At 36.6% G+C, this 131,237-nt stretch overlaps 1 protein-coding gene and 1 non-coding gene across 5 annotated transcripts; both read right to left on the bottom strand.

Moving 5' to 3' along the window:
- Window positions 1-14,058: 14,058 nt before the first annotated feature.
- Window positions 14,059-93,907, bottom strand: LOC6049568 (transcription factor Ken 2). Of its 4 annotated transcripts, none has more exons than XM_038254948.1 (8): window positions 92,964-93,907; window positions 92,343-92,417; window positions 53,850-54,065; window positions 27,443-27,608; window positions 27,154-27,368; window positions 22,468-23,297; window positions 22,115-22,391; window positions 14,059-15,718 (listed from the first exon to the last, which is right to left on the bottom strand). In XM_038254948.1, exons 3-8 carry the CDS (start codon window positions 53,857-53,859, stop codon window positions 14,988-14,990), a joined length of 2,229 nt encoding a protein of 742 aa, XP_038110876.1. In that variant the 5' UTR covers window positions 53,860-54,065; window positions 92,343-92,417; window positions 92,964-93,907; the 3' UTR covers window positions 14,059-14,987. The 4 variants fall into 4 exon arrangements, with proteins under 4 accessions (XP_038110876.1, XP_038110877.1, XP_038110878.1 ...); XM_038254949.1 differs by having other exon boundaries at window positions 93,248-93,907; XM_038254950.1 differs by having other exon boundaries at window positions 93,255-93,907.
- Window positions 93,908-108,183: 14,276 nt separating this feature from the next.
- Window positions 108,184-108,257, bottom strand: Trnat-agu. The gene has a single exon. It is a non-coding gene; the product is annotated as a tRNA-Thr (tRNA).
- Window positions 108,258-131,237: the final 22,980 nt, after the last annotated feature.

Here is a 131,237-nt window from a genome sequence, read left to right as displayed (position 1 = left end):
TCTTTTTAACGGACTGAGAATTTCTTCCTTCAAAAATGGTTTGAACAATTTCGCTTTCATTTATATATTTTCTTTAATTTATTAAATATTAAATCACTATATGTACACGGAGAAAAATAGATACATTTTTTTTATTTATATAATATGAACAAAATTACTCGCCTAAGAAAATATATATATTTAAACTATGAACAAAAGAGCATTCGTTTAACACTAGTTAAGGTGACAAAAATTTACACAAATTACTTGCCTAAATACATAAATCTAACTACTAATACATAATGGAAGAAAATGGGTGGAAAAAGGGGAGGGACTCAAAGAAAAGCTGTACAACATTGCATTTGTGTGTGTGTGAGCGTTTCAGCTCACAACAATTTTTCGAAAAAAAAGAACATTTCCTAAAAGTTAAGTAATATTTTCTACTGGTTCTGGGGCCGGCCGATCGAAGCAACCATTGGCTTCTATTGTTCTCGTTTCGCACGGTGTGTGTTTTCGTGGTTTATTGTCAGTTTAATACTTTTTTTTTCTCTCGAACTTGTTTGTGTTTTTGCTTTGTGTGCGATTGCTTGCTTTTAATGGGAGAATGAAACAAAAAAATACGACATACTTAAAACATCTATCTATTGCGAACGGAATGATTGTGAGATTTTTAAGGTTCTCTTCTTTCTTTTGTCGATTTAATGTTTTCTCTCTTTTGTGTGCTTCTCTACAAATGTAATTTGTACCATTGGTTTACTATATATTTTAAAGTATATCTCGCTCACGCATTTTTCGCGTAACATTTTTTTCTTCTTCAATTATTTGTTTCATTTAGCTGCATATGCGCGTGTTGCTTCTTACGATTAATGAGGATTAGTCGATTTAATCTTGGATCGAGGGAAGGGTGGTGGTGGTGGGGAGGGAATCGAAACACACGCTTACGAAAGTTCGGGTCAAAATGTTTTAAATGTTAAATGTTGCGCTTGTCTTGATTAGAGTTGTCTTTTTATCTTATAAACTAGCAAATTTTAGTTTTGAGTTTTGTGTGTATTGTTTTTTTTCGAGTATGCTTGTCAGTGTTAGTTTGCCGTACTGATGCCAATTGAAGAAGTAAAATCAAGCAAATTTATCATTAATCTAGACAAAAACATAAAAAATTATCAAAAAGTTACTTTACTCATATTGAAATTAAATTTATCAAATTTCATGAATAAAAGATTATATTTCAGAAATTAGTTTTGCACATCAAGGTTTAAATATTTTTGGATTCAATTTCTGAAGATGTTTCAGTGATTGTTAGAGTTCCGGAAATATTTTTCAATATTATTTTTTAATTTAAAATTATAATGTTCAAAATAGGTGATATTAACAACAAATATTTACTGAAAAAAACTCCAAATATGCTAAAAAAAATTCTTTCTGAGAAATTTACTATTTAAACCATTTTAATTTCAAATCAAAAATAAATAAATTTGGAAAAAAGTAATAAATCAGTCTTGCAACTTTTTGTTTTTTCAGCATCCATAATTTAAAAATAGTCATAAACATAAACAAACAATAAACAGATATTTTTAAAGTCTGTTTTCATAATTTGAATTTATAATTATTTCATCACGAACATATTTCAATAGTTTAAAAAACCCCGATTTTGCATTCCACGTGTGGATGACAAAAAAAAATGAGTAAATAATATATATGTAATCTATTTTAAAATTTCATTCAATTTTAAAAGCCACAAATATTTTTCAAAATTGATTTTGAATAAATATTTTTCACATTAAGCAAATCTATCAAAATTCGAGTACAGTGCAGATTCGTTGATTGGAACGACTGACAGCTGTCAAAAGCTTGAAACTACGCAAGGTATGTAGCTAGGGTAAGGTAAAGCGGATTTTCCAGCTGTCAAAAATAGTTTGCAAGAAACCTGGATTTAAAATGGATATTTTCCGCGAAAATTTCACCATTTTTTTTTAAATAATAAAATATAAAAATTTAAATTACAAGCTCAGGCTTCAACATTTGGATGAAATAAGTGTTTTAAAATGCATTTCACAGGCGTACAGTTACTTTCCAATCATTAGTTTAAAAAAAATCGAGGTACCTATTGACGGAATTTTTTTTTTCGAAATAAAAAAAAATTGTTATATTTCATGAAAATTTAAAATGTTTTCAAAGGAGTTCAAACATGCTGAATATGATAATAAACGCGGGAAAATGCGTTTTAATTGGTTTTCAATTGATTAAACTTTAATTTTCATAAAAAAAATTGAAGTTTTGCGCTAAAATATTTTTTTGCCTTCTGATTAGTGATTATTCAGGCCAACTTTGAAGGGAGGGGCGACATTAACTTTGAAAAATATTTGCAACGGCCTTAATGCAAAAAAATGACAAGACAACATTTTTTTCGGTGGATCAACTATGGTCCCCTTGAAACGAGCTGTCAAGTAAGAGGTTTTGTGTCAAGAAGGGCAGCGATGTTATTTTTTAAAAATTGATTTAGAAATCAACTTTTAATCCTTTGCGGTTGTACAAAGTATCATTTTACTCAGAAAAATAAGCCTAATCGTTGTGAAAAATAACATCACAAATTTAAACTTAATTTGAGGACCAATCAAAGATTGGAACAAGTTAACCAAAAAAAAAACCAAGCTTATTGTGATTTTTAAGTCCTTAATTAATGTATCAACATTTATTTTTTGAATTATAAAATCTAAAAAAATAAGTTTGAGAAATTTGTTTTACAAGCAGCAAAAAACTTTTTGTAAAAAACAACCTTTTTTCATTCAAAATTTAAATTTTTTTTGAAAATTATAATAAAATTCTCGTCAAAATGTAAAAAAGTGGAAAAATTAAGGAAAATAAAAAATACAGCAAAAAACAGCATTTTAAACCACATAGAATTTGAGGGAATCAAAAAAAATTTGCTTGAATTTAAAATAAAGTAAAACCATTCAACCTTCAATATTTGGTACAGTAGGCATTGTTTAAACGTTAGAGACCCGCTCTTGAATTCCATTCGATGCATCCTTCAAACAGCTGCGTCATTTTGTTTAGCACAAACTGACAGCATTCACTATTGTTTTCTCCATCGCAACTGTTCTTATTTTGTGCGCAAGCTTTCTATTGTTAACATTCCTGCGTGTAATTCAAAATTAAAGCCAAGAAAGAAGATTTGAAATTTTGTGCGATATTTCCATCAAGAAAAAATAATCGAAAGACCGAAACGAACGAACCAAAAAAGTACAAATACTTAACCATTTTAAGTGTTTTGTGCGCCTAACAAAATTGTGCTCGTGTGTTGTTTTAGTGTCAACATTGGTTGACAATACTTTAATAATAGAAAACAATGACGTCTTTAACAAATAATAAAAATAAAGCGCCTGCAGCGCAAGTAGGCGGAGCCAAAACAAACAATAATCTCTCTCTCTCTCTCTCTAATTCTCACTCTTGCTGTCCGGTCTGCTTGTGTTCTGTTTGCTGTCTATTGGTTACTATTCTTTCCTGTTGTGTCTATGTTGTGTGTGTGTGTTTGTAATAGTTGGTAAATTGGGTTTGTGGCGTATACTGAGTATCCAAAGGTAGAGACCACCACGTGGTCTGTCTTTTAACAGGTTACAAAGGTTGTTTGTGGGGATTGTTTGTGTGTGGGTTGTGGGGATGAGTCGAGGCCCTTTCAGCTAAGGTTGGCGGAAAACCTCGTATCACAGCAGTGGGGCCACGACGAACTCCGTATCTTACAGACGCGTTGCGGTGTACATCTCCAGCCTCCAGCAGCAGAAGCGACGGAACCGTTCGGCTTCCTCTTCGTCCTCCGGCGACACAGCCAGCTGGTATCATTCGTGGAGGTTCTTGCTCAGCAGCAGGTTGTTGTGGTGGCCGGACAGATGCCGGACCAGTTCCTGCAGCGTTTCAAACACCAGCGAGCAGAAACAGCACGTGTACCTCCCGCCCGCTTCCGGCGCATTGATTATGTTCCGATGCACCGAGCACAGATGCTTCAACAGGTGAGCCTTCTGCTTGAACATGGCCACACATAACCGGCAAGCGAACGGCTTCTCCCCGGTGTGAACCCGCAGATGCGTCTTCAGGTTCCAGCTCATGCCGAACGTCTTGCCGCAGTACTCACAGCGATATTCCCGCACGGCCGTGTTGCCACCCATACTCCCACCACCCCCACCACTCGCGACTCCCCCCACTCCCGGAACCATTCCCCCCACTTCCCCCGCCACCTCCTCCGGCCGCCGAAGCCCGCGCGCTCAGCTCCGCCTGGCTGTTCTCAAAGTTCTTCATCTGCTGCAGCAAATCCGCCGGACTCGTCTCGGCGTTCGGGCCGCCACCGTGGACGTACGGCAGTCCCAGCAGGTCGCTCGGACCGCCCGGAAGACCGGCTAGGGCGGCCGTTGGCCACGGGTACACAAAGGGGGCCACCGCGAGCTTGTTGTCCGCGCTGGGCGGACGTATCCGGTTGTTGTTGTTATTGTTGTTGCCACAACTAGTATGGTTCTGTAAATGTCCCTCAGGCCCCGAGGGAACCTTCTTTGAGGGCACCGGCCACTCCAGGTTTTTTCCACCACCAATTCGACATTTTTCATGAGAACCGCCGCATCAAAGTGGCTTCAACGCGGTCCGCTTCACTCCTTCTGCTGCTGGTGGTTCTTCCTTCTGGTTGCTGGTCCTCTTCTTCTATTGGCCGCTGCTGCTGCTGCTGCTCCGCGCCGGCCCGACGTGCACAGTTCGAGTGCTCGTTCCAAAGTGCTTGCTTTTGCGAAATTTTCTGCTTAAATAGCGGCACAGCCGGAGAAAGGCACAAAAGGGGCGCGGCCTCGAATGCATACGCTCGCTCTGATTGGTCATCTGTCCGATTTGTACTGAAAAATTACTCATTTTGATTGCATGTTTTAAGTGCTTTAACTATGTTTAGTCAGACTATCTATGTAGTTAAACAATAGCTGAAATCTTCCTCTTTCGATTGGTGGTCCAACCATCTGGATTGATTCACAGGGAAAAAAGATATAAGCGTTCAAAATGTCCCCTTTTTTAACGCTTAAAAGTGACGCTTTGGATCGAATTTCTGAACTGGCCCCCCAATATAGTAAGTAGAGACATAGTCCTATGTCAAAACTTGATTTTGATTCAAACCGAGAAATAAATTAATAAAAAAAAGAAACCCCATCTCATTTTTAACACAAATGAAAACCATGGGAAATGTATTCGATTTACACAACAAACTCATTTAACATTAATAAGAAAAGCATTGCAAATTCACGTGCGTCGTCACGTGAAGTTAACGTGTTTTGCTTTTGAATTTACCGTGTCGCGCGATGAGATTTTTCGAAGTGATTTGCACATGACATTCACATGTAAAGCCGTATGGGGCAGATTCACGTGTGAAACATGTGATATTGCTGTGAGCCTTTCTTTCAGTGTATTCATAATTCGTCGGTAACATTTCAAAAGGCATCATGTACATTTTGACACTTTCTGGGTTATTGCATATTCTGAAAGTACTCCTAATAAGCTACCTCTCCACCAAAAATGAGCAAAAGTTACTTCAGTAAAGTCTGTTTAATCATGATTTTAAATAAAGTAACATAAACAAAATCTCTGCCGTCAGCAGTCCCTATTTATATAACCCTGTCAATCTGTCAAACAAAAGACTACATGAACCTCGTGACGAAAAAAAGCAACATGAACAAAGCGCCATGTACATTCGGCGAAGAAAAACGAATCATAACAAACCGCTCCCCCTCAATGACAGCAGGGTGACATAGACATTGGTGATTTCAAAAGAAGTTATGTTTGTTTTTCTCAAATAAAATTACGGAACTAATGTTTTATTGAATTTGGATGATCAAGTATCAATAAAAGCAACGTTTTCCATCGTTTGTTATCATTAGAACATCTTATTTTGCTTTTATATAAAAATGGTAATTGAAAATGGATGCTCAACATTCAAATGCGTTTTTCTCAAAACGCATGGTTTGTACATGATGCTTTTTGAAATGTTGGCATCGATTTTCTATTTCTCATTGATGGGTGGTATTTTTTAGAAGGTAGTTTGAAAATAACTTGATTTTGGTAGCTGAACTTTTCCATGATTCTCTCGTTTTTCTCCCATAGCTCCATCAAGCTTATTTGATACAAATTTGGCAGCTGTCCATACAAAAATGATGTATGAAAATTCAAAAATCTGTATCTTTTGAAGGAATTTTTTGATCGATTTGGTGTCTTTGGCAAAGTTGTAGGTATGGATATGGACGACACTGAAAAAAAATGATACACGGTTAAAAAAAAATTGGTGATTTTTAATTTAACTTTTTGTCACTAAAACTTGATTTGCAAAAAAACACTATTTTAATTTTTTTTTATTTTTGGTTATGTTTTAGAGGACATCAAATGCCAACTTTTCAGAAATTTCCAGAATGGGCAAAAAATTTTTGACCGAGTTATGATTTTTTGAATCAATACAGATTTTTTCAAAAAATCGAAATATTGGTCGCAAAAATTTTTCAACTTCATTTTTCAATGTAAAATCTAATTTGCAATCAAAAAGTACTTTAGTAAATTTTTGATAAAGTGCACCGTTTCCAAGTTATAACCATTTTTAGGTAACTTTTTTAAAGATAGTCGCAGCTTTTCATTTTTTAAAATAGTGCCCATGTTTGCCCACCATTGAAAAAAATATTTTTGAATAGCTGAGAAAATTCTCTATATAATGCTTTTTCGGACTTTGTTGATACGACCCTTAGTTGCTGAGATATTGCCATGCAAAGGTTAAAAAACAGGAAAATTGATGTTTTCTAAGTCTCACCAGTGCGGCTGGCAGTGCGTGGCCGAATGGTTACGCTGTTCGCTTTGTAAGCGGATGATTCTGGGTTCGATTCCCATCTGCTGCAACCTTCCATCGGATGAGGAAGTAAAATGTCGGTCCCGGCCTTGGTTGTTAGGCCGTTAAGTCATTCCAGGTGTAGGAGTTGTCTCCATGCCAAAAGTACAAGCAACACACCAAACCAAGCCTACTCCGGTGGAATCGCTGGCGGCGGTTGGACTCGCAATCCAAAGGTCGTCAGTTCAAACACTGGGGTGGAAGGTTCCTTGGAGTAAAAAGAGGTTTGGGTGCTCTCCCCATTCAAGCCTTCGGACTCCTAGGTTCGAGCAGAAACTTGTAATAGAGACCACAAAGACCCGGGGGTCGTTAATGTGGATGGTTTGATTTTTTGAAGTCTCACCCAAACAACCCACCATTTTCTAATGTCGATATCTCAGCAACTATAGGTCCGATTTACTATGTTAAAATATGAAACATTCGTGAAATTTTCCGGTCTTTTCGAAAAAAAATATTTTCAAAAAATTTAAATAAATCAAGACTAACATTTCAAATGGGCGTAATATTGAATGTTTGGCCCGATTGAAATGTTAGTAAAAAAAAGTCTTGGACTCATTATAATTTGAAATAAAAATTAAATACTTGAAAAGCTCACGGCGGGGTTCGATCCCCTGTCCTTAGGATGGGCAAGCAAAATGCTTTCCACTCAACCGTGGAGCATTGGTAGCTTGAGGAGGAATTAAACTGGTATAGTTGAATCCAAGAATCGGACTTAGAATTACATTGAATGCAAATTGAACATCAGAACTCAAACATTGCATGCAAGATTTGCAAGCGCAGTTGAAATTGAATCTAAAATTACCTCGCTAAAAATAGCCTGGGCGACTGAGATAGAATTCATCCAATTAGGTTTTACAGCGTGACGTCACGAGCGCACACACATTTTTACAGAGACACACGTGCAAAAAATGAAAACAGTGCAGCCAAGCTGTCAAATTTCTAACCTCAAAACCGAGTCGGCGTAAAACCTAATAAGAGATGAGAAGAAATGAAAGCTTTCCCATTAGAAATAAAAACACACGAAGAATTCGAACAACAATGCAAACACGGTCGTTACCACTCGCCTAGGGTGGCTCCTCAGACCATCCACCTTCCCAAAAACCGTCCAACTCCAAGCGAAACTTACTTGGGGACACCGTGGTGACTTGCCCTTGCCCCTTAAAGGCTAGTACGCAGACCGGAAGGAAAGGGGTTAAGAAACAGCTTTACGAACGGCAGAACAAAAGAGAGGGAATGTTTTCTTGGGGCTTTTCTTCACCCTCTCTGACTTGCTTTCGCTACCGCTGCTGCCCATTTGAAATTTTTCTTGACCGATTACTTCCGAAGTGCGTACCTTACATAAACAAGTGGAGCATCAACACTTCCCGTCTTTCAAATCCCTTTCCTTGTCCCTGGTGCGCGGTGGAGATGGGAGCGGCCGGCAATGGACGGCTACCATGGTGGTGAGAATCTGGTTCAGGTGGAATTGGTTCTATTCCCAATTATCGATTCCTAGGCAACTTGGGCTTAGACAATCATCACATCACATGGCGAAAATCCAGTCTGCAATCCGCTAAAATCACCGTCTCCTAGCGAAGCGTTTCTTCCCAGAAGATGGTAGTGGAGTTTCTGAAAAATAATATTTTTATTCTTTATATTTAGATTGTTTTTAAATGTTTATAACATATGAAAGACAAATACACTCAACCACCGGTGGTTGGTCACATTTTCGTTTGACACTTTTTTAGTTTGTACCCCGTTGATTGGGTCAAAGTCAAACTAGACCGGCCCGTGGCTTAATGGCTACGACTCCCGCCTCATAAGCGGAAAGTTCCGGGTTCGTTTCCCGACCGGTCTCCTTGAAATTATTCGACTATAATTGAACTTTGAATATGAACAAAAAACGCATGGAATCAGGTGGGATTCGAACTCACACCTTTGGGTTGGTGGTCAGATGCTTTAGCCACTCGGCCACCGAGGGGTTGACAACCCTTGAGTGAATTAATCCGTAGTGGTGAAATAATGTCACAAGGTCATTTACTATATAATACAACAATCCCTTTCCCAACAATTCCCCTACACACACTACACACCATATTCTATAAATAACTCGAAGTGGTTGGTACGGTATGTCCTCACTTCTTCTTCTTCCCCTGAAATGTGGGTTCCGTGCATAGAATCTGTCTCTTGCGGTTAATGCAACGCAGTAGGCCGGGCCGCTTTAGTAAGTGTAATACATTTCGGGGGGTTCTCGAAAGTACTGCAATCATTAATAATGACAAGAAAGAACTTGAGGCGTAATCTAACCATAAGTTCTTCCCGGATGCTTTCTTCGGACTGGCTGCGCTTGTGTTCGATTAGATTAGATTAGATTAGATTAGTTGATTGGGTCAAAGTCAAACTAAAAGGTGACGAACTGTCACTTTTTACACGGCGCTCACGCACACTATCAAAACAAACGTTTGACAAACGTTTGATAGTGTGTGTGAACTCCGCGTAAAAGGGGTGTCAAACTAAAAAGTGACCCCGTTCGTTTGACAACAGTTGGTGTCAAACCATCGGGGCTTGAGAGTAAGGACTTTAAAAAAAAATTCAAGGTATGTTTTAGAGAACCAAAAAAGGCTACTTTTGCCACAGACAAATACAGAACTTTTTTTAGGTTTAAAAATGGACTTATTATATTTTTTTAAGTTTAATAAGGCTTTTATCTTACGGCAAATGCTCACGGAAATCGAAGTTGGATCGTAACTTATTCCGATTTCGTGTGAGTTGGCGGAGAATGAACCATATGACAGGCCTACGAAATTGAGATATAGATAATTAATAATAAAAGAAAAAAGGGGCTTTGTTACAAAGGGAATGTTTGGACACGTTTAAATAGGAAGAATCAGTTTGCGAAATCAAAATGAAAATGTAAGACACCACGCGTCTCCTCGAAACAAATCATTATAGGAAGAAATTCATGGAGGTGCATGGTACTTTAATTTAGCGGAACAAAATTAAATTATCAGGGAATAATTATTTCTCAATCCATTTCTTTCCTCCCAAATAAAACACCAACTATTTTCAATTTTTCAATTTTATTGGCTATGTCACTAATTTTCCATCATCCGCACTCACACTCTCGCTCGCGTTCTTTACAATTGTTTTTGTTGGAAACACACTCTCTTTCTCTATCATTTCATCGCACTCGCCAACTGCTTACAATTTAAAGATTGTTTTTACTTTTGTTTTATACTCTTGCTGTTTTGCATATTGTTGTCTTCCTCGCTTGCTTTTGGCTTCTATACACAAATTTCTAATAAAATAGCTTTAATAGTAGTAATTTTCGCAATTTCCTTTCTCTCTGTCTTGTCTTGCTGCAACTTTACATTTTCCTTGTTGTTAAAATTACACAGTAAAAAGCGGGAATTTTTTCGACATTTTTTTGAAAGTGTGTTTTTGTTTGCGCTGTGTGTGTGTGGACGAACTAAGTAACATAGTTTTACAAACAAAAAATTATTACACGTTAAATAAAAAAACAAAGACTATCTGTTCTGTTTTCTCTCTGCTTTTCGGTGGAAGTTGCCCGTCCAACAACAACGGACGGCTTGGTTTTTGCTCACTATTGTTTGTGTGGGTGACATGTGTGTGTGTTTTATTTACAAATGGTTGGTTGGCTTGAATTAATTTAAGGAATTGCGGGTTTACAAAAAACAACAACTCTTTACTCGTTACACAACAAAATGAGACCCTTTTTGCATTGCTTGCTTGGATTGGTTGGTTTGTTTTGTGTCTTTGTGTGTGTGTGTCTGTGTGGTTGGGATGAAGAAACGTTCTTTTTTGTTTTGTTTTTATCTCGCGGGACGACAATCATATTTACACGCTAACAAATGTCTCACTAAATTCTAGGATTTACTTTGTTTAAGAAAGATTTTTTTTGTTGCTCTTAAATGGATCGGATATCTTCCTACTAGGTATTATAGTAACGAATGTTTCATTTTTTTGGTGGTCAAGTTGTCTTTTTTTTATTTAACTCTTGTTGCTGGCGCGTAAGATTTCTTTTCTTTTATTTTCTTGTTTATTTTGTTAACCTCTTTATACAACTACCAGCTAAGCTTGCAGGCTTAGCGTTTTTAAGTAAATATACAGCTGCTCTCTCTCGCAATTTCTCTCGAGTGGAAGAAATACACTTACATAATACACTACACGTTAAATGGGGGATTTTCGTACCTAATTAAGTATGCCTTTTTGTAATGTTACACTCTAAAGTTAAGATTTCGCTCGGAAGAAGTGGAACAATGCGTGTGTATGTGTGTATATTTTTGCTTAGTTAAGTTTGCTTAATTTCTTTTTAACGGACTGAGAATTTCTTCCTTCAAAAATGGTTTGAACAATTTCGCTTTCATTTATATATTTTCTTTAATTTATTAAATATTAAATCACTATATGTACACGGAGAAAAATAGATACATTTTTTTTATTTATATAATATGAACAAAATTACTCGCCTAAGAAAATATATATATTTAAACTATGAACAAAAGAGCATTCGTTTAACACTAGTTAAGGTGACAAAAATTTACACAAATTACTTGCCTAAATACATAAATCTAACTACTAATACATAATGGAAGAAAATGGGTGGAAAAAGGGGGGAGGGACTCAAAGAAAAAGCTGTACAACATTGCATTTGTGTGTGTGTGAGCGTTTCAGCTCACAACAATTTTTCGAAAAAAAAGAACATTTCCTAAAAGTTAAGTAATATTTTCTACTGGTTCTGGGGCCGGCCGATCGAAGCAACCATTGGCTTCTATTGTTCTCGTTTCGCACGGTGTGTGTTTTCGTGGTTTATTGTCAGTTTAATACTTTTTTTTTCTCTCGAACTTGTTTGTGTTTTTGCTTTGTGTGCGATTGCTTGCTTTTAATGGGAGAATGAAACAAAAAAAAAAATACGACATACTTAAAACATCTATCTATTGCGAACGGAATGATTGTGAGATTTTTAAGGTTCTCTTCTTTCTTTTGTCGATTTAATGTTTTCTCTCTTTTGTGTGCTTCTCTACAAATGTAATTTGTACCATTGGTTTACTATATATTTTAAAGTATATCTCGCTCACGCATTTTTCGCGTAACATTTTTTTCTTCTTCAATTATTTGTTTCATTTAGCTGCATATGCGCGTGTTGCTTCTTACGATTAATGAGGATTAGTCGATTTAATCTTGGATCGAGGGAAGGGTGGTGGTGGTGGGGAGGGAATCGAAACACACGCTTACGAAAGTTCGGGTCAAAATGTTTTAAATGTTAAATGTTGCGCTTGTCTTGATTAGAGTTGTCTTTTTATCTTATAAACTAGCAAATTTTAGTTTTGAGTTTTGTGTGTATTGTTTTTTCGAGTATGCTTGTCAGTGTTAGTTTGCCGTACTGATGCCAATTGAAGAAGTAAAATCAAGCAAATTTATCATTAATCTAGACAAAAACATAAAAAATTATCAAAAAGTTACTTTACTCATATTGAAATTAAATTTATCAAATTTCATGAATAAAAGATTATATTTCAGAAATTAGTTTTGCACATCAAGGTTTAAATATTTTTGGATTCAATTTCTGAAGATGTTTCAGTGATTGTTAGAGTTCCGGAAATATTTTTCAATATTATTTTTAATTTAAAATTATAATGTTCAAAATAGGTGATATTAACAACAAATATTTACTGAAAAAACTCCAAATATGCTAAAAAAATTCTTTCTGAGAAATTTACTATTTAAACCATTTTAATTTCAAATCAAAAATAAATAAATTTGGAAAAAAGTAATAAATCAGTCTTGCAACTTTTTGTTTTTTCAGCATCCATAATTTAAAAATAGTCATAAACATAAACAAACAATAAACAGATATTTTTAAAGTCTGTTTTCATAATTTGAATTTATAATTATTTCATCACGAACATATTTCAATAGTTTAAAAAACCCCGATTTTGCATTCCACGTGTGGATGACAAAAAAAAATGAGTAAATAATATATATGTAATCTATTTTAAAATTTCATTCAATTTTAAAAAGCCACAAATATTTTTTCAAAATTGATTTTGAATAAATATTTTTCACATTAAGCAAATCTATCAAAATTCGAGTACAGTGCAGATTCGTTGATTGGAACGACTGACAGCTGTCAAAAGCTTGAAACTACGCAAGGTATGTAGCTAGGGTAAGGTAAAGCGGATTTTCCAGCTGTCAAAAATAGTTTGCAAGAAACCTGGATTTAAAATGGATATTTTCCGCGAAAATTTCACCATTTTTTAAATAATAAAATATAAAAATTTAAATTACAAGCTCAGGCTTCAACATTTGGATGAAATAAGTGTTTTAAAATGCATTTCACAGGCGTACAGTTACTTTCCAATCATTAGTTTAAAAAAAATCGAGGTACCTATTGACGGAATTTTTTTTTTCGAAATAAAAAAAAATTGTTATATTTCATGAAAATTTAAAATGTTTTCAAAGGAGTTCAAACATGCTGAATATGATAATAAACGCGGGAAAATGCGTTTTAATTGGTTTTCAATTGATTAAACTTTAATTTTCATAAAAAAAATTGAAGTTTTGCGCTAAAATATTTTTTTGCCTTCTGATTAGTGATTATTCAGGCCAACTTTGAAGGGAGGGGCGACATTAACTTTGAAAAATATTTGCAACGGCCTTAATGCAAAAAAATGACAAGACAACATTTTTTCGGTGGATCAACTATGGTCCCCTTGAAACGAGCTGTCAAGTAAGAGGTTTTGTGTCAAGAAGGGCAGCGATGTTATTTTTTAAAAATTGATTTAGAAATCAACTTTTAATCCTTTGCGGTTGTACAAAGTATCATTTTACTCAGAAAAATAAGCCTAATCGTTGTGAAAAATAACATCACAAATTTAAACTTAATTTGAGGACCAATCAAAGATTGGAACAAGTTAACCAAAAAAAAAACCAAGCTTATTGTGATTTTTAAGTCCTTAATTAATGTATCAACATTTATTTTTTGAATTATAAAATCTAAAAAAATAAGTTTGAGAAATTTGTTTTACAAGCAGCAAAAACTTTTGTAAAAAACAACCTTTTTTCATTCAAAATTTAAATTTTTTTTGAAAATTATAATAAAATTCTCGTCAAAATGTAAAAAAGTGGAAAAATTAAGGAAAATAAAAAATACAGCAAAAAACAGCATTTTAAACCACATAGAATTTGAGGGAATCAAAAAAAATTTGCTTGAATTTAAAATAAAGTAAAACCATTCAACCTTCAATATTTGGTACAGTAGGCATTGTTTAAACGTTAGAGACCCGCTCTTGAATTCCATTCGATGCATCCTTCAAACAGCTGCGTCATTTTGTTTAGCACAAACTGACAGCATTCACTATTGTTTTCTCCATCGCAACTGTTCTTATTTTGTGCGCAAGCTTTCTATTGTTAACATTCCTGCGTGTAATTCAAAATTAAAGCCAAGAAAGAAGATTTGAAATTTTGTGCGATATTTCCATCAAGAAAAAATAATCGAAAGACCGAAACGAACGAACCAAAAAAGTACAAATACTTAACCATTTTAAGTGTTTTGTGCGCCTAACAAAATTGTGCTCGTGTGTTGTTTTAGTGTCAACATTGGTTGACAATACTTTAATAATAGAAAACAATGACGTCTTTAACAAATAATAAAAATAAAGCGCCTGCAGCGCAAGTAGGCGGAGCCAAAAACAAACAATAATCTCTCTCTCTCTCTCTCTCTAATTCTCACTCTTGCTGTCCGGTCTGCTTGTGTTCTGTTTGCTGTCTATTGGTTACTATTCTTTCCTGTTGTGTCTATGTTGTGTGTGTGTGTTTGTAATAGTTGGTAAATTGGGTTTGTGGCGTATACTCGAGTATCCAAAAGGTAGAGACCACCACGTGGTCTGTCTTTTAACAGGTTACAAAGGTTGTTTGTGGGGATTGTTTGTGTGTGGGTTGTGGGGATGAGTCGAGGCCCTTTCAGCTAAGGTTGGCGGAAAACCTCGTATCACAGCAGTGGGGCCACGACGAACTCCGTATCTTACAGACGCGTTGCGGTGTACATCTCCAGCCTCCAGCAGCAGAAGCGACGGAACCGTTCGGCTTCCTCTTCGTCCTCCGGCGACACAGCCAGCTGGTATCATTCGTGGAGGTTCTTGCTCAGCAGCAGGTTGTTGTGGTGGCCGGACAGATGCCGGACCAGTTCCTGCAGCGTTTCAAACACCAGCGAGCAGAAACAGCACGTGTACCTCCCGCCCGCTTCCGGCGCATTGATTATGTTCCGATGCACCGAGCACAGATGCTTCAACAGGTGAGCCTTCTGCTTGAACATGGCCACACATAACCGGCAAGCGAACGGCTTCTCCCCGGTGTGAACCCGCAGATGCGTCTTCAGGTTCCAGCTCATGCCGAACGTCTTGCCGCAGTACTCACAGCGATATTCCCGCACGGCCGTGTTGCCACCCATACTCCCACCACCCCCACCACTCGCGACTCCCCCACTCCCGGAACCATTCCCCCCACTTCCCCCGCCACCTCCTCCGGCCGCCGAAGCCCGCGCGCTCAGCTCCGCCTGGCTGTTCTCAAAGTTCTTCATCTGCTGCAGCAAATCCGCCGGACTCGTCTCGGCGTTCGGGCCGCCACCGTGGACGTACGGCAGTCCCAGCAGGTCGCTCGGACCGCCCGGAAGACCGGCTAGGGCGGCCGTTGGCCACGGGTACACAAAGGGGGCCACCGCGAGCTTGTTGTCCGCGCTGGGCGGACGTATCCGGTTGTTGTTGTTATTGTTGTTGCTGCTGCTGTTGTTGTTGTTCGAAAGGCCGGCGGCGATCTCGGCGTGTCGGACCGACGTTGGGGAGCCGGGTCGGAGTTCTGGAAAGAGGAAAAAAAATAATTGGGTTAAAAAAAAATATGTTTATGAATGGTTCCTCTCAAAAAAACGAATTTGAATAAACACACTACACTTAATATGGCTTTTTGAAAAGATAGGCTTCAATTTGAAATTTCAAAAAACTTTGCATGCAAATTGTTGTAAATGATTGATACAAAAAAACTATCACTTGATGATTCCTGCACAAACATATCAGAGGGTATAGCGACCGTCACTTTAGCTTGTGAGTCCTCATATTATATCTCGTGATAGCCAGCAAGAGCATTCGCCGAAGATTATTTTGTTCGCTCGGAAAACCGCAATGAAATTCAATTCTTGTTGCTGAGAATTTCACGACGGAAAAAGGGCAGTGAAGTTCGAGAGATGAGATTTCTGGCATGGTGACTGTAGTCGCTGTGAACTGAAAGTTTCATATTTTTACAACCCTGATTGTATGTAAAACTTTACAAGTGTTTTATTTCTTGACTTCTTAAGTTGCTGATATATCGCCATATGAGTATTTGGCTTTATTTGGGTTACACTCAGAAAACTTCATTTTATTCATTTTTTTTATTCAGGGACTTGGTCCAATCATTAATATTTCAATATATTAATATTTTGCAAAACTGCAAAAAATTACCTTTAAACTGACTAGAACTTGAAAACAGTGCACTTCAAAAAAATGTAACGTGCTTTCGATTGCAAATTTAATTATAAATCAAAAAACTTGTTTCGACCATTGTTATGAGATTTTTGGAAAAAGTACATTTTTTCTGAAAAATCATAGCTATTCAGTCCGTACCATAGCATACCATATTTCTTTACAAAAAAATGATCCCAAATGCATAAATTTTGATAAACACATAGGTTTACATAGGAGCAGTTCTCTCAGATTTCGGTCATTCGATTTTTTTTTTGTATTTTTTAATCCGACTGAAACTTTTTTGGTGCCTTCGGTATGCCCAAAGAAGCCATTTTGCATCATTAGTTTGTCCATATAATTTTCCTTACAAATTTGGCAGCTGGCCACACAAAAATGATGTATGAAAATTCAAAAATCTGTATCTTTTGAAGGAATTTTTTGATCGATTTGGTGTCTTCGGCAAAGTTGTAGGTATGGATAGGGACTACACTGAAAAAAAAATAATACAAGGTAAAATTTTTTTTGGCGATTTTTTATTTAACTTTTTGTCACTAAAACTTGATTTGCAAAAAAACATCATTTTTAATTTTTTTTAAATGTTTTAGAGGACATCAAATGCCAACTATTCAGAAATTTCCAGGTTTTGCAAAAAATCTTTGAGCGAGTTATGAATTTTTGAATCAATACTAATTTTTTCAAAAAATCGAAATATTGGTCGCAAAAATTTTTCAACTACATTTTTGATGTAAAATCAAATTTTCAGTCAAAAAAATACTTAAGTGAAATTTTGATAAAGCGCACCGTTTTCAAGTTAAATCCATTTTTAGATAACTTTTTTGAAAATAGTCCCAGTTTTTCATTTTTCAAAATTAATGCACATGTTTGCCAACTTTAAAAAACATTTTTGAAAAGCTGAGAGCATTCTCTATATTTTGCATTTTTGAACTTTGTTGATACGACCCTTAGTTGCTGAGATATTGCCATGCAAAGGTTTAAAAACAGGAAAATTGATGTTTTCTAAGTCTCACCCAAACAACACACCATTTTCCATTGTCGATATCTCAGCAACTAATGGTCCGATTTTCAATGTTAAAATATAAAACAGTCGTGAAATTTTCCAATCTTTTCGAAAAAAATATTATAAAAAATTTTAAACCAAGACTAACATTTTAAAGGGGCCTAATATTGAATGTTTGGCCCTTTTGAAATGTTAGTCTTGGTTTAAAACTTTTAAAAATATTTTTTTTCGAAAAGATCGGAAAATTTCACGAAAGTTTCATATTTTAACATTGAAAATCGGACCATTAGTTGTTGAGATATCGACATTAGAAAATGGTGTGTTGTTTGGGTGGGACTTAGAAAACATCAATTTTCCTGTTTTTAAACCTTTGCATGGCAATATCTCAGCAACTAAGGGTCGTATCAACAAAGTTCAAAAATGCAAAATATAGAGAATTTTCTCAGCTTTTCAAAAATGTTTTTTTCAAAACTGGGCAAACATGTGCACTAATTTAAAAAAATGAAAAACTGCGACTATTTTCAAAAAAGTCACCTAAAAATGGATTTAACTTGAATACGGTGCACTTAATCAAAATTTCACTAAAGTACTTTTTGATTGCAAATTTAATTTTACATCGAAAAATAAAACTGAAAATTTTTTGCGACCAAAATTTCGATTTTTTGAAAAAATCAGTATTGATTCAAAAATTTATAACTCGCTCAAAGATTTTTTGCACAACCTGGAAATTTCTGAAAAGTTGGCATTTGATGTCCTCTAAAACATATAAAAAAAGGTGCAGGTGGTTATGTTACACATGACCAGTATGACAAAGAACTTTGCAAGATGATTGTTGAAATTTTCGATTAGAATGTCCGGTCCAAATTCACCCCTTATAATAACCGTCCTATCGAACTAAGGGGACGGAAATTGCATGTGGAGCTGAAATAGAAATCGAAGTGAAATCAATTTACTTTCCTTCACCACTCGAAAGTTACCAAGATGCGGGAATGTTTTTGCAAGGCTGTTGCAAGCAATCGGCGGCAGTAAAGGAAATTTGAACAGCAGACATTAAAAACTACCCTTTACAGGGCTCTTAATGATTACGAGATAGTTATTCTAAATTTCCAGAAACAGATTTTCACAGTGGCACAAAAAAATGTGCATTGCAGTAGGCTATTTATTACTTCCTGTCTAATAAGCAATATATTTTAACTGCTTAGCATTAGCATATTTTAACTGCTTAATTTCAGATAATGGCCAAATGCAACTTTTTATGTCCAGTATCAAAAATCATAACGTTTGATACCCATATTGCCCCAACTCTTACGGTCCGGCAAATGTCCCCTCATCGGAACATCCCCGGGGCCTCCGGCCACTTCGGATTGTGGCCACTACTGCCAAAATGTCAAATTTCATGTCCGGTATCAAAAACCATTAGGTTTGATACCCATATTGCCCCAACTCTTACGGTCCGGCAAATGTCCCCCCATCGGAACATCCGCGGGGCCTCCGGCCACTCCGGATTGTGGCCACTACTGCCGAAATGTCAAATTTCATATCCAGTATCAAAAACCATAAAGTTTGATACCCATATTGCCCCAACTCTTACGGTCCGGCAAATGTCCCCTCATCGGAACATCCCCGGGGCCTCCGGCCACTTCAGATTGTGGCCACTACTGCCAAAATGTCAAATTTCATGTCCGGTATCAAAAACCATTAGGTTTGATACCCATATTGCCCCAACTCTTACGGTCCGGCAAATGTCCCCCCATCGGAACATCCGCGGGGCCTCCGGCCACTCCGGATTGTGGCCACTACTGCCGAAATGTCAAATTTCATATCCAGTATCAAAAACCATAAAGTTTGATACCCATATTGCCCCAACTCTTATGGTCCGGCAAATGTCCCCCCATCGGAACATCCGCGGGGCCTCCGGCCACTCCGGATTGTGGCCACTACTGCCAAAATATCAAATTTCATGTCCGGTATCAAAAACCATAAAGTTTGATACCCATATTGCCACAACTCTTACGGTCCGGAAAATGTCCCCCCATCGGAACATCCGCGGGGCCTCCGGCCACTCCAGGTGGTGGCCAGTTCCAATGATCGACTCACGCGACCGGCATGTCTTAGCTGGTCCTTGCCTCCAAGCCATCTGCTCCCGGACCTCCAGGCCGTCTGCTACCGGGCCACCAGGCCATCTGCTTCTGATGTGTCCTCGTCGTCGTCCAGCAATAGAATGAATTTTCGGGACCGACCGAGCCGAGTTTTGTTGGCTCGTCGACGATCCGAAAATTATGAGGTGGAGTGGGGGAGATTTTAGATACATCAATCTCACGTCTCTCGATCGACTGATTGGGAAACGTTCGTTCATCCAACCAGCGTGCAGCAAAAAGAGGGGAAATTTGCCGAGAGGGGAATTCGTCACGTAACGTTTTCGCTTCGCGAAAATTTTGGATTGACACCACGTATAGAAACCTTAGGACAAAGTTCTTTGTCAAAATAAAAAAATTAAAATGGTGTTTTTTTGCAAATCAAGTTTTAGTGACAAAAAGTTAAATAAAAAATCACTAAATTTTTTTTACCGTGTATTATTTTTTTTCACTGTAGTCCATATTCATACCTACAACTTTGCCGAAGACACCAAATCGATCAAAAAATTCCTTCAAAAGATACAGATTTTTGAATTTTCATACATCATTTTTGTATGAACAGCTGACAAATTTGTATAGAAAATTATATAGACAAACTAACGATGCAAAATGGCTCCTTTGGGCATACCGAAGGCACCAAAAAAGTTTCAGTCGGATTAAAACATACAAAAAATAAAATTTAAGAAAAAAGACCGATTTTGTAGAGAATTGCTCATAGGTGTTTTCAACGGTTTTCAGACAACTTCATGTCTATTTTTATTAAAATTTTGAGATTTCATTTTTGAAACGAGACAGAGTGAAAAAAATAATAATGTAGAAGTTATATTTTTTACGAACTTTTAAGACCATCAAGGATAGATTATAAAAAGGATAGAAAACCTGCTAAAATATTTAAGAAGTAATATTTTTTTCTGTTTTTTCTCTACTTATCTTTGAATGAATGGAAAAAAATCACAACAATGAAAAAAATGTTGGAAATGCATTATACCCCCCCGTACAGTTGAAATTTTACGAAAACAAATATTATAGCAAATAAAAAAAACTTTTTGCTGTACATTACTGTACATAAAAAAAATCCCAAAATTCGAATAGATAAACCCAAACATGCTAAAAATGATTCTAAACGCAGATGCATTTCAAATTGATTTCAGCTGATTGACTGACTTAAATTTTCTTCTTGAAGTAGGCATGAGTTACGGAAATTGCTTTCCGTATAATTGATCGACGCCACCAACATCATCAGCACAGCCGACAACAGTTATCCAAACTGCGAACAAAGCATACATTCGTTTACCTCGCCGCGATTAAAGCAAGTTGCTCGATTAATGCTCAATAAGCAAAATCTCAGTACCTCATGTATGAGGCTCTGGGGGACTTTTCGATTACAATAAAATCAGAACGTTTTGGACAGTCAAACTCAACGCTTTGGCGTAATCAATTAAGAGAAAACTACCCTTTCATAATGGAACCTTCATAACTCTTTCACAAAAAAATTATGTTACACAAAACTGAACACATTTCGAAAAATTTCACCTTAAAATACTAATTATATATTAGAAATCGTATTACTATATCAAAACATGTGAAGAGTCATTTCGATTTGAATTTAGATTTTGTACCTTAAAATTATTTTTGAAATAATGTTAAAAAATTATTATTTTTCAAAAATTCAATTTTTTTATCGAAAAATTATATCTCTGGTACCAGATTTTGCATCATCTTCAACTCTAGCGTAGTCCCCTGATAAAACATCTTTTTAAACTTTTTATGATGAAAAGTCAATAAAAAAAAATCGGTAATCTAATTTCCGTGTTCCTTTTTTTCTGATGAACCTGATCATCATCACACACAACTTTGTCGAAGATCTTTTCTCAAAATATAGATTTTCGAATATTCACAAGTCAATTGTGTATGAATATTCGAAAATAACGAAACTTTTTCGAATCTCTTGAGAATTACTCAGAAGTTTTTTTTTTACCAACAAACCAATAACAAAAAGAGCAGCGAATGACCAACACGGTTACAGTTGCCTAAAATATAGAATTAACAACAACAACAACAAAATCTAATTATGAATATGAAAGGAATAACTTAAAACCTCGCTTAAAATAATTTATATCTCCGAAATAGCTGAAGCCTCCGCAAAATTTTAAACGAATTTTGTTTTACACGGGCTAAAAAATGTTCGGACGATGTTTTTGTTAGCAAACATTACAGATTTGATCAAATCGAGTTCAGCAAAGTTATGGGTGTCCGTGTAAGTTAGACGTGCGTTGAGTGTTAACGAAATTCTGAGATATAATTTTTGAAAATAATTCAACGGATTTCGAAGTTCGATCAATGAACTTAAAGCACACTGCGTCTCCATCAAAATATACTGGGATTTTGTTTTCTATGGAGACGCATTGGAAAAGTCGATTCAATAACATTTTCTGTTATTCAGTAGAGTAAATTTTCATGAAACCTTCTTCCAAACTGTATTAAGTTTATACCGAATTCGGTAGTTTTCAGTTTACCGGCCAGTTGAATGATCGGTAAACTTGATAGAATCGAGTAAATTCAATTTAAACCTTAAATTCTTATTTTTAACCACGCTACTCACCAGGCAGGTACGTTGGCGGTGCCGACAGGAAGCACTTGCTGCGCGCCCTCAGATCGTCCAGGTAGCTCGGCACGAAGGGCGGATTCTGGGCGGGTGAGTTGTGGAAGCCGGGCCGGCGCTTCCGGTGCGGCGTCACCACATAATTGTCGGGCGAGTTGTGCAGCAGCCCCTCGTGATCCATCGGTTTCAGCGCTTCGGCGTCCGCCGGGTGGATGTAGTACGCGGCCGCTTTCCGCTTGGTTCGGAACGGGTCCAGGTAGCGCGGCGGAAGGAGGGTCTGTCGTGAGGAGAAGGAGATATTTTTAGGTTAGAAAAGGGTTTTGCCATTTTGATGTTGTGTTACGAATACTCACCTTGGTCGTCGCAGTTCCTATCGTCTCCACGTCGATGTTCGCATCGTCCGAGTCCACGTCCTGCTGTTGCTTCACGATCGACAGGTTCACCGGGTCGGACGAACTCCGTCTCCGGTTCGCCGAAGGATCCGACCGTCGCGATCGTGTCTCTCCCTCGCCAGCCGCTTCGTCCCCATCACCACCCCGATCTTCCACGTCCAGCTCGTAGTCCTCGTCGTCTTCCGCAGGTTCCGTCGGTTCTCCGCTCCCACTTCGGCGTCCACTTCCTGCCCCACCCCCTCCGCTGCTCAAATTCGTCGGCGTTGGTCGATCTCCGGCACTCTCCCCCGCAACCGATCCAGCCCGGCCACTTTCCCCACTTCCACCCTCACTCGCACCGTCATTCCCGCTCCCCCCGCCGGCATCGTCATCGCCGTCGTGCCGACTGATCTGATGCAGCTGCCGATGGTGATGATGGTGATGGTGGTGATGATGATGACCGCCACTTCCGGCCACCAGATGGTGCTGATGCGGGTGCAGGGGATGGTTGTTATTGCTCTTGATGATCGCCTCCTCAACCTCGTCCAGATATTCCAGGTTTTCCTCGCGGTCCCGGTCCCCATCGCCGTCCACCGAACTTCCCGCAGAGTGGCGTTCGCTTTTGACGCTGACCTTTTTGGGCGTGCCGGCTTGGCTGCCGGTGCCACCACCGCCAGAGGCGCTGTCCCCGGACAGGGAGTCCTGGCTTTTGGAGCGACGTCGTCGGGACGGGTGCTGATGGACTACGCTGGAGCCGGTGATGCCCTCGGTGTTGCGGTTGATGTCCACCAGGGGCTCGGATTTGCGGGGTTCTGGAAACGGAAAATGGAGAGGAAATTGTTAGAAATGTTGGGTTTTTTGTTTTCTTTTGTATATTTTCGATCGTTTTTATATGATATATTTGAAGTTTGAATTTCAACGAATCAGTTCCGCAGATGCCAACGACCATTTTAGAATGGCAGAAAACCTGGCAACCAAATTTCGAGGTATTTTTGTACTATTACAACCATTAAGCCAAGGAGCCGGATAAAAAACAAAAGCTTTCCAATATCCCTTGATTTGGGAAAAAACTAGAGAGCTGAACTTGTTTTTACATATCCCTTTGTTTTATTGATTCTAAAGAATTTAGATCTCCAATAAAAACATTCATTAAAAAACAATCACAGTTTATTAACTTTTATTCAATTTTGTTGTTTAAACTCAATTCTATTTGATTTTGGTATTCACATCCAAAGCGAAGGTTTAAAATCGAACTGATTTGTAAATTTTTGTTTCAGCAAGGAAACTTTAATTTCAAGTTTTTGGTTCGTCTATTTCCAAATTTTCTCAAATTTCAGGGGGCCCAAAATTTGGAGAAAAATTTTGGATTAAAAAGAATGTCAATTCTTTAAATAATTTTTCTTTCTATTCAGACACGAAATTTATTTTTAAACTTTTTTTCCTTTTAACTGATTAGGCTGGTACAAATATTTTTAAAAGTTTTTGTCACCCTCCCCCCTCCCCCCTTCAAAATTGGCCTGAAAAATCAGGGGTCAAAAAAAAATATTTTTACAAAAAACTTCAAAATTTCAATGAAAATTCAAGTGCAACCAGCTGAAATCAAATTAAAATACATTCTTCTGCGTTTAAAATCATTTTTAGCATGTTTGGGTTTATTAAAAAATCTTAATATTTTTTGAAAATTTTCGATGCAAAATCTTTTTTTTTTTCGATACAATTTTTGTTTTTGTCGATCTTAATTTTTTTAAAAACTAATCATTGCAAAACAACTGAACTTGTGTAAAATGCATTTTAAAACACTTTTTTCATTTAAATGTGAAGACTATGGCTTGTTATTTAAATTTTCATATTTTTTTTATTTTTTTGCCCCCCCCCCCTTGACCTCGGCCAGAGCCGAGGGACAAAAACTTTTTTAAATATTTGCATCGGCCTCATTAGTTTTTAAAAAATGTAAAATTTGACGAAAACCAAAATTTTTGCGAAAAAAAACTTTTTGCGATAATAAACATCGAAAATTTTCAAAAATTTCAAATGATTTTTAAATCAACCGAAACATGCTAAAAATGATTCTAAGCGCAGGGGAATGCATTCAAAATTAATTTCAACTGATTGCACTTAAATTTTCATTGAAATATTAGAGTTTTTTAAAAAAATATTTTTTTTGCCCCCTGATTTTTTGAGCCAACGGGGGGGGGGGGGGGGGTGGGGACAAAAACTTAAAATAAAATTTGTACCAGCCTAACGAAAAAAAAAAAAACATTTTTTATACAAGTTTGAATTTGCATGTTTAAAAATTGTTTAAAATTCTGCATGACATTTGCTTGCTCGATATTATTCAAAATCATCAAAAGCAAAATATAGAGAATTTTCTCAGCTTTTCAAAAATATTTTTTTCAAAAGTGAGCAAACATGTGCACTAATTTAAAAAAAAAAAATGAAAAACTGCGACTATTTTCAAAAAAGTCACCTAAATATGGATTTAACTTGAAAACGGTGCACTTTATCAAAATTTTACTAAAGTACTTTTTGATTGCAAATTTGATTTTACATCGAAATAAGAAGTTGAAAAAATTTTGCGACCAATATTTCAATTTTTTGAAAAAAAACAGCATTGATTAAAAAATTCATAACTCGGTCAATGATTTTTTGCACAACCTGGAAATTTCTGAAAAGTTGGCATTTTATGTCCTCTAAAACTTATCAAAAAATAAAAAAAATTAAAAATAGTGTTTTTTTGCAAATCAAGTTTTAGTGATAAAAAGTTAAATAAAAAAAATCACCAAATTTTTTTTACCGTGTATCATTTTTTTCCAGTGTAGTCCGTATCCATACCTACAACTTTGCCGAAGACACCAAATCGATCAAAAAATTCCTTCAAAAGATAAAGATTTTTTAATTTTCATACATCATTTTTGTATGGACAGCTGCGAAATTTGTATGGAAAATTATATGGACAAATGCAAAATGGCTTCTTTGGGCATACCGAAGGTACTTAAAAAGTTTTAAGTCGGATTAAAAAATACAAAAACTAAAATTGAAGAAAAAAGACCGATTTCGTAGAGAATTGCTCATTTAATAGAAAATTGTCCAAGGAGTTTGATAAAAATAAAATGTTAACCCTTGACATCCCTTATATTATATTTTAACGTTTTATGTATTAAAGTTCAGTTTTGACCAATTCCTTATATTTTTATTCTTTCAATTTTATCGCCATCGTGTTCCCCGGACAATTTTACATAAAAATCAATGTGAACCTCAAACTAAAATGAACTATTGGCGAGATACAGCGATTTTACTGAAAAAAGTTTGATTTTGCGCAGCACTCTGTCCTATGAATTCAAATCCGAAATAAATTTCTAACACGTAAAAACCGAATTATGCGGGATTCATCCCTTTTTGTTGAAAAGTCAAACTTTTTTCAGTAAAATCGCTGTATCTCGCCAATAGTTCATTTTAGTTTGAGGTTCACATTGATGTTTATGTAAAATTGTCTGAGGAACACGATGATGAAAAAATAAAAAAAAATAAAAATATAAGGAATTTGTCAAAACTGAATTTTAATACTTTAAACGTTAAAATATAATATAAGGGGGCTTTAAAGGGTTGAAATTTTATTTTTATCAAACTCCTTGGACAATTTTCTATAAATGCAACCTCTAGAAAGTCTTTTGCTCAAATAGTTGCAAAGTTATGTTTTAAAAAAAGGTTTTTTTTATAAAATCGTCAAAAAAAAAGGGGCGGTGCCAAAAATAGAGGAATGGTCCAATCAGTACCAAACTTGGAATTTCTGTTAACAATCGATAGATGAACGATCTCTCCAAGTTTGGTCCAAATCGGTAAAGGTCGAGCCCAAAAGTGTACCCAGTTGACCTGGAATGACACATATATTTTGTATTTTCAAAAAGTAAAAATCAATAATGCATAATGATTTATTCACATTTTGTTTACCAATTTTAGTGTTAAAATTTACGGCTACTTGGATTTTTTTATGTGTCTTAAATAGTCCTTTCATTCTTAAATAGATTAAAACAATCAAAGGAACTTTTAAACATAAAGATAAATGCTGATAAATTGAGAGCAATTGATTAGAACGTATTTCAATATAAATATTAGAAAATTTCATTTTCCAGTCTTAAATGGAAAATTAAATTCCCGACATTTTGATAAAATCACAGTTTTCAGACTTTTTCCCGATTTATGCAGATTTTGGCGAATTCCCGACATTTCCGATTACCCGATTTGAGTGTCCACTCTGTTATTAGAAATTTCATTGAATTTGAATATGTCCAATTACTTGATTTCATGCTAACCTTTGGAACGCAACATTGTGAATTGTGTAAAACTTTAACTTTCTGAGTCATATCATTTCCTTGTTTGCTGACACATCAAAAAAAATCTATGCTGAGTTATGATTCTTCACCACGATGATCAGCACCTTTTTCCCGTTATGACCTCACTAACTGACGTACGAGGCTTAGACTTTGAACTGTCAACAGAGTTTTTTTTTTATGAAAAGTTAGAGTTTTATCAATTTAAGATTAAAATGTAATATTGAAATTTATCAAAATTTCATCATATTGAAGGGTTTATTTTTCGAAAGTCACAGGAAACTTGCAAATATAATTCATCATAATCCATCCAAAATCATAAAAAAACATTCCAACTCACCCCCTGCATCACTCCCATCGCTGTTTTTCCATATGCTGGCCTTGATCTGCAGCAGCGCGAGCAGATCCTGCAGGTGGTGGTACTCCTCGACGGACCGCACGTACACCTGGCCCGAGTACAGAAAGTCCAGCAGCAGCCGGAAGTAGCTGACCTGCACCTCCGGGAAGTACACCGTCGTGACCCCGTCCAGCACGGGCGTCTCCTCCAGGATCATTCTGTGAAACGACAAGAAAGGAAAATTATTTTAGAAAATAAAACAAATCTGCTCTAGAGAGATTGTGGATCCTACCGGATGAGGGGACTGGCGGCCGCCAGGACCAGCTTGTGGGCCCGCACCGTTTCCTTGCCATCGCAGATCAGCAGAAGGTCTGTTGCATGCTCGCCCCGGAATGCTGCACCGATTTCCTGGAGTATGCACTCGCCATGTTTGCTATAATGCAGCATCAGCATCCTAACTGTGAATGAGAGAGGGGAGAAAAAGTGGCGTTAGTTTTAAGCTGGAGAAACACGTGACGTCACGCTTAGAACACATTGCACTTAGTCACACACTCGAAGTCGTGAGCTGTTGCGTTGTAAAAGGCCAGAGGGAAAGGGGGAAGTTTAGAATTTCTATGGGGGCAATCCACGAACTGTGGAAAGGTAAGGTTGGTTTTTCTTATCTTGAAATTACTGCGGAGGCGCTGAAAAGTGAAAGCAATTACGCAAGGCAATTCCAGAACTGTTGTGTTTATCGTGATGATAAATTTATTTTTGTTGTTGGCAAAACTAAACGATGCATAGTAATAGAAAGTTTAATTTAAGCGCGTTTTTTTTATTATCAAGAAAACTTTTTTTTTTAAATAATCATCGAAAGCTACATTATCTATAGGGGGCCCATCCATAAACCATTTTTTTTAGTCTTCGCGTAGTTTTGGATGGATTCCTATTGACGAATACGTAATTAAACGATTTTTATTATTTTTTGGCACATTCTGATAATTATGAAGACAAAGCACCGTGCGTCACCATGAAAATGATGACATTTTTTAACTTTCATGTAGACGCGATGTGCTTTGATTTTGTTTTATGTACTTTTTAACATCCCGACTCTCGACAGTCGCATGACTTTCCGAAAAATAATCCGGTAGATGCAAATTATTTTTTCAAATTAATCATTTTTTGTTTCAAGCTGCTTCGTCTGTTTCTATGAAACAATTCTTTCAGAAATTCGAAAAAATTGATGATTTTTTTTTGAAAAATTAATGCAAAAATACTTTTTTTTTAATTTTTTTTCCCCATTTTTGGGAAATCATTTTGAGCTACTTTGGCAAAGTCCATGGAACAAGTGAAATCGTCAAACCAAAAATTTTAAGAAAATTTTAAAGTTCTGGAGTTTTTTTTTAAATTTTCAGTTTTTGCTTTTTGGGTGTTTTTTTTCATACCCCTGACTCAAGGCGGTTTCAAAAACACCCAAAATGCGAAAACTGGAATATGGTTTATAGGACCTTTTTTAAAAAAACTTCAGAGTTATACTTTAAAATGTTTTTTTATAATTCTAAATTTATTGACATTTTTTTTTGATTTTTAAATCGAGGTCTGTCTAGCTGGGTTGTACAGGTTGAAATGATTTTGATGAAACTGACAAAAAATAATTAAATTTCTGAAGTTATTTAACTTGTATTTTTTATTAGATATTTGTTTGTCATAGGAGCAATACTCTACCAAAACCGGAAATGGATTTTATTTGTATTTTATGATTTGGCTCAAACTTTGTGGGGGCCTTCCCTATGACCAAATAAGCTATTTTGTGTCATTGGTTCACCCTTACAAGTCTCCATACAATTTTGGCTGCTGTCCATACAAAAATGGTATGTAAATATTCAAACAGCTGTAACTTTTGAGTGAATTTTCTGATCAATTTGGTGTCTTCGGCAAAGTTGTAGGTATTGTTGAGGACTTTTGAGAAAAAAATAGGTACACGGAAAAAAAAATTGCAGATTTTTTAATCAACTTTTTTTTTACTAAAATTTTTTAATGTCGGTATCTCAGCAACTAATGGTCCGATTTTCAATGTTTCATGTTATAACATTGAAAATCGGACCATTAGTTGCTGAGATACCGACATTAAAAAATGGTGGGTTGTTTTGATGAGACTTAGAAAACTTCAATTTTCGTGTTTCTTTTTCTTAAAGTGGCTCTATCTCAGCAACCCGAGGTCCAATCTTCAATGCCTCTTAGACAAATTTATAACAAATTTTCTGAACTTTTCAAAAAAATATTTATAGAAATGGTCACTCATGGTCACTATTTTTAAAAATCGAAAAACTGCAAATATTTCGCTAAAATATAACTTTCGGTGGCTATATCTTGAAAACGGAGCCCTTTATCAAAAAATCTGTAAAGTACTTTTCGATTGCAAATTCAATTTTGCATTAAAAAATAATGTCAAATTTGTTTTTGCATGAAACTTCGATTTTTTCCAAAAATCACTATTTTTTCAAAAATTCATAACTTGGCGGCAGATTTTTTGACCATGTTTCTCTATGGCTCAAAAGTTGCGGATTTTGTCCCCTAAAACATATCAAAAAATCTTGTAAATCAAAAAATACGTATTTTGGGACATTGAGTTTTAGTGCTAAAAAAGTTGAGAAAAAAATATGCAAATTTTTTTTCCGTGTACCTATTTTTTTCTCAAAAGTCCTCAACAATACCTACAACTTTGCCGAAGACACCAAATTGATCAGAAAATTAACTCAAAAGTTACAGCTGTTTGAATATTTACATACCATTTTTGTATGGACAGCAGCCAAAATTGTATGGAGACTTGTGAGGGTGAACCAATGACGCAAAATAGCTTATTTGGTCATAGAGAAGGCCCTCACAAAGTTTGAGTCAAATAAAAAAATACAAAAAATAAAAATGGTCGAAATTGGCCGATTTCGTAGAGAGTTGCTCATAGAATTAATCAAGAAATTTGCTAGTAAAAATCAAAATTTCATAAAAATAAAAAATAATAAAATTCCAATATTTTTAAATTTTGGGAGTTTACACAAACTTGTTTGCAATTTAGAAATATCCTGAAAATTCTTTTGCCGCGACAAAGTGTACATTTCAAATATTTTTTTTTATCATTGATTCAGAAAATACTTTGAAAGCGTAACTTTTAAATGCATTTGTAATAACTTAATTAACGTGATTTAGAATTTAAGTCAAAATGTGATATTTTTTCTTCAGTAGAATCAAATTTAAAATATTGTGTTTTGGGAACGTTATTTAAGTTTGTTTTTTTTAATTGTATTGCAACAATCTAAAAATGACTGAGGAAACTATTTAGAGCTCTAAAAAAAAATTTAGACTTCGATTTGTTCAAATTTTATATTTATGGCAAATAAATGTGAAAAAAATTAATTTTAAAAACATATTAAGAGTTCAGTTATTTTAAAGGGAAAAATATTGCAATTTTGCAGCGACCCTTTATTAATAAAAGTGTCATATTTTTTTAATTCTTCAAATATTTTTTTAAAAATAAGTTGACTAAATCAAAAACGAACTTAGTATGCAATTTAAATCCTGTTTTGTTTACAAAAAATCTACAAAAAACATAAGTTCAATTTTTGAAGGTTAAAAATTTGGTTGGTTGAATACTATTATACTTTTTTTCAGTAATTTTACCTCAAAAATGTGAACCTGATAAAAATTCACCAGTTCCTGATACAAAATCACAAAATCACTGATGAATATTACATTTGTTTTCTGTGCAACCTTTCTTAAAAAACTATTGAATTAAGTTTTAACAAAATAAATAGAAAAAAAATATTTGAGCTTCTTGCTTGTGCGAAATGTCAAGCAATATTTTTGGAACATGAATAAAATTACAATTATTACAATCAAATTAGTAAGAAATGTTTGTAAACTCTTTATGCATTTTAAGGATTTAAAAAGAGTAAGAGGGAAAATGAGGAATCTAATTGCGCAAATTATCCATATTTGAAAAAGCGTACAAAATAGTTGCAACAGTTATGCATATTTGAAAAAGACAAAATTTATGAAAAATAAATCGAGATTCTTCATGTATAAGATTCCAAATTTCTTAATTTTAACTCAAACAAAAATTATATCATTGGGTTTAAAATCTTTTTAAATTCAATCTTGAGGCCGATGCAAATATTTTTCAAAGTTTTTGTCCCTCGGTTGTGGCCGGTGTCGAGGGGGGAGGAGGGAGGGGGGTGGGGGTTTATAACAAGCCATAGTTTCGGCATTTGCATGGAAAAAGTGTTTTAAAATTCATTTTACACCAGTTTAGTTGTTTTGCAATAATTAATTTAAAAAAAAAATGAAAGATTTGACGAAAACATTTTTTTTTTTGCAAAAAAAAACTCAAGCATCAGAAATTTTCCAAAATTTAAAAGATTTAAAATCAACTCAAACATGCTAAAACTGATTCTAAATGCAGGGAAACGCTTTTTAAATTGATTTCAGCTGATTGAACTTAAATTTCCATTGAAATTTTGAAGTTTTTTGAAAAAATATTTTTTCTGTCCCCTTTATTTTTTGGGCCAACTTTGAGGGGGGGGGGGGGAGCAACACTTATCGAGTAAAATAAATAAAAGAGCAAAACTTTACAAAAAAAAAGTAGTTTATGTAGCATATTGAGAAACATTCAACAAATAGCTTGTTTAAAATCACTTTTTTACAAATAAATCTAGAAACTGGACTTTTTTGTTCCTTCGATAGTGATCAATTAGGAACGAATGTAAGACAGATTTATCTATTTTTTTTATTCAGAAAACACGATATAACTTAATTTTTGAAGAAAATACAATTTTAATTTTAAGTTGAAAAATGGTAAGAAAAAAAATTAATCGAATGAGTTTTATACAAGCGATTTTGCTTAATTTTCAAAGCTTCATTAATAGAACCAGCCTCATATTTACATTAACATGTTTAGTTAATACGAAATATTTGAGAACCTTAATTATTTTTTTGTAAAATATTTTTAAAATAATGAAAAAGAGGGAGAAGGACCCTGTTATCTACTTAAATTTAAAAAAAAAATTAAAAAAGCAAACATAAATTCAAAAAATATTAAAATTTGAAAAATTGTGGATTTTTTCAAAGAAAGTGTTCACAAAATGCTATTACAATTTTGATACTGTAAAAAAATATTAACGTCTTTTTAGGATCTGTGATCCTAAAATTCAAAGTTTGTAATAGAATTAAAATCCCAATTTGTGGCTTTTAAAAAAACGTTACTTAATCCACCGGAAGGTGGTTACTGCCTTCCTCCTAAAAGCCTTGCAACCACACACTACGAAAGCTTTGGCTAACGCTTACTTAGTAAAGACACTATACATCTGAGTGCTGCCAACTAGGTATGATAAATTTAATGAACCATTTGAAAGCACTGCAGTGTTTGTGTGCGTGCACTGAGCGTAAAGTTCCGACAGCTATCCGCCGGAGCTTTCAAATTATGTAAATAATGACCCTTTTTAGTATCAACCAAAACAGTTTTTCGCACATATCTTTTAAAGTACTGCACCAAGCCGGATGAAATTTAAAAAAGACTTAAAGAACCTGAAGGCAAATCCAAAAACATAGATCCGGACAAAATCGGTCGAGCCAGTTCCGAGAAAAGTGAGTGAGAAAAAAATTCTACGTCCATCCACACGCACAGACATTTGCTCAGAATTTGATTCTGAGTCGATATGTATACGTAAAGGTATATCTGGGAGGCTTATTTAAAAAGTTCAATTTTTGAGTGATTTTATAGCCTTGCCTCAGTGAGGTGAGGAAGGCAAAAATAAACGTTAAAACTTATCAAAATGAGCTAATTTCAAACCTCTACAAAAAATTAGATGAATTGAAAATGATAAACCAAATTAAAATAAGCCTCTATCGGTCAAAATCGCATTTACGTCACCGTTTACCTTGGCGTGGAGCTGCACGGTCACACAAATGACGTTTTCCTCTCACCCCCTCCTCTCAACCACACATCAACCCCGTCACTCCTAAAATAGGAAATACGTTCCAACCTTTGAAACCAACCCCAGGCCAGGTGTGCCCGACCTGACACGTCGCGCGTCTTCCGAAAGGTCTTTCGAGCGAACTCGCACGCACTGCTGCGGCTGGCCAGGGACAAATCGACTTTCGAATTTTAAACGAAACGTTTTGCGGCCGGGCGGTCGTGTGCTCGTCGTGTGACTTAAGCTTGGCGGTTGGTTGATGGTTGCGAACCAAGGTTAGTGGAGCCGTTTCAAATTAGCGTGTAGGTACAGTGGAGAAATCGATTTAATCGAGAATATAATTGATTTTTTTTTAATTTTTTTTTTGTTTAATTTTTAGAAAATTCTCCAAACAAACTTTTCAGCACTCAAAATTAATTTAACCCAAATCGAGGTTAGTTCGATTTCCCACCAAACCGTTTCGAAAGGGTTCAACAAAATCCGTTTCGTTCCGACTCGGGTTTGCGATTTAGGGGTTGGATCATCCCCCTCTCCGTTTTTCGAGCATCTAAGCTTGCTCGCTCTCTTTTTGCCGAGTTCTGAGCATGTGCAGTGTGTGTGTGCCGCTGGCAGGTGTGTGTTTGCGAAAGGAGGCGAGAGAGAGACAATCCGAGCGAGAGCTTTCACATGTCGTGAAAATCTTTTACTCACTCGTCGTCGGTTTTGATGGACAAACGACTTGAACGGATTCACAAACGATGAACCGGTGGAAATTTTAAGTAATTTTTATAAGACTTTTAACTTTTTTATTCAGACAATATTGAATCTTAGAGATTTACAATTGAATTAAATTTATTTTTCGATTCTAAATTTCAAATTCAATTAGAGTTGTATACAACAAATTACAAAAAATCGGAAATAGCCAATTCCACTCACGTAAAACTACTTACATAGCAAACCCCAGGGGATTTCTTGGCGATATAATTTTGAGGCAATGCACTACACTCCTCGCTAGGTAATTTGTGAAATGACACTGACTGCTGTCGTGGTGGGTTTGTGCGGTGACAAGCACACGTCATTGAGAATTGCATTTTTTCCTCAGAGCAGAAACAAAAGTTGAACAGCACTTGAATGGTGGCAGGATGAGTGAATCAGTTGGAGAGGAAATTTGTGGTGGGAAATTGAGCTAGAATTGAAGAAGAAATTTCACAATTTCGTGAAATTTTAAGCATTTATATGGTAGTAATTATATTTGTAATTATTTAGTATTTTTAAAGGATCATGTTTATAACTTTGTTAGATTCTACTTTGAAATTTTGTTAATAATATTGAAAGTTTTTTTTTTTAAATCTGAAATTTCCGTTCATTATTGCTGTTTTTTATACCATTAACAATCCTACGAAGTTTCCATATATTCAGTTTTTTTTTTAATTTTTATATTGGTACCCTTTATGACGCGTTTCCAGACTCGATTGATCGATGCTTCGATTATACGAGGTTTTGTAAAAGACTTTGAATAATCAAATCATAGGCAATTATTTTGATTTTTTTTTTCAACATCTAATTCAAACTCTGCGACCCCAATCTCAATCTCTATATTTCTTCACCGCCATTTTGGCCGCCATACTGGATTAAAAAAATCTAAATCAATTTAAAGTTGTGTAAAGGTCAAAAACTTCGGATAATCGAATCATGAAAAAAAAGTTGTCCGTGCTACTACAACTTTTTTTTTCTCATGATTCGATTATCCAAAGTGATTTTTTTCCAATGCCTTCGGATAAGGGAGCCTGGAATGTACTCTAAAAATTTGCTTTTTATCATCGTAGATCGAAATGAACATCTTACGAATTTTGTATTCTTTTTGTAGTAGTTATGTAACATCTACTAACAACATTTTGGTTAAAGTCTGCCTATGATTTGATAATTGAGCCCATATACAAAAATTATGAATTATATTTGTTCTGACCCTATCTAATATCAAATTTTGAAACGAATATTTTATAATTCATCATTCTTACAATCATTTTTTTAAGATTAGATTTATGAACAGTTTTGTTTTTTTTTAAGACTCGTGCTTTCGCTATTTCTTAAGTTTATTTTTAAAATATCAATGACTTTTTGGTCAAATTGATGTTACTTTTAGTTTAGTCCTATTAAATTTTCAATAATTTCATGGAATTCAATTTGGGTTAATCTCAATAGTTTTCGTATGGTCCTCAAAATAATTACCCATTACTAAAAAAAGGGTTTTTTTTTTCTTCAAAAGTCAGACCAGATAGTTAAAATTGTAAAAATCGTTTAAGTTTTGTGATTGTGAAAAAGGAAACAATATTCTGATAAAAAAAAAAACGCTTAAATATTTGAAAACAAATAATACGTTTTTATCTGTTTAAAATGTTAATGGAATATAATGGACAATTTTCGGGAATTATATTTAAGTTTCATTTCATTCAACACTTTTCTTCAAGTAGATTTTAGTTCGATAGCCATACAAATTTGATATGCTTAATTAATATATTTATTTTAGTGTGTGTTTTTTTTTTCTTCAAAAAATGTGGAAATTGTCTTTGCTCATATTTTTTTCTTCTTTGCTTCAGCAAAAATTGCAGAATCAAAAATTACTTTTTTTTACAATTCCGCTGTGAAACTTTCAACTTTTTCCTGTTCTTCTGGAGAAACGAAACGGCCTACTTTTCGCTACAAAAAATAACAGAATTGAAAATAAATACCAGTGCTGAAAAGTTTAACTTTTAAACACTAGTATCGAAAAGTAACATTTTTCAATATTTTTTGTTTTGAACGGTGAATTTACTAAACACATGAATGTTAAACATAAAATTTCATTCTATAAACTTTTTTTGGAATTGCTGTTGTAAGGAACTCGTTGCAAAACTTGATTTTTTCAGTTCGGTAAACCTCATTGGATAAATGTACGACTCGTGCTGAAAAAAATCTTCTTTTTGCAACTTGTTTTATAAACTACAACTAGAGGTTTCACTTAAAATCCCTTTTAAAGGAAGTTTTTCATAACTACAAAAAATTGCATGAAACTGGGTGCAAAACTCGTTTTTTCAGCACTCGGCTTATTTATTTAACACGGAAGAGCCTTGTTGGATTAGTGTACGACTTGAGCTGAAAAAATCCTCATTTTTCAACTATTGAATGTTTTGGTTTTATCATCGATTGTGTCTTGTAGTTTGTTACAATTGTAATTATGTGATAATCTTATGAAAACTATTAGATTTTTTTTTGAGAATTTTTAGACAAAAATGAGTAGGCAAAAATAAATATTCATATAAAAGAGAATTATTTTGTAAATTTAGCAATGGGGCACTTTTAGGATTTTATTTTCAAACTTTAATTTTGGATGTTATGATGATCGTAATAAGAAGATAAATTTCAGTAAAAAAAAAAACATTAAAATGAATTCATCGATATATTGAATCATGTTGTGATAGTTTTTTTGTATTTTTTTTATAAAGCTTGTTATTTAAAACAAAGCATTGATTGGGGTTAAGGGTCAAAATTTTAAATTAAATTTGTAATATTTTTACTATTTTTCAAATCCTTAATCTATTGCACAACTCCTTTCCTTCTGCGTAAACCCTCTAATTTGATTCCCTCAACCATCGAGCCCAAGTCGCGCTGGTGACGACATGCACAAGTGTGTGGGGAGCAGGCGAGTTGGGGAGGGGAGATCCCGCAGAGTGATTGTATCACTCACAACTTATGACATATTCAACCCTCGCTCGCGTGTGTGTGTGTTTCCCTCTCCCAGCACTCTGTTTATATCGGCACGAAGGAAGGAATTGAGCAAAACCAGCGAGCAAAAAAAAAAAAAAAGAGTGGGAAATGCGAAAGAAGCCGAGTCAAGTCCAAGGTCAGTCGGTGATCGTCAAGTGTGTGTGTGTGTGTGTGTGTGACTTGAGCAGGGGGGGAGGTTTGCTGGGGAGCTCCAACTTGTGTTTGTGTTGGTGCAAGAGAGAGGGGGATGAATTACTTCACGACGATCAGGGTTGTTTTTATTATCTTTTTTTTTGCTGCCTTCTTCTCCTCCTCCTTCTTCTTTTTTATTAGTTGTTTTGTGAAGGTGAGTAGGAGGAATATTATTGAGCATTTTGCCGGGAAAAAGATGGGAATTGCGCGGAATAAATTCATTACTGTGTCGATATGGGATTTGCACGATTCGCTGCGAAGGATTCGCGATTTGAGCGGAAAAAGCTGGGCTGACTCAAGCTATTGAATCATCCAGTAATTAGAAATCTTGAATTCTGGTTCTATAATTTAATCATGCAGCAGGTATGGTAATTAGAGGGGAGGGGAGAATGAATAATGACAGTTAAGGGAAGGTTAGTAATCCAAGTCGAATATAGCATTTCATGAAAATTGTTTAAACTTTCCAATAGTTCACAATTTCCCAACTTGCATCAAAGAACAAACTACTTATTAGAATCAAGATTGACGGAAACGCAAAAGCCCCTTCCTCAACCGAAACTTGATGAAAGATGACTGATGATACATTCACGTAATCAATCACAATTTGAGACGTTAGGTTGCAAAAGGAAGATTTAAAATAGGAAGAATAGGAATTAATGCATAAAACATCAATTTTAAAAAAATATACAAAATTTTGATTAGTTGATTTGAAGAGGGAAATGTTTTTTTTTTCAAAATAAAAATTTACAGAATTTATAATTACATTGAAATGCGGTTGATATGTGGGTGAACTGCGTAGTTTAGACAGTATATACAAGTGCTGACAAAAATTCACCCAGCCAAAACCTCCAACTCCAGTAGCTTATTCATCAATTGAGCGAGTGTGCAAAAAACTCTGTTTGAACTTGAACTTTCCCTCATCATCATCGTAACCGTCACAAAAAACAAGCCAGCAGCAGCGTTTCGGTGGTTAACGTCCTCTTTGAAGTCCTTACGCAACGCAAATGTGTACGCAAGTAACCCCTTCTTTGGGGTTGCCTGCCCTTAAATGCCTTCTTCTTGCGAATTTGTCAGCTGATGATTCAGAATAAAGGGCAGTTTTACATGTTCTTGGTGTTATGCATGATTAGAAGTTAAAACAAGGAAAGGGTTTTTTGTTAATGAGTGAATTAATATTTTTTCGTAAATATTAATTCGATTATGAAAGCTTTATTTTTTCAACTTTTACAAATTACCCCATTTTATTTTTTTATTAGTTGTAAAAGAAATCACTCTCACATCTGCACCTTTTAAATGGCATGCCATAATATTTCAAGCACAATGAGAGAACAACAACCCCAAAAAAAAAATACAACAGGGAAGTAAATACAGAAAAGCAGTTTCTCGATGACCTTGAGCCGTTGTCGTATTTCGCGTCGTGTTCAAACCGACAAGTCCTTTCACTCCTGTTCGGGCTCGATTCGAAGCTGCGATATAGGCCTCTGTATGATGATGATTATTCAAGGATTTGCGTACCCCTCTCATTTTTATTTATGATTTCTCGAAACCTTTAATGAGAGCAGCACAATAAAAAAGGGAAAAGTGTTCGGTTCACCGAATTTGTGCAAAATTTAGAAACGCGTGGCAGGGATTTACTGACACACTCTCGCAAAAAAAAAACGATAAAAAAAACCTCTCGCACACACATGACCAAAAGAAAGGGGTGTTCGAACACGATATAGTGTGTGAATTTCGGGGCGATTATTCACAGAATTCAAGTTCAAGTGCGCCGCGAACCCGCAGATCCGGTTTGGCGGCTGTTGGCTGTCATTTCGCGAGAATTGGACAACCTTCGGCGAGGTTACTCACCAAACGAACCGTCAAGCAATCAACGGGGCAGCAGCAGCACCATGATCGCCATTCATCACCTTCTTTTCCGGCTAAGCGGTCCCTCTAACTAAAACCGCAGAAAGTAACATCGAAAGTATTTTATTGGAAATTTCTGATGCAAACAAATGTTGAATTGTGTCACTTTCTGATTGAAAATAACATCTTTCTAAGTTAATTTTTATTTAACACAAATAAAAAAAATGTTAAAAATTAAGATTGACTACTCAAGGGTTAACATCCAACTCTTTGAATGAGCGGAAATGTTACTCTATTACTGTCTCCACTTGATGAGAAGTGTAAAGAAGTGAGAATTCCAACGAGCGAGAATCCGGAAGGTTACTCATCATCAACACCAGCGAGCATCAACAAACAAACAAGTGAACGCAAAACAACAAGAAAAACATCAACATCAACAACACATCTTAGACAGAGGCGCCCACGGAAGAAAAGCAAAATCGTCAGCACGTGTAAACTTCGTCATCGTTCTTCTTCAACTTCTGCTTGGTTTTGTTGTGATTCTGTATGAAACATGAACAGAAGAGGATATTTCGTGATATTTTTTAAATAAATTACAAATTTTATTTAAAGTTGCCTACAAAGTTGGTCCGAAAAATCAGAGTGCAAAAAAACATTTTTTTTCAAAAACTTCAAAATTTCAAAGAAGGTTTAGGTGCAATCAGCTGAAATCAAATTTAAATGCCTGCGTTTAGAATCATGAATTTTTGTTTTTTTTTTATCGCGAAAAGTTTTTTTTTGGTAAAATTTTTGTTTTCGTCAGATCTTACATTTTTTAAAACTAATGATTGCAAAACAACTGAACTAGTGTAAAATGCATTTTAAACCTCTTTTTTCATTGCAAATTTTGAAACTGTGGCTTGTTATATCAATGTTTATATTTTTTTAATTAAAAATATTTACTGTTTTTTTTTACTTTTTTATGCACCAAACATTTGTAATTTGTAATGCCACTAAGTCTGAATTGAGGATATATTGCATCATCACAAAATCTGGAGTTTTTTTTTGAAAAGGACCAATAAACCAAATTTTCTGTTTTTGCTTTTTGGGTGTTTTTCAATACCCCTGACTCAAGGCGGTTCTAAAAACACACAAAAAGCAAAAAACTGGAAATTTGGTTTATTAAACCTTTTCAAAAAAAAACTCCAGAAATGTATTTTAAACCTTTCAATTTTACACCTTTCCTCAATATTTTTTTATGATTCAGGTAGGAACACATCTTTATTTAAAAAAAATTGTACCATACGAAAAACTAAATTAGATTTAATTAAAAAAAAAAAACTGCTGACTCACTGCATCTTCTTACAAGTTTTGAATATTGGCACCAAAGATCGGAACAAAACGTATATGTTCAGCAAAAAATTTTTGCTTTTTTCGTGTAGTTAGGCCATGCTGTACATTGGAATTTCATAAAAATTCAAAACATTTGTAAACAAGCCCAAACATGCTAAATATGATTAGGCTGGTACAAATATTTTTAAAAGTTTTTGTCACCCCCCCTTCAAAATTGGTCCGAAAAATCAGGGGGCAAAAAAATATTTTTACAATAAACTTCAAAATTTCAATGAAAATTCAAGTGCAACCAGCTGAAATCAAATTAAAATACATTCTCCTGCGTTTAAAATCATTTTTAGCATGTTTGGGTTTGTTAAAAAATCTTAAGATTTTTTGAAAATTTTCGATGCAAAATCTTTTTTTTCGATACAATTTTTGTTTTTGTCAGATCTTAGATTTTTTTAAAACTAATGATTGCAAAACAACTGAACTAGTGTAAAATGCATTTTAAAACACTTTTTTCATTGAAATGTGAAGACTATGGCTTGTTATTTAATTTTTTATATTTTTTTATTTTTTTGCCCCCCCTTGACCTTGGCCAGGGCCGAGGGACAAAAACTTTTTTAAATATTTGCATCGGCCTTATCACTGCAGAAAAATGCATTTTTGCAATTCCGTCGTGAAACTACTTACTTTTCCTGTCATTCTTGAACGACGAAATAGTCTACTTTTCTGTACCAGAAATAACAGTATCGAATAGCAACACTTTTCAGCACTTGTTTCGAAAAGTAACACTTTTCAATTTTTTTTTGATTTAAACGATTTGTTGACAAAATACATGAAAATTTGACATAAAATTTCACTCAGTGTGTGTTTTTTTGGAATTGCAAAAAATGTGGTATGGAACTTGTTGCAAAACTGGATTTTTTCAGCACTCGTCGTATTTATCCAACTCGGTGAACCTCGTTGGATAAATGTACGACTCGTGCTGAAAAAATCCTCTTTTTACAACTTGTTGCATAAACTACTATTTAGATTGTGTTCAGTTGATTAGACTTCTATTTTCATGAATTTTTTTAAGTTTTTTTGGAAAAATATTTTTATTGCCCCTTAATTTTTCAGACCAATTTTGAATGGAGGGGCGACATAAACTTTGAAAAATATTTGTAACGGCCTTAGTTTGGTTTTTTCTAATGATGTACTTTGTGAAATAATTAAATTCGTTTGTATTTATTTTCACAATATTTTGTTTTTATTGCATTTTTTTTTATTTTCTCTGCAATAAAACAGAAAATCAGAAAAAACTGATATATTTAAAATTAGGCAAATTAAGACATAACACTAAGAAAAAGGTATGAAGAACAAAGGTTATGCAAAGCTATGAAAATTTAAATAGATGAATACACTTTTATTACAATGATTTTTCAAAAGTTTTTAGAAAAATATATCCTTTTGGCCCCCGATTTTACCGCCAGATACTGGGGCCGAAAAAAATGCGGGTAAGCAATCACTTAGCCTAATGATTCCAGTTAGCAGCAAATGGAAATGGAAACAAATCCAGAGATTTTTTTTTAAGTCCGATAAACAAAATTATGAAACCGCCTTGAGATAGGAAACAGCCTAAAAGTCCGTAATCAAAATTAAAACAAAAAAAAACCATGGAAAAAGATGATAATTTAAATCACTTTTTTATCATACTCATTTTTTGGCTTCTTTTAGGCCATTGAAAATATTTTGTCGCAAACCCCCTCCCCTTCAAAATCGGTCCAAAACCATTTGAAATGAATTTTCCTTTGTTTAAAATCATATTTAGCATGTCTGGGATCGATCCAAAATATTTTAAATTTTTGTGGAATCACAAAGTACAGCACCGCAAAACAATTTTTTGGGAAAAAAAAAAATCTTTTTTTTTCAATATTTGGATATTTTGAAAACTAATGATTGCAAAAAACAGTTTTCGTTCAAATGTTTATACCATGGCTTGTAATTTCAATTAATATATATATATTTTTTGCCCCCTCCCCTAGACCAAAGTTTGGAGCAATCCCTATTGAATTATTTATGGTTTTACCTTTTAGAAAATTATGAATTACCCTGCTCAGATAAGAAACAAAAAATCACAATCGGCGAAAAGCTACGCGATTTCTTCTCCCCCACCGGCCGGCACTTTATCACTCACTCCAACTAACCCTCACCGCACACACTACTCTGAATAAATATTGCAAAAAAAAAGAACTAGGTATTCCTCCAGCAGCCACAGCAGCCTACTGAGGAGAGCACTCACACCACCATCGCACCACCCTTCTCGCGTGTGAGAGTGAAAAGAAAGAATCTAAACGCGCGCGCGGCGGCGAAATAAAAAACCGGTTTTTGCAATTCGCAAAAATCTTTCTTCTTCCTTTTCGTCATTCTTTGCGCACCCGCTCTCGCGAGCAAAAAAAAACCCGAAAACCGCCGCCGTCGTTCGTCATCGCGCCCCGTGTGTGTGTGTGGCGAATTGACCGTGTGACAGAGGAGGGGGGAAGAAAGAAAGAAAGGAGAGCGAAAAAAAGAGGAGAATGTCGCGCGGGGTTCGGCAGACAGCGGCTCCTCGTCGCGCGCCGCCTCCTTTGACCTCCTCCTTCTTTGGCGATCACTTTTTTTACACATTGCTTTATTTTCGCAATGTGCCAATCCGACGATGAATGTTCGTGCCCAAGGATAAAGAGAAGGTAGCAAAAAGGGGAGAGAAAAGGGTGAAGAAGAGAAGAAAATTAAGTCGCGGTCCCAGACAGAAAGTGGTGTGTGGAGGAGAAAAGAAATGAAGCACCCGGAGAAAGAAAATTTCGAAAAATGAAAGAAAAACTGTTGAAACTTAAAAAGAAGAATCAAATAAGAAATCAAACATTAAACAAGTTTAATAAGACTTGTACAGACTTTTAAAAATTAAAAAACAGAGTAATTTTTTGAAACTTACTAACAAAGTCATCTAAAGGGTTAAACATTCTTCCCAATCATTGTTGTTAGTAGAAATGGGTAAAAATAAAACAACTCAAATCGTTCAAGAACACATTCAGAAGAGACTGGAAAACGAAAGGGAGAGAGCAACAGAAAAAAAAGTCAAGCGAGCGAGGACAGATGAGAGAATGCAAAAAACAAGACGAAGAGAGCAAAGAAGAAAAAAGGAGTGCATGGCCTTGAAAATTTCGCAAACTGTGCGAAAGGGTGAAACGAGAGTAGAAGGGGGAAGAGAGGGACTTCTTCACGTGCCGGGTTTCCCCTTTCCCTTTTGGGAGTTTTTTACTCTTGGTTTGGCGGCGGTCGCGCGCGGGGGAACAAAAAACGTGAAAGTCGACGCGTCGCGCATATGTTGGACACGGGAAGAACTTCTTTTTTTGCTAGGTTAGAACGCGGGGTTTTAAGGGCTCAATTCGAGTAAATCGGGAACGATTTTAACCCTCAACTCTACGGTTTTTACGGAGGGCAAACATGGATTAATATTTTTCACGGGGAGAAAAAGGACCACCCGTCGGTTCATAATCGTTGTTCGGCATTAATTTCCTGGAACCACCCACCAACGGCTGTTCACAAAAATTTTCAAATAAATTTAGAAGACGCTAGGGGGAGAGTATTTTGCCCCTCTAGAAATTTGCGAATCGTGTGTCCCATTGTGTGAACTGACCATCACACCGTTTAACGCAGCAAATTATCGACGGCCGGATGTTTTAATTGCACCTTGATGATGGGTTCTAATCATCGGCATGTTTACACCTTTTGTGTATGTTGTTTTAGAAAAAAAGGGTGAGGATGTAACTGAAATTTAATTGATTTTTGAATTCCACGACTGTTTTAAAAGGCACATGAAAAAAAATACCAAAATTTAATTTCAGTTCAATGAAATATTAAGCATAACATATTCCAAAATAAGATTACAGTTATCCTTTTAAATTGGATATTTTGTAAAGATTTGTGAGAAATATACAATATTTTTAAGTTTTTAAAAATATCAACAAAAGTCGTTAAAAAGACTTTTGAAAATGTTTGCATTTGATTAAAAATAGTCCAAATTATTTTAATTTGTTTTCAGTTAATAATTCATCGTTTTTTTTTAATTCTGAAAATCTATTGTAGTCCAAGTGGAAAACTTATATGTATGTAAAAACATTTCAAAGTTAATTGCCAATACGTTGCAATATCACTTTTTTTTAAATATGACTTTTCAATTATCTTTAATTAACTGAACTTCGAATTTCAATTTAATTCAAAAGTTTGAAGATAATTTTTCGTTTGTTTCGGTGACATAAGCTTTGAATAAATGCTCAAATCAGCACCTAAAATTGCTTGTTGCTGAAAAATTAACTTTTCTGCAATGGTATTGAAAAGTAATACTTTTCAATATTATTTGGATTTGATCGGTCAACTGACTCAACACATTGATATTTGACTTGAAATTTCATTCAAAAGTTGTTTTTTTCCGAATTGTTGCAAAACTACTATTTTGATTTTCTTTTCCGTTAGGGACCATCCATAAACCACGTGGACGCTTTTTTAGTGGACAATTGTACATACTACGCCAACCCCCACCCCCTCCCCCCTTAGGTTTCCACGTGGTTTATGGATGGTCCCAAATTTAATCAAAAATAGTAGGTTACATGAAGGGTTTTCTGTAAGTTTTTTTAATAGTTTTTTTCTTACTCTTGCTAGTGCCTTAGTTAAAGAAATAATTGTTCCTAAATGGATTATGATGCAACACACAGCTGTAAGGAACTCCAAAACTCTGTTATGCACTTCAAAATAACTCATTGTATCTTGATTATTCACCAATAAAACCGAATTGAATTGAATTGAAAGGTTACATGAAGACTTCTTGAGAATTCAGCGAAACATTTTATTGAAAAAAAAAAATTGAATTATGTTTTGATTTGAAATATTAAAATAGTGTGATGGAAAAGCATCACGTTACTGTATGAAATGTCTCACCCCTTTGAATTTTCAAAAAGAATTTAAGATAAGATTGCCGAACTAAAATTGATTTACTGCAGTTTGCAATGGTGTTAAGTAACTTGCATGCAATTATGTGTGAGGAATTATTCATTAAGGGGTTACATACATGTAAATCGTCAAAAATGTCCGAGGTTGGTATGAGCACACATTAAAACTATTTTTTAAATCTTTTTGCAGGGCATTAAAATATATATTTTCATCTATTAATAAAATAAATATGAAAATATTTGGATATACCTTTGCCGAGATATAACTATTTTAAGTAAGCAGTTTCAAAAAACAGGACACGATATCTCAACACTGCTTTGACCAAATCGGCTCAACATTTTGGTGAAGACTCGTTGAATCGGTCCTGTGTGCATGACGAAGGCCGATTTTCAAAAACTTAATTCTAGAAAAAGATAAAAATATTTTTATGTTTTTCATATAAAAAATCGTCAGTTTTTCATTTTTTTATTTTTAAAAAAGCTAAATTTCAAAACCGGGCTTCGTCATGCACACGGAATATGCATTGCGAGTCTTCACCCCAAATTTCATCCGATTTGGTCCATCTCATCTCGAGATATCGTGGCACCCGTGTTTAGTGAAAAACGTTTACAAAGTTTGACAGTTCGCTTTGCGCATGGCAAAATTATGAACTTAATTCGTCTCTTAAGCTAAGAACAAGATTGTCCGTTCGACGCAGTGGTGAACGCAGAACGCTGTGCCAGTTCGATTTTTCCATCAACTGTCAGTCGAACAATCTGCAGGGGTTGCTTTGTTTAATGGTCGATGACTTGCAGGCTATGATGACAGGCGCAAAATTTTGCGTTTGCGTTCAGGCCTGACGGACAATCTTGTTCTTACCTTTACTCAGTTCAGTCACGAAATATCTTCATGAAACTTTCAGGAGTGATTAAAAATCATCTTTTTAGTGAATTAAGTGAATTTTCTGTAAAATGAAATTTTGTGATTTTCTACATTTTTTTTTTTAGATTTTGAAATAATTACATCAGCTTTAAAACAGTACTCATCATGGAATACATATATATTTTATTCAGTTTGAATGAATCAATTTTCTAAGACCAGAAATACAAAAAAAAATAGATTTCTTGTAAGATTTTTATGAGTATTGAAAAAATCTCACTAATCGAAAATATATTTTCAATGAAAATGAAACAAAATTTGATTAATTTTCGGTTTTTCCATCATCCATACTGCTAAAAAGTTAAAAAAAACTTCTTGTACAAGATTGAGTTTAACAAAATGTTAGTTATAAACTGGTTCAGTCTTTAAATCGAATCGAACGAAGTTGAAACAATTAAATTATTTTTTTGCATCATTTAAAAACTTTTCCGAGATAAAAAAAACAATTTATTACTTATATTAGTTTTATATTTAGGGTTTGACAGTTTGCCAAACTCACAAACTCTCTGAAACAGTCCAGACTCGATTATACGAAGTTCTTTTTTTATTTTAAACATTGAATATGAATTCTGTGACCCAATTGTAGTCAAATTTGATTTGTTGATTGCCTTTTGGCATACTAAATACATTTTAACAGCTTTTTAACCCGGCCATGTTGGCCACGATCTTAAGTTTAAAAATTCTAAATCACTTTAAGGCATATTGAATTCATATTCAACCTAAACAATTAAAAAAAAGACAGCGAAAAAAATGTAAAAGTTTGACGTTTCCGCAAGCAAATGCAGGCAATTTGCCAAAAATTGAGAGTTTGTTTGTTTGTCATTGTCTAATACCTCTTTAAAATTACGTTGAAGCAATTACTTTTTTAGGATTAACTTTTCATAAAAATGTTTAAACGTATTCAAAAAGTTTGTAAAATAGAAAAATATCTATTATTGTCATCTTAATTTAGATCAAAAATTATGGAAACCAAAAAAAAAATAATAAAAAAGTTTAAATTGAAATAAAAGTAAACTAGTAAACTTTCTTTACCAGAGATGTCAGTTTTAATTAGCTGTTAATTTCCCTAAATTATTTAAATGTAGTCAATCCACCAAATTAAACATGTTCTTTGAACATTTCAGAGAATTTATATATTTTTTAGCAAACCCAACAAAAACTTTAGTCAGGAAAGGATAATCCACCATGATCAAGATCATGAAGATCTTGATTGCTTTTGTTCAGTTTTCTATTTTCTATTTAAATTTTTTTACTAGCTAATTTCTGGCTATTTCATATATTTTTTATAACCCTATGTTTTAAAGTTGTAGCATGTTGTGCAAAAAACATTGTTTAGCGTATTACAAAAAATAGACTTAAAACAAGGAACAAAAATGGGCATGAACCCAATGCGAACCTCCAAAAAGCATTAAATGAGAAAACACAAGATTTGAAAAAATAAAATTAGAGTTTGATGAATTTAGTTGTCTCCACATAGCTTGCCAAAGTTTTAAAAAATTGGCCGTGGTTTGATTTAATATTTACTACTTTTTATGTCAAAACTAGTATGGAATAACCATTATATTTTCCTAACTTGCCCCAACGACCCAAAAGCTAATGGTTAATATAAATAAACGTGAAAAAAAAAACAAAATTATTGTAAAAATTAGGTCAAGGTAACGTATTAGGAGTGCCTTTCACGATTTGATAAAAGTTTAAAATACGTTGAGCAATAAATTCTTCAAACAATTCAACAACGCAAAAAGCGATTCACAAAGCGCGCATCACCTTTTCCCAAGCAAGCTCATGTTCACTGCCCACAACCAATTTCCTTTGGGAATTTCCACCGCTCAACAGTCTTTCCAAATTGGGAAGAAAAAAAATACAACCCAGGAAAACAAATCTCTGCCCTCTCAAAAGATTGCTGCTGCCGGACAGGTAGATCTCGCCCCGAACGCCCCGGTTGATCGGCTGAAAAAGGGTAATGACTTTAAAATTGAACCTAATGCCGCCAATTACTGCCGGCAAAAACTCCACAAAAGGTCAACATTGCGCTACCTTACCCTACGGGGGATCGCACATTTGAATCACCAGTGTGGGTGGGTGGATTAAGGTGCAGCTCAGAACACGTGTCCACCGCTAAGCTTAGCGCTTATATAAGTCGTGAGCAGGGGTAGCTCGGTGTGAGTTCCATATTTGTGAGTAAAATTTGCAAGAAAATACGGGCGAAAATGCTGGGTTTCAGGTCCAGATTACACCCCTTTGACGTTGGAGGGCGAATGATTTATTTCATCACAACAAACTTGTTTTGGCTTTTCGTTGATCCTGGAATCCGGTGTCTAATCTCACTCTCGCGTATGAGATTTTTCTATGAAAATAATTCTCGCCGATAATGTATGCAAATTCCTATTAATTCCCTTCACAGAATCAGCGAAATTACCGGGCGAGCGCCATTTTTTGCCATATTGTTTCCCTTTCCCATCCAGAGCCAGAGATTCCAGATTGCGCCATCTATCGCGAAATAGTCGGGCAGCCGGAGGGACTGCCACCTGACAATCTGTGCGATCTTGCATCGTTACATAAATTTGCATAGCAAGTTTCCCACCTCTCTTCCTTCACGGACTGCCGTCCGTGGTACGTTTTGAGGTTAGGAATATCGTTTTCATGGTGGGAATGTCATTTGACGGAAAAACGATCAGTTTGGTTGACCTTAGAACAGTTTTCGAAACAAACGATAAAAACGATAAGTTTAAAAAAATAGCGTGATCAACTCAAAACGTTTCACAAAATCAATGATGCAGTTTTTCTCAATCTCCATCACTAAATACAGCGTAGTTCAAGCTAAATAATGATGATGACGCCAGGGAAAAGGCATTTTCCCCCATTTCTTTTTTACTGCAGGGGTTAAAAATGGCGGGTGAGAATTTCGCGCAACAGCTGCCCAGTTCTAAACGTGTGCGCGCGCAAACACACACGTTCAAATCACACATCCACAATCGGCCGGATTGTTTTCCCTTTCTTTTTTCCCACAAAACCCGCTCGTACTGACCGAGAGCGATTAGAATGCAAGTATGCAAAAAAAAGGGATAAAAATTATAACCGACGACGATGCGGCAACAGGGCATCTCGTTTTGCGCAAATTGATTTGATGCCAGATTTATTTTTTTTCAGCGGGTACTGGGAAAACAATCTTGCCTAACTGCATTCTTGGTGCGCTGGGAGGTGGTTTTTGCTACTTTCGATTAATTTGAGTGACGTAATTAATGCTTGTTGCGACCTAAAAAAGTTTTTTTTGCGAATCTTTTTTTATATTCGATATTTCAAAGTTTAAAAAAACAACTATGACAGAAAAAACGATAATTTTTTTTATCTCACAAATCCAGCATTCTAAAATACTTCCAATACAGATTGAAGACCTACCGGTGCTGCGATGGCGTCAGCGATCTATCGCCTAGATGTAATCAAACGATATCGCTCGGTCGGAACGAGAACTGGTCTGGCATTTGAGAGGTACCCCCGCGGGGCACTTGCGAACATGGCTTATTACCGGTTGCTGCACGTGTCAGCGAAAGGGTGATCGAGTCCCAGTGTGGGCGGTGTCGAACTGATTGGTTCGACGTCGGACTTGCAGTGACAGGAAAACGATAAGTTATGGAAATTTGATATCCTTGGTGATTTATTCCAATAAAGTGAGACTAAAGTGTCAGCGAAACGATCAACGTGCCTGGCCTACCCAAATTTGACGTTTAAACGATAAAACGCCCAATTTCGCGCCCGGGCACGTCTTAAAACAGATCTTTTCGGTCAGGTGAGCTCGTTATGAAATCCAATCACACACATTTCTCGTATCACCGATGTTTGTTCCCCGCGGCGACGACCGCAACCTCCCGTCGAAACGCATCAATGAAAACCTCCAAAGCGAACGCCACACGAAAAATTTCAGGGTCAATCCATGTGTTACCTCGCCATGCAGTGTGGATGGGCTAGGTTTCTCGCTTGGAATGACAATCACGACGACAAGTCGCGAAACACAAAAAGTCAACAACAAAAGGCAGGCAACGCTTACGCGCCCATACAAATGACCGCAGCGAGAGCTGCGATCGTAGTGGTGGAACAGAAATTACATAATTAATGTTTGTTTCGTATTTCACCTTCACCGGTGTCATTTCTTCCCCAGGGCCGCCAGTCGAACCGGGGCTCTCCGAAAAAGGGTAGCCGCTATCACGTTACCGAAAAACGATAAAAATTAAACAATGGATTTCGGCTAAGCCCAGCGGATTATGTGACGGACCTTTCAATAATTATAAGTTATGAAAAGCACGTCGTGACGAAATTAGGTCGCCTTGCGGCTCGAAACCTTCAAAATTATTAATATCGTTCAGCTGTCAAAAAATATCGTTTTCCTGTCATCGCGCATGACTAATCCCAGCGTTCTCGCTGCGGTCACCCATCCTTCCGAGAATCAATTATCGAAATTGAATCCCAACCTGGGCCCGGTTCTCGGAAGAAATACCTCATTTGGAGCAATCGAACAAAGATGTCGGGATTCTCGGCGGGTTCCCACATCGGTCTTCGCCAAGGTTACGACAGCAAAAAAAAACGCGCCGATCTCGCCGCAGAACCAGCTCCTTCTTTCTTCTCTACTTTTACTTTCATGCGAAACCGGTTTTCGGTCTTGGCGAAAATGATTCCCGAGACACCGCCAACTTTGCCGTTCCCTGCCTTTTGTCTCATTTGGTATTCTCGCTGCGCGAGAAACTTCTTTCCTTCTTTCTTTCTAACTCGTTCTAATTCAAATTCGCGAGCGACGAAAAAGGGAAAAATCCGCACAAAGAACGAAATATATTTCTGAATTCATCATTTCTCCGTTTTCTCTAGATTTTTTGCATGTCTGCCTTTTTTTTTGCGCGTTCCCTTTCGCTGTCTGAATCGTTTTGCTTTTTAATTTCTCTTCTCTTTCGAGAATTTGTGTTCTCGATTCGACCCTTTCCCCCGTTGCAGGCATTCTTTGAAGAAGTGGAAGTAGAGGGAAGCATTGCAAAATTATGCGAAGAAGCGGTTTGCTTTCCACGGTTGTCTGGAGCGCGGTGGTATCCGTTTCAGTTGGCTACGCAGACAACGTCCAGACTGGGTTTGACGGATAAACGATAAAACTTGTTTGGAGGGTATGTTGGAGGATTAGTTTCAAAAATGTGAATGTTTTGAATAAATGACATTGCAAGTAATAGCTTTATTTAAAAAACGATCACTTTATTTTAATTCCGTCTTTGACAAACTAAGGCTTTAAAAATGACAGACACACGATAACGATGATCATTTTATTCTTTTCCATCACAACCAACATATCCTTGACTCGTTTTCTTCTTCAAACTTAAACTGTTGAAAGGTAAGATTGAATACTTCCCTTTCAAAACAAAAAAAAATCTTGACTCTTCCAAACACCTTGCGTGACGGAATGTCTGCCGGTGCAAACTGTCTCTAATCCGTCAGTCAGTCAATCATCGACTTTGTTCGTTTTGGGAAATGAGTTTCCCAATTTTCTTTGAGGCTAACCTTTGTTGTTGTTGCTTCTTTGAGTTTCATTTCAAGTGATGAGCGCCAAATAAGGTGAAAAGTACTCGCGTGACCAAGCTGGGGCATGCCGACCTAGTACAATGTAACACTTTGTAGGTTTTAGTAAAACGATAAGTTTGCCTTTACGACTGATTGTAAGCGGATTTAATTGAAATTTTCCTTCCACTCTGATTTACATAATCTAGAGTCGAGATGGAAAAAAGAATGTCTAACGACCATTAAAAAGCAATTGCACGTCGCCTCGGCTGTACCTCCAATAAATCAGTACAAATTATTAGTTTCCTATCGAGCTAATTAAGTGCAGCGGCTGGTGGTAATTCTAACAACGTGGGAAATCTCTTCCGAGATGTGGGGATGTGCCGCGGGTGACATGATTTATGAGCACCATTTAGCGCTGTGGGCAACCTGCCCGGCCCAATCGAGCAGAAATAATTGCCACAATTTGACAGATAAACGATAGGATTAATGGGTGATGGGGTGAGGTGGGAAACGTGTGAAATTTGTAGCGCTTGGTTTAATGTGTGTTGTTTAAATGACGGAAGAATTGCGGAAAATGATGCTTCTGATGGGAAAACGATAAGTTGACAAACACCTTTTTCTGTAAAGTTTTTTTTTATTTTAAATTCAAATTTTGCTCAAACAAACCAATTGTTGAAACAGGCGGTTTTCCGCAGTTTGATCGATAAACGATAGGATAAATTGTGATGATGTAGCAACGTTCAAAATAAATTGTTTAATTTACTTGTTCTAATGACGGAAAAACGATAAGTTCTGAGAAAAGACGATATGATTACGAACACTTATTTTTGAATAAGCCCTCTAAAAACGATTTTTTTTTAAACGCAGACTTATTTTCATGATATCTGTTCAATCAAATCGGATGACAAATCACGATAGCTTAACTAATCTTTTCCTCACCATTCCAGCTTGCTTGCATGCAAGGTGGTTTACAAACAAGTACCAGCATTCACACCCGAGGAATGAGTAATTAGATGCAAAAGGCATCGCAAGCCGCAATTTCCCCACCACCGAGCAAGTGAATGGAAATGAGTAATTCTATATCTTGCCTTTTTTCATCTCCGAGAGCGGCAAGTGTTGGCAAATCTCAGTCCACCACCCTTTTCGTTCCCCCCTTCTTGTAAAACCCCCCATAATTTCAAAGACCTGCTCGAGCTCGCGCTCGCTCGCGGGAAATTGAGGAAATGTTTGTTATGTAAACAAAGACCGAAACAATGCAACAAGCAAAAACCCACATTATACACTTTCCAAAGAGTGCAAAACATCAACAAACCGCTGCGACGTCAGCTCCCGGCACTTTCCCACGTGTCGCGGCCCGAGCTTTGACAATCAGGGGGAAACTTATCGTTTACCTTTCATTTTGGCCGCAGCGCCGACAGGGAGCGAATTATCGTTTCCCGTTTCCTTCTTCCCGCGTGGTGTGAAGTGGGGAGGAAGTGAGTCCAGAGATGCAATTTTACGTTACGTAACAGCTGCTTGTTTGTGGTTGTAGTTATTACTCGCTTGACCTTGATCTTACCGAGCGTAATAATAATTCCGAGCGAGCGATCTCCGCTCGACATCTCCGCCGTCGTTCCGGTGAAGGGGATGTCACTCGTTTTTTATTTGTATAATGAGTCTTGAAAGTGAATGTTATCATAGTATTCACGAAAACGATTAGTTAGCAGGGTTGGGAAAGCGATGCGTTCTGACAGCAAAACGATAAGTTTAACAATAAATCGTAAAAGCAGCACAATTTGTATGCAAACTCGAGCTGTTATTAACAAATTATCCAGATAACGAACCGTGCTGGTCGGCAACTGGCGCCTTACCGCAATCAGCCTCGGAGATTTGCCTCAGTTCGATTGCAGTGAATTCATTTACATGTGTAAGATGCTGAATGCCATCGAAAAGCGCGATTACGTCAGCACCTCTCACCTATGCTTGGCAGTGGTCTTCAAGCGAGCTGTCAAAACTTATCGTTTGCCATAATAATAATATTGAAGCAGCGAAATTCAGTCAGGGATTCGAGATCACTGCCACCCGACCACATTCCAATCCAGATCAATCCAGATAGCGACGTTTTGTTACCCACGGGACCCCCTTATCCCGGGGACCGGATCTCCGACTTACGTACAACAATCCCGAGAGATGCAAATTACCCGATCGGCTCACGAGAGTGTGCAACAAGTGTTCTAATTACGAGGGTAAAAAAAATTCTGTACATGAGAAGATAATTACCTCCAAGCATTTACACGGTCGCGTTTCGCGTACGGTCCCAGCTGTCAAAAAAAGAAGAGAATCGAAATCCCTGTCGGAAACGGGGGAAGGAATGTTGAGGGGGCCACCGGTCACCGCTGAGGTCAGGGCTGGGACGGCTGGAAGGATTCGAAAAGGGAATGTTGACGTTTGCGGATCAGTGTTGCCAGCGTTCCTGTTTAGGTTCCGGTAGGGGCGCTGCAATCGGGAAGAAGAGAAAAGAAACCTGTTAGGATTGTTGTTGTTAGGTAAGGCACATCGATTTGTGATGGAAATTGCTGATTGGAAAACAAATATATTCTGACAGCAGGTTGCTGCAGGTGGAGCACGATGCTCGGACATTTCTCTGTGCGGGGTCGTGTTTTGTCGCTCTAATCGGCGTCGTTGACGCGCCAGCGATGTCCGTAATTGGAGTCACGTTGAGCGGTTGAAAGTTTATCTCAACCCGAGCAAAAATGGAAAGGTAGGAAACATCACGTTTCCTAAACAGGGGGGTCCTCCTCCAATCGGATCAGGTGTCAACCCCACACAATGGACCCACAAAGTGTCACAATGTTTCCCACGTGGCGTTGCGAGAAGAAGCTGTCAGTTGACGCAGTGCTGCCAGCTAATTATTTCATCAGGAAGAATCAATTTCCGCGCCAATCAAAGCAAGCGGCGGCGGCACGACTTTAGCCTGCTTGGATGGCACTCCAAAGAGAGGTGCAATTATTGTTATTATGATCTCTACCGAACAAGATGGCGGCGCGGAACGGGTGTGTTGTCCTTGGAGAAATCACTCTCACAAACCCCGCGCGCCGACGCCAGATGTGTCAGGCAACATTAATTTCCGAACGGTTCTCGAGAACGTGAACTGACGCGCACAGCGCATTTTTTATCGTTTAACTGTCAAGGGATCGCGCGCAAGGTTAGCCATGCTGGGTGCATCCATTCGTCGTTATGATTTATTTGTTCTGATGAGAGCGCAAAACATGGGAGCGTTTGGCATCGCTGAAGGTGATCGGGCTGTGCGGCGCGATGAGTCAGATTTCGTTGTCACTTTCACATTTTTTGTAGTAAGATCAAGTTAGACGAGAAAAAAAAACACAAGTTAGAAACTAGAATATCAATAAGACAGATAAACGATAAGTTTTGTCCAGATCCCCTTTTATAATCATATCGTTTACTTAAAATGGACAAACAATAATGATTTTGACAGAAAAACGATATTACACATTTCAATGGAGACGCAGCCATCTGGACGCCCATAAACAATGCAATTTCGACCCAAAATGGCACATTCTCTATCTAGTTCAACCCGATACCAATCAGCAAACGTGGTTCGATACAAAGTCTGTTGAATTGCGCAAATCTAGGTAGCTAATCCCACATTCCAGCGCACGGTCCCCGCCGCCGTATTGGATTGGGGCTAATTTGCCTGGAAAATTTCGATTATTCGTACCTATTGGACCGTAAAAGGGTGCGGTGATAGTTCTCATCTCTCGGTGCAGCATCAACCCAACGTTCTAGGTTATGTCGTTTTCTCTTTCGTTTGAGTGCCGCTCAAGTGAGTGCGAGTGAGCGGGAAGCATCTCCCAGCAAAGAGGTATCTCTAATAACAATAATAGTAAAATCTTTTGTTTTATTGTTTCGAGAGATGACAATAACCAAATAAAAGACTATCTACGCGAGATTCAAGTGCTGCCAGCTGTCCCGGGAAAGGAAGAGAGAGAGGGAGTGCTGCCATCAGTCCGCAGCTCTATAGCCTATTATAGTGCTCGGCGTAGTGCTTGGAAGAATGACAATTGGATCATGAAAAACGCTTCACAGAGCGCGCTAGCGCTACATTGCAGCAGCGAACGTTTCAGAAGATCGAGAGAGGTTATGTAATTTCGGTCAGCGCAGCTCGTCGTGCAAACGAGTTTTGCTCGTTTTACGTTAGATATGGGCAGTTAATCTTCGAACCGGAGGTTTTCCCGCCGCCCAGCGGCGGCGTCAATTCGTTTAATGGCAAACTATTAGAGGGAAAATGGACTTTTTCGACCCATTGTTGGGTCCGCTTTTGAGGTTATGGTTTTTTGATTGTGCGAACAAACCCCGCTTCTAATTAAATTTGACAGTTGAATGCCAAGACAACCTTGCGAGCGCGGAGCAACTCGATTGATTTGGAAGCGACCTTCGAAAAAAAAACGTCACCCGGAACGTGCACAACTGACCGTTTTGTTTATTTACGTTTGCTTGTTTGTTGTCGACCGAGTACAACACGCGTAATTAATCGCAACCCGGTTGCGAACGTTGCACGCGGCGCGTGCGATTGCCAAGCCCCTGGAATGCGTTGCGAAAACACGTGTTTTCGATACGGGCACTCTCACCTCAATTTGTTTGACGGATAAACGATAAGTTTTATAGCAATTGTTTGTTGACAAACAAAACGGACATTTGCAAACCTGTCAAACTGCCATAAAAATTCCATGTTATGTAAACAATCCACAAGAAGCAGCTATCACCCACTTTCGATAGGACATGCGTGAGTTGGGGACAAGTGCGTGCAAGAATTGCGACATTTTTTACGACGATTTCCTGGATGAGTCCTGGCCGTGCTCGAAACGGCTTCAAGATAATAAAAATTGCGTAATTTTCCACGCGCCACCATTTTTTTCCGCTCTGTCATTGTTTGGCCAATCGTGCCACCAGTTGTATTTCCTTGATAGGTCCCTCCGCACAAACCCCGTGTTTGTTCCCGTCATACGCACAGGTAGAGAAAGTGTTTTTAATTTTGAGACGCGCTATAAAAATTGACGCACCTGTCAAAACAGCGCGATCCTGTTTGAACGAGATTGGCAGACAAATTTCGTCGCCTTCAAGGGTGGGAACGCCAGCTTTGCAAATAGAAGTTGCGACGAAAATCCCCCTTTCGATTTTTTTTGTTGTTTTTCGAATGACACTTGTGTAGATTTTGTCCAGTCATTGTGGTAAATTTGGACGGCGAAAACAAATCCCTTGGCACGTGTAATCCGGCGAAGGTTGATCTGAAAGGCCTTCATCAGGTGGCACGTGCCGATTTGAAATCTGAAAGTTTTCAAGATTTGTGAACTGTCAGAGAGCCATAATGGCGGATGCTATAAAATTCCTTTGTTTTGATTTTTTAAATGAAATTTTCACAAACCGTCAAACTGTCAAAGTGCCATAATGGTGACTTTTGTTTAATATCTTTAACGCAAAGTGACAGCTTTAAACGTAACATTTGTAATTGTGTAGATTTCAGAAAATATGACATAGAGAATAATTTGTAAATTTTTCATCAGCTGGCACATGCCGATTCAAAATCTGCTTGCATTTGAAAGAGCTTTGATAAACTGTCAAGTAGCTATAATGGTGAATGCTACAACAAATCTTCTTGTGAGATTTTGGAAGATTTGAATGCTTTTGCTATAAAAACTAGACAACAACGGGCTGTCAAAGTTCCATAATCGAACCTCTTGTCATCTCCCATTATGGTACAGTGACAGCTACCCGTTCCCAATTCTTCGCAACATCTGTCAACATCTCGATTTCACTTTCAACACAGCCCTCGCCAGAACGTCAAATCGGAAAGCAATCCACGCAAGGGGGCGCCACACCCACCTAATAAATTCTAGTTCAGAAATCAGCACATCATCACAGGGCCCGTATATCATCATCGGCGGTGGCGGCGGCAGGCCGCCACATTATTAGACACGCTTTAGTTACTGCTGCTATAAAATAGTGAAGAAGAAGAGCGCACAATTCTATATTTATGCTTGCCATCTCTTTCCAACTAGTTTTCAAGTCGATTTCAAACGAAATTTAGGTCGATTGCCCTGTCTTGGTCGCCTCTCTCTCTCTGTGTCTCGTGGCAAATTCTTTTCGTCAGTTTCCACTTGGACGGTGTTTGCCAATGAAGAAGAAAAAAAAGTAGTTGGAAAATAGTTTCAAGAGTCGGTCTTGTCTCTCGACTGTCACTCACCCGTTCTCACACCAGCCGATTCGGAGTGAACTTTCAGCTGATTTGGCATGAGAATTTGCCACTTACTTTGTAGGGAATTAGCTGTTGAAAGGCGATTCGTGAGAAGTTGCACGAGAACAGGTTGGAATTTAATTGAACTGTCAAAGTGCCATAATGGCGGAACCGTGAATGACATTTGAGCAACTTTATAGCAACTTGACAAATTGACAGTTCCCTAAACTTCTGATTGAAAAATTAATCTAAAATTTTTATAGCAGCTGTTCAGGTATCGCTTATCGCGAAGCCCACCCTCAAATTGAGCAATTTTCCCAGCGCCACCGTTTATTTATAAACAATCTCTTTATTAAAAATTTCCAGCTCGTCTGGTTAGGCCACATTTCACACTAATGAAAGGTGCGCGCAATCGGCTGCGGCGGTCGTCGGCAGTAGCTTGTTGGAATGTTTACCTGACTGATGGATGGTCGTTGACTGTGCGGCGCAGAATATGAGGTAATTTCGCGATGGTAATTACTTCATGAGCGGATTGTTGTTGTTTTGCTTTCGCGATTTACTTTTGATGCACTCATTTCACCGGGCTTTTACTTTGCGCCAGTTTTTTGGCGCTGCAACCGCGGGTTTTCCAGCAAAGCTGTCAAATTGCCATAATGGTGTTTTTATAGCAACATTTAGTGCGCTGACCTTGCTTGTATTATAAAAACAAAATTTAGGGTTTGAACACTTTTTTTTATGGCAGAGTGACAGTTCAATGTTTAGTGACGCATCTCCGTGTGCCATAACACATTCCAGCAATCTAATGTAAGCAAAAGTAGTACAATAAAAATCTTCTGGAAATTCCCGAAATTTACACCTCCCCAGCTTATCAAGCCACGTTTAATTCGGTGTATTTACTCAGTGATTACCGCGTAAGATTTGGATACGACAGTGCAAACAGCTTGCGAAATTTGGTTCCATTTCTTTTTATCAAAAAAGTTGTCAGCGACACTTCACGTGCCGCTGTGAGTTTGTTGTACTAAAACTAGATAAGAGAAAGGTTGAGATTGTTCTAATTATCTCTTCTGCCGCATAACCATGAGGATTTATGAGTTTCTTCAAGGTGTAAAACGTGACCATGTTGTATTTCGCAATTGTTGAAAATTTCTTCCAAATCTACTAGTTCAACCAATTTGCAGCGTTGTACTAAAATCAGAAGAAAGAAATAAACAAGTTCCCACCCCCACAAAATCAAGCTGCCTTGACTTGCACAAACAAATACCACGATGTTTACCGACAATACAGCTTGTTGTTTGTTTTCCAATTTGACCATTGTACTAAAACTCGCGCTATCAACCAATACTCGCGAAACCACTACTATCGGTCTTGTTTTTGGTCGCCCTTAGAGAGAGAGAGAGAGAGAGAGAGAGACAGCGTCGATGGCCTTGTCCTACCTCCCTTTTCCCCTCCTCAAAAACCACTTGAAGCAACTTCCCCCTAACCACACCAGTCAGCGATAGAAAGATAGTGCGTACCAACTAGGCCGGCGGCGACGACGACAAAGTCGAAGGTTTTTAGTACAATAACTAGTAGCAGCATAGAACGCGCGCCCGCTCGCAGGGCCCTTGTCTGTTTTGTGTTTGGTGCGGCTCTATAGAGAGTGAAATCAACTTTCGAAAGCGGTTTGACCGTGAAATTTTCAAACATAACAATTCCACCCAGCCCGAATCATGGGGGACATTTAGCTTTGGCTGTGACTGTTTCCACGTGGGATTGGATTTGGAATGGTATGAAAACATAACTAGTAGTAATAAAACGATGATTTGATGGAGACGCATGGTGCTTCCAATTTGAATCGATGTAAAAGAGATTCATCTCAAATTATTACCAAACAAAGGACTTTAGATAAGACAGTGAGCAAGAGAGCAACTCTCTTTTTCCTCCTTTTTAATGTCCTGAACAAAAGAAAATACTGTTTTTCCCCGACTCATTTTTTCAAATAATTTTGCTTGGATTGTCAACTGTCCTAGACATACAACAACAAACCGTTTAAAATAAAAAAATAATTTCAACTTTTACCAACTAAAAATTTTACTCAAAAATCTCCTAACAAGCTAAAATTGCAATTTCCAACACCTGTCACCAATTCTTCTCCCTTCGTTCCATAGTCTGCCAGCATCCCCTAGCCAAATCTCACCCACTTTTTTACAAATCATTGCACAAACATTGCACCAGCATCACGCCCTCCCTCTCTTGGCTTCCTCTCCAAATGTATACAAAACTCCATTCATACACGGGCAAGTGCAGTCGCAAACTGCAAGTAAGTGCCCATGTTTTGCAAGCAAAAGGAAAACAAAGGCCTTAATTAGGGGAAATTCTCGTATGTTTGGCAGGTTAAGCACTCGCTCCTAACTCCATCCAATTTGCTGATTTTCCCTATTTAAACAACTAATTTCGCAAAACTTTTGATAGAAACTTCCTTGCTCACTTTTTATTGAGCTATTTATCACTCGAGTTAAATTGAAAACGCTTTTAATTCGCTTTAATTGAATGTCAAAGTTCTGACCTGCCAACATTAGAGGCACGCTGGAATTAGATGCTGTTCCCCTATTACGAAAATTCACACCCAAACGAACGCGCGCTCTCTGACATAACACTCTCGTTACCATTTTTTTCTTCTTTACTTTGTCTCCCTCTCTCTTCCCTCAAAGATCGTACCCGAACGTTTGTTGTTTGGGAGGAATAAAAAAAATCTGCCGGAAAAAAACGGCAAAGCCACGTTTGTGTTTGCCAAAGTGCACCAAGACAGGTTCCCTCAGTGCAGAGATGCACCACAACGTTGCACTTGCCCTCTCTCCTCTCTCTCTCACTCGTAGACTTGCACACAACCCACTTCATCTTCCCAGCCCAGAAGTGGTCCAGTTCCACGCTAGAGTTGAACGGGCATGTGCGTGTGCGTGTATGAGTGTGTGCAAATGAGAGTGAAATGAAAAATTAAACATTTCCAACACCCCCCTTTTGTACCCCGCTCTCATTGACTATCCTGTAAAAAATCTCGTAACGGTACGGTTGTAACCCTCAGCTCATTCTGTATTTGCGTGTAAAACCCCAATTGAATTTTCTTCACCACAAAGTTTAAGTAAAAACACAACAAAGTGATTAAATTTCTAGCCCAAAAAAATTCAGCAAAAGAATCAGAAATTGTTTCAAAGAATATTTGAAAATTAATAAATAATGACTTAAATGTGCTTTAAAAACAATATTACATACAAAATGGGTACGTGAATTTTCGGAAAATGTAGCGAGGGAAGAAATTTTCTAATTGATTTGTTGTCTTAAGCAAAGTTGAAAGCTATTGCTAAAATATTCAGAAAAAAATGAGCCGATTTTTTATTGCACTTGTTATCACTAAATGTTGAATTTTCTAAACATGTTTTTTAAGATATTTTTTAAAAAGAATAAAAAGGCGTTTTTCGCGTCGAGTTAAGAATCGAAAATATGGTCAAACAAGTTTTTCTAAATTAATTTTTAGATGCAAATTCAGCTGTGCAACCAAAAATGGATTTTCAAAAATTTTCATTATTTCAGATTCAAATTTTTTTCCTGAATGAAAAAGGTTCTGGGTAAAAAGTAAAAAATAAATTTTAATTTTGCAAACAGTATAGCTTTTTGAATAAAAAATAATATGTTTATACCAAATACTACATCTGGGAATGGGTGCATATTTTATGTCTTATTTTCAAAACAAGTGCTGAAAAGTATTACTTTCAATGCAAGTGCTGAAAAGTTAAACTTTTCAACACTCTGATGGATGCTAAAATAGTCGTTTGAGCAACAAGTTGCAAAAAGAAAATTTTTTCAGTGCGAGTCGTACAACGAGGTTCACCGAGTTGGATAAATACGACGAGTGCTGAAAAAATCATGTTTTGCAACGAGTTCCATATAACATTGTTTGCAATTCCGAAAAACACCCATTGAGTGAAATTATAAGTCAAATTTTCATGTATTTTGTCAATAAATCGTTTGAATAAAAAAAAGTTGAAAAGTGTTACTTTTCGAAACAAGTGCATCCATTTCAGTGCTGAAAAGTTGAACTTTTCAGCAATGAGTTTGAAAAGTGTTGCTATTCGTTTCTGTTATTTTTGGTACAGCAAAGTAGGCTTTTTCATCTTTCAAAAATGACAGGAAAAGTAAGTCGTTTTACGACGGAATTGCAAAATAGTAATTTATGCAACAAGTTGCAAAAAGAGGATTTTTTCAGCACGAGTCGTACATTTATCCAATGAGGTTCACCGAGTTGGATAAATACGAAGAGTGCTGAAAAAATCCAGTTTTGCAGCGAGTTCCATACAACATTTTTTTGCAATTCCAAAAAACACACACTGAGTGAAATTTTATGTCAAATTTTCATGTATTTTGTCAATAAATCGCTTAAATAAAAAAATGTTGAAAAGTGTTACTTTTCGAAACAAGTGCTGAAAAGTTCAACTTTTCAGCACCCATTTGAGTGCTGAAAAGTAGAACTTTTCAGCATTTATTTTGAAAAGTGTTGCTATTCGATTCTGTTATTTTTGGTACAGAAAAGTAGGCTATTTCGTCGTTCAAGAATGACAGGAAAAGTAAGTGGTTTCACGACGGAATTGCAAAAAAATACTTTTCGCAATTCCGTCGTAAAACTACTTACTTTTCCTGTCATTCTTGAACGACGAAATAGCTTACTTTTCTGTACCAAAAATAACAGAATCGAATAGCAACACTTTTCAAAATAAATGCTGAAAAGTTCTACTTTTCAGCACTAAAATGGGTGCTGAAAAGTTGAACTTTTCAGCACTTGTTTTGGAAAGTAACACTTTTCAACATTTTTTTGATTCAAACGATTTATTGAAAAAAAAACATGAAAATTTGACATAAAATTTCACTTAATGGGTGTTTTTCGGAATTGCAAAAAATGTTGTATGGAACTCGTTGCAAAACTTGATTTTTTCAGCACTCTTCGTATTTATCCAACTCGGTGAACCTCGTTGGATAAATGTACGACTCGTGCTGAAAAAATCCTCTTTTTGCAACTTGTTGCATAAACTACTATTTCGCAATTCCGCTGCGAAACTGTTGTTTTTATTTCCGCGACAACGACACAAAAAATACGTATGAATGAATGACATTAAGTTTTTAAAATACGTTTATTTCATAAATTGTTTATTTGAATCAATAGAAGGTTAACTCCCTCCTCGATTCGGTGCGTCAAGATAAGATATGGTGTTATAACGAGCCGTAAACCCTCCGGGTGCACATCACTCCCCCCCTCAACGCCCCCTGGCCAAATTTCTAGTACACACTTGGAATGCATTTTCGTTGCCACTTCTTCTTTCTTTCGTTTTTCCTTCTTTTTCGGTGCAACCCTTTACAACGTCAAAAAGAGCCAGCACAAAACCATTGCACAATTTCGTAATCCCTTGAGACGCAGATGCAGTCTGCCCCAAAGAACAAGACTCTCACCCCATTATATTAATAATTAAAATTAAAATCATAAATTGTCCACGTACAAATCCCCTGGTCCGTGTCATTCTCATTTCACTGCGCGGAGAAAAGTCGTGATTTGGCGGTGATTTATTCTACTCGCTGGCATCAAGCAGTCGGTCGAGGCACCACTTTGAAGGCAACACTTGCAGTGGACAAAATTTAAGCAAAAATAAATGATTTAATTATAAATTATTATTCCTGATGAATTTCGGTGGGCCCAGCCGCGGAGCGGCTACATCGGCGTTTGTGTCAGGTCCCGGCGAGAAATTGCCTCGACATCTTTAACCTGAATTTGTTTTCTTTTCCTGGTCCCCTGGCCAACGCGTCAGCTGTTTCGGGGCCGCGCGCGGAGAAAATACATCATAAACCCGTTTTGAAGCGTTGCATTGCAGTAGGCCCTGTCCACTGTCATCGTTACGTTAATAAATTACCATCTGAGGTACCCCCCTGCTCCTTCTCCTTCTCTCTCTGAGGGCGAAACAATCGACCGCGGGACTCCATTCTCAGCGAAGGAGAGTGATGTTTGGCCGCGCACCGTTTGTTTTGATTAAGCGTTGATGGTGCGTGAAAAGTGTCCGCCTGACAGGTTGACTAATTATTGTTGCGCGAGGCCCCCGATGACCAGACTTATCGTCTTCTTTTTTTTTTTTTGTATGATCTGTCTGATGGGAGAGTGTCATGGCAACAACGGGGGTATTTTCTTTTAATTATTCCCGAACTTGACGTGTTGCCAAACACCTGTTGGGGAGAAGAATGCAATTTGATGCATGACTGACTATAGTTTGAAATCTGTAAAAACAGGTTTTATTCAATTGTTTTATATTTTCTAAAGACACCAACTTGATCGAACAATCAATCCAACTATTCGCAGAATAATGATTTTTAAACATTTCGATATCAATTTTATATGATCAGCTGTCAAATTTGTGCCATAGCGAAATTGTCTCTTAAGTTTTCACAGTAAGGCGTCATCCATAAAGTATGTCACGCTAAAATTGGCCAAAATTAACCCCCCCTCCCCCCTATGTCACACTTTGTCACGCTGGCTCCAACCCCCCTTTGAAAAGTACGTCACATTCTGTTGACCCCCTTCATATTGATTTTTGAATAATTATAACATGATTTATAAATAGAATTATTTATAAATTCGGAGTAAAATCGAGAAAGTTTTTAATTTTACAGGTTGTGTTTAGATTTTTATTTTGTTGAATGTTGTAGTGATAGAAATAGCCACCAACATTTTTTTGAAAATCTGATGATATAAGCATATTAAATCTATCATCGAAAACTCTGTTTCTTAAAGCCTTGTGTCGTGTTTGATTTATGAGTAAATTTTATAAAAAAAATATTTTCAGATATATTCTTTGACTGAATTTTCAGTATTCAGGAAATAGCCTAGCGTGACGTCACGGTCTCACAAACCCCCCCTCTCCCCCTTGTCACACATTGTCACGCTTGCGATAACCCCCCCTCCCCCCCTAGAGCGTGACGTACTTTATGGATGACGCCTAACATCAATCACTTTTTTTTTGTAAAAAATGCGTGTATTTTTTTAATTTTTTTCATGATCGTAAGAATTTCATAGTTAATTTATGAAAATCCATCATCCATGATCATCACTCATCAACAGTGTTCCCGGGCAGACGGTAATAACAAAATTCATACCATTACAATAACAAATACTGTTAAAATAACAAAAAGTGTTATGGAATCTTCTTGAAAAATCCATGTTTGCATAAGGGTTTAATAACAGTTTATGTTATCATAACAAAATATGTTATTGGTTTTATATTGATTGAAAGCCAAAACAACTTTGGAATAACATTTTTTGTTATGGAAGAATACCTCCAACTGTCATTGGGATGATCGGATTAGTTGTTAAAATAACAAAAAATAATAACAAAGATTTGTTCGAAGAATAACTAAAAATGTTATTAGTCTGTTATTACAATAACAATCCAATAACAAAAAAAAATAACGACGAATAACAAATTGTGTTATAAATAACCTAAAATGTTATTGGCGTAGTATTTTCAAATATCAAAAAAGGTTATTCCCAAGTTATTTCCGTCTGCTCGGGTTGTAAATAAGTGATAGAAAAAACTATCATTTGATGATTCCTGCACAAAAATATCAGCGACCGTCTATTTGGATTGTGAGTTCTCTTCTTATTCACGGTGATTGTCAGCATGAGCTATCTCTTTCTAGCACTTCTTCTCTTTTCATCGTTTACGAACTCTCGCCGAAGATTCTTCAGTTCTCTCAGACAACCGCAATAACACGAAAGGAGAATTTGGAACCGGCTAAACTCTGTTGAGAGAGAATGATTGTGGGAATGAATGCGGGAACGAGAGAGAAAAAGATAGTGTCCCATGGGATTGTGTAAATACGAGATAGAGACTGGCAATTATTATTGCTGAGAATTTCACGAAGAAGAAAAGTTGGTGAAAGTTGTCAGATGAGATTTCGAATACTATAATTGTAGTCGCTGATGATTTGCTCATGATTTAACTTGTTCGCGATAGTTTTGAAAAAGAAAACAAACATATTATTTCTTTTTGTTGAAAAAAGGATGTATTATAGATCATTGTTTTATGCAACCACGAAAATTATCACGATAATCGATTTCTGGAAGTTTTTTGTAAGAGAAAAATCGAGAATTTTCACATTTTTTATAAACATAGGCGTTTTGCAAGTAATATAGATTATATAAAACAAGGTGGACACCGAAGACCGAAATTTTATCCTCAAATAAAAAAAAGCGCGCAATAGTGTTTCGATTTTTATAGAATTTTTCTCTCAGACAGTTCTTTTTTGATGATGAATATTCTTACAATGAGTGTCATAGTTTGGATGTCAGCTCTTATCAATATCTTGTTTTGTTTCGATGGCTTAAAAATTCAAAATAACAGTCTTAAATAAATATCAAATTTCACACTCTTCCAAGGCCAAAATTCACTCTCTCGCGCGCGATACGGATTAATCGCCCAAAATCAATTCATCAAATTAAACCCACCGCCTAAAACAGCAAGTCAAGATAACATAGTCTACACGAGGCAATCCCCACTTGCGAAAAAAAAAACTCAATCGAAAGAAAGGTCGCTAAATTCAGCCAATCTCATTTTTTTTACGTCGACGGGCGACGAAATTTTCCTTATCAGGTGGAGCCCCCTGAAAAAAAGGTGAATTTGTAGAAATTTCGACGCGCCAATTTCACCGCGACGTGCTCACACAATCTTGGGCCGGGAGGCATATCTTAGATAAGTAAACAATGTACCCGCGGAGCGCGGGTGTGGCGTTATATTAATTGAGGGGAAATTTTGTAACCTCAGGGCCGCGTGATGAGGGTGTTGCGTAAAATGAGTACTCGCTGAGTGAATTTCAGAGGAGTCAATCGTTAGTGATTTAAAATCGATTGATGTGAGAATTCTCGATCACGAACGAATTTTGACGAGTTTTGCTCAGGATGAAGTATATTTGTGATGATGTTCACTCGTGATGAAGTTTGCTCACGATGATGTTCACTTGTGATGAAGTTTGCTCGCGGTGATGTTCACTCGTGATGATATTTGCTCACGACGACGTTCATTCGTGATGAAGTTTTCTCACGATGAAGTTTCCTCGTGATGAAGTTCGCTCACTCAGTGGCTTCTTAGGCTAAGTACCTCCTAGAACAAGGAAATTTCAAATTTTCAATCACAACCGTGAATCTCGGCGAGATAATCAATCTCACCAGATCGCTACGGCGAAGTAAATTAACCTTTTTCGAAACAATGACATACCACCGTGCGGTGAATGTGTTCTGAGCATTATTCTGATTGGCAATCTCCGAGTGTTCGCAAGTCATTCCAAGTGTACGATTCTGTGTTCTTACAAACAAGTGAACGTGCACGGCTGCATTCGTCAAAATCGTGCCTACCCTCAAACACGCCTGTGCTCGCCTGTGATGTTCAATTATATATATCTGACTGTGTTTTGCTGTATCGCTGGGACTCGATGTCGATTCTGTCAGAACCTCCTGCCCCTCCTCCTCCCTCAAACTTCTGGTAGATTGAATTGATTTTTTTTTTGCGCGCTTTATCATAGTCATCAAGCGGGACATAATCGCCGTCATTATTGGCACCCACGAGATTGTTTAATCCGATTTCTCACTTTGTACCGCAGAAAAAGAGGTGAGTTGTTGTTACTATTTCGGAACTTGTGGTAGCTGCAGCTACCAGCAGCCATCATTAGAACTTGCGAAACCCCCCAAGTCACTTTGTTCTTGCTTGGTTTAGATCATCATCGCGCGATGTCGCGGCCCTTTCCAATCGAGGCGGTTCGCTTAATTGAGTTATTCCCTTGCGCCAAGGCAAACGGCCCTCACATGGAGAATTGCGCGGGAAAAAGTGTGATGGCGGACCGAATGCTCCAAGGAGATTGTGCGGAGCTAATCAACCTCTCTTAGACGCTGTGGTGATGAAACTCGGATGATTGGTCGCGTGGGATTGATTAGATCCAAGTTTCCGAGAGGAGCTCCGAGCTGAGGGCCTTGATGAAGTTTGGAGGTTGGAGACGCTAATGAAGTTATTGTAGTGATCGAAAAAACATAGGATCTTAAAAAAAATACTATGTTTTTTTTTATCTCTAAGTGAAGTAAATGTGAAGTTTGTATGTATATGGTGTTTACATAAAAAATAATAATATATAATTTTGAGACATAAAAAAATTTTAGTTTTAATAAATTTCTTGAGAATAATAAAAAAATCAGGAATCAAATATTGAAATTTTTAAATGTTTTGATAGGGGAACAGCATCTAACTCCATCGTGCCTCTAATGTTGACATATCAACACTTTGCCGTTCAATTACAGTTCATAAAAGCGCTTTCTACTGAAATCGAGTAATAAATAGCTCTATAGAAAGTTTGGAAGCAATTTTTTATCAATAGTGTTACAAAATTAGTTGTTAAAATATCAGCAAATTGGATTGAGATGGGAACAAGTGCTTAACCTGCCAGTATGTAGAATTTGTCCTAATCAGGGTTGTTAAAATATCAAAATATCAGCTCTCAGCAACTACAATTATCCCGCCTGAATATTCATGCCTCAAATACAACTGCTCTTCTCTCCTTATTGAAATTCTCAGCGCCGAACATAGCCGAACACGTTTTCGTGTTTGCACACTCGCGATTGACATTTTCCTTTTTTCTCTCATTCCCGCTTCCACGATCATCCTACCGCAACAGCGTTTAACCACAAAAGCCGCCACAAAACCAATTTCGCAAACGCAGTTTAACGGGACGTCATGCGTGGTCTGCTCCTAATCGCCATCTCGCGTTCTCTTTTTGCAGTTTTCGGAGAGATTGAGAGACTCAGCGGTGAGAGCGTATAGTCGAGGAAAAGGGGAGGAGTGATAGAGAGAGAATGCTATCGCTGGGAATCACGTAATCACGTGAAGAGATCTCGCAAGCTATAGTGACGACCGCCATACTCTCGGATATTTTTGGTGCAGAGATAATCAATTGATAGCTTTTGTATCACTCATTTGCAACACTGGTCCTAATACTGAAATATATTGAAAAAAAAATCCAATTTTTATTTTTTTTGTTATTAATTTTTTTCATGTTTTTTACTTTTTTTCTAAATCAATTTTAAGAATTGATTGTTCTAAAAGCTTTAGAACTTTTATCAGCATAAAACGGAAACTTTTAAAATTTAGTAGCTTTCAATAAGGCCGTTGCAATTATGTTTCAAAGTTTATGTCGCTTCAAAATTAGTCCGAAAAATCAGGGGGCAAATTATTTTTTTAAAACCTTCAAAATTTTAATGAAAATAGAAGTCAAATCAACTTCAAACAATCTAAAACGCATTTTTCTGCATTTATAATCATATTTAATAAGTTAATAAGTATTTTGATTTTTTATGAAATTCCAATGTACAGCACCGCAAAAACTTTTTTTTGCAAAAAAATAAATTTTCGTCAATACTTAGGTATTTTGGAAACTAATGATTGCAAAACAACTGGGCAGGTGTAAAATGCATTTTTAAACACTTTGTTCATTCAAATGTTGAAACCATGGCTCTTAAATTCAATGTTTAAACTTTTTTTTTCAGAGTCGAGGGACATAAACTTCAAAAAATATTTGCAACGGCCTAACTAAATTTTTAATTCATGAAGAAATTTTGAAGTTTTATTTTTCATCAAGAGTCAGACGTTGGAATGTTTTGAAATGTTGGTTAAATTATTAAAAAATATTTTCTAAGCTTTAAAATTGGTTCAGATTTCGAATGTTTTCATGTTTTTGTTTGTTTTTATTGGAAAAGTTTAATAATTATTTGATGATTTTTTAAATATGTTTCTACCGGGTCTACAAGTTTTCGAAACTTTTAAAATTTAGTAGGCAAATCAATTTTGTTTTACTTTTTTATATTTTAAATAGTTTAAATGTTTTTCACTTTTTGAAAAATTTTGATTTTTAGGTTTTCTTAAGTTTCAGATTTTTTGCATCTGAAATTTATGATTTTAAGATAATATTTTTAAAATGTTTTAATTTTTAAATCAATTTAAAGAATTGATTGTTTTAAAAGCTTTAGAACTTTTATCAGCATGAAACAGAAACTTTTAAAATTTAGTAGCTTTCAATGACTTAATTTTGAATTCATGAAGAAATTTGAAGTTTTATTTTCCTTTAAGAATCAGACGTTGGAATGTTTTGAAATTTTGGTTAAATTATCAAAAACATTTTCAGATTTCGAATAATTGCATGTTTTTGTTTGTTTTTATTGGAAAAGTTTAATAATTATTTGATGATTTTTTAAGTATGTTTCTACATGGTCTACAAGTTTTCGAAACTTTTAAAATTTAGTAGGCAAATCAATTTTGTTTTACTTTTTTTTATATTGAATTTTTTTGGTTTTTAGGTTTTCTTAAGTTTCAGCTTTTTGTTTCTGAAATGTTTGATTTTAAGATAATATTTTTAAAATGTTTTTATTTTTGGGAATGTTTTTAAATTTAAATAACATTGTAATCTTTCATAGATAGATTTTGAAAAAAGAATATATATATATTTCTATTTATTTGGATTTTTTTGCGATTCTAATATGTGCTTTACCTTATGATATTTGAATATTTTTGACCTTACTGAAGTATTTAAGTATTTTCAATTCTTTTATATTTTGTGAAACAAATATGAAATTTTCAAGTGCTAGAAACATTTTTGTTTAGATTTTTTATAATAATTATGAAGTTTATGTTTTTGGTGTTTTTCAGGTTTTTAGAAGTTTTCAGGTTTTAGAAAAAGATTTTCAGGCTAATATTTTTTTAGGTTTTGTAAGTAAATTGGGTTCTTATTTTTTAAAGCCCATGTTTTTCAATTATTCGTAAAGATTTTAAATGATTTGACTATTGATGAAGTTGCAGAATTTTTCAATTCTTCAGAAAAAGAATTTGAAGTTATGAATTGTTTGATGATTTAAACTTCTAAAGTGTTTTTGAATTTGTTTTTTAGTTTAGTTTTTAAGTTGTTGAAGTATTTGAAATATTTCATCGTTTTAAAACATAGTTAGGTTTTGATTTTTCTTTTTTTTGTGTTGTAATTTGTGCAAGATTTTTTTTTCTGATTTTTATAATTTTATGAATCTTATATTTTAATGATGTTTAAAAGTTTTGAATCAATTTAAAGTTGAAGTTTTTGGTGTTTGAAAGGTTTTTCTGGTATTCAGAGGTTTTCTGGGTTTTTAAAAAAGTATTTCAAGTTGATAAAGTTTTTAAAGCTTTTGATTTTTTTTTTTTCAAAATGATTTGTGAAAATTTTAGTTGATGATTTTTTAAATTTTGAGAAGTTCAAAAGGATTTGAGGCTATACATTTTGTTGATGGTTTAAGTTTTCCGTTTTTTTTTTTAAATTTAGTTTGAGGGTTTTTATGAGATTTTGAAATTTTTAAAGTTTTTGAAATATTTGCAAATTTTAAAGATTTTTGGCCGTTATAGAAATTTATGAAATTTTGATCTGATTTTTTCCATTGTTTTTGGACTTTTTCGATTTATTACATTTTTAGGTTTTTGATTTAAAAAAAAATAAAATCAAAGGTTTTTCATAGATTTGAAGTTGAATGATTTGTTTATAATGTTGTTTTTTTTATTTTTGATTTATTTTTAGTGTTTGATGAATTTCTCTTTCTTTTTATGTTTGGTGCTTTTAGTTGTTTTCTGGGGTTGAAATAAAAAAATAGAAAAGTTTGAAAAAATATTTCACTTTGATATTTTGCACAGCTTTCATTTTTTCTGTTTTTTCATGTTTCATGTTTCATGTTTTATGTACATTTTTTGCTATTATTTCAAGTGTTTTAAGTTTAGTTGTTTTGTCAAGATTGTCAAGTTTTTATTTTTTTTTTGAAGTCTATTTGTTTTGATGATTTTAAAGAGAAATCGGTTTTTTTAGTATTTTTTATTTTCAATGTTCAAAAAACTTTTTATTTTGTAAAATTTTCTAGTTTTTTTTTAATTTTTTTTTTAATTTCTGGCTTTTAATGGAATTTGGATCTTATTCAAGCTTAAAAAATGCATAAATGATTATGATTAAATTATTTTCATTATTTTCATTGCGTTAAATAGAAAGTTAAAGTTAAAAAGATCGCAGAATTTACTCGAGAGAAAACTGCTCTCATACCGGTAAAGTAGAGAACCTTAGGTTCTCTAGGTAAAGAGTAACTCACAAATGAATGCAATAGAACTCAAATTCATATCATTTCACAGCTATCAGTGATAATTGCTCTATGTGAAAGAGAAGAATCCGATGAGAATTATTCTCTTGGTTAGATTGTGATATCTCTCAGTTTCAACTCGGGAGCAAAATTATCTCAGCTTTCTGCTGTAGTTGAAACTGTTTTCCAATCGTAGATCTTACCGTTTTATGAAATATTTTAAGTTTAGTATCATGATTCTTAATAATTACCTGCAAAAGAAGAAAAAAACAAATAGAATTAGTCGATTGTAAAAGGTCATAAAATCAAACTAAATAAATTCTCTAGGACACACTATCTGAACTCTAAAATAACCCAAATTTCACCACCCTTTTCAATCTCCTTGAATTTCTAGTAACGTGACCGCTGATAGTCCCAACCTTGCCCAAAAAGATAAGGACCCGTCCTAATCCCCCCGTAAAAGTCCTCCACCCAAAACTATCACTATCTCGAAAGAAAAAACCCAACGAAATTTACAATTACAGGGGCGCTCTTTATCAGCCAAAATTTCACAATTCTCTAACGCATGACTGCGCGTCAAGGTCGCACTGTACGGTTGCGCAACGCGTCGTCGTACTTTCGGACGACTTGAAGGTGTCGCGCGCGCCTCAAATTAAGGCCGGCGTTGGTCACCAATATCAAAGTGACGACCATTGATAATGGAAACTGTGGCCGTGAAACTAGCGGTGAACTTGAGATAGAGGAAGGTGGCGACGTGCCGATGGTAGAAATTGGAGGTGGCCACGTGGGTTTTCGGATTTTTAGTGGATGGAAGTGAGGTGAATTGGAATTGAGTTGATTAAAATCGGTATTGGAGGAATGTTTGTCACCTTTATGAGGGAAAATAATATCAAAGGAGAACGAAAAACTCATAACTCTTTTGTGAGATATCGTAAAACGATAGATATATGATCGATTTTTGAGATTTTTGGAAGACATTCAGTTTTTACTGATACATTCACAGATGAAACGTCAAACGCCCCAATGTTTGTAAACAATCATATTAAGTGAGATGAGTGGTCGATCTCATCAAAATGTTCCATGTGAGCGATGAGTTCCTTCAACACCCTTACCAAAAATCATGATTTTTTGAGTTCCAAATCCCACTTTTCATACGAATTTTTCAGTTCAACCCATATAACCATTTTTATGGTTGTAGTACCTGAACTCAAAAAATCGTATGAAAAGTGGGATTTGGAACTCAAAAAATCATGATTTTTGGTAAGGGTGAACATGAACCGATGCTCTAAAGTGAGAGATGAGTTCCGTCAACCCCTGTAGAAGCTTAAACTATTTCTAACCAATCAAGAACGAACTATTTGTGCTGTTTCTAGGTGAGTGCGACTGAGTTGCAAGCCCCAGGTGATCATCCTGGCTCAAAACTGTCACTAATTAGCACCGCCTTGGTGACCTCCTAACCGGAACGCTCAAGATCAGCCTAATCAACGGTGCCTATTTCCTCAAGTAATTAGCAGCTACCACACACGAATGCTGAACACCTTAATCAACGACAAGGCAGCAGTTACAACAGCTGATACACCAACTAGTAGCTGAAGGATTTACGCTGGCTCGGTAACGAGCGCAAAAAAGGGGGGCCCCAATTAAGTCGGGGGGCCGGAAAACCCGCAACACTGCGCACCGTGTGGAAAGTGCGGTGTGTCCGAACTTCCTGTTGTGACACGACGATCACCTGGAAACAAAAAAAAAATCGTGCAAGGATTTTCCCGGCTCACACCTGGTGAGAAACCTGCGCAGAACCCCGGACCGAGGGTTGTAGAATGTTAAGTGGTCCACCTTGGAGTCGACCAAGTCGACAAGTCAGACGCGCGCGGCCTGCTGTCACCTTGAGAAAGTTTGTCGCTCACTCACTCACGCGGTTATCACTCACCTGAACAAAAGTGAACGCGCGCACTCGTGAGCGAATTTACAACTTCCCCGGCTATCGGCCGGACCGGACGTTGGAGGTTATGTTCTTGGGGTATTGTTACCTAACGACGACGTTGTTTCAATGGAGTCTGGAGGTAGTGGTATTATCAGAGGTGATTTTCTTCACCGTATTTTTTGGGAGGTTGGATAAGATAAGCAGGCGGTGAGTGTGTAAATACTCGCGAAGAAAACGTACTATTTGGATGATTGCGATGACCTACTTTTTTCCACGGAGAGGTGCGTGGGTTATTAAGATATTGTCCTATGTTTGCGGTGTGGCAACACTGCTGTCAGATTAATCAAGTGCGTGAAGCGCTGCTTGCTCATCACCGGAATTTTCCGGTACGGTTGAGTAATGTTGTGCAATTTTGGCAACCCTGCTGTCAATTTGCCACTCACCACAGTGGTCAGCCACTAAATTGTGACAGCTGCGGGGCGACCTAACAAGCTCAGGAAGTAAAACGCACTCACACATCCGCGCACGCAAGGTCCGATCGCGATCGTGATCCCACGACCGACGTGTCAACACGTAATCGCAGTTGGCGGCGCACGATGGTGGTCGTGCTGTTGACTTTGAGCTTTCAAGGTCGCCCTCACGCACTCACACATGCGCGCTTGGAATTAGAGAGTGGCGATCGGTTTTGATTGTTTATAGCATATTGCCTATTGAATAACAATATCCGGCCAACCCGGTTGGGTCACCTGCTTCGGGGAAGGTTTCGACCGCTCCGTAGATCGGCGCAGCCGATCGTTTTCCCTTCCGCAGCTGGCGCTGCCGTTCAGGTTTCACCAATATTACGCAACTTCTTGGCCTGCCGAGGCTCGCCGTTGGCCAACTTCAAGACTTGGAGGTGAATTTCCTTTTTCGCCGCATTTCTCGCGTCAGCCAACCAAAACCGAAGGTTTCCGACGACCCTGGGCCCATGGCATGCTGTGCGCGCGCGCATGAGACTGTTTACTTTTGGAAAGTTGGTCGCGTGAGCGCGAGCGCTGTTGACATTTTCAACTGTTGTTGGCGGGGTTTGGGCGGGTAGGCAAGAGTCGGCTTGAAAGCGAAAGTGTGCGGCGCGGCCGATTACGCGAGCGAAATTGGGGCAAGTGAAAGTAGTTCTCGAGCGAGGGTGTGTTACCGCACACATGCATGCATTGAAGGCACGTGTGCGAGCTCCAGTGACAGCCGATTGGGTGGGGAGCTGTCAGTTAATTGGGGCAGCTTTGACAGGTCGGGTAAAAGTAGATTTTTACGATAGATTTTATTTGAGTTTGCAGGGCTGTGTAGTCGAAGTCGACAAGTTCTGAAGTTGACTTTCTTTACCACTTGTTGTTGTTGAAGTTGGAGTCGGAGTCGGTAGACTGTAGGGTTTTGGAGTCGTAGCCGATGTCAGGGTTGGACCAACTTGGCAGGGTGGCCACTCATGTCGGAAAATTGAGACAGTCGGGGAAAAGTCGGAAATTCCAAGCAAACGTGCTTGAAAAATATTTTCTCAGGTTGTTGCAAATATATTTTTAAAAGTGTCATTCCCTTATTTTTTATGAATTTGTTAAAAACGTAGATAAAGCAGGGTGGTCAAAAGATTTCGATTTTGAAATTCCAGGTTTTTCCCAGTTTTCCCCCTATATCAAATTGAATTTAGTTAGTTAGTTAGTTATACCTAAGTTTTAATACAAGCACTACCCTTTTTTAAATTTTAAGTTGGCCTTAAAAGCTGAATTTGCTTGTTTTGAGGATTTTAGAACCTTTAAGAAGACTATTGAATTTTAATTGTTACTTATTTTTAATTGGTTAAAATCCAAAACCTGTAATTTCTATGTTTTAATCTTTGGCCCTTTTTGAAGCTCAAATCTATTCAAAAATAATTTGCATTTTGAATAATAAAACTTCCAAACATTAACAATAAAAAACTGATCGTTAAACTGAGTAAATCAACTAAGAATAAACTTTTTTTTATTTTGATTTTTGATTGGCTGAAGTTTTTGAGTACTTTTCTTCAAAACAGCCATTTTGCTTAAATAGTTCGTCCATACAAATAAATAAATAATGTCAACAGTCCTTGCAAAACTATACCAAAAATATAATATTAAACAAATTTCGGCAAAACAGTATGTGAAATATTGATGTGAAGAATTCTAAAAACAATGGCTAAATAAAGAACTTTTTTTTTCACGTGTAACCAGTGAAATGTGCAAAATAATAATTTTTTGATATTTTTAATTACTGAAAATTTCATCTTTTCAGGTTAAACTCAAGACTGTAAAAATTAATTTGGGTGTGATGCGATGTTTATAATAATTCGTAATTTCCCAAAAACGTCTAACATTTAGTCGAAAAATGAAGCAAAATATTTTTTCAATATCAGAATATTAAAAAAATATTTTGATCCAATGATACGAAAATTATACTAATGTGATTTTTTTTTAAATTGCTTAACAAGTTTTATCAAGTTTTGAAAGGACAATTTTCCAAACAGCTATTTCAAAATATCTTATGTACTTAATTTTAAAGTCATTTTAAAATCTGAAAAAAATATTTCAATTTCGAATTAATTATAAAAATGTCAATATTTCCATTGCAATTTGCCCTTAATAATTTACAAGCATCTTATTGGAAAAACATGTTGAAATCATATAAAAGAAGATTGTTGAATTTTTACTAAACATATAAATTTTTCCCAGTTAGTCAGTCTAATTTCAGATTTTTTTCCGGTTTTGTCCCGGTAAAAATAAAATTTTATTTTTACCATCTTTTTTTCATGAGGTGGCCACCCTGAGATAAAGTATGATTTTCATTTATTAAAAAAAGATAGCTTTCAAATGAATTCTAAAAAAAAACCGTTTTACATTTTGAAATTATGATAAAAATAATTGTGAAAATAAACAAATACAAGTACTTGTTCGGTAACTGGACTGAGAATGTAGATAAATCACCGAATGCTGCTCGCTAAATAACGAGGGGTCCACCGATGCAAAATATTTACCTCATGAAATATTTAAAAAAATGAAAGTTAATCAAATTTATTTAAAATGCTAACTTTTCATATTTCTTCAATTTTGACTGAAAATAAATAAAAGTTTGAAAAAAGTTTATATTATTTAATGAACATAATGTTTGCATCCATGAACCCCTCGTTCATTTTGGGTTGTTTGGTTTTTTGACGTTTGTCTGATTTTTAACTGGGCTACAACCCAGTTATCGCGCGCCCAGTTAAAAAGCAGCCCAGTTGAACAACGCCCAGTTACCGAACAACTACTGTATGTTTAACAAATTTTCATTGAGGTTACTACAAATATTTTCATTAAATTTAAGTCTTTAAAAATTTGCGTAAAATGCGATTTAAACCATGTATTTTTGTTAAACTGACATTTTCATAAAAAAAACAAACCTGACTTAATGCGAAATAAAATTACTTTGAAATGTAATAAATGTATTTACTAAAAAAATTAAAAGAAAGTTTGATTGAAACATATTTTTGTAAAAAAATAAGTTATTTTTTAATTTTTACTATTTATTTTTTCAAACAAAGATGTTTAATGTCCATGATGAGTAATTTTTAAAATGAAACTTAAATTTTTAAGCATTTTGAAACTTTTGATAATTTTTAAATACTGGTTGTTTAAATTTTCTTTCTGAGTCGAAATTACGAAAAGCTTTATTTTTTCAAGTATTTGAGATTTTTTAAAGTTTCTATTTTCATTGTAATTTTCAACACCTCGATTTTTTAAAATTAATTCATGAATTTTGTTCGATGGTTGAAATTGAAATTTGATAGAAAGTTTTTGATTTGGAAGCATTTTTTAAGGTAAAGAAATGCTTTATAATTTTTGGAAAAGTCGTGAAAACGGGAACTATAATTTGAGTTGCCACCCTGGTGAGTCAGAGATGGTAGATCTCCAGAGGCCGGAGTTGGAGTAGGTATGACTAAATCTTCAGAAGCTGGAGTCAGATTTGATGTAAAAATTACTCTAGACGGAGTCGTAAGCAGGGTCTAAACATATTCAGAAGCTTGAGTCGACGTCAGCTACTTTTCGATGGTAAGTTATTTGATTTGGGTCTTCTAGGAGAGCTCAAGAAAAATCTCCAGAAGCCTGAGTCGGAGTCAGAGTCCCTTAATCTTCAGAAGCCAGATTTGGAGTTGCTGATAAAGATATCCAAACTGAATAAGGCTTGCAGTTAAGTTTTACTAAACCCATTTCTGCAAGTCTATTCACCGGTCAATAAATCTCTTTGTTCTCATGTAAACTCCACTAAAATCCACCAACACTGACCAGCCCGGCAACACCGATCTGTCTCAATTTCACACCTCCCCATGTTCCATTCCATGTTTTGTGTACAAATGCCACGTGTTGCAGATATTGCGCATAAATCACACCGCGCTGCTCTCCATCAACTCTCACTCGCTCGCTCACTCACTCACTCTGCAAAAAGCCCTCGCGCGAACCAAATCTCGTTCATCTCCTCGCATGTTCAGCGCTCTTTCCGCACAACTCGTTCGTACACGTGGATTACAACATCTCACTACCCCTTATTACGTTATAAATGAAAAATAATAACAATAATAATAATAACGACGACGACGGCGCTGCATGGAACAAACAACCAGAAAAGGCAACACAAACTCACACACAAAAAGACCCCTCAGTGAATGGCATCATGATAGTTTTCCTCATCGGTTCGGTTCGCGAGGGCGCTTTTTCTTCTCAATCTCACGTATTGTTTGCCTCCAGCATCAACCGACTGCAGGGCATCTAGGTCTATGAGAGTGCAAAAAGAAGGCAGTGAGGAGAAGTAGGCTGTGAGAAGGGGACGCCCTTCCACCCACTCACCGCTCACTCACCATCACCCGCAGCAACGAGTTACGGTCGAGCGAAGTTGGAACGAAAGCGAAATGAGCGAAACCGACCATCATCGCGTCACGAGGAGAGACACAACGAGAAAGAGATTATGCAACAAGCATAAATTTCGTACCACACCACTACAATCCAGAGACAAATAGACCGTGGAGTCCGACCGAGACTGCTTCTCATAATAAATGCCATTCACGACAAGCGAAGCGATCGCGCGACCGCGACGGAAAGAGTGGAGTGAGGGGGTGAGATCGAGCGCTCTCGCCGCTCACTTCCTCCTTTCACCCGCAGTGAGAGGCGCGCAAAACTAGGTGAAGTAAGCCGCCAGTGGTGTTGGTGAGAGCGATCCAAGTAGGCGCGCGCGATCGAACGGCGATTGCAGCGCTTTTCCAAAACTACAGAAAAAGAGTGAGGATAAACGACGCACTGTGTAAAGTGAGAAAGTGACTCACCCGAGGTGAGGGTGAGGGGTGAGGAGGCAGTGAAGTTGTTTGTAAATAATACGACGGAGGCGACGCAATCGCGTCGGCGACCACTCGATTTTTCCCACTCGACGCGTAGAGTTGGGTGGAAGGAGGAGGAGGGTGACTCTATTATTGCCTCATCGACGACGGAGTCGTGGAAAAATGAAGGAGGAAGAAGAGTGTGAGAAAGGAGAGTGTGAGGAGGGAGATGGAAAGAGAATGGCATTTTTCTTCAACTATTTTGCTTTGTGGCCTATTTCGTGGGGTTTGCGGGATTTCCCTTTCGATTTTCAACTGGATTTGGAAGAAGAGAATCTTTTGTTGTTGGTTTTATGGTATTTTTAGTCTAATTCAAGTTTTTATATCATCTCGATATTTCGTCTAAAATAGACATAAGAAAAAAAAATCTTTTTTCAAAAGTCAACTTGATTTTAAAAATAATTATTCTTATTGGAAAAAATCAGAACATTTCGTTTCAATTGTTACCATTGAAAATTGGACCAATTGTTGGCGAGATTTTGTTTAAAAGTAAAAGCTTCAAAATTATTTTTCAATTGAGCTAAAAAAATTGGCTAAAATTTTAAAGAATGCGTGTATGCCATATGAAAGAACCATAGGACGGCTACGAAATTATGAAAAACTATAAGAGAGTTTTTACCATACAAAAAAGATAAAAACTAACAATGGAGTTAATCAATCTCGATTGCCAGCGCCCATCTCTTTCGCCAAACTTGCCGTTCCATCACCGATTACACAACTGAGATATTATACAACTCAACAATAACAGAGAGTTGAAGAGCGAAAAAGAAAGCAAAGAGTCTCGAAAGCCCTTACGCGGGAAGATTCACCTGAAGCCGATTTTATCGTCATCGAAAGGCGTTTTTTCTTCTTTTTCCATTCCCTCTTCTCTTTCGTCTGTCAGTAAGTAAGTCAGTCAGTCAGTCACGCATGTGGCGGCGCCGACCCCGCGTCCAAGCCAATCGCTCGCGCTCACACTCACTCGCTGGACTCAAAAGAGTGAAGTGAGAATATCGTGTGAAGGAGGAGAGCGCGCAAATATTCACGACATTCGCGGTAGGCGACGACCGACGACGAGTAATAGTTTGGTGAAAGAAGAGAAAGAAATAAGCGTGCGAGCGAGTGTGACTTAACACGGTTGAGACACACAATGACACACACCAATACAAACTAATCACTTGAGAAATATCAAAGTTGTAAGTTTTGACGCAGGGCGAAAATCGAAAAATGTTGACGCTGGTTAAGATCGCGATCGCGCGCGAGTAAAAGTAAAAGAGAGAGAAAGTCCAAAATAGTGCGCTCGCTCTCGCTCTCACTCACACTCACTCGCATTACATCATCCAGCGAAGCGCAGTCGTTGGTGAATTTTGCGGTAGGCAGAGTGGCGCTGAGAGATGATTGAACATTCATCGTCGACGCCAACTGCGATGTGTGATTGTGATCTGAAAGTTGTAAACAGTTCTGACAGATTGGCGTGGGGAGAGAGATTGTGGTGAGCGTTTTTACAGTGTGACAGGTTGGTGAATTTGGACCAGTTCTTTTTATGATGATGGCAAATGATTAGTAGTCAGCGTCCATTAGAGGGGAAGGCCGCTTGGGAATCTCCTTTTCTGAAAGGGGTTTCTTAAGCGATTTATTCCACGGGGAATCATTTGCATCATCGTGACAAGATTGTTAGAAGGTAAGTCGGCGAGACCTCAAAAAGAAGGTAGGTTAGAGGTAGCAGCTAGCAGGTCAAATTTAAAAATGAACGGGTAAGTACTGAACACTTGTTTTCTGTCAATCTGTCAATGTCAACCTGTCAACTCTGTCACGAGTTATAAGCTTAGTTGATGTTAGTTATTTACATTTATGTGTCAAATTCTCCAAAATTAAACTCTCCCACGAAAGTCTAGTAAAAGATATAGATCAAACAGAGAGAACGAAAAAACAAGTTAATCTTAGTAGTGCCCTCTCTTCACCTTTACTTCTCAGCGCAGTGTAGGAGGCACGGTGAGAAAAAAGTGCAATTTGCCGTATGGCACGGAGGGAGCGAAGTAACAAAAAACTAAATAATGGAAACTTGTCTTTCGTTATGATGATGGTGCGAGCATAAGGATTGCGCCATCAACTCTTTTTTGCTTCTCTCTCTAGCCATGGTGGAATTCTCTGTGCGAGGTAGGTTTGAAGAGGTTTAATTAGATTAAAAATAGTTGGAAAATAGTTTAAAATTTGAAATATTGATATTTTAATAAAACTAAATAAGCTGAATTATAAAGTTTTATCAGGATTAATTTCATCAGGAGCGACTGAATCTAAGAATTTAGTATTCTCATTAGGTCTTCTCTGGAGTCACCAAATGTAAGAACTTGGTATTCTCATTTGGTCTTCTCTGGAGCCATCGAAATAAATAATTTTGTACTGTTATTGAGTCTTTTCTGGAGCCAAAAAAAGATTTTCTCATTTTGCCTTCTCTGGAGCTATCAAATTTAAGAATGTCGTATTGTCATTGAGTCTTATCTGGAATCGAACTAGCTTTTCTTATTAGGTATTCTCTGAAGCTACCAAATTTAAGAATTTGATACTTACATTTTATTTAGTCTTCTTTTGAGGCATCAAATTAAAGAATTTGGTTTTCACATTTAGTCTTCTCTGGAGCCACCCAATCAAGGATTTTGTACTGTTATTGAGTCTTCTCTGGAGCCATCAAATTCAAGAGTTTGGTATTCTTATTTAGTCTTCTCTGGAGCCACTAAATTTAAGAATTTGGGATTCTCATTTAGTGTTCTCTGGAGCCACCAAAATAAAGAATTTTGTACTGTTATTGAGTCTTCTCTGGAGCCATCAAATTCATAAATTTAAAAACTTTGTACAATTATTGAGCCACTAAATTTAAGAATTTTAATATATTTACTATTTGTACTGTCTCTGTAATCACCAAATTTAAGAACTTCTTACTCTTATCGATCCACCAATCATCAAAATTAGTGTATTCTCATCTTGAAAATATTATTAAATTTCGAGGTTTCAAACCCACCGTGCCCACACAGCGTCTCTCTCCGCGTCCAGATCATGAACAAATTTGATTCATTTATTTCATTCTTTCTCTACGACCAGCTCGATGCCAGAAATCTAGGCCCAAGCATAAGTCAGCGTCTTAGTGCATTGCAATAGGCCGGCGTCACACATTTGTACGACTTCTCACGATCTCCAGCCAACTCTGTGCGCGACTTCAAACCGACCCGACTTTCGCAACACCAACTAGTCGTCGACTAAGACCGCAACGAGTTGAAGTTGGTAGCCGTTTTATTTCTGTGAGCTGTTATTGTTTTTTTCTCAGTCTTTCTTCACCCGCCAATTGAACTTTTTCGAGTCAGCGTGTGTGGGGAGTTGCTGTAATGCTCTCTTCAAGCTGAAGAAATGTTGTGTGATAAATAATGCGTTACATTGACGATGTCGCAAATGTGGTCGCGACATTTGTTCAAGTGGAACGAGTTTAACTCTAGAGGGATGACTCAATCAAAAAAAAGAAAAAAAAACTTTTGTTTTGGCGGGATTTGAACCCACGCGCTGTGCCGCGCACTTTGCGACGCGCCCTTACAGTTTCGCCTATCGATCGGCTTTCGCGGAAGTAGGCTAAAAAGCAACTACCCCCATTTAAGGTGGTTTTCGATAAAATTGACGTATTCTGGTGTAGTTTTCACCGCAAATGAAGTAATTACAAGATGATTTCTGAGTCATTGAAGTAAAAAACCACAGTAGATTTGCAGTGAAATTTAGTGAATCATAAACTCGGGTTGACCTCATCGTTTCTCACAAACTTCCACGGTCATCACCCGCAGACAAAGCAAATCAGACCGCCCAAATTAGCATGTCTGCAGCGTTGTTCTTAAAGAATAAAAATCAAGCGCTTAAAAATTAGCACCCGTTGCTAATCGCTGCACTTCTTCGCGTTTCAGGAATCCTTGAAGGCCTGCAGCTTTCCGAAGCCCAGTTTCCGGCATCACGTGCGCGGGCTTCACAGTCCGATTGTTTTCTAGTTCAAGGAATTGGTTTCTAGCTCGGATCTTTGCAGCGGAACCGTGAGGGGCGTAAAAATAAGTTTTATTGCATTTTCACTTCGTTTATTGGTTCTTTTGCTTTTATTGGTGCCTTCCTCTAGTTAAGGGTAAGTTGGCGAGGCACCCCTGCGGGCTGCTTAAGGGACATGTGCACAATGCAAATGGGGTGTGCAACATAAAAGTGCTCGACGACCATGAGGAAGTAAAGGAATGAAGAGAGAGGGAAAGAGGGAAGTTTAGTTGCACTTTTCCCCTTCTCTTCTCTTTTCTTCTTTTTTTTTGGCTTTGTTTTATTTTCTCACTCTCTTTTCGTCTGGTATTCTCTATTTGTGTCCTTTTACGTCCTTTTTTCCCCGACATTTTTTTTTATGTATACAATTGTGCGTGCGTGTGTAAGTTCGCTCTCCTTTCCCAAATGGTTTATTTACTTACTTTGTCCTTGTTTTATCGTTTTGCTGCAAAAAAAACGGGAGGGGTTGGTTTCCCGGAGGGAAACGAGAAGTGGGACTGTTCCAAATAGATGGGATTTTTAATAAAGTACACACACACACAGGCTGACGAAAAAGAGACGAATCTTCTTGACGGGGGTGAATTTTCCCCGGAAAAGAGGAGGAATAAGAAGAAGGGACGCTTTAGGGGGTGTCGTCGACCAAAGTGCTGCGTGTTAAAATTGAGGGTGATTTGGGTGAACCATTTTGGACGAGTTCTGGGAGGGAAGATGGCTTCTTGTGGCGTGGGTTTTCGAGGTGATGAAGTGTGTAATTGTTTTGGTGAGGATTTTTTGGGTTTTTTTCTGGGGAACTGGAGCATCACCTCTTTTTTCGGGGAAAAATTACGCACTTGAAGCGATAAGAAACGCTCAAACGGTTCTGACACTTTTTTCGGTTGAAAGAACATGAAAATCGATGTAAAATTTCATAAAGCGAGACGCAATTATTACGCGCTTTGTTTGCACGCGAATGTCTACCACAACAAGAAAGCGAGAGAACAGTGCAGCGTTAGCGCAAATGGTAAAGTTACGGCTCTGCAATGATGGGGCTCGGGTTCGAATCCCGCCCAGTCAAATTTTTCTGTGTGAAATATTTTCATGTAACTTTTTTCTGTTACTAAATCGATTCCAATAAATTGAATTCTTTCAGCAAAGGAACACAAGTAAGCAACCGCCCAATTTCAGGAGAAATCGATTCCGCCTAGCCTCGAGGTTGGTCCAAGGCCCTTCTTCTACCTTCTTAAGGCGCACTCCGACACTGGCCAGCGGCGGCGGAAAGCAACCGCTGCAATTTTGCAACAATTTGCACAAAACGGCACCGACGCCACATTCGTCATCGAGTTCGGCAGAGGAAAAAAAAACTGCAAACCGTGGAAAATTAATATCGAGCTGGGTGAAATAGTGTGTTTCAGCAAACTTCGCGTAGGGCAAGGAAAGACCTAAATTGGGGTAAAATTGTAAACTTTGAGTGATTTTCACAAAAAATTTTTTTCGAAAACCAAATTCGTTTAAATTTCTTTGAGCAATTCATAACTCAAATTTATATTTTCAATCTGTTAATTTTTAGTTACTGTCGCAGTTACCCCACCTAGTGTCAGCTCGATTCTTATTGTTATTATTATTTTAGTGACGAAACGGCCCGAAAAGTGCGCTTGTTTGCACTTTCAATGAGCCAATGACACCTGAGTTTATATTATTTTATTGTATTTATCTTTTTCCGCTCCTGCCCCTAGCTAGGCTTTTGTTTTATATATTTTGTTGCTATTCTGGCTGGTTGTGACGCAAGCAACAAATTGTTATTGAACAACAAAAAAACGTAGATTGGATGACCGCAGCCAAGGTTCTGTTGTTGGGAATATTTTGTGGTGGTGGTGGTTGTGGTTTTGTTTAGATAGAAATTTAGTTTGATTTACGAATAAAGATAAGATTCGATTGTCATGGTAAAGTTATGAAGTATTTGAAGAATAAAATAGTTGAAAATGTGAAGTAAAAATAATGCAACACATTTTAAGCTATTTTTAACTTTTTGATTTGTGCATACTTTTTCTTAGATTTCATAGAAGAATTCGGGATTTTTTAAGAGGTCAAATGAATTTTTTTTTTTGCTTTTTGTGTGTTGTTGAAACCGCTTTCAGTCAGGGGTATTTAAAAATACCCAAAAAGCTAAAATTGCACATTTGGTTTATTGGACCTTTTAAAAAAAATCCAGAATTGATGGACGAGATTTCAATTATTTTATTGTCATTATTTTTAAAGTATACTAGGCAAGAACCATTTTGTCTGCACTTGATTGAAAGTGATTCTTACATTCTATGACGTGTTAGTAGGCCAGTACAATTTCTAGGTCTAACACCATTTCAAATGCAAATCTGGTTTTATATAACTCATTTTATAGACAGTAAAAATCCACATACTTTGAAAAAATAAGTGTTAAACAGATTATTGGAGCTATGAAAAACAGTTAAATTTTCTCCACATTGTTTAAAACATAAAGTTGATGAGTTACAACACGAGACACTGCTGCGTTGAATAAATATGCCGTGTGCTGAAAAAATACCCAGCAAAAAATCCGATGGTAAAATCGCATGCAAAAGCATGCACATCACCTTCGTCAAAATAAACACTTAATATTACACACTGCATGAACAATTTTTGCAAACACAAAAAAAAAAGCTGCAACCGACGGGATTCAAACCCAGCACCAATAGTAAGGACTGCGCCTTAGCCCACTCGGCCATCAGACCGTTGAAAAACTGTAAGGGTGGATTTTCATGGATTTTTCGATGACCGACATCGAAAGCGGCTTTCGATGCTCGTGGTCAAATTTGGTCGAAAACTCATATTTTTCGACCAAATTAAGTGATAAAATAGTTTAGATTGATTGTTCATGGCAGTACGAACAATAAAAACAAATACTAATTGCCGGAAAGCCCCGAAAATTTGATTTTCTGACTTTTGATTTTCGATGCACGAGCATCGTAAGATGACCGACATCGAAAGCATAGTCACTACCATGCTTTGCTAAAATGTCAGTGCATCGTAGTTCGATGCCTGTCCTGTCAGCCATATTGCTGCCGCGACACCATGGACACAAACCAAATAACGCTGTGAAATATTTCCGTGAATATTTCAAGCAGGCAAGCGTTTCAAGCGTTTTGTGGCAAACACATGAGATTTTTCCGATGCCAAAATGGCAACAATGGAATCGGCTGATGTTGATGTCGACAAAGTTTTGAAAAGAGGCGATAGGCTACCTCAAATTATTTTAAAGTGGGTTTTTACGTTTTCAAATAACAAGAAAGAATTTTGATTTTATTTCACAGCATGAAATGTATGTAATTCAAGGAAAATGTTGATTGCCACCTATGATACGAGTGTTTCCCATAAACATAGAACATTTTTAAACAGTACGCTAGATCAAAGTGTGTACGGTTTACCATGCACGGAAAGTTGAAAACATGGAAAAAATTAGATTTTTTTCATATTTATTTTTATGGAATAAAGATTTAATAATTGCAACATAGTTCTGGCTGAAGGTTAGAAGGGTGGGAGAAATTAAGAAGAAAGCAAGTAATGGAATGGAATTGATGTTATTTATGAAAGCAGGAATGTGTAGTCGTGATTGGAGTTATTGGAGTCGGGTGATTTTCGTAGCTAGAGTTGTAGCTAAAACCGTCAAATTCTTAAAAACCGAAGTGGTAGTTGACATATTTTGGACAGCCCCCAAACCGTAAAGAAATAAAGAAATAAAGATATTAAGATATTAAGAAATTAAGAAATTAAGAATTAAGAAAAAGAAATTAAGAAATTAAGAAATTAAGAAATTAAGAAATTAAGAAATTAAGAAATTAAGAAATTAAGAAATTAAGAAATTAAGAAATTAAGAAATTAAGAAATTAAGAAATTAAGAAATTAAGAAATTAAGAAATTAAGAAATTAAGAAATTAAGAAATTAAGAAATTAAGAAATTAAGAAATTAAGAAATTAAGAAATTAAGAAATTAAGAAATTAAGAAATTAAGAAATTAAGAAATTAAGAAATTAAGAAATTAAGAAATTAAGAAATTAAGAAATTAAGAAATTAAGAAATTAAGAAATTAAGAAATTAAGAAATTAAGAAATTAAGAAATTAAGAAATTAAGAAATTAAGAAATTAGGAAATTAATAAATTAAGAATGTAAGAAATTAACAAATTAACAAATTAACAAATTTAGAACAAAATTCAGAATTTGTTAATTTGTAAATTTCTTTAGTTCATAATTTCAATATTTCTTAATTTCTAAATTTCTTAAGTTCATAATTTCAAAATTTCTTAATTTCAAAATTTCAGAATTTCAGAATTTCAGAATTTCAGAATTTCAGAATTTCAGAATTTCAGAATTTCAGAATTTCATAATTTCAGAACTTCAGAATTTCAGAATTTCAGAATTTCAGAATTTCTGAATTTCTGAATTTCTGAATTTCTGAATTTCTGAATTTCTGAATTTCTGAATTTCTGAATTTCTGAATTTCAGAATTATAGAATTTCAGAATTTCAGAATTATAGAATTTCAGAATTTCAGAATTTCAGAATTTCTGAATTTCAGGATTTCAGAATTTCGGAATTTCTGAATTTCTGAATTTCTGAATTTCTGACTTTCTGAATTTCTGAATTTCAGAATTTCAGAATTTCAGAATTTCAGAATTTCAGAATTTCAGAATTTCAGAATTTCAGAATTTCAGAATTTCAGAATTTCAGAATTTCAGAATTTCTGAATTTCTGAATTTCAGAATTTCTGAATTTCTGAATTTCTGAATTTCGGAATTTCGGAATTTCGGAATTTCGGAATTTCTGAATTTCTGACTTTCTGAATTTCTGAATTTCTAATTTCTGAATTTCTGAATTTCTGAATTTGTCAATTTTCTCAATATCAATTGGCTCCATCTATCAATTATTTTTCAGTCCCTTCAAATAGCATACTTTGATTTTTCGATCTATAATTAGATACTTCCCGTTCTCGCCGGTCTTATTTTGGTCTATTTTGTCGTGCTCTACTAAATGCTGCCAAACATTATTAATATTAATATTATTTTGTGCTATCCGGAAATAAATTTTGAATGGTTCTAAATTAAAGTTCCCCTGCATTTGTCTAAAATTTTTATCTTTGGTTTTTCCGTGCACGTGTTGCTTTGTGTTGACGTTTCCCCAAGCGTTTCTCTCCCATTTTCTACCGTTCCTTCTTGAAACGCTTGCGGGCAAAATGGCGGTCTGCCCGTTATTTAGGTTTGAGTTATAGCTAAGTCATAACGCCATCCAAGAACATCGTAAAAATTTCGATGCTCGTGCTTACGATGTCGTTGCATGATCCATGAAAATCCAGCCTAAGGATAAACACATATTTGAGCTTGACATTTCGGTCAAGTAGGTTTCCCATAGTGACGGGCTACATATTTCAGGGTGTAAAATTACATAAAATTGCATAAATCAAATAATGCAATATCTACACGCAGCTGGATTACTACTTTTTTAGCTGTGATAGAGTTGCAAAAATTTTTTACCACAGCTCCGAAAAATCCTTTTGGTTAGGATTTTTCAATAAAACGTTTGTTTTCCGGTTTAGGTTGGCGTCCGTGTATTTGGTCAACACAAAAATCAAAACAGTGTTGAAAAGTGTTACTTTTCGATACATGTACAGGAAAATATTAATTTTCGATACAAACGCTGGTAAATAGAACTTTTATACACTCACATAAGCGCTTTAATGGCAAAATGGCCTACTTATCATCACCAAAAATAACAGTTATGAAAAGTTTATTTAGCACTCATTTGAGTGCTGAAAAGTTCAACTTTCACTTAAAAATCCTGTTCAAATGTACTTTTTTTAATTTCAAAAATAGTTGTGTTTAACTCGTTTCTTATCTCGATTTTTAAATATTCTACGTGTTTATCCCAGGGACCTTCATAGGGAAATGAAATGTTCTGGGAGAAATTTCAAACAACCAATGTCATTTAAGGTTGAAAAACTTGTGGTCTTTCTCTGGTGCTGGCATTTTTCTTGTACCGAACAAGCACAAAAATAACAAAACTACCAGATTATTATCACCAACCGTTTTACAATACTTGCAAAAAAATTTGCAAAAAATATTTTAAAATGATTCCTACCTTGTTCTTGCAAGATCTTGTTGCTCTATTGGAACCCCGATTTGACAGTTCGATTGGAACCCTGAGAGTGACATTTTGCCTCTCCATATAGGCTCTCTAGTTTATCCAACTGGGCAAAGTCTCGTTAGATAAATGTACGACTCGTGCTTAAAAATAAATTGTAACCTTAAAGCATAAACTACTTTTTCGACTTTTCTTGTGTTTTAAAAAAATCCGGAGAACATTTCGCTTTACTATGTTTAAAGTTTTTAAACTTTAAAAAACATTTATAAGAACATTTTTTGTAGCTGTGTAAAAAAACTAATTAAAAAAAAATAAAACATGAAGAACCAGCTATTTTTTTATGTTTTAATGTTTTAAAATACTTTTTTGCAATTCCATCGTGAAACTACTTACTTTTCCTGTCATTCTTGAACGACGAAATAGCCTACTTTTCTGTACCAAAAATAACAGAATCGAATAGCAACACTTTTCAAAATAAATGCTGAAAAGTTCTACTTTTCAGCACTCAAATGGGTGCTGAAAAGTTGATTTTTTCAGCACTTGTTTCGAAAAGTAATACTTTTCAACATTTTTTTGATTTAAACGATTTATTGACAAAATACATGAAAATTTGACATAAAATTTCACTCAGTTTGTGTTTTTTGGAATTGCAAAAATGTTGTATGGAACTCGTTGCAAAACTTGATTTTTTCAGCACTCTTCGTATTTATCCATCTCGGTGAACCTCGTTGGATAAATGTACGACTCGTGCTGAAAAAATCCTCTTTTTGCAACTTGTTGCATAAACTACTATTTACTCATTTTTATGAGCATCTAATTATACCATTTAAGACTTTTTCGATTTAGTTTACAATTTTAATATTGTATGTTTTTATTTAAATATTGTTATTTTTCATCGCACACATTACAAATATTTTACAAAAGTTTTTGTCTTTTATTTCTATGAAATCCACTGAAATTTATACACAAAATTGTTCGAAATTGGTAGTTCAGGGCACTACTGAAAATTTATTGCGAATATTAGAAAACTGTCACAGCAACTAAAAAACTGAAAAAAATCATAACGTTAAATGTTCAGTTTTTTTCATAACCAATTTTATCGCATTATGTAGAAATTTCGCTTAAATTACGGGAATGGACCCGTTTAAAGCATAAAGAAACTTTCTCAACAAATTAGAATTTATTTGTGATTTACAACTAAAGGCCAGATTGTAAAAATGGAATTGAGTTGAGAGAAGTTAAAGTTTTGGACTGACTAGAACATCGTCGTATGCAAAACTAAATGGAGTCGGTGGTGTTAAAAATGCCGACGCTAATGATTTTCGCAGGTTTTTTTCTGCATTTTTTGAAGGCTTTTAGGGTTTGTTCAAATATTACGTCCAGAGATTTTCGAGATTTTAGACATCCCCCCCCCCCTCCCCTATTCTTGGATGTAATTTTTGAACGAACCCTTACAGTGCTTCAAAAAGACGAAAACTTCTACGTATTGTTCACTGAATATTCTCCGTAAGAGGTCTTTGAATATATAATTTATTAATTAAAACTTTACAAAATTTGACAGTAATAATAATTTGAGTATGACAGGTTTAAAAAATGTCTTTAAGAGCGAGTTTTTCGTCAATGTCAAACAGGTCGTATCGAGGTGCTACGATTTGGATGAAACTTTCAGCGTGTAAAATCGTAAAACTTTGAGAAAAGCTGCGATTGGCCCAACAGTTAATACCGTAGGCTTATAGTCCATGAAATTCCCTAACTTTTGACCGATAGGAGTAAAATCTATTTTTAAATGTAATTTGCAAAGCTATGACACTAAGTCAAATCAATCTTGAATTTTTATGGTACATTTTGAAGGACCTTTCAAAAGCACCTAAGAGAGTTAAAATTGATAAAGTTTTACGCGAATGCGAGCAATTTTAAGATTTTTTATGTTTTTTGGACCTCAAATTTCAAAGCCTGTTCAACCCCACTTCCCTTTGTTGTAGAGGGCTCATATTTGGCATGAGTTCATCTCATGTATAGACAAACAAACGCTGAAAGTTTCATCCAACTCGGAGCACTTCGATAAGACCTCTAGAACAAACCAAGCAAAAATTAAAAATACTGCCTCTTAAATGCTGCGGGATTACTTATTGTAAATAAATTGTTAATTTTTTACGTGTTGGTATTATCTCACAATTTCACATTTTTTAAATCTGTTCTGTGAGATAGAAGTATAAATTCTCACGTTTGACAGGTTTAGGATTCGGTCCTATTTCCAGCTAATTTACCGATTCCCAGAATTGAAACAATTTATTTCGCAAAACTTTTAAGAGAACATTGCTTGCATGAATCGCATTAAGTTTTTTATTTCTTGGTTTCAGTAGAAGCTTTAATTGAATGCTAAAGTGCAGATATGCAAACATTAGGTGCTCGATGGAATCACATGCTGTCCTTCTACAAATTTAATTTTGCAAATTTGGTAAAAAAGCTGCCTAAGATATGCACGCAGAAAAATAACGCATATTTGAATCAACAAAACGTTTTGCTGATTTGAAAATCATGATTTTTGTTGAAGCTTTTTCAAAACAACAAAAGACTTTTGTGGAATTGAGAAAATCAAGGTTTCTTCAACGTAATTTTGTTGTTGATTATATTCAACAAAAAATTTGTTGATTCAAACCTCGTACAGGCTGATTCTACAAAACATTTTTCTGCGTGTGACAAATGATTAAAAGGCCAAATTATGGTGCTACGATATCTGATGACAGCGTTGACCAAATCGGTTCTTATTTATTAAATTTTGAATTAAAAAAAAACCATTTTAGTCATTGAGTTATTTTTGTTCAAAACTCGAACAAAACAGTTGTAAATTCAGAGAATTATGCATTTCAACCTACCTTTTAAGCCCAAAAAACAGCAGAATTTCGCAATTCCCTGTCCTTCAGCGCCGTACGACGTTTCCGAATCCGGATCTGTTGACAAGAAATCAGAATTTTCGCATGAGCTTCTTGATGCCTGCCATCCTTCTCCTCATCGAATCGTGTCTTTAGCAGATGTTGTCAGAAAAATTATCAAATTTGAAAGGCACTTCCGATTTCCATACAGTCCCGTCGGCAGTATCACTTTTGGGAGACAGTCCATCCAGTCACTTCTTCCCAGGACTGTCACACTTGCGCGGTACGCGCCGGTGAAAGTTCTCAACCGCTTCGCGTCCGGAAGTGTCCTTCCGGTTATATCCGAGCCCCCCCGAAAAAGAAAGAAAAGCGCCACGGCGCGTTGCGTAACGGTGTCGTAACCAATAATAACCATGCTGCACTGTGCGCCAACGTTACAGCATCGCCGGTGTCCAGGCAGAGTAGGCGGCGCAGGACGGGAGCTGCCCGCGCGACCCGTCGTCCACGGCCTACTCCGCGCGAACGTAAAACGAAAGTAAAAGTTTATGCTCCAAGTAGGCTGGCTGTTCAGCGGCGGCGGCGGCCGCTGTCTACGCGCGGCCTACTGCCGTTGCGCTGTAATACCTAGTTTGCTTGTAGGCTCTTCTTCGCCATCCGTCCGTCCGTCCGCGGCGTAAGTTATGCTTCAACACTTCTTCGCGCGCGCGCGCCGCTCTGCACAGCGCTTTGCTTGCGCTTCTTCCTCTGCTCCGCCAACTCTCGATTCCGTAACCTTTTTTTTATTATTTTTTTCTTGAGCTTTTCCTCTTTGTTTTTTACAATCGATTGTACGCTCTGCCAAGTACCCAACAACATCCACCAAATCAACGAAACAGCCCGAACCCCGAAAAATCAACAACTTGAATTACTTCTCACTTTTCCTTTTGCTGGAGAAACTGGTTTTCCGCCTTTTGCGTAACGATTCAGCGCGTTGCGCACTGCTGACACTGTTGTGTGTTTTGTCACTTCACGTTCTACTCACTGTTCCCGATCACTGTTGTTGCGCGCGTTACACGCTCTGTACTTGCACTGTTCACCACAACACACCTGTGACTGTTTCTTCGCGCGTATCATCCAGCTATCCAGCTGACACCCTCGGGAAGATCGCTTCGAAACGTCATTTTGGCTAACGTTAGCTGTATTGCACCACTGAACACTAAGAGAAGTAGGCGCGTTCGCACCTGCTGCTACCACTTCGCCTGCTACGATCCCCAGAACCAATGGGTTCTTAAGTACACGCTGTTGTTCTCCACTGTGTCTTGAGCTGATCACGCTACACTGCTGCCAGGCGCTTCCGCAGAACAATACCGCCCTAGACGACGGAAGCTCACCGAGAACGGTTCCGAAACTCGAGACCAGGGGTTCCTCGGAAACCTCCTCTGAACCAACCAGCCAAATCAACAAAACTTTTTTTCCGCTCGGAGCCCGCGCGCCGCGTGTGATCACCTAACGGCTGTCTACTCTCGACTACTTTTCTGATTTCCGTAGATGAGGTAGGAGTCGGGCCTGAACGTGTTCAGCGCAACGACGACGACGACGACGACGGCGAACAAACAGAAAGGAGAGAGAGGCATTCGGCAGCAAGCAACCAGCAACACAGCAAAGCAGTCAGCGAAAAATAATAAAAATTACAAAAGCTGCTGTGTTGATGGTTGTTGTTGTTGTTGTTGGTGTAGTTGTTGTTGCTATTTCGCTTTTGTGCCTTCTCTTCTATACACACGCGGAGAGTGGCGCAGTAGCTTGCTTGCCTTCTCAGCCAGCGTGTTCCGTCCTGTTCACGCGCACGCGAGAGCGAATTGTTGCAACAATCTAGTAGTGTTGTGCATTGAAAGAGAGAGCGGGCGGCCCGTTGAGGAAGTGGTCAGGGTTAAAGAAGCGTAAGGTGGAAGGGAATGGTGAATGGGAGAGCGAGCGAGCGAACGTGATGAATGAATGAAGAGAGAATGAACGGGTTGCTCCAGTGAGTGACGAGTGAATGAAGAGCTGAGGGAAGTGATGCCGGATGATGCATGAAAAGGTAATTTTTCAGCATACTTTTTTGAGTAAACAGCAAACATCGTTGGATAAATGTACGAATGGTGCTTGTTGCATTAACAAGTAGTTTTATCAATTTTGAAATAATGTTTTGTAGCTTTTCACGACAAAAAATATATTTTTTGACAACTCGTTCCAGCTGTTTAAGTTGATCAATCGGAAAACAATGTTTTTTTTCTAGATATTTTGAACTCAAGTAAAAGCATAAGCATAAGCATAAGCATAGGTGCCCACCCGCAGTTGCTACTCCGTTATTGACCAGGACCTCCAGAAGTTACATCCACGAGCCGTGGAAGATAAGTGGGTGCTATCTTTCCTCGCTTCGCAACTTCTCAAAGGCCCCTATCATGCTGATCAATACCGGCGCCGGCCACGACCAGTGGTAGGGTCACGGGGAAGTGGATGGGAATGTTAGTCCGATACTTGAGTGATAGAGACCGCCCAATCGACTGCTTCTCCGACAAAGTATCACATGAGTTGTGAGGGGTTAGTAGATGGGTATGAGGTCAGGATTCACGAGTGGCAGTGATGTGACCATGAGCATTTTGTTTATCGGTTGAAATTTTAAATCTTAGGCAGCCGGCTGCGGAAAGATAAATAATTGATTATTTAAAAGTTTGTTTTAATCGAACGCGTGCCAACCGAGCGGTAGTGCTATGGGCTGGACTTATCAGTATATTTTTACTGTTGGTACAATTAAGATAACGCGAGCAAATGTCAAAAATAGTAGATGAGTTAATACTAAAGCTGCCAGTTGGAATAAATTATTGCGATCAACGAATATAAACGAAAAGAAAACAGGACACCACGTAACCGATTGTAATGAAGTTAAAACAATAACTTAAACGAACTTAACCGGCGGCGTGCCTTCCTATCAACGATGATAAAGAAGGACTTATAAATTTAAAATATAAAAAGACTCCAAAAATACGTTGCATAGTAACCGCGAAGTCCCGCTACTCACAATCGAATCCGAAAGATAGCTATCTAGAATTTTAAATATAGTATTAATTCGACCGCGATCCTCCAGAAATTCTTCGTCGGCGTGCCTTCCAATCAACGGTGATGTAAGAAGGGCTTTATTCATTAAAATGATTTTATATCATAAGCCTTAAAACATATTCGTCGGCGTGCCTTCCGATCATCGATGATATAGAAAGGACTTAATCCAGCAATACGACTTGCTTGTCTCGAAAAAAAAAATTCAGATCGTTTCTATCGAAAACTATGTAAAGAGAACAAAAATAAACTCATTGGCCAACGAACGCGCGAACAAAAATAAAGAAAAAGAAGAAGAAGAAGACCAATCACCCCATGCACACAAACAACGACACAAAAGAGATGAAAACAACACGAATCAGAAGAAATCCAATCACCCCATGTACACAAATAGCGACACAAAAGAGATGGAAAATAACACGAAAAACAGGACTGCGCGTCCACACAGGCACCGCACTACTGATGCCATTATTTATTTATAATGACCAATCACCCCATGCACTCGAACAGCGACATAAAAGAGACGGAAAATAACACGAAAAACAGGACTGCGCGTCCACACAGGCACCGCACTACTGATGCCATTATTTAATTATAATGACCAATCACCCCATGCACTCGAACAGCGACATAAAAGAGACGGAAAATAACACGAAAAACAGGACTGAGCGTCCACACAGGCACCGCACTACTGATGCCATTATTTAATTATAATGACCAATCACCCCATGCACTCGAACAGCGACATAAAAGAGACGGAAAATAACACGAAAAACAGGACTGAGCGTCCACACAGGCACCGCACTACTGATGCCATTATTTAATTATAATGACCAATCACCCCATGCACTCGAACAGCGACATAAAAGAGACGGAAAATAACACGAAAAAACAGGACTGAGCGTCCACACAGGCACCGCACTACTGATGCCATTATTTAATTATAATGACCAATCACCCCATGCACTCGAACAGCGACATAAAAGAGACGGAAAATAACACGAAAAACAGGACTGCGCGTCCACACAGGCACCGCACTACTGATGCCATTATTTAATTATAATGACCAATCACCCCATGCACTCGAACAGCGACATAAAAGAGACGGAAAATAACACGAAAAACAGGACTGAGCGTCCACACAGGCACCGCACTACTGATGCCATTATTTAATTATAATGACCAATCACCCCATGCACTCGAACAGCGACATAAAAGAGACGGAAAATAACACGAAAAAACAGGACTGAGCGTCCACACAGGCACCGCACTACTGATGCCATTATTTAATTATAATGACCAATCACCCCATGCACTCGAACAGCGACATAAAAGAGACGGAAAATAACACGAAAAACAGGACTGCGCGTCCACACAGGCACCGCACTACTGATGCCATTATTTAATTATAATGACCAATCACCCCATGCACTCGAACAGCGACATAAAAGAGACGGAAAATAACACGAAAAAACAGGACTGAGCGTCCACACAGGCACCGCACTACTGATGCCATTATTTAATTATAATGACCAATCACCCCATGCACTCGAACAGCGACATAAAAGAGACGGAAAATAACACGAAAAAACAGGACTGAGCGTCCACACAGGCACCGCACTACTGATGCCATTATTTAATTATAATGACCAATCACCCCATGCACTCGAACAGCGACATAAAAGAGACGGAAAATAACACGAAAAAACAGGACTGAGCGTCCACACAGGCACCGCACTACTGATGCCATTGTTTAATTATAATGACCAATCACCCCATGCACTCGAACAGCGACATAAAAGAGACGGAAAATAACACGAAAAAACAGGACTGAGCGTCCACACCGGCACCGCACTACTGATGCCATTATTTAATTATAATGACCAATCACCCCATGCACTCGAACAGCGACATAAAAGAGACGGAAAATAACACGAAAAAACAGGACTGAGCGTCCACACAGGCACCGCACTACTCTTTCTAGATATTTTGAACTCAAGTCATAAGAAAGTACCGGAAAAAATATCTGAGGGCTTTTGTTAATTTGATTTGGTTAACCGCGGTGGATTTTCTTGAAATAATTCGAACTGTCAAACATCCACCAAAGCATCTACCACATTGATCGCACAAAAATCTGTGGTAGAAAAGTATCCACCGGTAGATGCTTTGGTGGATTTTTGACAGTTCGAATTATTTCAAGAAAATCCACCGCGGTTAACCAAATCAAATTAACAAAAGCCCTCTGGAATGCCTTGATCCTTGAATGCTAAATTTATCATACGGCTTTGTTACGAAATTGTTCAAAAATTGTACATTGTTATCTTATTTGTTTTCTGAAGCGATCCGTGAACAATATCGCAGAATGCTTAAAACAGCTTAAAACATCTGGAAATAGCCCATGAAATCAAGAAAATATTTTTTTACAATATAAATACATAAAAGACACTAAAAAACGAAGTTGACTTTATAGCTGTCGGCCACCATTGCTAGTACCAACCACTAGTGTCTTCCTTTTATCTACAAGGACTTCGCCGCCCTGGGCTCCTAAGTGTATGAAAGTATGGCACGGGGCGACGGCGCCGAATACCCATATTTACACAAAGAATTTTAGAGCGCCCGCCGCGGGATTCGAACCGGCGACCTCTGGATTGTGAGTCCAGTGCGCGGTCCGATTGATCCACACGGGTGGGTCAAAAACACACTAAAAGACACTAAATCGCCCAAAAAGTGATGTTTTTTTTTAAATCTCACGTCAACGTGGTTTTTGGATTGCCCTCCGAATCAGGTAATAAAAAGCTCTTTTCATACATATTTTTCCAATCAAAATTTTTCAGTTTCAAATTTAACTGACCACGTAAAAGTGCCTTGAAATATTTGAATCTGTATCTTGAGAAGGATTTCTGATTGATTTGTAAAATCTAGAAATTTTTCATTTTCAAATTTAACTGATCACATAAATAACTCTAGAAACAAAACTTCGGATAATCGAATCACGAAGTTTGTTTTCTGTTGTTTTATTTTTGACACACTCAACCCCTGGTGGTTGTTCGTTTGACATTTTTTTAGTTTGTACCCGGTTGGTTGGTCAAAGTCAAACTAAAAAGTGACGAACTGTCACTTTTTACACGGCGCTCACACATACTATCAAAACAAACGTTTAGTGGTGTGTGTGAGCTCCGTGTAAAAGAGGTGTCAAACTAAAACATGACCCCGTTCTTTTGACAACAGTTGGTGTCAAACCATCGGGTTTGAGTGTATTCGAGATTAAATATAGCATCTTAACTACTTTAAAGTGCTTTAGAATTTTAAAATCTAACATGGCGGTGATGAAATTTTGAATTAAAAAATAATTTTTAAGGCAATCAACCATGTAAATTTGACTAAAATGGGGTCGCAGAATTCTAATTTAATATTATAAGTTAGAAAAAAAAAATGAAAACATGTTTTTTGTTCGTGATTTGATCATCCGGATCCCCCTACGGATAATTGAACTTCGGATAATCGAACTTCGGATTATTGAAACTTCGATTGCTTCGAATAACCAAGGCTTTGGATAAATGAGTATGGACTGTATGAAAAATACATATCTTGGGAAGGGATTCAGATTGATTTGGTTTCCACAAACTTGCAGATTTGGTTATCTGCAAAAAAAAATTACAATAGTTACAAACGAGTAACAACCTTATCAAATCTGAGACTGTAACTTTTAAGTAAATTTTCTGATCAAAGTTGTTGGTATTGTTGGGGAATATCCAGGATAAAATGGCTACACGAAAAAAAACGTTTGCCGATTTTTTATAAACTTATTTTCACAAAAACTCTATTTCCGAAAATAAGTTTTTTTTTTTCATTTTTGGGATTATTTAGAGCAGTATGGTCAAAAATTCTGTCGCCAAGTTATGAATTTTTGAAATATTAGGGAATTTAAAAAAATCGAAATTTCAAATAAAAAATTATTTTTGACCAAATTGTTTACAGTAAAATTGAATTTGCTATCGAAAAGTACTTTAAAGTTTTTTTCTGATCATTTTCATCGAGATGATAACAACACGGCGTGGTTGCAAAACTCGTGCGGAACAAGTAAGAACCCTTGGTGGATTTTTCTTAAAATACAGTTCATAGTTTACTCGTTCTAATGATTTTGAATATTTCAATGAATTTACTTTTTTTATAGTTTTAAGTTAAGATAAGTTGTTGTTGAAACGAGCGGCTAAAGAGTGACGGGCACCAGTTTTCTGAGCTGAACTAAATGAAACTTCCTTCCATTTTCCGTACGCTAAAAAGCTATATTTTCTTAATTAATAACAAATAAAGTTCACAAGATACAATTTACTCACAACTTCGGTGTCTTTTCACAGCTGGAACGGATTCTCGTTCCCAGCTGCGCCCGTGCTCCCGCTTGCTTCAGTTTGTTTTCAACTTCTGATTCTTGCCAAGCGACAGCACGGGCACCTGACAAAGCAACACAAACAAAGACCAATGACGTTGAACAGGGGGCTGCTTCGGACGCGCTCCGTCGCAACAGTTGTTGAAGTGTTTTTTTCTCTTTTTTACCCAAATGTAGTCGTTTCAATAAATGAAACAGTTAATAATAAAACAAAAAATACAATAAAGATGAAGAGCATTTAGCCATACCACTTAGAATATAAATGAAATGTTATTATTATAAGAAAGTTCAATAAAAACATATTAATTTCAAAAAAAAAAACTTTGAAGATTTTTTTTATATAGGGCCCTTTTTCAAAATATAGTCACCGAAATTTGGATTTCAGCTAAATATTTGCAGTTTTTCGATTTTTGAAAATAGTTACCATAAGTGATCTTTTCTGATTTTTTTTTTAAATTTCAGAAAATTTTCTCTTAAATTGTCTAAGAAACATTGAAGATTGGAAATTTAAAATATTTTTTTTTCGAAAAGATCGGAGTTGCGGAGCCCCCAAAAGAGCCTCGAAAAGATCGGGGTTTATGATCGTCTCGATAAATCAGGGATTTTTTTACCAGAAATTTAAAAATTTGAATGAAAATAGACGTCTAATCAACTGTATCATTATGAAACGCATTTCCTCGCTTTTAAAATAATATATTTTTTATGTTTAAGTACGTTTAATTTTATTTTTTTTATTTTTTTTTATTGTTTTAATGTTCACCGCCAAAAGTTTTTTGTTCGCTAAAAAGCTAAAAAAAATCGTAAATAGTTACTAATTATTGGCCACCTTCTCCTCCTCGACTTTGGTCAGAGTCGAGGGTGGTAAAAAAATCAAAATTTTTGCCTTAGGTCGAACGATTTTTTGGGGCAATTTATGAATGTTTGAACAAATATGCCGAAAAAAAGCATTTTGTGATACCCTTCATGTCCATATCTGAAAATATTTCCTCTTTTTAAGCAAAATTTTATAAGCTATCGTTTAATCTGTCATTTTTTATTTATTATTGATTTCTTTTATCACGGGAATGATTTTTAATTAAAAAAAATATTTTTTTGGCAGTCCAATACGGACCGTTTGTCTTAAAATTTAATCTTTAAGAGACTGTATTTCACGAATTTGATTTCCGATACCCCGATTAGTTAAATCTTTACTAAAAAATTGTACACCCAGAACTGGGCATCGGCATACGAGAGGATAAAGAGCACGATTCGGTAGTAAAATGGTACTGTGTGCGGACGGAGAGGATAAATCCCGAAATTACCGAGAGTACTTTACTCATGGTTCATTTTCCAAAAAGTTCATCTATCAAAAAAGTGCCGGTACCGAGACTCGAACCCAAGACCTTCGGCATATTAAACCGTGCCTTTGTCGTATGGGCCACCATGGTTCGGTGACTAAGTGGCGGTCGTTTGTCCATATAAGCCACTCAAAGGATGATCTGTTCCAATGAACGGATGAACACGCGAGAGGACTATACTCTCGCAATATAGCACTTTCCTCACGTTTCTTTTCGCGAGGACTATCCCCTCGTTCTTTAACTTTGAGTGTAGGAAATTTTCTCAATTTTTTAAATCTTTTTTTCAGGAGTGCTTCATAGCGAGCAAATAATCGAAGCTTTGAAATATCCCCAACTACCGTTCTTATCAAGAAAATTGTAGGAAATTTTCTCAGTTTTTTAAATCTTCCTTTCAGGAGTGCTTCATAAGGGGCAAATAATCGAAGTTTTGAAAATAATATCCCCAACTACCGTTTTTTTTTATTTTCTCAGAACATTTGGCAACACTTTCCAACGTCCGTCTCTTTCACCTTTGATTTACAAAGCTTTTTGCCTACAACCAAATCACCAACTTCCTTCATTCATTCTCACTCGCCACCGGTGAATCGATTGCACTCACCCCGTGGCTGAACCTCTCGCATTTGAAAGCGAGAGTAAGAGTGAATTGCGAAACACTGCGAAACATTCATAGAGCGAGCGAGAGAGCGTGATTGCTCGCTCCAAATGAGTGAGCGAGTGCGAGCGCGTGCACAAACAAAAGTGAAAGAAACTTACAGAATGGAGTGAACGCTAAATTCTTGAGAGGGTTCACTCCCGGGGTTCATTCGCAATCAACAGATGGTTTGCTTGGGAGTGGGTTTCTCTGTTTCTTTCTAACTTTTTGTACTAATTTGTTGATTCTATCCAGGTTGGCAACACTGTTTCTGATAAATTTTGAAAGGGTGCGAAAAGAGTTGTAATCCCCCGTGGGATGTCCAGCTCTTCCCGGGCAACGTGAAACAATGCGCAGAAACAAAAGTGAGAGTTCTTTCTCGGACGGTCTCTTTCCCGCATTCGGACGCGTTCGGGAGCGCAGTTCGGGGCCAGATCGGGTTTCCTGCGAGCGTGCCGATTCCCGACCCGAGTGAATGCAATTACACATTCTCTTTTTTTTCTCGTTGCGGGTTTACGTTGAAAGGCAACAATTTCAACTTTGTTGTTGTTTTACATCATCGCCACGCGAAAACAGGAAGACTTGAATGAAAGGTCCTCGGCTAAACTTACGCGCCCTTTCACTTTTTTTTTCTGTCGTTTTTTTCAGTGCAATTTTGCAGGGGCGATGGAAAGTTACATGTGAGTAGGCGTGGGAATTTCCTGCACGCTATGGAAAATTGGCAACGTTTCGACTGAAGGAATGTGGCCCTCGCGAGGGTCGGCTTGAGCTGGGGCGTTAGACAGTGAAGGAGCTTACATGACAAAGTAACATTTTGGGGGCGCTATGCAAATTTCGAGGGCGTTTCAGGCTAACTTTTCTTTATCAACGTTTCGACATGTTGAATGCGGTCTTTGTGAGGGTCAATTTAGCGAGGGTGCTGATATGAAAAAAAAATCAAAAGGGCGTTTCACCGTTTTTGGGCTCGTCACTGTCAAGTGCTCAAAATAGATTCAGAGGGGCTTCTCGTCCAGAAATCACTAACTTTCGGCTTTTAAACTTCTCGATGGTGAATATTCATTCCGTCTGGAAGATCATCTCTTTCCGATGGTGGGGGCTCCGATATGGTGGCGGCGAGGGCGCGATGTCTGCGCGATCCTTTTTTTCATTTTCGTCCAGACTGTTGTTTTATTTATTTGATTTACTTTTTCCTCTGCGCGAGCGCGAGATCGGAGGATCAATTTCGTATGCAGTGGCGAGATCTCGAAGGAGTTGTTGGAGGAGACGGGCCTTTGACCGGTTGCGTGACGGATGGCGGAGCGATCGCGAACCGAATTTCGGAAATTGTTTCCAGGAGCTGGGGCAAGGTTAGGGAGAACGAAAGTGTGGGTTTTTTTTTCTCTTGGTTCGTTACCATAATCACGTTCCGTGTTCTATGGGGTGGAGTCAGGATTTGCAAGTGATATTAGGGGGGATTGAGCTGAAAGTGCAGTTTCTGGAAGGAACACTTGGTTTCGAGGGGAAAAAAACGTGCCAAGGAACGTGAACCATGTGATCGAAATCGAATCAAATTATATTTAAGTTATTGCAAGTTTTATGAATTCAAACAATTATTACCGTCAGTGGGGGTGACTGTGGATCAAGCTGTGAGTCATAAAACGTGAAAACGTGGGAATTTTAACCCTCTACATCCCAACCCCGCCTTTAGATAAGCTTCGATTTGAAAAAAAAATCGCCAAAAATCTATTTTTCAACTTATTTTTGATCTTCAGAAAGCATTGAGAGAAGAACTCATTTTTTTTTTAATTTGTGGGTTGGAAGTTTTATTTGATTTATGTGACTTTGCCAATGTTTTTAAAAATGTCATTTTTTAAGAGGTCAACTTTGGCGGTTTTTTTGCTATCATTTCCTATATTTTAAGTAAAAAGAAGTATGCAGTAATTTTTGTAATGTCCCAGACTATGCCTCTACGCCTTTTTTTAAAAATTAAATGATAATGGTGCCATTATATAGCAAAAAAATGTAAAAAAAAACAATCAAACAATTGAAAAAGTGACCTAAATACTTGAAAAAATAGATAGGCAAAATGTAATGATAGGAGGTTGTATAGTAGGCCAAATGCTACCAAAAACAAACATGAACTAAACAAGATAAATGAAAATTAAGATACTTAAAAATAAAACAAGAAAAACATAAAACAAGAAAAGTAAAGTTTTTTGTAGAACAAAAGTTGCTCAAAATGACTTCCAAAACACGGAAAAAATAAAAAATCCTAAAAAAATTGGGCAGTAGAGCAACTCTCAACGAAATCGGCCGATTTCGACCATTTTTATTTTTTGTATTTTTTTATTTGACTAAAACTTTGTGGGGGCCTTTCCTATGACCAAATAAGCTATTTTGCGTCATTGGTTCGCCCATACAAGTCTCCATACAATATTGGCTGCTTTCCATACAAAAAGGGTATGTAAATATTCAAACAGCTGTAACTTTTGAGTGAATTTTCTGATCAATTTGGTGTCTTCGGCAAAGTTGTAGGTATTGTTGATGAATTTTGAGAAAAAAATAGGTACACGGAAAAAAAATTGCAGATTTTTTTCTCAACTTTTTTAGCACTAAAACTCAATTTTCCAAAATACATATTTTTTGATTTTTTGATATGTTTTAGGGGACAAAAATCCGCAACTTTTGAGCCATAGAGAAACATGGTCAAAAAATCTGCCGCCGAGTTATGAATTTTTGAAAAAATAGTGATTTTTGGAAAAAATCGAAGTTTCATGCAAAAACAAGTTTGACATAATTTTTTAATACAAAATTGAATTTGCAATCGAAAAGTACTTTACAGATTTCTTGATTAAGGTCTCCGTTTTTATGATATAGCCACCGAAAGTTTGATTTTAGCGAAATATTTGCAGTTTTTCGATTTTTAAAAATAACGACCATGAGTGACCATTTCCAAAAAAAAAGTTTTTGGACTGGTTCAGAAAATTTTCTATAAAATTGCCTGAGAAACATTGAAGATTGGACCTCCGGTTGCTAAGATATTGCCGCTTTAAGAAAAAGAAACACGACAATTGAAGTTTTCTAAGTCTCACCCAAACAACCCATCATTTTCTAATAACGATATCTCAGCAACTAATGGTCTGATTTTCAATGTTAAAACATAAAATATTCGTGAATTTTTCGATCTTTACGAAAAAAATATTTTGAAAATTTTTAAATCAAGACTAACATTTAGAAAGGGCCAAACATTGCATATTACGCCCATTTAAAATGCTAGTCCTTAAAAATTATTTTACAAGTGAAATATCTTAAATAAATGTTGTTGGCCCTTTCAAAATTTTACTCTCGAATACAAAAATTCGAGATTAATACTGTAGAAAAGAGCTTTATGTTACTCTAAACTATATCCCAAAACTAAATGATTGCTGTAATATTTTTTATCGGGTATTTTCCCGATTTGTGATCCCAAAATTATTTTTTTAGAAAAGCTTTAAAGTGCCCTTTTTGATTAAAAGACCACAAATACACATTTGATACTGTAGTCTACAAACAAATCATAATTTTATTTGATATTTTTTGAAATTTTTAAGCTCTCAACTTTGGGATTTTTGGGTAAATTTTGGATGGGTGAAGGGAGGCAAACACTTTTTTTGGCAGGAATTTCGCCATGTCATTTGTTTTTATTTTTCCTCTTACTTAGATTTTTTTACCGAATTTGGTAAAGTTTACCGATATTTTAAAGTTATAATTACTGAATTCGTTAAAAACTTACCGAATTTCGGTAATGAAGTTCATTTTTGTTCATCATACAACCGAAATTCGGAAAAAATTTGTTCATTTTGAATGACGGTTCACCGATCTAAACTTTACCGATTTTTCAACAACCGAATTCGTTAAAAAATCTAAGTGCGTAATTTTGCAACTGGATGGAAAGAATTGAAAACATGTTCTTATTTGTACTTTATTTATTTTATTTTTGGGATTTTTTAAAATTAAAAGTGTTATTGATTATAAGTATTTTTGATTACGTATTTCTTTATCCAAAAATACGTTTTCAGCCAAAGGTTTTAAAGTTTCTGGTTAGCAGAAATTCTTTCAGTCTAAATTGAGCATGAGCATGAGCATGAGAGACCACCCATGGTTGTCCTTCTCCGTTGCTGAACAGAACCGTAATATCCTTTCAGCACTACTGATCATAGGCTTCGACTATCAAGTGGTATTTCCCTTATCAACAGCATGTATGAATGCGCTGAAAAGATAAAAACTATGATTGCCAAAACAAGATCAGTTGCGAATAGGTAACAGTCATTGGCCACCAACGGCGCCCGCCATGTCAGTTTGTAGATCTCGGTTTTAAGGGACGGGAATGTTAGTTAGCGCAGGTTGCTACTAGGGCAGCTGATTTACTCTGTGCTTACACCCCACGAGCGCCAGGAACCTGAAAACTTGTTAGTAGGATAGGGTGTTTGGTCAGGATTCATCATAGAAGATGATGATGTGACCCAAAATCATAGTGTTTGTTGAAAGGTATTATATTTTATTCTCAAGGCAAACAATCGGATGCAGCGGATGAGACATTTCCCGTTTAACTGTTGTTAATTTTTTAATGAAATGGTTTAATCTTAGACAGCCGGCTGTGGAAAGATAAAACCAAATAATATTTATTTATAAAATGAGGTGTTAAACGCAATGCTGCAATGATAGCGTAGTCTGATTTTTAATTATTTAATCATTTAGTTCATGAATTTGTTACGGAATAGACGCGACGAACTCAACCATCAAGTGTCTTCCGATCTTCTTTCTGTTAGTATTGATTTTCGTTGCCTCTCGAGCTACGATGCTATGGAGAGGGCTTAACACACAAACAACCGACGTCGAGCCCTCCGAGCTACGGAGCTATGGGAAGGTCTTTTCAACACAAGGGTTTGAAGCACACAATAACTCACCGATTAATATGAATAATTTTCAAGATCGATCTTGTTTTATAACTACAGCGCGACTCACTCCTGATTTTTACGATCCCGAATACAGCACAAAATGAACACCGCAAAAATCCATCTCACAATCCTGATTTGTTTTTTCTTATTTTTTCATTTTTTTTTGCTTTTTTCACTTTGCACACAAACACAACCATAATTGAATAATTTACCCCAACCAACGCGTCCCTTCACTCAGCATTCATTCAGGCACAATCCTGATTTTTTTCTTCACTTTGCACATAAACAACCATCCGCTTGCACTGGTGGAACATAATCGGAACACAAACAGCGACACAAAAGAGACGAAAATTATCACGAAAAAACAGGACTGCGTGTTCTCAGAAGCACTGCACTTATGAAGGCATTATTCAATTATACTGACCAATCACCCCATGCACACAAACAGCCACACAAAAGAGACGAAAATTATCGCGAAAAACCGGACTGCGCGTCCCCAGAAGCACTGCCAGAAATTCTTTCAGTCTAAATTATACATAAAGAATTCTTACAATGCTTTTAATATTTTAGAAAAAATATTTGTGTGTTGTTCTGTTCAACACATTTTCAATTTTCAATTCGGTTTTATTAGTGAATAATCATGTTACAATTTGTTCATTCGCAGTACATAACAGAGTTTTGAAGTTCCATTCAGCTGTGTGTTAAATCTCAATCCATTTTGGAACGATTATTACTTATCACTAAGAGATTACCAAGAGTAAGAAAAAAATTGGAAAAAAACTTACTGAAATATTCAACACATTTTTCAAACCATTCCGCTTGAGCACCTTTCTCTTCACGTCTTCTGACTCCGTACAATCGACGGCTACCGGAATTTCAATCTTGCACAACAATTTCTTCAAAAAAAACCTTCTTCAAAAAACACCTGATCTGATCCGTCCCTATACCTTTCCTTCTCAATCATCACGCACGCAGCTCACGCACCGCGTTGATGAGTGATGATCCCTTGTTTGTAGCATTCGTCAAGCCAAATTTCCAGACCGTTCAAAAACACAAAGGAAAGTTGGTGGACCCCTACCTGAAGCCCCTGGATTCCTGAGAAAAGAAATGGTCCGCAGGATGTGATTAGGAGGGTTGCTTTGTACATGAGAGGGAAAACACCAAAAAGTGATTAAGCTATCACTTTTTTTTGTTGTTGCTGGATTAATCCCGAATTCGTCACTTCAAACAGCAAACAAAAAAAACGAGGGTGACGCCAACCTGCTTACACCGACTCAAGTGCTCGAATTTCCCAACATTTGCAGAAACAAAACGGAAACCCGATCTGCTTACCCCTTGTGTGACGTTTGGTGTCGTTGCCAAATTGACAGAAAAGCGTGCGTGGTCAACCTAGTAGTAAACAAAAACAAAGTGTCATCAAAATTGAGTGAGTTCAAATGTCCGGTAACGATCATATCACGACACCATGAAAAAAAAGTTTCAACCATCTTATCTGACAGTTAGGCTCCGGCGAGATTCGAACTCACGATCTCCTGTTTACTAGACAGGCGCTTTAACCAACTAAGCCACGGCGCCGCTTGCGTTTTCGAGTGACTGCGAAGCTGTTTTGTCAATTTCGGCTGTTCTACACAGAGAGCAACATGCGATCATTTCAAGAAGGTAGCACAAATTTTCAGAGGGTAGGAATGAGGAAAGGTAGAAGTCGAAGGGGGAGAGATAATCTCCTTTCTCTTTTCGTGCTGTCGTCGTCTTGGCGCGGTGTGTGTCACGTACCCAGACTTCACCTCTCTCAATATTTATACGCGGGACGGGACGTCTTTGGGACGCGCGATGACGACACACGCGCGTTCTACCGCGGGAGAATGCCAAATCGATCTTCGGGACAGGTGGGCTTCGTATGGTACGGTTTTCAAAATAAATGTTTTGCTCAGTCTTGATATTTTTTTATAAAACCGAATATTTTTGATCATCTGTGAAGGACTTTTAAAATTTTACTATCAATTTTAGGAAATTCAAAATGACCGTACTTTACGACGGGGTCGACTGTACAGCGAAACTTCTTGAGACGGATTGTATTGAGAGGTGGAAGAAGATTTAATTAGAATGTTGCACCCGCGAGAATGTCTGGCTGGTTAGAAGGTTCAGTGGAACAGTAGGATGGAAGGAAACTTTTGGAAGAATAATGGCGCGAAAAAATAAGGCAGTGTGTAACGTGAGATGTGGGTTGGTTCGATTCATGTTGATTGGAGTCTTTTTTTTTTGAGTCGCACTTCTTTGTTGTTGTTTGTAGGTTTTGTAGCAAAAATGTTGGTAGACGCTATGATGATGTTTACAAACGATGATATTTTAAATTGCTTTGAATAAATATTGAAAATTTAACATTTTCAAAAAAAAAACAAATGATTCTGATTATTTCGGATTCCTTTTATGATCTTGCTTTCTCAAAATTTTCCAAAATAAATAAGTTTTCAAATCAATTTTTAAACATTCAGGGCACTATTTTTTATATATTTTTTTGTTTTTTTTTTTCATTAAATCATGTTTTTATTGAAACAATTTTTATTTTACATTTTATAATTTTACAGCACGCAACTTTCTATTCCTTCTTTCTCCTACCTTCTATACCATTTTTAAGAAATAGGCCAATTGAAATTTTATTTGCAGTTTTTGTGGCACAAAAATCGGGTTGCAAACAAAATCCTGAATAATTTAGTAGGGTAGGGTAGTCATCAATCAATTTTTCTAATTTTTCATCAGCATGAACATTTTAGAGCAATTTTGCCATCATGAAACTTTAATTAACAAGAGTTATACTAAAAAATATTTAAATTTTGTAAAATTCGTATATTTATACCAAATAACTTTGTATTTTTGGTTAAATGAAGTTAAAACTCTATAAATATGCCAAAAATCACTTTTAATTCATGTTTTGAAAGATTTTCATAGATATTGAAAAGTTTAATGAAGAAAAATCAAAGTGTCTCATTGAAAATAAAAAAATATAAATATTAAAATAACATGCCATAGTTTCAACATTTGCATGGAAAAAGTGTTTTGAAATGTATTTTACACTAGTTCAGTTGTTTTGCAATAAAAGTTTTTAAAAAATGTAAAATTTGACGAAAACAAAAATTTTAGCGAAAAAAAAAACATTATCGATAGTAGACATCGAAAATTTCAAAAAAACAATAGTTTTTTTTGTACCAGCCTTAGTCAAATTTGAATGGTTGATTGCCTTTAAAATGGCTTAATGCATTTTTTACATAATTAGTTACCGCCATTTCAGCGCCATCTTGGATTTAAATTTTTTAAATCACTTTAGACTAGTTAAGGGGTCATACTCAACAAACAAAAAAAAGATAACATAATTTATTTTTTCGTGTATCTATTATCCGAAGTTATTTTTTTCTGACACCTTCGGATAATCAAGTCTGGACTGTTAAATTCAAACATTTTCAAGTTTTCTTTTACTTAAAAAAATTGGGTAGATAATTACAAACAGGTAAAGTGCTTCTTTTCGAAATCGACTAAAACATATTCTTTTTAGGTTTTTATGGATAGATGTCTCTTTCAAAAATAAATTACACTATTTTGATGAGGTTCTGCATTGTTTTTTTTTATAGTAGCAGTTATTTTAATTCTTAGAGAAAATTTTCAGTATTACATTTTATGACATTTCTTAGAAAAAGCGTAGTTTTTGATGAACAATTTTGTTAAAATTCATTTTTAATAATTAAAGAATTAAAAAATAAAAACAATATGAAATGTTGTTTTTCTGCATAATGTTTTTTATGCATTAATTTCAATTACGAGAAATCATTTGAAGATTTTTTTTATGTCAAATTTAGATGTTTGTCAATTAATTTTAAAGAGTTAAACGTTTTTCAAAAATGGTGCCGTTTAGAAATAAATAAATTGATTAAATAAAAATACTTATTAATCAATCTTTTTTAAGTGTCATAGATATAATTGATCACTAATTAGTCAGTTTAGATAAGTTTAGATAAATTTGATATTTTCTTAGCTTTGCTACGCTTTGTCTTGTTTGGTTAAGGTCTAAATCTGTGATTTTAGTAAATTTTCCAGCTGTCATTTCCCACAGCTCTGCTCTCCCATTTGACATTTGGCTGTCCAGCACGGCAAAAGCACTCTTAGCTTTTTAGTCTCGCAATACCCCTTTCGCTTCGCTTATTTTTTACTTTTTCATACTAATTCTTCTTCTTTTCTTTCTTTCACGATCGCAAAGATGTATTACGGCATACTCGCCAGCCATCACCACCAACACCACCATTACCTCATCCAATATCTTTTACCTTCTCTCCTTCTTCCTTCGTTTGATTTTGCCGTGTTTTGCTCCCCAAACCGACGACGACGATCATCAAAACGATCGTGCGCGCGCCCGTCCTAAGCCGTCGCGATCGCTCTAAGCGTGTGTCTTCATCCACTTCTTCTTCTTCTTTGCTGTCGTGTTCGTCGTTTTAGCGCGCTTAGTCTGAGGAGTCTCACTTTTTTATTTAGTTTCGTCATGTCGCGTTTCTTTTCTTTCGTCGGCGCAATTTTCAAGGTCACACTTTTTTCTCTCACTCTGTCTCGCTCTGCTCCACTCGATAGCATACACACACACACACACGTGCTGGAAACGCTGTCTGGTGGTGTAGTACTACTTACTAATATAGTCAGCTTAAGCCACCATATGTTGCAGCATGTCGTCGTCGTCGTCGTTGGTGGGTTTGTTGGTTGGTTGGGGTTTGGTTACTGCTGGATATATTTGTGTTTGTTTATTTGTTTCGTCGCGTCGCGGGCCTTGTTAGTTTGATGTTTAGGTGGTTTGTAATAGTAGTAACGACAAGCAATAGCGACTAGTTATGGTACTTTACGAAGCATCGTTTAGGGGCCATTTGTGACGTTATTTTAAATGTATGTAATTTTGATGTGATCCCAATCGATTTTTTTTCTGTAAATTTCGTTAAACTGATTAAGAATCTTTAAAGCCAACCCGGGCAGACGGTGATAACAAACTTCATGTCATTTCAATAACAAATACTGTTAAAGTAACAAAAAGTGGAAATTATGGAATATTCATGCAAAATCTGTTATTGGTCTGATATTAGTTGAAAGCCAACACAACATTGGAATAACTTTATTTGTTATAGAAAAATAACTCCAAGTGTTATTGGGATGATCGGATTAGTTGTTAAAATAACAATTCAAGTATTTTCAAATATCAAAAATGTTTTTCCCAAGTTATTTCCGTCTGATCGGGAAACCCAATCGGCCATCTTTGTTTTAGAAAAAAAAACATTCAAATCTTTATTCAGAATACTGTCCAGACTTGATTATCCGAAGGCCTTGGCAAAATTTCACTTGGGATCGAATAAAAAAAAATTTTTTTTTGGTACACATATTTTTGAAGTTTTTGTCTCCCCCCTCCCTTCAAAATCGACCCGAAAAATAAGGGGGCAAACAAAATATTTTTTTTTTTAAACTTCGAAATTGCTATGGAAATTTAGGTGAAATCAGCTGAAATCAATTTAAAATGCATTCCCCTGAGTTTAAAATCATTGTCAACATGTTTGGGTTTATACGAAAATCTCATAAATTTTTGAAAATTTTCGATGCGCAGTACCGCAACAAGTTTTTTTGTTATAATTTTAGTTTTTCTCAAATGAGCAGTTCTCTACGAAATCGGTCTTTTTTATTAATCTTAATTTTTGTATTTTTCAATCCGGCTGAAACTTTTTAGGTGCCTTTGATGCCCAAAGAAGCAATTTTGCATCATTAGTTTGTTCATATATTTTGGCAGCTGTCCATACAAAAATGATGTATGAAAATTCAAAAATCTGTATCTTTTGAAGGTTCCAGATTGGGTAACAATCTTTGACCGAGTTATGAATTTTTGATTCAAAACTGATTTTTTTTTCAAAAAATCGAAATGTTGGTCTCAAAAATTGTTCAACTTCATTTTTCGATGTAAAATCGAATTTGCAATCAAAAAGATCTGCAGTGAAATTTTGATAAAGTGCACCGTTTTCAAATTAAAGCCATTTTTAGGTAACTTTTTTTTTAAATAGTCTCAGTTATTCATTTTTAAAAATGATGCTCATGTTTGCCCACTTTTGAAAAAAAAAATAATATTTTTGGAAGGTTGAGATATTGTCATGAAAAGGTTTAAAAACAGGAAAATTGATGTTTTTTAAGTTTCACCCAAACAAGCCATCATTTTCTAATGTCGATATCTCAGCAACTAACGGTCCGATTTTCATTGTTAAAATATGAAACATTCGTGGAATTTTCCGATCTTTTCTAAAACAATATTTTCAAATCAAGACTAATATTTCAAAAGGCCCACACATTGAGTAAAACGCCCTTTTGAAATGATTTTGATTTGAAAATTTCAAAAATGTTGTTTTCGAAAAGATCGGAAAATTTCAAAACAGCAAAATATAGAGAATTTTCTCAGCGTTTCAAAAATATGTTTTTCAAAAGTGGACAAATATGTGCACTACTTTAAAAAAAATGGAAAACTGCGACTATTTTGAAAAAAGTTACCTAAAATGGGTATATCTTGCACTTTATGAAAATTTCACTGAAGTACTTTTTAATTAAAAATTTGATTTTACATCGAAAAATGAAGTTGAAAAATTTTTGTGACCAATATTTTGATTTTTTGAAAAAATCAATATTGATTCAAAAGTTCATAACTCAGTCAAAGATTTTTTGCCCATTCTGGAAATTTCTGAAAAGTAGGCATTTTATGACGTATAAAAAAATGATTAAATAGTGTTTTCTAGCAAATCAAGTTTTTATGTCAAAAGTTAAATAAAAAATCACCAATTTTTTTTACCGTGTATCGTGTTTGCAGTGTAGTCCTTATCTATACCTACAACTCTGCCGAAGACACCAAATCGATCAAAAAATTCCTTCAAAAGATACAGATTTTAGAATTTTAATAAATCATTTTTGTATGGACAACTGCCAAATTTGTATGGAAAATTATATGGACAAACTAATGATGCAAAATGGCTTCTTTGGGCATACCGAAAGCACCAAAAAAGTTTCAGACGGATTCAAAAAAAAAAAAAAAAATCGAATGACCGAAATCTCAGAAAACTGCTCATTTTAAACAAAATTATTCATTTTAAAATTTCTTTTTTTAGAATCTTCAAATTTTTGTCAAAGTGTCATGTGAAGCTAACCATTGATTGATCATTCATTGTTTGTACCTTATAATTTCTTTAAATTTTAAATCCTAATGAAACTACCCTTCCCTAACCTTCTCATTCTGAGTCACTCTCGATAGCGTTTCAGCGCTGGCCCTCGACTTGGGCTTCGCCGCAAGTAACTGGCGGGATGTTGTGAAATGTTTCATGCTCTCGTGATATTTTCTTTCTTGCCTTGCTGCCTTCACTTTGCCTAGTAATACCAACTTGGTTAGTACACACTACCAGAGTGGAAACCGAAAGAACACCTTTCCAAGACCATGGGACCGTCGTCCGTTCGTCCGTTCACGAAATGGAACCACGCTTACAGTCGGTCCAATCAACTGGTGGTTTCTGTGTGAGTGTGCGACTCAATTTGTGTGGGTTTTTTTTCTGCTGTACTAGTGCTTACTAAAGGCTAGTACCGGGGCCGACTTAGTGCAAGCAGCGGCAGAAGTTGACATTCACTCCACGCGATGCAGTTTCTTTTTTATTTTGCTTGCCAAAGTGGGCTCAGAACCAACTTCCAAGACTGTGTGTGCTGATGGAAAGTTGAGGTTAAGTATGGAGTACTAGTGGGAGAGGGGGGGAGGCCACGTGTGAGTGCGGTATCTATCTACTAGAGAAGGTGGCGCAACTAAATTGCCATTAGTTGGTTTTCTTTGGACCGCAAGGCACGTCCCCTGGCCTCCAACACAACCCCTCCTGCTTGATGCACATATTATAGTATAGGATAGACACTGCGGTTTTGTACTTTGGTCTATAGCTAGGCTCTAGAAATAAGTATAAGCGCAGCAAAACTTTCTGAAATGTTGCCGAGCCGGAGCGAATTGACGGACGTGGAGCGTTAGTTAGTGTGAGTTAGTGGGCAAGTGTGAGGAAATTTGCGCTTTTTTTCTCAACGCTTGGGCGCATTCTCTTTTATGGCTCGGCAGAGTTCTTGAAGTGAGGAGGGCTTTTAAAGGATGGAATCTGAATATACATTTATAGAAGTTGAAAAAATTGAGGGACAGCTTTTATGGTTGTGAAATTTAAAGGTAGTTCCATATTTCGATATCTCGCGACGGAGGGGCGGTACGACCCCTTTCATTTTTTTGAATATCAAAAAAAGTCGTGTTTTTCAATAATGTAAAAAACTTTTATTTCGTAAAATTCCGATAAATCTTGATGGTTACATACAAACCAATTATAATTGTACATAAAAATTGGTGCAATTGTCTGCTCTATCACCGTAGACCAATGTTACACTCTGAAAAATAACCTTACAAAGTTAAAAAAAATCCGAAATTTCAAGATGAAAAATTTTGTTCTAAAAGAAAAAACTAACTTAATCCACCTATGTGGTTGATGCCTTCCTCATTTTTAATATAAGTGGTTTGCCAGCTATTTTTTTTTAGATCCAGAAAAATAAGTACACAGATATAACTTGAGTGGTCATAACTCGAGACAGGGTTGCCAAATCATCAATGTTGTGGACTCGTTGGAAAGGGTTTTTGATTACCTAACCAACGATGTGTCGGAAAATGAATCCAAACATCGTTTACATACATTTAAGTGAGATCCGGCTTCAACAAAGTACATAAATATCACTTAAGTGGTCATAACTCGAGACAGGGTTGCCAGATCTTCAATCTTTGGATTCGTTGGAAAGGTCTCTCGATTACCTAACCAACGATGTGTCGGATGATGGATCCGGGCATCGTTTACATACATTTAAGTGAGATCCGGCTTCAAAAAAGTACACAAATATCACTTAAGTGGTCATAACTCGAGACAGGGTTGCCAGATCTTAAATGTTGTGGACTCTTTGGAAAGGTCTTTCAATTACCTAACCAACGATGTGTCGGATGATGGATTCGGACATCGTTTACATACATTTAATTGAGATCCGGCTTCGAAAATGTATATAAATATCACATAATTGATCATAACTCGAGACAGGGTTGCCAAATCTTCAATGATGTGGACTCATTGAAAAAGGTTTTTGATTACCTAACCAACGATGTGTCGGATGCTGGATCCGGACATCGTTTACATACATTTAATTGAGATCCAGCTTCAAAAATGTATATAAATATCACTTAAATGATAATAACTCGAGACAAGGTAGCCAGATCTTCAATGTTGTGGACTCGTTGGAAAGGTCTCTCGATCACCTAAACAACGATAAATTGGATGATGGATCCGGGCATCGTTTACATACATTTAATTGAGATCCGGCTTCAAAAATGTATATAAATATCACTTAAGTGGTATAACTCAAGACAGGGTTGCCAGATCTTCAATGTTGTGAACTCGTTGGAAAGGTCTTTCGATTACCTAACCAACGATGTGTCGGATGATGGATTTGGATATCGTTAACATACATTTAAGTGAGATCCGGCTTCAAAAAAGTACATAAATATCACTTAAGTGGTCATAACTCGAGACAGGGTTGCCAGATCTTTCGATTACCTAACCAACGATGGGTCGGATGATGGATCCGGACATCGTTTACATGCAAATAAATGAGATCCGGATATATGTGAAAACACATTTTTATACATAACTTTTGAACTAGTTATCGAAACTTCAAACAATTCAATAGAGATGTATGGGACCATGAACCAAGTCGAATGCAACCGGTTTGATCAAAATCGGTTCAGCCAGTGCTGAGAAAACTCAGTGAGAATTTTGGTCACATACATACACACACACACACACATACACACACATACACACAAACACACACACACACACACACATACACACACAGACATTTGTTCAGTTTTCGATTCTGAGTCGATATGTATACATGAAGGTGGGTCTTTGAGCTTTTAATAAAAAGTTCATATTTAGAGCAGGATTATAGCCTTACCTCAGTGAGGAAGGCAAAATACCCTTCTGGGTTATTGCAGGTTCTGGCAGAATTTTTGAATCAATTTTTTGTATTTTTTTCGATGAAAAATACGTTTTTTTCGGAATTCTGAGTATGCCATCAAATTGGGCCTCCGATTTTTATTCCTTTGACACCCAAATTCCAAACCATCACCGTTTCGAGTTGCAAATTATTGAAAAACACGTCTTTTTCTGTTTGTTCAAAATTGAAAGGAGTCGCATTGACCCTCCGTCACGAGGTATCGAAAAATGGAGCTCGGATTCGTGATCAAGGACCAAAATTACTCCTTAGGTCAACGATTAACGCAAATCCAAGAAGAGTCGGAGCAATTGCTTGGTGAGTTGGCGAAGTTGGCCCCTTTTATCAGGGAAATTGATTTTGCAAATTGGTCATTTATGTATGATTTTATCAACGTTACATTCAATTTCAATAATGTGTCGTGTAACAACTGTTCATGACTCATTCCAGCAACTTAAATCACTGTCGACAAAATTGATTCCAAAAAAAACCCCACAGCAAACCTCTCATTACCGGACCACCACCACACCTTATTCTCGAGCCAGCTTCCAACTTTTCGGCGCCTGTTTAAAAAACTGCACATTCGGCGGCGCACTTTGCCAAGTAGGAAGTAATTACGGCGCGAGTTCTCTCGACGTCGCAGGCCATGATCTTCACCGAGGTCTCAGTCTCAGCGCGCGCGGGCTCCTTCGACCGTCACTTTGCCTCCGCCAGACTTTGCCAATTGCTTTGGCCTGCCGAGACTCGGACGTCTGAGATTTCTGTATTTAGACGCGTAATTGAGTTTGTAGTGGTGTCTCGAGCAGCACCCCGGCAGCCATTTTTTTGGGGGTTGAAGCAATTTGTTCGGTTTTTTTTTGTGCCGCCAGCCGAAAATCAACCGCGTGAATCGCGATCAGATGCAGAAACTACCCCCAAACTACCCCTTGTTGCTCGCTGCAACCCCTAACTTTCAATTTTAACAGTAAAAAATAACGGGGAAAAATCATGAAAATAAATTGAATGGAACAATAATATCATAAAAATAATTTTCGAAAAACTAAAATTTAACCCACATCTACAGAAACATTTTTCACAGTGTACGCCCCAATTCAACCGTCCATTCTTCGTGAGGGCCATTCGTGCTCAGCGACGACGACGTCGGGAGCCTTTTTTCGGCAGTGTGGCGGCGCGTTCGGGTTTCACGATCACGATCATGGCCGCGACGAAGCGAAGGTAGCGCAGCTACTCGTGCATGATTAAAATCACAAATCGCACCAAAGTGCGTCCAAATAATGAGTGATTTTGTTTAGTTAATCATGGTAGGGGAATAAAATCTAAGATTTTAGTGTTGTATATATTTCAATATAATAGTAATAGTCGGAGTCGAAAAATCTTTAGACGCTAGATTCCAAGCTTATTTGGCTATTTAAATCGAACAATAAATCTAGACCTTTACTCAACTTCACGCTCCAATTAAATGCTCTAATCCTCCTTACGTAATGTTCCGTGCGATTTGAAGCAAATCACTCAAGGTACCGTTTAAAGCCCATGGACATTGCCATGCATGCCAGCACCTAGACCATGATTACTAAGCACTATTTACCCAGTTCCTAAGAATAACAAGCCGTGATTCAGAAACGCACAGCCACACAACGATCAAAAATCTAGAACACAAGCCACTCAAATCCATGTCCACGGCCAAGGTCCTCCCGAACAACCACCGTACCGTAGCGGAACGGAATAGACCAATTGCGGGCAGAACTTTAGCTGCAAAATGCTCAATCAAGCGCTCAATCAGAACGGAAAAGCGTGCCTCAAAGTCCTAATGAGCAGCGCATCGCTTTGATTAGCCGGTGGACCTGATTTCAGCGTTGACCTCTGCAGCAGCAGCAGAACAACAAGGAAGCAATCTCACGAAGAAAGGAAGTCTCATGATTCGGCGCTAATTTCAGCCTGATGAAGTTCGCAAGAAACTGCAGCAAACAAACAAGCCAAAATAAAATAATAACAGCAATTGATCAAATTGAGGAAGACGAAGCAGCAGAAGAAGAAGAGCCACCGGTTAGCTGGTAATAAAGGAAGGAAATCTTTCATGGCCTGGTGGGAAAATTAATATTAATTTCTGACTTCTTGGCAGCGTCTCGCGATCGGCCAAGGAGACCTTCTGGTGCCGAACGAATCGGCGTGGCGTGTGGCGGCAAAATTAGCTAAAACTTTACTGTGAAAAGCTCAAAAAAGTCTTATTTCATGAATAATTAATACTATTACAAAAAGACAAGACACACCAACATATGCTCACGTTACAGTCCATACTCGATTATACGGCCCCATTTCATGACCAAAATAATGATCCCGACGAAATTGGTCAAAATTATCCCATAGTTCTAGCCAATTTTAGCAAAGTCCCTTAGGGGGTATATCAAATAATTAAAAAAATCAACTTTCAAAATTTCAACTTTTTAGAATAATTGTAGCTTAAGGATCCCATTTCATGGCCAAAATAATGACCCTGACGAAATTGGTCAAAATTATCCTATAGTTCTAACCACTTTAAACAAAGTCCTCTATGGGGTATATCAAATAATTAAAAAAGTCAACTTTCAAAATTTCAACTTTTCAGAATAATTTTAGCTAAAGGACCCCATTTCATGGCCAAAATAATGATCGCGACGAAATTGGTCAAAATTATCCCATAGTTCTAGCCAATTTTAGCAAAGTCCCTTAGGGGGTATATCAAATAATTAAAAAAATCAACTTTCAAAATTTCAACTTTTCAGAATAATTTTAGCTTAAGGACCCCATTTCATGGCCAAAATAATGATCCCGACGAAATTGGTCAAAATTATCCCATAGTTCTAGCCAATTTTAGCAAAATCCCTTAGGGGGTATATCAAATAATTAAAAAAATCAAATTTCAAAATTTCAACTTTTTAGAATAATTGTAGCTTAAGGATCCCATTTCATGGCCAAAATAATGACCCTGACGAAATTGGTCAAAATTATCCTATAGTTCTAACCACTTTAAACAAAGTCCTCTAGGGGGTATATCAAATAATTAAAAAAGTCAACTTTCAAAATTTCAACTTTTCAGAATAATTTTAGCTAAAGGACCCCATTTCATGGCCAAAATAATGATCCCGACGAAATTGGTCAAAATTATCCCATAGTTCTAACCATTTTAAACAAAGGGTATATCAAATAATTAAAAAAATCAGCTTTCAAAATTTCAACTTTTCAGAATAATTTTAGCTAAAGGACCCCATTTCATGGCCAAAATAATGATCCCGACGAAATTGGTCAAAATTATCCCATAGCTCTAGCCAATTTTAGCAAAGTCCCTTAGGGGGTATATCAAATAATTAAAAAAATCAACTTTCAAAATTTCAACTTTTCAGAATAATTGTAGCTTAAGGATCCCATTTCATGGCCAAAATAATGATCCCGACGAAATTGGTCAAAATTATCCCATAGTTCTAGCCAATTTTAACAAAGTCCCTTAGGGGATATATCAAATAATTAAAAAAATCAACTTTCAAAATTTCAACTTTTCAGAATAATTTTAGCGTAAGGACCCAATTTCATGGCCAAAATAATGATCCCGACGAAATTGGTCAAAATTATCCCATAGTTCTAGCCAATTTTAGCAAAGTCCCTTAGGGGGTATATCAAATAATTAAAAAAATCAACTTTAAAAATTTCAACTTTTTAGAATAATTGTAGCTTAAGGATCCCATTTCATGGCCAAAATAATGACCCTGACGAAATTGGTCAAAATTATCCTATAGTTCTAACCACTTTAAACAAAGTCCTCTATGGGGTATATCAAATAATTAAAAAAGTCAACTTTCAAAATTTCAACTTTTCAGAATAATTGTAGCTAAAGGACCCCATTTCATGGCCAAAATAATGATCCCGACGAAATTGGTCAAAATTATCCCATAGTTCTAGCCAATTTTAGCAAAGTCCCTTAGGGGGTATATCAAATAATTAAAAAAGTCAACTTTCAAAATTTCAACTTTTCAGAATAATTTTAGCTTAAGGACCCCATTTCATGGCCAAAATAATGATCCCGACGAAATTGGTCAAAATTATCCCAAAGATCTAAACATATTTAACAAAAGAAAAAATAATAACAGATTGTGTTATGGACACTTAGAAACTTTTCCATTTGTGCGATTTATGGTAATTTTATTTCTAAGTCAGAATACCGAACGAATAACAAATTTTGTTATTAGGAGGGTTTTTGAAATGTATAACATTTCCTCTTATTAGCGTATTATTAAACATTTTCAATATAATATCACTTCAATACCAAATTTTGTTATTTTATCAGAAACTGTTATTATTTTTTCTTCTTGAAGTTGAACTTCAGGATAAAATAATAACACTTTTTGTTATTTTAACAGGATTTGTTTTTGAAATATTATTAATTTTGTTATTACCGTCTGCCCGGGTATAAACATTTAAAAGAATTATTATTCGCTATCCACAAATGACGTAGCATTTTTTCTAGTGTTTCAGACCTACCATCCCACCTCGTAGCATTTTTTTTCCAGAGGACCATCCATCAAATCACGTGGTCACGTTCTTAGAATCATAAAAGATTTTTTTGGCGATTTTTTTTTGTGAATTCTTAGAAAACTATTGATTGCAAAACAACTGATTGTCTTTAAACATAATTAGTTAAAGAGATATGGGAAGCAGCTTTACAGAAAATGCTGTAACGAAAAGTTGTTCTGTTTGTTACGGACGAGAAAAAAATACTACAGAACAATTCCAGCTCAAATCAGGAATCTTGGAACTCTTGTACCTGAACCTCTCCGATTTAAATGAAACTTTGTAGACATGTTATCCTAGGCCATTTATGTGTTCATGGAGCCAGTGCACTCGAGAATGACATCGTATCAAAAAGTGTTCAAAGATAAACTTGTAGGAATTTGGGCGTTCTTTTGAAAAAAAAAAAGAAATACACTGAAAGAAAAATACATGTCACCTCTATGAGATTTTAAAATTTTTAAGTTTAAAAGATAAATTTTAAGATGATGTCACAAGATTTTTCGTTTAAAATATTTGAGAAAATAGCCTAAGATGTTACCAAAAGACTCAGGAAAAATGCAGGATGGTATGTCTCTCCTTAAAAAAATATTAAATTCATTTACTAAAACTGTTTTTTTTTTTCAAATTGGTCAAATCGTTAAAATTTTCCAGAAAACTGATAGGTGGATTCGATTCTCCAGACAATTTTACTTAAAGGTCTACATATTGACCTATGTTCTATGTCCAATCCTTGTGAAGATACAGTGGTTTAAAAATTAAAATGTTGAAAAAATAGTTTTTTTTGTGGTTTTTGACAATTTCTTCTAGGCCTGGGCCTCCAGGCGGGCTTAGATCCAAAAATTCACCAAAAATATTTTTTTCAACCACTCCTAAAATTTAAAATAATCTTCCAGTGTGACTTGTTTTAAGTGATTTTGCCAATGTTTAAAAAAATGTATTTTTTTCTGGGGCCAACTCTGGCTGTATTCTTCACTAATATTTTCTATATCATTTGTAAAAAATAAGTATGCAGTAATTTACTATGTCTCTAAGCATTTTTCAACAATTTGAATGATGATTTCACTCTTGAGTAAAAAAAATGAAAAACATGCTAAAAAAAAAACTAAAAATTGGAACATGAAAAAATTAAATAGACACAATGAAATTTTAGTAGGTGATAGTACTATCCAAACACTGTCAGAAACATAAACTCAACAATATAAATGCCAAAGTAAATGCAATAAAGTATAAAAAACACAAATAAACACAAAAATAAATAAGAAAAACATAAAACAAGAGAAGTAACATTTTTCGTAGAACAAAAGCTGCCACCTGAAAATACCTCCTGAAAACGGAAAAAACAAAAATAATCGAAAAAAAGGGTTTAAACAAGCATATAGACAAGGAAAACAAATTAAAAATTATACAAACACGGCGTATTGAAGGCCTGACCATAAAGTCGAAAGAAAATATCGGAAAAAACAACAGGTCTGAAATTATTCATGGCCCACAATGCGTCAAAATATTCCGCTTCATTTGGACGAGCAAAACAAAACAAGAAAAACCATCCTAGTTCTCTAGCCACCCAAATATTATTCCAGAACAGGTTTGGATCGGAATTCAGCACGATTATTTCAAAAGGATGAAATACTTTAATCAAACTTTACTCCAATTTGAGAAAAATAAAAAAAAATGTTTTTGAGAAAATTATATTTTTATGTTTGATTTTTTTTATAAATAATTCAAAATACGTTTTTAACGATTAATTTATTATCAAAATTATCTCATTATATGAGAAAAAAAGTAACACTAAAATTCACTAACGAAACATCTTTAATCAAAACAAGGAACCTCACTACAAAGTCTCCAAAAATCACTACCACTCAGACAGACACATACAATTTAGGCTGTGGCTGCTGTCGCTGCTGCTGCACATAGCGCAAAAGCAAACCGCTCGCGTCAAGGTCAATTAATTAGAATGTTGTGTTTAATAGGAAGCAAAATCTGGCAGCCACCGCGAGGAGCGAGAAAGAGTGCGAAAGAAGTACAAGTTGAAAACGAAGAAGTAAGAGAGGGAGAGAGAGAGAGAGAAGTTAGAAGTGGGTAAGCGAAAGAGAAACAACAACAACAGCAATAAAAGACGCGAATTGTTTGATGATGGAGGAAACGACGAAATTTGGGGGGATCAAATTAGGAAAGAGAAGCAAAAAATAAGGGGGGGGGGGAGGGAGAAATCGCGAGACAGACACAAACAGAGACAGAGAACCGCGCAAGGCGAAGGTGAAGTGGAAAATTAAAGGTGGAAAAGATCAAGAAGAAGGAAGCGAAAGATCGACTGACTGACTGACAGACCGGCGGGGAGAAGGATAGACGGACAGCGGCTTTTGTATGGTAGATGATGGAGTAGTAGTTAGTGGATAGCGGAAAAGGAGAACCTCACACCAAAAAAAAGAACACTTTTTTGGCTATAAACATTCATCGGTGGAAGAATGATTTAGGAGAGTACTGATGCGTGCTGTTCTTATGTTCAAAATTTGATAAGTCGTTGATGAAGTTAGATATTGAAAATTACATGGCATTTAAAAATGAAAAAAGATAACAGTGAAACCAGAAAGTATGAAATTAGTTTCATTACTGACATATGATAACAAAGAATTCATTAGTAAAATAAAAAATAGAGTGGTTATCTACGATTTCGCAAATCGACTTTTCTTTGTACTTTATGATTTGGATGAATTTTTTTTCCATGTGTTCCCTATGTCAAAATAAGCCATTTTGCATCATAAGTTTTTCCATAAAAATCTCCATACAATTTTGGGAGCTGGGTAATTCTCCGCCAACTCACACAGCAGTGGCCTCGACCCCTCTTCGATTTGCGTCAAACTTTGTCCTAAGGGGTAACTTTTGTCCCTGATCACGAATCCGAGGTCCGTTTTTTGATGTCTCGTGACGGAGGGGTGGTACGACCCCTTCCATTTTTGAGCATGCGAAAAAAGAGGTGTTTTTCAATAATTTGCAGCCTTTAACGGTGATGAGATAGAAATTTGGTGTCAAAGGGACTTTTATGTAAAATTATTCGCCCGATTTGATGGCGTACTCAGAATTCCGATAAAACGTTTTTTGAGCATAAGCATGAGCATGGTTGACTGCCAATGAGCTGCTACTCCGTTATTGACAGATCAGCTGAAGTTAAACAATGAATCAAAAATGATCAGTGGGAGCCAACCATCCGTTCACTGTTTAACCCCTGAAGACCCCCACTTAGAATTCCGATAAAACGTTTTTTTCATCGAAAAAAACACTTAAAAAGTTTTAAAAATTCTCCCATTTTCCGTTGCTCGACTGTAAATTTTTTTGGAACATGTCATTTTATGGGAAATTTAATTTAATTTTCGAATCTACATTGACCCAGTCATTTTTTTCATTTAGAACAAAATTTTTTATTTTAAAATTTCGTGTTTTTTCTAACTTTGCAGGGTTATTTTTTAGAGTGTAACAATGTTCTACAAAGTTGTAGAACAGACATTTAAAAAAAATTGATATATAGACATAAGGGGTGCTTATTAACATCACGAGTTATCGCGATTTTACGAAAAAATTTTTTGAAAAAGTTGGTCGTCATCGATCATGGTCGTTCATGGTCACCCGCGATAGACACGGAAGACGAAACAAGGAGAAACGCAAAAAGTAACTTTTTCAAAACTTTTTTTCGTAAAATCGCAATAACTCGTGATGTTCATGAGCAAACCCCTTATGTCTATACATCAAAATTTTTGTAATTGTCTGCTCTACAACTTTGTAGAACATTGTTATACTCTAAAAAATAACCCTGCAAAGTTAGAAAAAACACGAAATTTTAAAATGAAAAAATTTGTTCTAAATGAAAAAATGACCCTTCTGGGTCAATGTAGATTCGAAAAGTACATTAAATTTCCCATAAAATGACATGTTCCAAAAAATTTTACCACTCGAGTAACGGAAAATGGGAGAACTTTTAAAACTTTTTTAGTGTCTTTTTTCGATGAAAAAAAGTTTTTTTCGGAATTCTGAGTACGCCATCAAATCGGGCGTCTAATTTTACATAAAAGTCCCTTTGACACCAAATTTCTATCTCATCACCGTTTCTGGCTGCAAATTATTGAAAAACACCTCTTTTTTCGCATGTTCAAAAAGGGAAAGGGTCGTACCACCCCTCCGTCACGAGATATCAAAAAACGGACCTCAGATTCGTGATCAGGGACAAAAGTTACCCCTAAGGACAAAGTTTCACGCAAATCGAAGAGGGGTCGGGGCAACTTTTCCCGATTTCGTGTGAGTTGGTAAAGAATTACCCGGCTTGTAATACAAAGTGGGTATGTAAATGTATGAATTTCTGTATCACAAGAAAGGATTTCTAAGAGCAAATTTTCAAAACAACCATGGGTCTCCAATAAAGATAGAACCTTTTAAAAATTTAAACTAGAAATGATAAAATAAAAAAAAAAAGAGTTTATGCCATTTAAATTAAACTGGATATAACTTTGCCAAAAGTCCTAACAAAACAGAGCAGTTCTCTACGAAATCGATCTTTCATTTTGAATTTTAATTTTTGCATTTTTTTAATCCGGCTGAAACTTTTTTGGTGCCTTCGGTATGCCCAAAGAAGCCATTTTGCATCATTAGTTTGTTCATATAATATTCCATACAAATTTGGCAGCTGTCGATACAAAAATGATGTATGAAAATTCAAAAATCTGTATCTTTTGAAGGAATTTTTTGATCGATTTGGTGTCTTCGGCAAAGTTGTAGGTATGGATACGGACTACACTGGAAAAATTATGCACGGTAAAAAAAATTTGGTGATTTTTTAATTTAGCTCTTTATCACTAAAACTTGATTTGCAAAAAAATACTATTTTTTTTTATATGTTTTAGATTACATGAAATGCCAACTTTTCAGAAATTTCCAGGTTATGCCAAAAATCATTTACCGAGTTATGGATTTTCGAATCAACACTATTTTTTTCAAAAAATCGAATTATTGGTCGCAATCATTTTTCAACTCCATTTTTCGATGTAATATCAAATTTGCAATCAAAAAGTACTTTAGTGAAATTTTCAAAAAGTGCCCTGTTTTCAAGATATAGCCATATTTAGGAAATTTATTCAAAAATAGTTGCAGTTTTCCATTTTTTTAAATTAGTGCACATGTTTGCCCACTTTTGAAAAAAAAAATATTTTTGAAAAGTTGAGAAAATTTTCTTTATTTTGCTTTTTTGAACTTTGTTGATACGACCCTTAGTTGCTGAATTATTGCCATGCAAAAGTTTAAAAAGCAGGAAAATTGATGTTGAAAATTGATCCTAATTCGCCTTAAAGTTTGGAATTGAGTTTTGAAATATTCCTATTTCGGCTCGAATGCAAACTTTCAAACACTAAATCCTCACAATTCTCATAGGGGAATTAATCCCCTTTAGTACACAAACATTTTCGGCGATTGACTTTAGAGCTCCACCGCCACCGACAAAAAAAAGCTCGTGTCTTTCTCCAAGGTGAAGTCACAAAAAAAAACTTAAACTTGCTGGTACATACACACACACACACACACACACACACACACACATGCCGTCAAAACTTTAGTTCAGAACCAGAAACGCGCCGTCGCACCGCCGTAAAACCCCTCTCGAAAGTCATTACTAACAGCCTGAGGCAAAAGCAAAAACAACCCACCAATTGCAGCGCGACTAAACTGAGAACGAGCTTTCTGGTGGCGGATAGGCTAAGCAGCATTTACGGAAGAATTGAAAGCATGTGAAGGGGAAGGGGGTTGCTTGCGTGATGGAGACGCTTGGTTGAGCTTTTAAGGTCAAAGGTTCACTTAAGGTGAAATCGGACCGGAAATTTCGTGACATTTACAGCGTAGTGGATTTGGTAAATTAATTTTAAATTGGGTTTTTTTTTTGGGCGAGAGAATTTCCAAGAACACTCTCATGAAGCTGACCCTGGGGCGAAACGAATCGAAGCTTTAGTGACCTGCTGAGCCAATTTGTCATTCTTTAGTAATTGATTTTTTTTTGTTCTCTCATTTCAGCAGTCTTTCCCATCAAACGATCCAACAAGTTGCCAAAGTGTGAAACTGCATGGGGTCGAAACTAACAATCATTACAGCAAGAACTTGTTAGTTTGACACTTTTGTCTCTTCAGTTATGTTTTATAAAAAATGTCAAACTACCAAGATTTCACTGTGAATATCCACTTCTTCGAATTTCAAGCTCGGGGTTGATTGCTGACTTAAGGGGGGGTTAAGTTTGTCGATTGTAAATTATGATGCCTTTTAGAACCCCCACACAGACACACACACGCACACGTTCATTCGCACGAATCTTTTGACAATTGAAGTCTCGGCTGATGGCGGAAATGATGCGCTCTTTCGAGAGACCCCTCGAGGTCTTCAACGTGATGGTGATCACGACGACGACGGCGTTCAGTTTTGGCAACCAAACGAAAGAGGAAGTAAATTTGAGGCAGCTTTTCGGCGCAGGAAAAAGCGTCGCTTGCCTGAATGTGAAGGACAAAGCCATTAAGGTGAACTTTGCCGTCAAGAGAGAAGGAGGGGAAGTTGAAGTTGGGGCTTGGAGTTGCGAGAGGTTCTTGGAGGGATGAAGGGGGTAGCAATCAGCACAATGAGGGTTAGAAATCATCGTGGTGAAGGTTGGCAGTGTGATGGGAAGTTTGGGTTTTTTTTTTCGTGGGTTCTGTTTTGCCAGCATGAGATCAGAACCAATTTCGAGGAATGATCTGAATAGACTGCATTTACTGACCTAATTTCAGCAAACTTTAGATAAGATGAGCCCACGAAAATAAAACATAAATTTGTAGAACATAATGCGTTTTTTGCAACATTTTATTTTAAAAAATGTGCATAAGTTGAAAAAAATCTTTATGGTTTTTTGACTACCTCTAACCGAAATTACATTTACAGGTTTAAGATCTCGTTTGCAAAATGAAAAATAAAAATAATAAATTAGAATGGTAAAGAACCATTTTTTTTCAAAAGTTTTAAAAAACAAGTCAACAATGATTATAAAAACTTTGATTAATTGAACTACTTATACATTCTCAAAGTGTCATGTTATTCTCAATGAAAATGAATAAAAATCGTAAAACGAACCTTCATCGGATTCTTTGTACAATGTTTACAAAGAGCAGTTAATATTAGTTTCTTAGTTACAAGTTTTCGGTGTAATCAAAACTGAATTCAAAAGTAATTTCTTTTTGTTTTTTTTCATATTGGTAATGAAAATTAAAAAAGCATATTTAATAAATTTAATTCAATTCAATTCGGTTTTATTTGTGAATAATCAATTTACAATGAGTTCATTTAGGTACACAACAGAGTTTTGGTGTTCCTTTCAGCTGTGATTTACATCGTAATTCAATCGAAAAATTATTACTTATAACTATGGAATAGACAAGAGTAAGAAAAAGTTTTCAAAAACTTACAGAAAGTGCAATTGGAAAAGGATAGATAGAGAAAAGCTTAAAACTAGATCACAGACAAAAATAATATCAATTATAGATGTGCTTGATCATCAGCTCCCCGAGGGCCAGAAATTGCTCCGCCTTGTTACGGCAGCTCCGAAACCGCGTCATCATCTCCCCCGCGAGAGCAAAGAACTCCGGCAGGGTAAAGAGATCTTCCCCGGTGACTCCTTGCTGGGCCGCATCGCCGCTACCGGCAGCGACCACGCTGGCAAACGAACGCCCCCATCCAGGAGGGATCGCTGGGTTGTCCGCTGGAACCGTACGCTGCCCAACTGCAGGAACGGCTGCGCTCGTAATTCGCTGAGGAGAGTGGGGCGCTGCTGCTTTCTTCTTCCTCTTTTCCTGCTCCTCGAGGTAAGCCTTGCGCGCGACGCATCCGCGGTAGTTACCGGTATGGTTGCCTTCACAATTCGCGCACTTTACGCGCGGCTTAGTTTGTTCTGCGTTTTCCCCCAAGTCCGCCTTTCGTGGCAGTGCGCACGCCTCCGAGAGGTGTGACTCACCGCACTTCACGCAGCGGGGCCGGAGGTTGCAGTTCCGCGAGCCGTGGCCGAATTTCTGGCAACGGTGGCATTGCGCTACGTCTGTCGGGTTCTTGGTGTAAAACCGCCAGTTTACCCAAAACCGTCCAGTGTCTTAGTCCGCCGCAGATCTTGGATCTTGACGGTGCCGCGGTCGAAGTACAACAGGTACAGGGTGTGTACCTGTGACTGTTGTCTTTCGCGAGAGCACTTTTATCTCCCGTGGCTTTATTCCGGCGTTCGAGAGGTGTCGCTTCAGGTCGGCGATCGGACGGTCTTGGTAACCCTACAAGACGACCTTAACAGGGGCTTCTCTGGGTCGTATGTGTAGAAGTTGAAGTTGCTACGCTTCAGTTCTTCAAGCACCAGGTCGAAATCTTTTCTGTTCAGTGTGATCACTTGCACTGCCGACTTACCGATTTTCAGACAATATCCGAGGCCTTCCAGCAACTCGTCAACATCGTCCGCCAACGTGTCCAAAACAAAAATTGGAGGTGGTCTTCGTTCCGTTGGAGAATTGTTCTTTTTTGACGTCGGCACTTTTTCCGTGCACGACCATCATCGTCGTCGTCGTCGTCGGTAGTGCTGCTACCGTCGGTGTTGCTGTTTTCTTCGTCGTCGCTCAGCATCTGGAACTCGTTCCTGATGGGGATGTTGGCGGATGTTGATGTGCCACTGGTCGTGGCACCGGAAGTACCGGAACGGGTTCGCACTGGTGATCTTGGGACATATCCGGGATGTAGTAACTTTTATCGATGCCTTCAGCGCTGACGCTCCCTGCGCGATGGCGGCCGACACGGCGTTGGTTTGTTTACCTTTTGCACACGGCCAGTAGACGAACTTCGCGGGTTTTTCGAGGCCGCACTCGAACTGCCACGGCCACGGCCGGCCTTTGGCATGCTGCAGGAGCAAACTCGCGGCTAATCACGGTAAACTACGGCGAAAAAAATCGAAAAAACGATGGAGCACTGAGCACTTGATTGCTGCTTGCTCTCGTGCGTACACGGAGGTGTTTAATAAATTTAACTTTGAAACTTTTTATTTATTTTATATCGAATTTAATACATTTTATCACATTCAATTCGTTTGATCAAAAATTAAGCTAAACAACATTAATTTGTTATTTTGTTTAAATTAAAAATTTTGATTATTAGTTATCTTTAAGATTATTTTACGTAATTAATCCATTTTTTAAAAAATGTTTACGTTCTAACCTATTGAAAAAGATTGTAGCCATCAATTTTGCAATTGTTCGATTATTAATTAATTAAAACAGTAACCTGTTTTAAATCAATGTTTTTATTAGATTTGTTTTGCTAAATTATTTTTCTTCCATAGATTTATTTCAAGCTTATAAGGATTTTAAATGTCTAACCTAGAGGGCTCGGTCGTTAGCTCAATCCAGGTGTAGGAATCGTCTCCCCGGGTCCTGTCTCGGTAGAGTCGTTGGTAGGCAGTTGGACTAACAATCCAAAGGTTGTCAGTTCGAATCCCGAGGTGCATGAAAGCTTAGGTGTAAAAAGAGGTTTGCAATTGCCACAACAATCAAGCCTTTCGGACAGCTAGTTTCGAGTAGGAATCTCGCAATAGAGAACTACACGGCAATGCTGTAGAGCAAATAATTTGATTGAAGGGTTTTAAAGAAATCTAAGGAAACTTATGTTTTGTAATGAATAAATATATGACAAATATTAAACAAATTAAAATGTAAATTATAACAATTTTAAGAAACAAAGCAAATATCATGTTACACGATTACTACACGATTTAAAGCTTTTGTTACCTTATAATAGCTTGACTTAAAAAAAGAAACAATTTTACTGAAAGTTGTCCAATTTACAAAAAAATAAATTGCAGCAGACCTTTTTATCAATATTTACAATGTGTATACTGCCCAT

This window comes from Culex quinquefasciatus, chromosome 2, assembly GCF_015732765.1.
Source record: "Culex quinquefasciatus strain JHB chromosome 2, VPISU_Cqui_1.0_pri_paternal, whole genome shotgun sequence".
Taxonomy (NCBI): Eukaryota; Metazoa; Arthropoda; class Insecta; order Diptera; family Culicidae; genus Culex; species Culex quinquefasciatus.
Note: the sequence above shows the minus strand (reverse complement) of the source record. Positions and strands in the feature narration are given on the sequence as shown.

Bases quoted from the DNA above. Each gene is read 5' to 3' on its own strand.
- LOC6049568 (XM_038254948.1), bottom strand. The intron at 23,298-27,153 runs GTGAGTTGGAAT...TTCCGTTTCCAG, and splicing joins CGATGGGAGTGATGCAGGGG to AACCCCGCAAATCCGAGCCC. The intron at 15,719-22,114 runs GTGAGTAGCGTG...TCCTCTTTCCAG, and splicing joins ACCGCCAACGTACCTGCCTG to AACTCCGACCCGGCTCCCCA.